Below are 144,179 nucleotides of genomic sequence, written 5' to 3'. Positions count from 1 at the left end.
GGGAAGAGCACTACAGATGCAATGTTTGCTCTGAGAGTGTTGATGGAGAAGTACAGAGAAGATCAGAAGGAGTTGCATTGTGTCTTTGTGGATTTAGAGAAAGCATATGACAGGGTGCCTAGAGAGGAGTTTTGGTATTGTATGAGGAAGTCGGGAGTGTCAGAGAAGTATGTAAGAGTGGTACAGGATATGTATGAGGGTAGTGAGACAGCGGTGAGGTCTGCAGTGGGAGTGATGGATGCGTTTAAGATGGAGGTGGGATAACATCAAGGATCAGCTCTGAGCCCTTTCTTATTTGCAATGGTGATGGTCAGGTTGACAGACGAGATCAGACAGGAGTCCCCGTGGACTATGATGTTTGCAGATGACATTGTGATCTGTAGTGAGAGTAAGGAACAGGTGGAGGAGACCCTGGAGAGGTGGAGATATGCTCTAGAGAGAAGAGGAATGAAGGTCAGCAGGACTAAGACAGAATATATGTGTGTGAATGAGAGGGAGGATAGAGGAATGGTGAGGATGCAGGGAGTAGAGGTGGTGAAGATGAATGAGTTTACGTACTTAGGATCAACAGTTCAGAGTAATGGTGAGTGTGGAAGAGAGGTGAAGAAGAGAGTACAGGCAAGATGGAGTGGGTGGAGAAGAGTGTCAAGAGTGATTTGTGACAGACGAGTACCAGTAAGAGTGAAATGGAAGGTCTACAAGAGGGTAGTGAGACCAGCTATGTTATACAGGTTGGAGACAGTGGCATTGACAAAATGGCAGGAGTCAGAGCTTGATGTGGCAGAGTTGAAGATGTTAAGATTTGCATTGGGTGTGACAAGGATGGATAGGATTAGGAATAAGTATATTAGAGGGTCAGCCCAGGTTGGAAGGTTTGGAGACAAAGCCATAGAGGCAAGATTATGTTGGTTTGGACATGTGCTGAGGAGGGATGCAGAGTATATTGGGAAAAAGATGCTAAGGATGAAGCTGCCAGGTAACAGGAAAAGAGGAAGGCCTAAGATAAGGTTTATGGATGTGGTGAGAGTGGACATGCAGGCGGTTGGCGTGACAGAGCAAGATGCAGAGGACATGAAGAAATGGAAACAGTTGATCTGCTGTGGTGACCCCTAATGGGAGCAGCTGAAAGAAGAAGAAGAAGAATGTGGGTCTATATTACCTCATTGAAATGACTCTTTACCGAATACCAACCCATTGACACCTATACAATGAAAACCAAATCGGTGAACATCGAAAGTTTCCCCAAGGCAAGGAAACACTGGGGTTGGGGTGTATATGAACATACACCACACTAAATTAAACCCATCCAAGTGGGGGGCTGCAGCCCCCACACCCCCTCACTATATTTATAAAGTCCGAGATTGCACTACATAGTGAGAAAGGGCAAAGTTGTGGTGTTGGCTGAGTGCTTCCTTGCCCTGGAAAACTTTCACGGTTGGCAGAAGTGAATTTCATTGTATAGGTGTTGATGGATTGGTATTCACTAAAGATACATTTCGATAAGGTAATATAGACCCAACAATTTATATACTTGCTGACTGGCTGACAGAATCCACCAGTTGTTACATATAATATTCATGACCTGGTTATGTTCTAGTACATATATCCCTCTTTAGTTTTGGTACTAACCTTGTCCTCTGCTGATCCACCTATTCAGCAGGGCCCTACTTAACTACTTTATATGCTTCCCTCACAAAATGTGCTTGGTACTCCTGTTCAAAAATCTGTTATCATCATGTAAACTTTATCTTCATTATATGTTAATTATTTTAACCTCAGACACTAACACAACAATATTCTGCTTCAAATAACTAAGGTGTATGCTGTTGTTTTGAAGCAAATATTTATTCCCTGTTTTTTTGCAACTGATGATTGAATCAAGCATCAAATTTTCCATCTGTTTGTAAACCTGACATCCACAGAGACAGGAAGGATAACAGATGTCTAATGAGTAGCAGTACTACTGAAGAACTCTGCTCTTACATTCATTTTACTTCAGAAAACAGATGGGAATTGGGGGAAGGAGTCTAAGCATTAAGAACAATCATATGCACCCCAACCCCATGTGCAAAATTGGGAAAGAGGGATTGTAGATGGATGGATAAGGCAAGTACAAATATGACTCAGTCATTGTCCATGCTGGTGTGAATGACCTGAGACGTACCTCCCTGGACTACATGAAAAGAGACATAGAGGAGCTCTCTGAGCATGTAGCCCGGGCCGGTATGACCCTGACCTTGAGTAGCATCTTACCCTCACCAAGAATGATGCCACAATATGAAGACAAGATGATCAATTTCAACAATTGGCTTAAGTACTGGTGTCATTCAAAGGGGATCCAATGCCTGTCAGCTTGGGATGATATGCTCGACAAGCCACGATGCTTCGCTAGGGACGGCTTGCACCTGTCACCCCTGGGCTTTCGGATATTGGCAAAGGCTCTTACTACCCCCATAGTGCCTTTTTTAGGCAAGGCTCAAAAGGCAAACCCACCTCCATAGGTATCACAAGGGATAAGAAACTAAGAGTAATGCTACTCAACGCCAGAAGTCTAAACCTCAAGATGCACGACGAAACTCTCCTTAGCATGGAGAACATCGATATCTGTGCAGTAACAGAAACCTGGTTCAGGGCTCCTGAGAGCACCCCAGCACTACCATGTTATACCTCATACCATGCTTTTCGGCCCCAAAACTTGGACCAAACCATAAAAGGAGGGGGAGTATCGATATTCATCAAAGATACCCACACCTCCAGGTTGGTGGCAAAGCACGAAGCATCAGGGACTATCCATGTGCAACTAACAGTGGGTAAAACTGCCTTCCAGTTTATAGTCTGCTACAGACCACCCTCCAAAACCCAGGAACCCCACTCGGCCTTCCTGAGAACACTGGAAAATATGAAGGTCTCTCCAAACACCATTATATTGGGCGACTTCAACTACCCAAACATAGACTGGGAGCATTACTCTAGCTCCAACACCCTAGCCCAAAGGTTCCTAGAATTTATAAACTCAAATGCTATGGAACAACTTGTTACCACTCCCACAAGAGGGGAAAACATACTGGACCTGATCATCACCAACATGGGGACTCTATGCTCTAGACCAGAAGTGTATCCCTCACTGGTAAGATCAGACCATAAACAAATCTCACTGGATATTCACATCCCGACCCCACCCCCTGCCCAGAAAACCACAGTGTAAAACTTCTCTAAAGCAAATTTCACACTCCTCAAAACCGAGGTGGAATCCTTCAAAGCCCCCGGGCCTGTGGAAAATATGGCCCAGACCGCAGAATCCTTTATAAACGCATTCTATGAACACCTTCAGAAATGCATGGATCATGCGATCCCAAATAAAACCAATACCCAATCCTCCAAAGGCAGACGTCCTGTCTGGTGGACCCCAGCCATAAACAAACTATACAATAGAAGGAGGAAGCTACTAAATGATAGAGCAAAATCCCAAAAAGGGAAGGCATTACTGAACAGTATTAGCAAAAAACTACGGGCACTCATAAAATTGTCTAAGGCCAGCTTCGAGAGAAAAATTGCACAGGACACTAAGGATAATCACAAGGCTTTCTTTAGTTATGTTAGGAACCTGGGTGATAATTCCCAGATATGCTCAGAATTAGTCCTAAATGACAAAAAATACACCAAACCCACAGACATTGCCAACATCCTAGCTGACAGGTTCAGTGCAAACTTCTCCCCCCCCTCCCCACCAAAAGGGCAAATATCTATCCCAGCAGAGTGCTGCCCCCCTGACATCTCAGATGCTCAGGTAAGAGCCGCCCTCTCCAAAGCAAAAAACACAGCATCAATGGGACCAGACGGTGTCCCGGGCTGCGTCCTACATGAACTCCAAGAAGAGCTAAACCCAAACATAAAACTACTGTTCAATCTCAGCCTTACTACAGGATATGTGCCCAAAGAGTGGCATACAGCAACAGTGGTCCCTCTCCATAAAGGTGGTGCCTCAACGGATCCTGGAAACTATCGCTCCATAAGCCTGACTAGCTTGGTCTGCAAAGCTATGGAAAGGATCATCATGGACCTCATAAATAAAGATATTGGGGACCTACAGACACTGGATCCTACCCAGTTCAGCTTTGTTAAGGGCAGATCCTGCCTCTTAAACCTGGTTGATTTCTTTGAAACAGTCACCAAGGCCATTGACGAGGGGAAGGTGGTCCACACAGCCTACCTGGACCTTGCAAAAGCCTTCGATACAATACCCCACTCGGGCATTATAGATAAGCTCACCAGCTTAAATATAAACCCCTATGTCACTAGATGGATTGCAAACTGGCTCAAGGACAGAACCCACATGGTTAGAATTGCTGGAGCCATGTCAGACTCCAAACCAGTTACAAGTGGTGTCCCTCTAGGCTCAGTCCTGGGACCTCTCTTGTTCGGTATATATTTCTCGGAGGTACAGGCCAACATGGAAGAACTGTGGCTGACCAAGTTCGCAGATGACTGCAAACTGGGCGCCATAATCGACTCTCCAGCCGACACAAGCATCCTCCAAAAGGGCCTCATAGAAACAGACAACTGGTGCCAGAGCCATGGCCTCAAGCGAAATGCCAAAAAGTGTATAGTCATCCCCTTTGGCAAAAACAAAGTGCCCACAAATTACCACATAGGTGGTAATCCATTAAGTACAGAAGAAGTAATTAGGGACCTGGGGACCCAAGCTGATAGCAATCTCTCATTTGACAACCACGTGGCCAAAGTGGTTAGAAAAACATTTTATATAGCCCACCTAATCATGAAGGGATTCACATCTAGATCAGGGGAGGTCATCGTGCCTCTTTACTCATCCCTCATCAGGCCTATAATTGAGTACAATGCCCCTTTTGGGATGTACCTTACCAGACACCTGCAGCAACTGGAAAGACCCCAAAAGTACCTCACCAAGAGGATCAAAGGGCTCAAACAGATGCCATATGCTGCCCGGTTAAAGAAACTCCAGCTCTACTCAATGGCATACCGCCTGTTCAGAGGCGATCTGTGCCTGATGTATAAAGCCATGTCCAACCCGGAATTAATGGACATGCTGCACCTCAGAAAATCCAAATCCCATCGAGCTACGTGCTCAAGAGACATGAACCTCAGCACTGAAATAAATAGGACATGCTGGAGGGACAGATTCATAACCCAGAGGCTCCTTTCACTCTGGAATAAAATCCCAGTCCAGGTTAGGCAGAGTCCCTCGTTGACTCTCTTCAAGAGGAATCTTGATGAGTGGATGGGAGATCGTAGGTTTACCCCGGGTATCACTTCTGTGTCACTGTTAGACAGAGGCACAGTATACTAACCTCGAAAAAGGGCATAGCAAAATAAATTTAAAATGGGTGGCGAAAGCCAAACACATTCTGGCTAGGCTTATAAATGCCCTAGGGCAGATAGCCTAGTATGAACCTATGAACCTATGAACCTATAAGTGACAGGCTGCAGAAATTTGAAACTTCTCCTGTTAAATTTCTTTCTTAAAACTTACACATGAATGCATATACAAATTCCCAAAAGATTTCTCACAGTGAGATGTCCCTAAAGAAGAATTTTCAATGGACACTGTCTTCTCTACAAGAAATTGTTATGAAGAGGAATACTATTCAGACAAAACTTGACACTATACAAAACAGTAGCTTAAAACAAACAGAAATTCAAAAAATCTTGATAGAAAAACAAAACTCAGATTAAAAACATAGATAATTCTTTGACACTGATGGAAGTTGAAGGAAGTGGAAACACAGAACAATTTTTTTTTTATTAAAATAAAACTCATGGCTTCTCAGTAAAATAGAAGACCTGAAAAAATACAGAAAGAAGCACAAACAAGAACTTTTTAGAATTCTAGGTTAAAAAGGAAGGTGGTGGCATGACAGCATTCTTAAATAGCTGGAGTCCTCAGTTTTAAACTTAAAAGAGGTCTTTCATTTGGAATTGAAAGAGGTCATTGGGTAATGGCAAACCATTTCCTAGAAATCCAGTTTCTCTACCTAGATCCATTGTTTTGAGAGTCCTTTCCTTTTCAGGCAAGAAATTAGTTCTCAAAACATATTAGTGTAAGTCACAATTAAAATGGGAGAGAACAGCATGAAATTTGATAATGAAGATGCTTCTAAGACTATAGAAAAAAGGTTGGCCTTTCATTAAGCTTCTAAAGCAGAATAACATCACGTTTCATGTGTTGTATCTTGCAAGACTCATTTTTTTCCTACCACTGGTACAGGCATCTTTATTACATTGGAGGAAGCCAGACAGTTTATAAAAACAGCAATATCATTTTTAAATATTAAGATGTGGACTGTTCTACAACCACCATGTAGAAAACCACCATAAATAAATAACTGGAATAAAGCTGCTAGTAAGAAACAAAGAGTGGTACCTGCATCTGCATTTACATCTGCACCCTAAACAACAACAAAAGAAAAGTAAACATTTTGAACAGTTTTCATTAATGTATGAGTTTGTCCTTTATGCTGTAATTCTAAAACTTATTCTTGAATAAAGTTTTTTTTTTTTGTAATAGAGAGTAATTTGCTCACAACAAGAATGGTATACAGTTTTACAAGTGCCTCAACTCTAAACTGTGGGCTGTGTAAGGTAAGAACTTTTCTACAACTGTAACAGAAATATGCAAAAAGGAAATAAATGGGTTATTCAAAGTATTTATTAATGTTACAAAATATTTGCTATTGTATTTATGTCAATCAATCCAAATGGCTATGATACTTGGAGCTCTTGAGACATGCTTCTTTTATTTACTTAATTAGTCCTTATGTATAACCCTGTTTTGAGAATATGTTAAATAGCTCCTGAATATTAATGAGCTGACTAAGTTAAACTGCATTGCTTTTAAACGTAAATCCTATGATCACAGGTGAGTTTTATTTGTTGAATAACTGAGTGATTTCTTACATTGTAATTAGATTGAAAGAAGAGAATCTCATGCCTTGGGTTCTGTTCCCCATTCTATTACACAGTCTCTGGTACAGGAGCTCTTGGCTTATTATATCTCAAGGTGTTGATATGAGAGAAGCTGTTTTGGAAGTACATATTCCTTCACTGTCTTTCCTTAGCAAAGTTACATTAGGAAAATAAATGAATTCACTAACTTTGTACAGAGTATAGGTTCATAGGCAAATACTAAGCTATCAGTCTGCAGACTATTACAAGCTTAGCCAATAACCAGAGGTCAAATCAAACCCTGTATATTGTATCTGTGAGGTAAAGACCTTAAACATTATGCCAAACCCACCAAGTCATGGACACCTTTGTGACACAGTCTGCACATATATCAACATATTGACAATCCTTTGACACAATATGCTTATATAACACTGCATACTGTTATCCATATGGTATGGTATGCTCACACTGATCCCCTACAGAAGCTCTGAGTTTCAGCACTTTGAATTTCAAATGGTCGAGACCATAAGATCAAAGTTTTGGAACTTTGAACATTTTAAATGGAGATCACTGTACAGCGTGGAACAGGATATTTACCATTTTTTTCACTGTTGTCTGATCTCGGAGTTGGTATATTTATTTAGCAGGGGGTATGGGGGTTGTTGGGGGGGCTTGCCCCCTGCAAAAATGTAAAAAAAATGTTTTTGTTTTCATTTTTTAATTTCATTTTCAAAGTTTCAAAACTTTGATCTTCTGGTCTCAGCTGTTTGAAGTTCGAAGTTTTGAAAGTCTGAGCTTTAGAAGTAGATCTGCTCAATTATATCAAAAGATACTGACACCACTGTGACACACCATGTTCACATCATAAACTGACCCCTCTGTGACACAGTATACACATGCATCACCACATACTGACACGCCTGTAACATAGGGTGCACACGGTGATACATACTGGCACCCCTGTGACACACTATGCACCATTATCACCATATAATGACATATGTCATGTTATGTCCACATATCATTAGGTACTGACACCTCTATGACACAGTATGCACACATCATCATCATCATCATCAACCCCCTTTTACTGGTTTTCTACATGGGGTCGTGCCAACGTTACCTTCCCTATTGATTCAATGCCATTCTCCTACCATATTTGGCAGTCATGCCTGATTGCTGCTGGTCTTTTCTCATGCAATCCATGCATCTCTTCACTGGATGCCCTTATATCCTCTTGTCTTTTTCCTGTCTCTCCTAAATCTGTTCACAGGATCTTCTGCTTTCCTACAAATGTGCAGGAACCACCATAGTCTATTCTTTTTTACAGCTACTTTGGTACAGTGTGCATCCTACCTCTCACCTCAGGCACTTCATCTCCATCACTCTTAGTTTCTTCAGCTTATATTCCTATACTGCCAAGATTTTTGTGCCATGCAGTAATACTGGTTACACAACTGTTTTGTACAACTTACATTTGGCATTCTACTTGGCTGCAGCCCATTTGATTCTAGCTTTCACCTACTCATTCAGACCTCCCTTCTCCTTAGCTACCCTTCCCAGTTACTTGAAGCTGTGCTCACGTATCAAAACATGCATTATTCACGCATACAGTACCACATACTGACACCCATGTGGCATAATAGGTACATATAACCCCATTTAGTGGTGCACCTGAAAGCACACAGGAAGTAATCAGTTCAATTCAACACCAGCAAGACCCCTCAAAAGGCCTCAGCGGACCTATACATCTAAACAAAATCCCATCCATATACCAAGATTGCTACAGCCAAGGTAAAAAAGTACTAGTAACCAATTAAATACCTTGGTAACAGCTTAACACAAAAAATGTTCATCGGAAATAATATAAACACAAATGTATGCCAAAATGTTTATTTGATTGAGCGCTTTTGTCTATTAAAATACTTCAGAATAAAACCACTTGTTCTTAATTGAAGTTATATCAGCTAGGGACCATTCCATACAATTCTATTGGATAATTGTTATACATCACTTCCTGCTTCACCATAATAATTAAAATTCTTATGGACCTAAATATGATGCAAAAAGTACTTTTCTAGTTACTGTACATACTCCCCAATTTTACTACATATTACATAACATCACAAATAAAAATGTCTTTATGTCTAAAAACCATTGTAAATTAATTACTTAACATGTGTTTGTTAATGATAAATTCCTTGCTTTGAAATATCAGCCTTGATAACTTGGCCTCTCTCATTTTTAACACAGCCCAGTGAAAGGTGTCCATTAAGCCCCAGGGGTGTCCCTGCATTCAAATGCAGTTGCCATACTAACTGTCAGTATTGTAGCAAGGTTTCCCATTGTCCACCCCTGGGGTTAGGTTCAACTTGTCCCAACACTCAAAACAGAAAACCACCTTTTTCACATTCTTTCAAGTGCGTATACAGTGCATTTGTTTCACTGCACTTTGATAATTAGTAGTAATGTTCATAAACCCTGGTTTTTAGATGTCTCTCAGTCTTCCCAACATAGTAAGAAGAACAAACTTGGCAAAAGGCCAAGTATACTACCCCTTTAGAGGAACAATTAAAATATCTATCATCTTTAATAGGAGTCTGTAAAGTGGTGAGCTGCAGTTCTGCACTTTGGGCCATATATTATAGCAATAACCCACGCCTGGGTGTGGGTAATGCTGGATTTACCCACGGTTGGCATGGTTTGGTCCCGAGGGCAAAGCAACAGAGAACACACACACACACACACACACACACACACACACACACACACACACACACACACACACACACACTACAGCAAGTGCTTTATTCAAATTGCCTCAAAACACTTAAAATTAACAAGCAAGTAAGCTTCAGTGATTTAGACAGTTAACCATACACATTAAGAAGAAGACAGATGGTGACATTAAAACAGCAGGAATATTCCTGATCAAACCTACACTAATCTGGAAAAGTCCACTTGCATATGACTTGTTACCTGCATATTCTTGCCCTTTCTCCATACACAGTGTCATTCAGTAACCCATTTACTGATGGGAATGTCAAGATTATTCAATGGTGATTTGTTCAATGGATACAACCTTGAATGCTATGTCACTGAAAGTCGCCTTTCAGTAATCAATAGGTTATTAACTTTCTCCACCATTGTGCGACATTGGGGTAGAAGTTTGTGTGTGTGTGTGTGTGTGTGTGTAGATATAAACACATAGACATATATATATATATATATATATATATATATATATATATATATATATATATATATATATATATATATATATATATATATATATATACACATATATGTCAATGTGGGGTAACTCCCATAAAATGGGAGGTATACAGGGGCTTACCCCAGCACAAAAACCTTGCTCTCTGAAAGTGGAATTCAGTGATATTTCTTGTGGTTTTGTCCATCGATATATGTCATTTGATGAATCATCATGAATTCTTTTGGAAAACAGACATGTTTTTCAATGCACAGACTAAACTTCAGACTTTAGAAACAGTACATATTAACCAGGAAATTGTCGCATTATTTATTTTTTTTTATTATTTTACATTTGTTGAACGGGGTAGTCCGACTGGATACATGTCCATTTTCAGCAGCGGCCCGAGGAGTAAAGCTCCAAAGGTATACATATACAATCATTACAATGTCATGTCGAACAGGATATTATAATATCAAAGTCTTTTCCCTGTTAAAAAGTAACAAATAAATAAGTTCATACAGGGTTCATACCATGTAGCAGTGCAAAATACATTTAAGAAATTAAGTGAAATTCAAAAATGTGCAACACAAAACAAAAGGACACTGAAATTTGTACTCCATCAGTCTATTGCTTTTTCAGTATCAACATCCACCAAGGTCACTGCCAGTAGACATCCAAGATAAGGTGAGGGGGGGTATCCATATTCATCAAGGACACCCACACCTCAAGACTGGTGGCAACGCACGATGCATCGGAGACCATCCAGGTGCAATTAACCATAGGCAAGACTGCTATGCAAATTGTAGCATGTTACAGGCCACCCTCACAAACTCAGGAACCTCACATGGCCTTCCTGAAAACACTAGAGGGGATAAATGTATCACCAAACACCATCATACTAGGTGACTTCAATTACCCTAATATAGACTGGGAACACTACTCAAGCCCAAACACCCTAGCCCAAAAGTTCCTGGAATTCATAAACTCAAATGCCATGGAACAACTAGTCACCATCCCCACAAGAGGAGATATCATACTTGATCTCATCATCACGAACATGGGAGCACAATGTTCAACACCGGAGGTGTACCCCTCACTGGTGAGATCAGACCACAAACTAATCTCGCTGGAGGTCCTCATCCCACCCCCACCTGAAATAAAAAAGACCACAGTAAAGAACTTCACAAAAGCCGACTTCACACTTCTAAAGACTAGTGTGGTCTCCTTTAAGGCCCCGAGCCATGAAAACAGTACTCAAGCCGCTGAATCACTTACAAATGCCTTCTACCAGCACCTGCAGGACTGCATGGATAAGGCAATCCCAAGCAAAACAAAGACTCTTTGTACCAAAGGCAAGCGTCCAGTCTGGTGGACCCCAGCCATAAACAAACTCTACAACAAAAGGAGGAAGCTACTACAAGATAGAGCAAAATCCTTAAAAGGTAAGACACCCTTGATCACTATAAGTAGAACGCTAAGAGCTCTCATAAAATCATCCAAAGCAGATTTCGAGAGAAAAATAGCTAAAGACTCAAAAGACAATCATAAGGCCTTCTTTAGCTATGTTAGAAACCTGGGAGGAAACTCCCAGATATGCTCAGAGCTAGTTCAAAATGATGTGAAGATTACTGATCCTACAGACATTGCCAACATACTGGCTGACAGGTTCAGTGCAAACTCCCTCCCCCAAAAGGAGAGATATCTATACCAAACGATTGCAGCCCCCAAACATCTCCAGTGCCCAAGTGAGAACTGCTCTCTCCAAAGCAAAAACACAGCATCCATGGGACCTGATGGTGTCCCCGGCTGTGTGCTCCATGAACTCAATGAGGAATTAAACCCACAGCTAGGACAGCTGTTTAATCAAAGTCTTACCTCTGGATACGCACCAGGAGTGGCGCACTGCAACTGTGGTACCACTTCACAAAGGCGGTGCCTCCACCGACCCTGGAAATTACCGCCCATTAGCTTGACAAGCCTTATCTGCAAAGCCATGGAGAGGATCATAATGGACCTCATAAATAAAGACATAGGAATTTGCAGACTCTGGATCCAACCCAGTTTGGCTTTGTCAAAGGCAGATCATGCCTTTTAAACTTGGTTGACTTTTTCGAAACAGTCACCAAAGCCATTGATGAGGGAAAGGCAGTCCATACAGCCTACCTCGATCTGGCTAAGGCCTTTGATACAATACCCCACTCGGGTATCATTGAAAAACTCATCAGCTTAAATGTCAACCCATACATCACAAGATGGGTTGCAAACTGGCTGAGTGACAGAACCCACAGGGTCAGAGTTGCTGGCGCCATGTCAGACTCAAAGCCTGTCACAAGTGGTGTCCCACAGGGCTCAGTCCTGGGCCCACTCTTGTTTGGCATCTACTTTTCCAAGTACAAGCAAACACAGGAGGGTTATGGCTGACAAAGTTTGCAGATGACTGCAAACTGGGCCATAGTAGAAAACACATCTGACACAGATATCCTTCAGAAAGGTCTCACAGAAACGGATAACTGGTGCCAGAGCCACGGCCTAAAGTTAAATGCCAAAAAATGCATAGTCATACCCTTCGGGAAAAACAAGGTTACCCCTAGCTACCAAATAGGTGGCAATCCACTGAGCACAGAAGAAGTTATCAGGGACCTGGGGACCCAGGTTGATAGTAGTCTGTCATTCGACACCCATGTAGCTAAAGTAGTTAGGAAGACCTTCTACATTGCCCACCTTATCATGAAGGGATTCTCATCTAGATCAAGGGAGGTCATAGTCTCCCTTTACTCATCACTCATCAGACCAATGATTGAGTACAATGCCCCATTCGGAATGTATCTGACCCGACACTTGCAGCAGCTGGAGAGGCCACAAAAGTTCCTCAACAAAAGGATAAAGGGTCTCAAAATCTGTCCTATGCTGCCCGACTGAAAGAACTCCAGCTCTATTCAGTCGCTACGCTTGCTCAGAGGTGACCTTTGCCTAACATACAAGGCCATGTCAAACCCAGATTTGATGAATATGCTTCACCTCAAAAATCTAGATCCATCAGAGCCACAAGGGCGGAGACTTAAACCTTGACACGGCTATTAATAGGACGTGCTGGAGGGATAGATTCATCACCCAAAGACTCCCTATGCTGTGGAACAAAATCCCGGTACATGTGAGGCAGAGCACCTCGCTGGCCTTGTTCAAGAGAAATCTTGACCAATGGATGGGAGATCGCAGATATACCCCAGGGATTACCTCAGTGTCACTGCTCGACAGAGGCACAGCAAAATAATTGGTATAGTTCCCCATACTAAAGGGGTGGCGTAAGCCACAAAACGATGGGCTAGGCTTGTAAATGCCCTCGGGCAGATAGCCTAGTATGAACCTATGAACCTATGAACCTATGAGATGATATCCTTTGGGTGAATAACAAAGCATTATAGTGCTTCAAGGGGCACATAAATCATTTATACATACTCATTAAGAGACCTGCATCAAAGTCCCTAATCAAAGCACCTAACTTACAGATGCTCCCAGTGCAGAGAGTCTTAACAGAATATATTTCACTTTAAGTGACTGTTCATTAAGCCATACAAATTCTGGAAAAAGTTGAAGAAGAGATTGTGACAGGATAGTCAAAGTTTTTTAACACCTTTATTCAATTATCACTTAAGATATAACTAATATACATTTTAAATAAAAGAAAACCAATCAGATTAACATGTTTCCAGTTACAAACATAACATGTCAACATGTATTTTTTTGAATAACTGTCATCAATCCAACATTACATCAATTCCTGCCTTCCCTTAAACCTCACTCCTCTTCCAAAACATTACTCTGCATGATTGTTCCCACTATGTACATTATTTCTAAGTAATTTGCTCTTACCCTTTTCTGAAGATCATACTTCCAGCTTTTTTACATCATTTACAATACTCATAGGTTCATAGGTTCATAGGTTCGTACTAGGCTATCTGCCCTAGGGCATTTATAAGCCTAGCCAGAGTGTGTGTGGCTTTCACCACCCCTTAGGATGAGAATACTATGCCCTTTTAGGGTTTAGTTTACTGTGCATCTGTCTAGTAGTGACACAGAGATGACCCCCGGGGTAAACCTACGATCTCCCATCCACTCGTCAAGATTTCTCTTGAATAGAGTCAGTGAGGGGCTCTGCCTAACATGGACTGGGATTCTGTTCCAGAGTGTAGGGAGCCTCTGGGTTATGAATCTGTCCCTCCAGCACATCCTATTTATTTCTGTGTTGAGGTTTAAGTCTCTTGCTCTCGTGGCTCTGATGGATTTGGATTTTCTGAGGTGGAGCATGTCCATTAATTCCGGATTGGACATGGCCTTGTACGTCAGGCACAGATCACCTCTGAGTAGGCGGTATGCGACTGAATAGAGCTGGAGTTTTTTCAGTCGGGCAGCATATGATATATGTTTAAGACCCTTTATCCTCTTGGTGAGGAACTTTTGGGGTCTTTCCAACTGCTGCAGGTGTCGGGTGAGATACATCCCAAATGGGGCATTGTACTCAATCATTGGCCTGATAAGAGAAGAGTACACGGGCACAATGACCTCTCTTGATCTAGATGTGAAACCCTTCATGATAAGGTGGGCAATATAGAAGGTCTTCCTAACCACTTTGGCAATGTGAGTGTCAAATGAGAGGTTACTGTCAACCTGGGTCCCTAGGTCCCTGATTACCTCTTCCGATTTAATGGATTACCACCTATGTGGTAATTTATGGGTACCTTGTTTTTCCCAAAGGGTATGACTATACATTTTTGGCGTTCAGCTTAAGGCCATGGCTCTGGCACCAATTATCCGTTTCTATGAGGCCTCTCTGAAGGATGTTTGTGTCCGCTGGAGTATCAATTATGGCGCCCAGTTTGCAGTCATCTGCGAACTTTGTCAGCCACAATCCTCCTATGTTTGCCTGTACCTCTGAAAATAAATGCCGAACAAGAGGGGTCCCAGGACTGAGCCCTGTGGGACACCGCTTGTGACTGGCTTAGAGTCTGACATAGCTCCAGCAACTCTGACCCTGTGGGTTCTGTCCTTGAGCCAGTTTGCAACCCATCTTGTGACATATGGGTTTACATTTAAGCTGGTGAGTTTGTCTATGATGCCCGAGTGGGGTATTGTGTCAAAGGCTTTTGCAAGATCAAGGTAGGCTGTGTGAACTGCCTTACCCTCATCAATGGCCTTAGTGACTGTTTCAAAAAAGTCGACCAAGTTCAAAAGGCAGGATCTGCCCTTGACAAAGCCAAATTGGGTAGGATCCAATGTCTGTAGGTTCCCAATGTCTTTGTTTATGAGTTCCATAATGATCCTCTCCATAGCTTTGCAGACCAGGCTCGTCAAGCTTATGGGGCGGTAATTTCCAGGGTCCGTAGAAGTACCGCCTTTGTGAAGTGGGACAACTGTTGCCGTACGCCACTCTTTGGGTACGTATCCTGTAGTAAGGCTAAGATTAAACAGCAGCCTTATGTGTGGGTTTAGTTCCTCTTGGAGTTCATGTAGCACACAGCCCGGGACACCATCCGGTCCCATTGATGCTGTGTTTTTAGCTTTAGAGAGGGCGGCTCTCACCTGGGCATCTGAGATGTTAGGGAGGCTACACTCTGCTGGGATAGTTATTTCTCCTTTTGGGGAGGGGAGGAGAAATTTGCACTGAACCTGTCTGCCAGAATGTTGGCAATGTCAGTGGGTTCAGTGTATTTTGTGTCATTTTGGACTAACTCTGAGCATATCTGGGAGTTTCCACCCAGGTTTCTAACATAGCTAAAGAAGGCCTTGTGATTGTCTTTTGTGTCTTTTGCGATTTTTCTCTCAAAGTTGGCCTTGGATGATTTTATGAGTGATCATAGTTTTTGCTAGTACTGATCAGAGATGCCTTCCCTTTTAGGGATTTTGCTCTGTCATGTAGTAGCTTCCTCCTCCTGTTGTAAAGTTTATTTATGGCTGGGGTCCACCAGACCGGCCTGCCTTTGGGGAATGGGTCTTGGTTTTATTTGGGATTGCATGATCCATGCATTCTTGAAGGTGCCCATAGAAGGCATTTGCAAAGGATTCAGCAGTGTGGGTTGTGGTTTCCACTGGCCCAGGGGCCTTGAAGGATACCACTTCAGTCTTAAGAAGTGTGAAGTTGGCTTTGAGAAGTTCTTCACTGTGGTCTTTGTGCAGGGGTGGGGCGGATGTGGATTTCCAGTGAGATTAATTTATGGTCTGATCTTACCAAAGAGGGATATACTTCCAGTGTGGAGCATTTTGTCCCCATGTTTGTGATGATCAGGTCTAGTATATTGTCTCCTCTTGTGGGAATGGTGACTAGTTGTTCCATTGCATTTGAGTTTATGAATTCTAGGAACCTTTGGGCTAGGGTGTTGGGGCTTGAGTAATGTTCCCAGTCTATGTTTGGGTAGTTGAAGTCTTCAAGTTGGTTAAACTTCAATTTCCATTTTCTAGTTATTCCTTTTTTTTTTGGCAGCCACCAAAATTAAAGTTAACAAGGCCTTACTATGTCTAAGCAATTCAGATCCTGCATCTCAGCTCAAAAATAATTTCCTGTGTTATACCCATTTGCTCAGCCACTATTTCTGACATAGCACTCTGTAGGGAATTTTTAAAGTCTGCCAATTCATTACATTCCCAAAACATATGTCCCCAGTTACCTCTTTCTTCACCATCATACCTCCAACATTTGGCATCTACCTGAGGAAAATTCTTTTTAATCTGCCTGGGGTATAAAACTACCTATGCAAACACGTCCAAGCAAAAATCCTCAATCTTCTACACTTTGTTGCATATTTGTTTCCTTATGGATTCCTTATCCAATATTTCTTTCCAATCTTCTCTAACCTCCTCTGATTGGCTCCTATAGTTAAGGTGCAATATTTTATATGTCCTACTAATTATCCCCTTTTCAACAGCAGCTTCTGTTCTGGATTCAACTAAAACATCTACCAGAGCAGGTCCTTCACTTAGGAGTCCCTGTTCTTTTCTCTTTGCCTATATTCTGGCACCAATCTCCGATAGCGAAGATAGTCTCTAATCTGCAGTCCAAAAGTCTTCTTGACCTCTTCTTATCCTATTACTTTTCATTCTCTACTTATTTGCTCCCATTACCTTGGTTCCTTTTCCAATTTTCTCCTATAAATTCTGTCTCCCCTCTTGCCTATTCTCTGTACCCCTAATTGCAGTCATCCCTGCCAGAAAAATTGCCTTTCTCCATTCTTGTGTTGGTTTTGTTTTTAGAATACTTTCTGCTATTTTATGAATATAATATTTTGCATGGCTGATGTTATTCTCCTTAAAGATTTGCATTAAAAATCCCACTCTCTCCTTATTTCTTGAATTCCATGCCAGCTTCATCATCATCATCCCTTTCCACTTTGAATTTTAGTTTTCTGCTTCTGTTGTGTATATGAGCCTTAAGTGTATAGGTCTAAAATATCCATTTAAATCAGGTAATCCTAAATCACCTTGTTCTTTTGAAAGAATTAATTTATCCCACCTGACCTTTGCACACTTCTCCTCCCAGATAGATTCCTTCAACTCTTGTTCATAACTCCTCTGGCTGATAAAAATATGCATGGCATGTATATAAAACTAAATGGACAAAAAAGTTAACTTTTTGTATTTTGCTATCCATATCCATAAACAAGACTTTCCAGTTTCTCAGTTTTTTATTGTCTTTGATTTAGTCTCTTCCCACATATCCTTAGCTGCCTTAACAGAAACCCTTTTAGTCCAACTCATAAATATTTCATTTTATTATGTCCCCATCAATATAGTTTCATGTGGGGGTACATAGTTTACAGCTATAGCCTTTGTTTTATCTTCATTAATGTTATATCCCAAAAATATTTCAAACTGTCTCAGAATAATCTGAAACAGCGGGATGTCTCTTTCTAGTTTTATCAGGTACAAAATAATATCATCTACCAATAAAGCCAGCTTTTCTTGACTACCATACCAATTATATCCTTGAATTTCTGAGTCCCTTATTTTCTTTTCCAATGGCTCTAAAAATAAAAGAAATGCTGGTTCCTCTGTTCAGATGCAAGTTGTCAGAGAGAAACCTTCCCACTTTAATTTTTGCTTCTGATCCCTCATATATCCTCCTAATTAACATTATTATTGTATTAAGGAATGTAAATGCTTGCATTGCCCTGCTCATAAAATCCCCAGCTTACTCTATTAAATGTTTTCTCTGCATGAAGACACACCAACAACAACTGTATTTTCTAACATTCTGCTTACTTCTGATTACCTCTGGATTATCATTGTTCTGCTAATGCTGTCAAATATTTGCGTTCTCTCCTCAAAACCACACTGATCCAGAACTATCAATTTTGGCAACACCTTTGTCATTCTTTAGCTATTATAGACATACATACTTTATATTTATTGGTTAAAAGTAAAATGTGCCTATTTTAAAGGTGGGTCTGATGGATCTTTGCAATCTTTGGGTATTACAGTCATCACAGCTTTCTTCCAGAAGGTTAGTGCTTCCCCTCCTTTTAAAATGCTGTTAAAGAAAACTTTCCGGTTCATTACCAATTTCTACCCTCCTAAATTCCATACTTCCACAGGAATACCATCTGTTCCTAGAGACTTACCTGCAGATTGATTATAAATCACTGTTTTTTTGTCTCACTTCCTGCTATCTTAACTGTTAATTGTTGAATCTCATATACCTATAACCTTAGCATACTTAAGTCTTCCATAAATATTTTCATTTGTGCCCTTTCTTGATTTCCACATTTCTTCTTTAAACAAATATTTATGAAATTTCTGTAATATCTCAAATATCTCTACAAGAGCTTTGTTATTTTTCTTGTTACAAGCTCCCTAAATTTGGCAGTAACCCTTTCTGCTTTCTGTTGCCTAAGTCATTGTGCTAAAAGTTTTTGTGCTCTGGAGCTATTATCAAAATAGTTGCTTAACAGCAATTTTGCTCAATTCATCGATATTATCCAAATGCTCTCTTATTTTCTCTTTAGCACTCTGCAGTTGTACCTCTTTGTGTTCAATGAGATTTCCTTATTCTGCAATATCTTAACCTTCATCTGCCTCTCTAAATACTTCCTGTTACTTTTTAAACATATCTCTTTTTCTTTTATTTCTACCCTATTTTTAAACTCCATTTTCATTTTATCCCACTCACTAGCTTTAACTTCTGAAGACATTTCTTACTTCCCTAATAATTCCTGAATAATTCATGGGTTCATAGGTTCATAGGAAGAATCTAGGCTATTGGCCCAGAAGCTCTTATAAGCCTAGCCAAGAATTTCACCCATGTTCCCACAAAGTCAGCACCTGTTTTCCCTGTCCAGCAGGGACACAGGTGGGATCCCAGGGGTCTATTTCAGGTGGGATCCCTCGGGTATATTTTCTGTTTCACATCCAGTCATCCAGGTTCCTCTTAAAGAGAGCTAGTGAGGTACTCTACTTGTTGTTGGAACACAAATCAATCTGTTTCCACTACCCATTCCATAAATTCCTCTCTTTCGAACAGGTAGGTGGGGTAGAACTAGTGTCTCATTTTTACTTCATTACCCTGCATTATTTCTTACTTATTGGCTCATGATCTGAAATAGTTATTGGATATGTGTTGAAGCTTTCAATTAAATGCACATGTTCCTGTGAAATATAATTTCTGTCTAGTATAGACTAATTATTGTACCTTGAGGAATAATATGTACATTTTCTTGGATTTCCTACTACTGAATCCATATCTTTCATATCAAATATTTTCATAAATTACATCAGAAATCTATTGTATTTTGTTATATTTTTCCTTCTAGGTCCCACAGATACATCCTCACTGTTGTAAATCAAGTTCAAGTCCTAACCTATAAGTAATACTCCTTTCTGAAAGCTGATTATTTCTCCCAAAAATTTCTTATTCTCCATAATAGCAGTTTTAGGTGGAATATAAATACACACCTTGAAAGTAGCCCCTTACTAACACAAATCTACCATTATACAATGACCAGTCACCAGTGGGGCCCTGTGCTGGGATCTCTCCTGTTTGGCATCTACTTTTCTGAAGTAAAGGCCAATACCAAAGGGCTCTGGCTGACTAAGTTTGCAGATGACTGTAAGCTAGGAGCAGTCATTGAATTCCCAAATGACTTAGTCATCCTGCAGGAAGGATTGTCTCAAACAAACAAATGGTACCAAAGTCATGGGCTGAAACTAAATACAAAAAATGCATTATTGTGTCTTTTGGAAAGTCATCTACACCAGGAAAATACCAAACTGACAGTACACCCCTAAAAGTTGACCCAGTTGTTCAGGATTTGGGAATTCATGTGGACAGTGACCTGACATTTGACCAACATGTGCCTATTGTTGTAAGAAAGTCCTTCTGTATCATACAGCTTATAAACAAAGAAATTGTGTCTAGATCTGGGGATGTCATTGTCCCCTTTACTCAGGCCTCATATGCCAATCATGTAATATAATGTCCCCTGTGGCATGTATCTATCCAGACATATGCAATAACTGGAATGCCCACAAAGGTACTTTACTAAAGGTATACAAAGCCTAAACAACATGTCCTACATGGACTGACTCAAAATCCTATCACTATATTCTGTATTCTACAGACTGCTATGAGGTAACTTGTGTCTGGCATACCAGGCATGGTCCAACTCATTACTGATGGATTTACTGCACATCAGCAAGTCAAATGACATCCGAAATACTTACTAGGGATTTAACCCTGTTCTGCAGCATCAACAGAATGGTTTGGTGGGATATGTCTATCCCACAAACAAACTTTCCATCTAAATGAAGCAAAGTTCATTCAGGTCCATTTTCAAATGAAACTTAGATCTATGGAAAGGGAAACAGAAAATGTATCCCAGGACTGCCTCTGTACCACAACTGGGCAGAGGCAGCTCTTAAATGCTTTACCCCATGCATAGGTCCCCTCAAAGTGTCTTATGGTATGATCCCACTTATTCTCATTAGGGGTCATATATAATTATTAACCATGGGATGGATAAAGCCAATCTATAACCAAATGGGATAAATTATTTTGAGCATAAAAAGGGTAATTGAATAAGGGTTTAAGTGGAGTGCAAGGGCAGAAAACCTAGTACTTAACCAATGGACATATAAACCTATTATCTTTTTTGCCACTTCTATAACTTTTGGAACTCCTGTAGCAATTAGAATAAGTACTCCCCATTTCCTTTGTCACTGATATTCTTCTCACTATCCATCCTGAAATATTTTTTTAACAAATTCACATGCTGTCTTCTTCTTCCCAGATTTGTCTGTTGTAACATTGCTATTTGCACTTTACATTTAGTAATCTTCTTCGTTCATCTATTTCCTGGTTAGGGGTCGCCACAGCGGATCACCTGTCAGCTCATGATTGGCAGTGGAGTCTTTTACGGTGTCGAGTTGCCAGCCCGGCACCCAACCTTCCACAGAAGGCACACACATGCACACACTCATGCTTAGGGCCAATTTAGAGTATCCAATCCACCTACAGCATGTCTTTGGGATGTGGGAGGAAACCGGAGCACCCAGAGGAAACCCACACGACCACAGGGAGGACATGCAGACTCTACACAGAAGGCACCCCAGCCGAGGATCAAACCGGAGAAACTCTTGCTGTGAGGCAGCAATGCTAACCGCTGCATCAAAGCGGCTGCCCTACTTTACATTTAGTAATATCATTCAATAATATTCTATTTGTACTTTGTATTTCTTAATATAATTCAGTACTTTTATTCAATACTCTTTCCTTTGTTTTCTAAACTTGTGAGGCTATTCATGTTCAAAAATAATATGGATAGTGTATCCATTAGGATAAGAAGATATTATTCCCACCTATTTTTATGACACTTTTTTTAAAATGTCTGTTTCCAGCTTTTGTGTTACATGCTCCCACTAAGGTTTGGCAGGTTGATCTTTTATACAGTTGTTATGCAGTTGTTTCTTGTCATCTCCATTTGAATCTATGTCACATTTTTCAAGATTTTTTTTGTTTTACTGAAAACCATCTACCAAAAAAAAAAAAAAACAGAGAAAACCCCATAATATTCCCTGATTGCTGGAATAAATTTGCTTCTCTTCTACTTGGTGTATAGTCAATATAATTTTCACATCACTGTACTCTCTCCAATTTTTAATATGTCACCCTACTGCCACAGTTTTGTCAGGATCTTTCTGCTTGTATGATTGCATCCTTACTAATACAGGTCTTGGCAGCTTTCTCATGGTCAAATTTGAAGCATGCACAACAATTTGCCCTTTTAATTAACAAAACCTTGAATACCAATCCAGTTGCTTATTTGTGCTTTCATAGAATTACTACAGTCTGCTCCTTCCAGTTTCTCTAGTACAGCAGAAAACCCCAGGTATTCTCTATGTATTTTAACTCTAACATTTTTTAAAATGGCTCTTCTTAAGCAGTTTCATACTCAGCCAGCCTTTTCATCATTTGGACCTCTTATTTTTGCAGTTTTATCAGTTTATGTGAATAGCTGTTTAAAGCTGCTTCCATTTTCCAGCCTTTTGTTATTTGAGTTGCTATACTTCTACAATGTTTCATTTATTTTAATAAGTTCTGAACACATGATTTATATTTCCTTAAAATTACTGGAAGCCATCTCTAGTATGAAATCTGGAGCTTGAAGTGCGTTTTGCTGAAAAGCAACAGGATTCATTCCAGTCAGTTCTTTCTCTTCACCTTTTCTAGTAGATTTTTCTTTCAGGCTCTCTATGTTTCTTCTTTGCCGGCATGCAGGCTTACTAGACAGTAACTGAATTTTACTAAAATTGGTAGAATCACTAGCACTTATCTCTAAGTTTCTTTTTTCATACTGGGAAAGCTGAAATTAAACTGTTGTAAAGTGTGCAGCTATCTTGGAAGTTCCCCTAAATAGTCAAAGATTTTGATTGTTGCTACTATAGATAGCTCATATTTCATGAAAATAAATATGTAACAAACACTGTATCTATGTAAAAAAGGTTATGTGAGATATTATTCATGCATCTTGTTATGTATAATCTTTGGCGTGCCTCTCAGCACAAAAATCAGAGATGGGGCTAAGGATAATGGGGAAACAAAGATGAAAAAGACATAACTGTTAAAATCACTCTTCTAGGTTTAGAAGATTTTAAGGATCACAAGTTTGCATTTGTATGCATTTTATGAGGAATGTGGCATTTGAAACTCATTTGTCTATCATTGACTAGTAACTTCAGTCACTAGTGACTTACAAAAAAGCTATGAGTTTTGTGAGGGACAGATAAAGGTATAGGGCAGGAATCTGGACATTCTGTGGGGTTCTGGAGAGTTTAGAGGTATGATCTCTGGAAAGGGACTACAGAGCATTATAATTTAAGACACATTTAGCACTAAATGTACACAAAACAACATATCACACATGAAAAATGTTATAACCAGCAAATATAATTATACCTAAAAGGAAACAAACACATAGGTGCCCCAATAAGGAAAAAAATGGGATCAACTGAAACAGCAACATAAGAGACTTGTGAATGTATTACAAGAGAGGTTGACTGAGTGCTGACATGTTATCAAGTCGCTTCGTTTTAGAAAACATTAACCTTCAATGTTGGCTAACAATAAAATAAAATAAGTAAATGGAACAGAAAAGGGAGAAAAACATGAAATAGAAAAGGAGGGAAAAAGTTAAAGAAGAAGAAGAAAGATGGACATTAAGGATGTGAATGAAGAAAAACACAGGAGGGAAAGAAAGTGAGGGGTGCTAGGTAGAAAGACAGAAGATGAAAAGGGGGGAAGAAAGAGAAAAGGACGAAGAGGGGGCAAGAAATGGATATTTTGTTAAATTCAAGTAAAGCAATAGATATAGAAGACAAGACAGAAAGTGTGAGAATTCATGGGAACATTAATTAAACTAGGTTAGTAAAGTTTAGACTAGTAATATTAAGGTTACAAATTACCACACAATATTAACTAATACTTTAAGAAGAAATATAGCTATCATTTCTTAATAAAGTTTAAGTAATCATTATTAGAATGCTCTTAAAGTAACTAGAATATAATGGCTTATTTCCAAGTTAAACATAGAGTAAGGGTATAGCAAGAAATCTCTACAAGAGATGATGGACAGGCATTACATCTTGGAAGGTATGATAAGAAAGGAGTAGTTCAATTGGATAATCTTAGCTGAACTAGGATTTTTTTGTTTTAGATTCCATGGTAGTATTCTTGGTTTATTTGTTTAATTGTTGTTAAACTGTTTTGTGTAAATATGTTTACTATGTTTACAGCTGCAAAGATGTTGGAACTTACATCTTATGTGTGGCAGGAAATAATAAGAATCAAGAAAGAAAATACTAGAAAATTCATAAATAGAGATATCATAGATTAATAGGTATATACTAGGCTAATGACCACCAGGACTTTTATTAGCCTAGCTGCACACCCTAACCCAACTGTGTCCCCATATAACATGGATGTCTATTTGGAGGGGAAGGTTAGGAAGTTGCTAAAGGTTTGGGGGGGTGTCTGCTAGTTAGGAAATATTTACTGTTGTCCTCTATCTATCAGAGGCATGGAGGCCAGACCTGGAGTGAATTTTTATATACACATACACACACTCTCACACATAAACACACACACACACACATATATATATATATATATATATATATATATATATATATATATATATATATATATGCTCCAAGCAAAGTTTAAATCTTTGGATCTTTGGATCTAGTGTTCATTTTGTGGATGTGCAAAAGGTCCAACAGGGTTGTATCTGAGGATGCCTTTTATGCCAGCCCCCTCAGCAACCTGTAGGAGACTGAGTATAGAGATATGGCTTTAAGGCAATCTTTATATGACAATGTGTTAATACCCTGGATTTGGTTGGTGAAGAACCTCTGTGATTTTGCCATCTGTTGTATATGCCTGGCCAGGTATATACAGAAGGATGCATTGTACTCAATAATGGGTCTGATAAGGGCCTAGTGAAGTGGTACTATAACTTTACTCGGACTGGATACCATACATTTTCTTATAAGTTGGGCAACATAGAATGATTTTCTTACTACCTTCTGTTAGTCAAAGGCCAGATTACTGCCTGTATATGTTATCAGAGTGCTAACTACTGCATCGACTCTTAGAGGTATCTTATCAATGGAGTAATTAACCTGAGTGGACTTTTTCCCAAAAGGCACTATAATGCACTTCTTGGCATTAAGTTTTAATTTGTGGCTTTGGCGCCAGGCTGTGTTAGACTGTCTTGCAGGATGTTAGTGTCATGGGGAAATCTATGATACTTCCCAATTTGCAATCATCTGCAAACTTGGTGAGCTAGACATCCTTGACCTCAGAGAAGAAGATGACAAACAGAAAGTGGGCCGAACACTGAGCCCTGAGGTACCCTGCTGGTGACCAGTCTCTTGGTGGAGGTGGTCTCATCAGTTCTGATTTCATGGGTCCTATCTGTGAGCCATATGGCATTCCAGTGAGTTATGCAGGGAGTTATACCTAGTTTGGTGAGCTTGTCAGCAATACTTGAGTGGGATATTGTATTAAGCACCTTAGCCAGGTCTAGGTAGGTGATGTGCACTATTTTACCATCATCCATTGGCTTGGAGACCCTCTGAAGGAATTCTACTAGGTTATGTAGGCATGACCTTCCCTTGACAAAACCAAACAGGGATGGGTCCAGTGTCTACAGGTTGCCAATGTCTTTGTTGATCATTTCCATGATAATTTGTTCCATGGGTTTGCATATTAGATTAGTCAAACTAGTGGATCTGTAGTTTCCAGGGTCAGTTGATGGTCCACCCTTGTGAAGAGGGATAACGGTTGCAGACCTCCAGCCATGTGGTACATGGGTCTATGTTACCTTATCAAAAAGGGTAAGCATCAAGCGCCTTTCCATCAACCCTTAAACATTGACCTGCCATTTATGCAAATGGCCACTTCAGCGACAACGCCCTCCACACCCCCCTAACTAAATATACCAACTTCAAGATCGTACTACAGTGGGCAAAAGGGCAAATTCACAATGATGGCCAAATGATTTTTTTCCCTAGGAAAAACATCGCTGAAGTGGCTGTTCACATAAATGGCAGTTCGATTTTTAGGGGTCGATGAAAAGGCATTCGATGTATAGCCTTTTTGATAAGGTAATATAGACCCATGGTGCATAGTCTGTTCTGAGGCTGTAACTGAAAAGTGATTCAAGTGGTCCTGATAGGTCATGTCGCAAGCTATATAGGAAGCCTGGTTAGCAACAGGAAAAACAATACTCCTTCTTAAGACCGAACCTGCCAGCTATCCTAAAAACTATAGACCAATAACTTGCCCTATAATGATTCATAAACTATACACTGGAATTGATGCAGACAGAGTTTATAGTCATTTAGAAGAAAACTTAATCATGGCAATGCAACAAAAGGGTAATAATAGCAAGTCATATGGAACAAAGGATCATTTGCTGTTAAATAAAGTCATAATGGAGAACTGTAAAAAGGGGAAAAAATCTAAGTATGGCATGAATGGACTACAAAAAACCATTTGACAGTATCCCACATTCATGGATAAAAAAGTGCTTAAAAATGTACAGGATACACCCTACACTGATCGATTACATTACAGTGACCATAAAATAGTGGCAAACCACTTTTCAGTTAAATGACGATAAAGGACAAGTTATTATTCAAGGCATAAAAATTCAAAGGGGGATATTCCAGGGTGACTCTCTGTTGCTACTGCTATTTTGTCTTGCCATTAATCCATTAAGATGTCTACTTAACAGATTAGGTCATGGCTACAATTTGACTCCCAGAAATCAAAGTGTAAAGACTTTTCATCTTCTTTTTGTAGAAGATTTAAAATTGTACAGTTCATCAGATGAGGACCTGAAAGAACAACTGCAAGAGGTGAAACTTTCAAATGATATAAGAATGTCATTTGGTCTTGATAAATGTATAAAAGCAACTTTTAAAGCAGGAAAAAGACAGCATCAAGAAAATATCAGTTTGGGACAGGAATGTGATATAAAATAACTTGAACAAGAGGAAGTGTATACATATATGGGAATTGATGAAGGATCAATAATAAAACATGAACAAATGCAAATAAAACTTTGTGAGGAGTATTTTTAGAAGACTTAAATTAATACTGAAAACAGCATTGACAACTAGGAACAAACTCCAAGCTATAAACCAATTTGATCTTCCTGTCCTAACTTACAGTTTTGGAGTGGTCCCAAAAGATGTTGGATAGGTTGGACAGGAAAACAGAAAGATGCTTCTTGCTCATCAAATGATTTATAAAAATCAGTGCATACCAAGATTATATATTCCCCATTCTGAAGGAGGTATGGGCCTCCTTGAAATTCATTACATGTATAGATCTGCAGTCATGGAAATGCATACATATCTGCTGACCTGACAAGACCCAAATGTAGTGAAAGTTTTGAAAAATGAGGAGAATAAGTCTAAGGTGACTTCCCTGCTTAGTTAACAGAAGCATATCAGCATCAAGCAGGAATGGAAATCAAACCAGGAGTAGGTAAAAATCAGGCCACAACTGAATGTGCTAAAAAACAAAAGAAAGAATATAAGGTGAAGGATCAGGTGAGAAGGCAAGAAATGTGGAAAATGAATAAATATAATGCAAGTATAGAAAACTCTTGGAACAACCTCATGCTGATCAGGATCAAATATAGGACTAGTTAAGGAGTGGTGAATTTAAACCAAAAGACGAAAGGTTAATACTGGTGGCCCAGAATAGTGGACTATGTACTTGTTGGTTTGCAAAGTCCATTGAACATGTGGGAGAAACAGACAAATGTAGGTTTTGTAAAACAGAATTTGAAACAGCCACATATATTGTTGCTGGTTGTGACATACTAATGGCAGAAGGACTGTACACTGAAAGGCATAATAATGTGGCAAGACTGTTGCATTGGGGATTGTGCAAACATTATGATATTGAAGTAGCTGAAAAATATTGGAAATATGAGCCATAAAGCATAATAGAAAATGATGAAGTTTATATCACATGGGTTCACCCATTGCCAACAGTTAAAAAAATAGATGTGAGAAAACCAGATATAGTGGTCCATGAAAAGAAGACAAAAGTAGCACTGAGCATTGAAATTGATACACCCAGTGATTACAGTGTCTTATGTACAGAAACAGACTAAATCATAAAATACCAGGATTTGCAGGCAGAAATGATGGCAATGTGCAAAAAAGATACCCAGACAGTTCCAGTAGTAGTAGGAGCAACAAGTCTTATAAAAAAGAATTTACAATCATACTTAGATATGTTACTGATACATGTAACCCCATACAAATCGCAGAAGGAGTCATTACTGGGCACATTGCAGGTGCTATTTAGAGCACTTCTGACTAACATCAATGACTGAAACAAGACTAATTTCATGAACTTTAATCATACTTTGACTTATGAATGGGGTCTATTCCTGTCATGGTATTAGAAACCCAAAAGACTTGGAGATTAAAAAAGAGAGAGAAGCAACCCAGGATACTATCTGAGCCTACTAAGGCTGTGTTTTTTGCCTTAGCAAGTGCCACCATGACTTGCTGCCTGCTAATAGTTGGCGGTATGCTAGTAGGAGCTCATGGAGGGAGGCAGGGGGGAGTGGTGAGTACTAGCTAAAGCATGTTTGAACCTCTTTCTAGAGTGTGCACTATCTAGTCAATGGTATTTGTGTTAATAAACTACAGGAAATGTTGCACCTACAAGTTGGAGGCAGGATATGTTTCCCAGTCTATAGAGGGGCAGTTGAAGTCTCCCATAAAAAGGGTATTTGGTTGGATTGTGAGTGCCTCTAATAGGTCTACGTACAATTCATGGTATTCATGGGGCATACATGGTGACCTATAGCTTTCTAGGATATGGTAAGGGACTTTATCTATGGTGATTTGCACATGGATGAATTCCAGGGTATCATCCTATTTAACCAAGCCAGAGGTATACTTGTTGCTAATATAGATTGACATACCTTCACCTTTAGTCCCTGTTTGTGCAGCTATTGGTCTAACTGTGTAAAAGGCACTGAAGTCTTGCACTGCTGGAGTGCTTTCTGCAGCTTTAAACCTAATAGCACAGATGTCTGTACCACATTACATTGATATTTATGAGATCTATGTTAGGACTGAAAATTCATAAATATTCAAACACTACCTAACATGAACTTAAAGTTTCATGTCAAGGAATATTAATGAATTAACTAGCAACCAAAAAAAGCCATTTTTTTTTTACCACAAAATATGTACAAACCATTTGGATAGGGAAAATATGAAATATTAACCCAATCCTCATTCAAAATGGGGATTATCAATATTGTGGATGAATAATTTAATCATATCCAAAATTATTTCCAAAAAGGATGATTATAATGATATGTCTAGCATGGTAAGATTAGAATATAATGACAGAATTTTGTCAGTCTTTACTAGTTGCAAAGTATGTGTGCCAATATATGCAAAAACATCTCAAAACAATTCTAAACAACATGAAAGGTAATTAAGTAATACGTAGAAATATGAATTACATATTCAATAAATCAGAGACTAGCACAATAAAACAGCCTATAATATCACCATCAGCAAAAATCCTGTGGAATATTGTAGAAATATTAGTTAAAAGAAACTTTTAATTAAGAGGTAGAAATTTATTAGTATACTCTCATCACTCTTGCACATTTATCACATAATCAGAATCAACAAAATTTTAATTTCAAATAACCGGCCATCTATATGAGAAAATTTTAAGTTTATTTCTTACTCCTTCTGAGACAACAATCCTCTAAACGTTAAAATTTCTCTTAACAGAAATTTTTCTTAAGTGATTGACAGTGGATACAAGGATACTAGCTTTACTTGTCAATTAAGAAGTATTTAAGAAAAGTTTTTAAAGGAATTTAAGGACTTTATAAATGTAACAATAAAATATAGATAAGCAAGATAATGATTTGGAATTCTTCAAGGCTTATCTATATGGAATATCAGTAGGTTGGTATAAAAAGAAAATTAATCTATGAGAAAATGACTTAGTAAATATTCAAATAAACTTCATACTGCTAAATTTAAGTTGCAAAAGGAGATACAACTTTAATAAAACAAGTAAATTAGTTAAACAAGACTGCCAGTCAATTCTTTTTCATACAGTTGCCTTAGCAAGTGAAAAGTTAAAACTCCATTAACTATTCAATTACCCCAGAAGGGATGCATCTATTGAATTAGGAAATCAAAAATATCTTCTATACTTAATCATATGAGAGAAATAGAGGATAAACTAAAAACAGAAATAGAAAAAAATGTCTGAAGTTAAGAATTAATATAATAGAGTAAGTCAAACTAGCATCAAAATAGTACTGGATGATATTTAAATAATTCTTCATTTATAGATTTTATGGGCAATCATAACAGTAAAAAAATCTGATCTAACTAAACCTATACATTTCTGTGAAGTTACAAATAACAATAAAGACCCTCAAATACAGGGATGTATTCCAGAGATTTTCAAGATTTTATTACAGGAAGTTTGTTTTCTTTTTTCAGAAAGTTTTGGTTGATATTCAAGCAAAACAAAACTTCTACTACTCTATTGGAAATACTCTCTAGTAAAGATCCTGCAACTTACACATCAGATAGAGCAATGTCTCTAGTAAATTTAGACTATAAAATATTCATGTTCATATCTGCAGATAGACTTAAAGAACATATTTCAGAAATTATAAACAATGTTCAAACTAAATTGAGCTACGGAAAATAATATTAAAATAATTCTAACATTACTAGATATAGCCAATATTAATAAAGATGGAGATAAAGTAACATGAAATAATATTTCTAAGCCTTGATATAGATAAAGCATTTGATTCTATTATTCTATTAAATGGGATTATTTACTAAAAGCTTTAGAAATGTTTGACATTATAAACAATTTTTGCCAATTATATATACACACCAATTGTACTTATGGTTTATCTGATCCATATAGCATATACTAAAGAAAGGTACCAAACAAGGTTGTCCTTTATCTTCATTACTCTTTGCTGGCACAATGGAAAGGTTAGCAATGGCAAATAGAACACAAAGGTCAACAAAATAATGAAATTGGGAGCCATATAGTTCACTCAATACCAAAATAGTAATCTAACAAAATGTGTGCACCAAATACTTCCCTGAAATATTATTGGGGGCTGCTCATATTATATTTATTTATTTGTATATGTTATTGAGGAAAGCATCATACATTGATAAAGAGCTATACTGAAAAGCATTGTGGTCTATAAAAAGTATAGTGCAGTGAAGCATTTGGTGTACTTGTTTTATTGGATCAAACACAAACAATGCAGGTATAAGGATAAGTGATCAATAAGAGTCAAAGATTCTTCTGTTCACAAACAATATAATGTTGACTATCACTAATAACTGCATCTCAATAAAGGGATATGTAACATTTTAAGATCCTTTGAGAATATCTCACATCTTAAATTCAGTAATAATAAAACAACATCAACTGTTTTAAATGAAAATCAGTAACATTGAATTATTATCAGATTATACTGTTTAACAGAACCCCAAGAACTAGAATATCTAGGACTTATATTAAAAATTCTAATGGAACAAGATATGAACATTTTAACAAAGTTTGGGAAAGATAAATTCTTTAACAGAGAAATGGAATAAAAAGTTTTTTTTTAGTTCTGAGGATAGAGTTCAACTCATAATACTTCACTCTCTGAAGTAGCACATATAATTCAGACTATAGCTCTAATACAAAACAAACTTCAACATAAACACTTTAATGAAACCCTTTTGAATGTTTGTGGCTCCCTAAGCAAATGATGCTGGCTTGCAAACATCATATAAGAACATGTAGAAAGGGAGGCATCAAACTGCTTGACATTGAAACATATGCACAAGCTGTTGTCATTAAAGTAATTATATACTGGCTAGATAAAAATTACTCAGCTAATTTAAAAAGCCTATACTTGTCACTCATTAACTTGAAGAAAATGAAAGTTAACCCATTTGTTAATGAAATTATATGTAATAACATCTGGCTAGTATTGTGTAATTATTTTTACTTCAACATGTATTCACCATCAGAGTTGGAATATAACAATTCAGTTTTGAAAATGTTCAAAAACATTATATATGGACATATTGATCTGAAAACTTTGTTAAACAAACTTATACCATTTTATGTAGTTAAAAATGTATTAATAGGTTCAAATGTTAAAACATACAATGGAATAAAGCCATACAGGATGGTACAATTGTTTTCATGATTCCAATTTAAAAACTGCTGAAAACCTTAATGTGGCTTATGAAGTAATGAAGCAGTAGCTAGTATTATTTCATGTTTAGAAGCAGAAGCAGATAGTCTAACACTATCCACAGCTTTGATTTTGTTTAGTATCACCTGTTTGAGGAATCATAAAATTCTTTGTGGATAGGGAGAAGTTATAGAATTGGATAATTTCAAATATTCATGTTTCAATACATTTTTAATTCTATCCGGTTCTCTCTACTGTTTCCCCTTGAGATGTCTTGGAGTGAGGTAATTGTAATATCTTTTAATCTTATCTTGTAGGTAGCATTTAAACCCTCTGCCCAGTATAATTACTTAATTTTTCCCTGAACTCCTGAATTGATATTAACTGGAGTATTTTCCATCTCTAACCTTTTATCTTGGAATTTACCCTACTTAATATGCTCTTTCCTTTAATTCTTCTGCTTTCTTGAGGTTATTCATTATCTTATTATTAGTTCTTTTTCACTTTATGAAATCTAATTGTCATTTCTTTTATGTTGGCCTTAAAATATTCCCAGTAGCTAAAACAATGCTGCTTCTCACTGTTTACTTTGTGTCACTCTCCTACTTTGGACAGAATGTAAGAGTCTTCATGGGTTCGGTTCAAGAAGCTTTACTTTATATAAACACATCACGATAGAGGTTTACTGAGTTTAACTGAAGTAACTTATATACAAACAAACTGCTGCAATCATACATGCTTGCTCTCTGGCTGTACTCTCAAAATGGCACTAGGAATGGCACGTGCTTAACATTTATATATGCACACTTAGTCTTTTACATGGTTCTTAAAGAAACAGCACATAGCATGTACTCTCTTATCTACACATCTCAATTTTGTTAAATTGTCTTAAAAGATCATCATCAATGTGTTTTATTTCAGTAATTACAGCTCAAAGTTCCATACTCATTCATGTTGATACCATATTTCATGTATCTTAGCCTTACTAGAGTATGGTCTGACAAAACAGTAGTCTGAACAGAAACACCATGCACTTTATATAAGAATATTCTGGACACAGCTAGCTTGTCGGTGCAGAGGGTCAAAGCTCTGACTATGTCACAGGCAACCTGATTGTGAGTAGTGCCTTGGGTGTCTGTAGGAACTGTTTTGAAAAGGATGGGAATGAGTGGCGAATGTTGTCTTGCCCATCAAGGGGTGGGGGGGGGGGGGTTCTGGTTCTCTACAAAGGTGACACCTAGCAGGAGAAAGAGGTGTTACCAAATGGAGATCAAGACAGCAAAGCCAATGCTGTCATGATGCTTTGATCCAGTAAAGCTGAGGGCAATTTAGCATGCAGAGGCACATGCCCCCCCCCCCCCCAGGAGACAGCAATAGTGGTCTTGGAGAAGATGCAAAGAGGGATGGCTGCTCACAGTGGGAATAGGGTAGGCCTGCTTCCAACCACTTGACTTTTAGTGAGAGACAGAAGGAATGATCAGGATACCAGGCTGGGAACGAATAAGCCATAGGGCTCTTGACCAGCCTGGGATTGCTCAGGTCCCCTATACCCCGAATGAATGGAATGACTGGATATCAGCAGTGGAGTCAATGGACAAGGTCCTCAGAGGCACAAAAAAAGAGATCATTCAAGACACAAACCACATATTGATGTTGCTTACAATATTTGATGTAGACAAAGAAAATTGAAATACAGTACTGTAGGGAGTCCAGCCATCTGCCAGGTCAAACTGTCAAACTCAAATGTCATTCTGAATAGTGGCCAACATCTTAGGGATTATTCTTCTTCTTCCAGTGGGAACTCTATTCAAAACATCAATCAATCACTATGTTAAAACACCTCATAATAAATGAATACATCTGTAGTTGGGTGCTTCTGACCACATTAAAGGCACTTTATCAGTATGCAGTAAATCTAACATCTATTTCCTTCACCACTCATCCATATATTCATTTTGGATAAACCTATCACATCAGGAAGTAAGGGAATTACACAACTCTTGGGGCTATTAATGCAGTGGACTACTCCCCACTCTTTCTACATTTTCACCATTAGACTTCTTTAGTTAGCCTATTGCAAAAGTTCAATGTGGACATTTAAGTTATACAGATGAATATATAGAGATTTCATCTCTGCAATCCCCAAAACACGTGTCCGGCACTAGACAGCCCTTACCTTTCCATGAATAGTTTAATGTTGAGATTATTGTCTGATGAAGACGTAGAAAATAATGAGATGCTGCTGAATTTAATGCATTGGGCCTGTTTTCTGTATCACAATAATACTGATGCACAGCCTGAATATTAATGTATGTACAGAAAACTACCAATAAAGAAGAACATACATCTGTATATCTGTTAAAGTACAGCATCAGCTTACACCATGTAATCTAAGGCCAGTTTATTTCTTTAGTGAATTTGTTAACCAGAGTTGAGCACTGATCAATTCTGATAAGTTTCAGTTTTAGCCTGGGGGCTGGGGTGAGTAATATGCCCACTCATATACAATACATAAGAGTACTAAACTATGATGTAACAGTAAATAAAATATAAATAATGTGTGATGCTAATAATACAAATGTACAGAAACCAGTAAAGTGAGAGAATACAATTGCACTATCACTATACATTAAAGTACAAAGCTTGACTTACATTTAGAAAGATAGGACAATATATATATATATATTTGCTATCCATAGAACTTGAAATAAAAGAAAGTGTCTTTAAGCTCAAGTAGGAGGGACCAAGACTTGAGAACACTTCCTCAGAGGCATGAAGTTTGGAAAGTGAGATTTGTGTTAAAGAAACAGTATGACCCATATTTTTGAGGTTGTATGTGGGGGATTGTCTTATTAGCTTTGAGGTTAAAGCAGGGAGAGTATGTTCATGTAGTAGCTTGAACAGTTGTAAGACAAGTACTATGTCTGCTCTTCGCTTATCTGGGAGCCAATTTAGTTTTTCTAGAGTTATACAGTGCTCTTCATTTCTTGGGGAATAGTAATAAATCTACAAATGTTTTCTAGTTTTTAGCAGATGCTACTGAGCCAAAAGGGAGGCAGAATTTGAGCTGAAGAAGTAGAATTATTTTCCCTATTGCAGCTCTAGTCAGGTATAACAGAAATTCCAAGATCATTTAACTTAAGCAGAAAGAGAAATCCTGTTCAATTAGATTTGTTATCAACAGCAGGTGAAATAAATAAATAACATCACACAATGAAAAATAAATGCCCCCCTAAATGGGGATACACTATGAATAATTATGTGCTGTTTAATCAACACATAATTACTCTAAATTGAAAGGTCTAAAACCTTGGGAAATTGCAAGCTGTAAACAACAATACTCCCAAGTGCACAACAAATACAGAAACATGTTTTAGCAGGAAGGCGAGCCTCCATGCTCCCCTGATGGGGGGGGGGGGTAGCCAAGCTTCCAGACCCCAAACTTTATATCTACTAGTAACTATAAGATCACACATACGTGGAGAAAATGGAAAAAGCAGAAAAATATAAAACTCACCTTCCCCATCTTCATGAAGACCAACAGACCATAAAAAGGAGATGCTCTGAAACATATCAGCAATATAGTAAAACACTGACAGCAAGAAAAAGATGGTCTTCCTGGCTTTGTGTTTCAATACCTGACAAAGCAGGATGCAACAAAGCATAGTATATGTCACAGAGCAAGATACATCTAACAATTAAGCAAAGCAAACATCTCAGACAAAGCTGCTGATGAACTGTATTCCACTGAAATAAGTACACACAACTATGTATAACAGTACACCCCCACAATCCCCAAAACTCTTGTCCAGTCTCTGTCCTAACTAGACAAAATGATAAACTGACTGCTATGCAGTACTTGACCATATTTTCAGTTCAATAAAACAGACACCTTGAATGCTTGACATTCCAGATACAAGCATCTTATGTATGACTTAAGATACAATAAACAATTTATACAACAGGCATCTGTGACAGTTGAATCATCTCTCTTACCCTCTACCTTAAATTTGCCTTCTCTTTTCTTATCGGTTCTCAGCAATTCATCATTAAATTAACTAAACCTGCCTGACAGCCACAGACCTCCAACCCCCATCAACAGACACCTAGGTGGTATGCTTCCTACTTACCTGGCCACGTACAATCCTGCCAGTGCAGCTGGTTCCTGCCCAAATTGGCACATATAAGAAAGGTTCATAGGTGTGTTCCCTCTGCTCATGCAATCCCTCAGTTGCACTACTAGGTAGTTCCTCCTCCTAGCTATCCCTTATTACTCTAGAATGGGGGGGGGGTGAGTGGAAATCACCAACAAGAAAGAAAAAAGGGGGTATTATCATAATGTCTATCTGATGAGCAGGGGAGTCTCCATCCCACCTGTCAATTTTATGCCCCCTTCATTAAGCCTGCCTCTTCCCATGTAGCTCACCCAGCTGCCCTTGATTCCCCATCCTCAATGCCACCTCCACCCCACTCCATGCTTGTGACTAAGGTATGGCCTCTTCAGTCTCTGGATAAAGTATTTCCATCAGAAAATGTACCATATCAAACTGTTACCAAGTAGTAACCCTTGGACAAATTCAATGTAAACTGTCTAGACATTCTATGTATGAAAACTTGAAAGTTATAACATCAAAGATTATGTCTAATCTAGGCTGAAAAATCAAACATTAATTTTGTTGGTGAGGAGTATTATATACAAGTTAAGCTTAACAAGACAAGTACTTACCTCTAATCTCCATCAGCTGCAAACAAGCTAAATATTTAAACACATAGTAACACTATACGAAAGGGCCCACTTAAAAGTGAAAAAATAATCACATCCATTCAAGACCAAGTACAGTTCAATCACATTAACATTTACAAGTAATGTGCAAAGAATCACCCAAACATGATAATTACATAGCTAAATGTTAGTCACATTCAGCAGAATAATGCGTTACTGCTTCATTCATTAAAAAGAAACACGTAAAACATGTTGAGAATAAGAAAAACAAGTGCTAAGAGACCCACCACCATAATACAACAAGCATGTGACACACATATGTAGCAGACCCAGCACCATAAAATAAGCCAAACCCTGACTACAGTTAACATATAATTAAGGCATAACAATGGCCATGCATTTGATCTCCCCATTAACCTTACCCCTGCGTTGGCATACTCATGGTAAGAAGAATGCCCGAAAACATTTTAACAAGTGAAGCTTCATGTGCTCCAAACCAACAGTGGAAATCTTGTGATGAGAAAGGTCCATTTCCTTTTATGTTTGACTTTGGAAGGTGAACAAGAACAGCAAATCTATAGGAGCTAAAAGGAAACAAGAGGACTTTGGTTTGGAATCAATGTTGTTGCTTTTCTCCCATGACATTTTTTCCTTTATATAGTTTCCGGTATGTGTTAGTGACAGATGACTGAAGTCTCTCATGTCACTTTGTCTATGTAAGATCTGCAAAGGTTATGGTTGTTGTCAAATAGGGCAGTGGCATGGGAGAGCATATTGTGAGCTGGCCAAGTCTTGAAAAATAGCTCTGTTTTCTCTGGTACATATGACAAAAATAAGCTAATGCTCTGAGAAATCCTTAACATGGTGGGAAAATGCAACTGCATCTGCTATCCAATTTCCCTGAACATTTTTAGTATTCAAGGACAAAACTTAATAATGGTCCCAAGTTCCCTGACCCTTTTAAGAATATTATCTCTGTGCACTTAATTAAGACACCAAACCATATATATATAGTTTCAAAGTGTTAGAGTTCAGAAAAATAATTAACTGTGTGTGGAAAGTAATAAAGCCTTTATTTCTTACACAGAACTGAAACAAGTACACTAGCTCCAGAGATATTACTAGGGCGGGGCGAAGGGGACAGCTGCCCTGGGCACAATATATTAGGGGAAATCAGCAGATTCTGCTCAGTCTTCAGTGTGTCACCTTGCATTTGGATTTAGAACTGAAGTGCTGTAGTGTAAGACATAACCTGCTTGTTACAAATATAACAAACAGAGGAGGGCTTTTTTCTTTTTAAGTCTTTATTTATTTATTTATTTATTTTTGCTTGTCTCTGTTTGGATCTATGTCTTTTTAAGCTGAGGAAACAGGTAACAAAAGAAGTCAGGTTGCAGAGCAGAAATCACTTCAGCAAAGCATTTCTCAATTAAGTGTAAAACAGGAAACTAAGAACTTTAGAAAGTTTGCCCTGTGATGACTACAAGGCCTGAATTCACATGGTTGACTGTAGGCATGTAATAATTTCAGCTGTTTCAAAACTCATTGGTAGATGGTAGGTGGATATAATCCAAGATCTATATTCAAGAACATGTGCTGTCAGTTTCAGTCCATGAGTCATGGTCAGGACCTAGATCTACTGAACTGCCAACTTACAGCTTTGTTCATGTATAAGACCCTGAAATAGTGTACTGCTCTGTATGTAGGATAGCTAGCAGACAAATAGTCTCCATTAAGCAAAAAAAAGTACACATATTATTTATTTACATTTATTTACTGGGAAATTCCAACTGGACACAGGTCCTTTTTCAGTGGAGACCCGGGGAGAAAAGCTCCATAGAACAATAAATGAGCAGCAGAGTGCATGAAGAACAATTGGATATACATACAATAGAAAATAGCACATACTGCAGCAAACATAAGCTATACATACAATATGAAACAGTAATGAACAGATATACCAATATCTAACTAGAGGCTAGGAATATGCATCACCCTCAGATGCTTATTAATGTCTAGAATGCAAGGTATTTCGAGTTGAACTACTTGAAAGAAATATGAAGCTTAAGCAATGTAAACCAGTTGTCCATTATATTATCTTCATTATTATGAGTAGCAAAACTGAAGAGTTTAAACATATTCTTTATTCCAGGTGGTGCCATGTGATAGAAAACAATGGATTCAAAGTAAAATAAACATGGAAAAAAGTAAACAAGAAAACAAGATGCACCAGAATACAATAACAATAGAATGTAGTAGAAAAAGTAATGTTCTTCTTTTGGCTTTTCCCAGTTAGGGGTCGTCACAGCGGAACTCTGGTCCGCTAATGATTGGCAGTAGATTTTTTATGGGTGCCGAGGTGCCAGCTCGATGCCCAACCTTCAACGAAGGCACACCCATTCTAAGCATGTCTTTCGAACATCACTCGACCGCGGGGAGGACATGCAGACTCCACACAGAAGGCGGTCCCGCCGAGAATCGAACGGGAGAACCTCTTGCTGTGAGGCAACAACGTTACTGCTGCACCACCGTGGTATTAGAAAAAGTAATAAACCGTGTAATGTCATACTATATACTGTCACAATATCTCTACAATGTAAAGAAAGATGCTTAAAGATGCCCAGAGGTTGGGGTGAACATCAAAACATCAGGATGATACTCTATGAGAAAGGAGAGCAAGTTACAAACTGTACTAATTTGTACTCCATAAGCACAGCAGTAATTATTGTGGATGTCAGTTAGGTGTGATTTGAGCTCTAACTTTAAGAAAGACTGAGGTCTCAACACAGGCTGTATTTCACTTACATGAGTATTACTAGCTAAGCTGAAACACCTAGTCTGCAGCAGTAGTGCTGTGACATCAGTTATGAAATAACTTGTTTTTTGCCTGCCACAACATCATCCAATCCCACTTAACAGTGAAAGATTTTAATGTGTACTTTTATCAGCTGGAGCAGTTTTCTTACAATGCATTCGGAGTTTTTGGTTTCATCAGTCTCAGGGCATAAATCAACAGTCACACTGTGGTGGTGACAGGTAAACTCCTGAGAAATGGAGAAATAATAAAAATGAGTCATCGACTTGACAGAGAATATGTTTCCAAAGATGATATCCCAGCAATGAGACACACACACACACACACACACACACACACACACACACACACACACACACACACACACACACACACAAAGCTACAAGCCAACACATTTTGTCATGGCTTTCACTGAAAAGTGTACTGTACTGAACATATATATATTGTGGTTATATGAACAAGCTAAATGTTTACAAAAACTATGCCTTCAAGCAGTTCCTTATAATATTCTAAGGTAGGACGGCCTACTCCCTTAGCTTCTTAATCTTATACTGTCTTCTGTTTCCTCCCTCTCCACTTAAAAAAACATAAAAAAATGTTTTTTGTTTTATTCAGCTGCTTTTACTGTAAATGTATTCTTCCTACTTTATTACCTTATTTTTGCTGTGTGCTCTTGAGTGTTCAAGTGCTTTTATTCTGCTGCATTTATTACTGCTTGTTAGTAGCCTGATTAAATTTATCTGTTATTCTAGAATCTTAGTTTTGGTTTTAGCACTTGTGCTTCAGGCCAGTTACTTTACATTTAACAAGGTTCTTTTGGTCTACACTCTTGTGGACAAACCCTTATCAAAATCCTCTCTCCATAAGTCCACGCAAGCATTCAGAACACTATGTCTGGACAAATCCCTATCAGTTTCTCCTGCCAGCCTGGTCGACATGGGCATACTGAGACAGTGTAGCAACTGCTTCATGTTTACTGACAGCCCTCTTCTCCTAGCACATAATTCTTCTACTTGCGAGAAATGCAGGTACATCAGTAACCTGGAATCCATGCTCTATTGTGCCAAAGTCAGTACTCCTGACAAAGAGGAGATTGCCAGTACAAACACACCACCTACATCTCATAGCCAAGCACAGCACACACCCATCTATGCAGAGGTCCTCAATAAAAACTTACCTAAACAGCATAGACCTCCAAAACACACTCACAAACATTCCACACACAACACCAATCACATCACACACAGTAGACAACACACCAGTGTCTCACAAACACAGCCGATAAGGCAAAACGATAAACCATCATAGCCTATAAGACATAACAATAAACCAAACATACTAGTCATTGGTGACTAAGTTGTGAGACACAAAGATGTCCCCCTCACCAAGCTCAACAAGGAGAAGGTCACAGTCAGTTCTCTGCTGCCAGAATCCACCATATCATGCACACACTTAAGTCTCTCCACAACAAGTACAACTCTGTCATTGTCCATGTTGGTGTGAATGACTTGAGATGTACCTCCCTGGACTATACAAAGAGAGACATGATTGAGCTCTCAGAGTACATGTCCCAGGCAGTTATGACCCTAGCCCTAAGCAGCATCCTACCTTCACCAAGAATGATACCATAATACCAATAAGAAATAATTGACTTCAACAATTGGCTTAGTTTCTGGTGTCATTCCAAGGAGATCCAGTATCTGTCTGCCTGGGATGACATGGTCGACAGGTCTTGATGCTTTGCCAGAGATGGTTTCCACCTGTCACCATTGGATTTCTGGATCTTGGCCAAGGCTCTCGCCTCCCCCATTGTGCCTTTTTTAGGCAATGTCCCAAAGACAAATCTTCCAATATAAAAGATCTGTCAAAAAACAAATTGAAAGTCATGCTCCTTAATGCTAGGAGACATAAAAATGCACTCACTGAAGGCTGTCCTTGCACTGGCAGAAGCTGATGTCTGTGCGGGCACTGAAACTTGGTTCAGGGCTGTGGAGAGCACCCCTGCCTTACCAGGCTATGACTCATTCCGCACATTCCAACCCCAGAATGAGGTCGGGAAGACTAAGGCTGGTGAAGGCTCTGCTTTCATTAAGGACAGGCACACCTCCAGACTGGTTTGCCAGCATGATGTACTGGAATTACGCCAGGTGCAACTGACAGCTGACAAGACAACCATACAAGTTATAGCCAGCTATAGACCCCCCCCCTCAATGACTCAAGACACCCACTCCTCTTATTTGGATCTACTTGACTCCATCAAGGTACCTCCAAATACCCTGATCCTTGGTGACTTCAACTACCCTACCATAGACTGGGTGAACTATTTCTGCACTAATGTACTCACCCAACAATTCCTTGACTTCACCAGCTCATCTCATTCCCCTACAAGGAGAGATAATATTCTCGACTTGGTTCTCACCAACATAGGCAACCACTGCACCATACTCATAGTATGTTCTTCCCTGGTGAGCTCAGATCATCAGACTGCCTTATTCAAAGTTTCTATCCCCCCAACTCCCCCAACAGTAATCAACCTAAAAAACTTCTCAAAAGCTGACTACAACCTCCAAAGGGAGGGTAACTGTAGCTTCACACCACCGCCCCCCTCAGAGGATGCAGACAACTATGTTGAATAGTACGTCAGTGCAGTATACAAGCATCTGTACAACTTCATGGACTCAGTCATACCCAATAGAAGTAAAACCTGCTCCTCAAGGAAACACAGACCTGTTTGGTGGACATCCTCTATCAACAGATTTTACAACAAAAGGAAGAAACTGCTGTTCAAGGATAAAAGGGAACATATTCCAAATTGGAAAAACTCCCTCCTTAGCCTCAACAAGTAAATTAAATCACCAGTGAAAGCCTGCAAAGCCAATTATGAATAAAAAATAGCCTCCAAAACAAAGGGAAACCACAACGCCTTCTTCAGTTACATCAGGAACCTGCATGGCAAAGCCCAGGTTTGTTCTGAATTAGTACTTAACAGTATCACTTACATCGATTCTGTTGACTTAGCCAACCTGCTAGCAGATAGGTTCAGTGCAAACTTCACCCCCCTGTCCCCCCCAAAGGCCCTTTTGACATCCCTGATACTTGTTCTGCTCCTCACATCTCCATAGATCAAGTGTTACAGGCCCTATCCAAGGCAAAGAACACAGTTTCCATGGGACCTGATAGTATCCCAGCCTGCATTCTGCACCATCCCCAGCAAGAGCTGGCTTTGCCATTGAGTGCCATATTCAACCACAGCCTAAGTACAGGCTTAATTCCAACAGAGTGGAGAACCACCACTGTCATCCCCTTGCACATAGGTGGTGCCACTACTGACCCTGAAACTATTGCCCCATTATCTTCACAAGTCTGATCTGTAAAGCCATGGAGTGTATTATTATGGATCTCATAAACAAGGACACATCTCCAAGCACTTGACCCCAATCATTTTGGATTCGTCAAGGGCAGATCTTGCCTGTTGAACCTAGTTGACTTCTTTGAGACTGTCACCAAGGCCCTGGATGAGGAAAAGTTAGTGCATACAGCTTATCCTGACTTGGCCAAGGCCTTTATTTTATTTATGTAATTATTTATTTAACATTTGTTGACCGGGAAAGTCCAACTAGGACAGAGCCTATTTTCAGTGGAGGCCCAGGGAGAAATGGCATTGTCTTTAGAATATCTTTAGTCTTTGACACAATCCCCCACTCGGACATCATCGAAAAGTTAACACAACTTGGCATAAATCCTTATCTTATCAGGTGGGTGGCCAACTGGCTCACCGACAGGACCCTCAAAGTCACAATAGGCACCTCCACCTCAGATAGCAGTCTTGTCACTAGTGGAGTTCCCCAGGGATCTGTTCTATGACCCCCTACTGTTTGGCATCTACTTCTCAGAGGTCCAGGCAAAGACAAAAGGCCTGTAGCTGACAAAGTTTGCTGATGACTGTAAGTTGGGTGCTGTCATTGACTCCCCAAATGATGTTAACATACTGCAAGAGGGTCTCACAGCAACTAATGACTGGTGCTAAAGTCATGGCCTCAAGCTAAATGCAAAAAATGTATTATCAAACAATTCGGCAAAAACACTGTCCCTACTGATCACCACATCAACCACAACCCCCTAAGCACACAACCTGTGGTGAGAAACCTGGGCACTCAGGTTGATAACAACCTCACATTTGGCCATCATGTTGTGGCAGTTGTCAGAAAAGCCTTTTACTTGGTTCATCTCATAAATAAAGGGGTTGCATCCAGAAAAAAGGAGGATATTACCTCTCTATAATCCTCCCTCATTAGACCAATAATTGCGTATAATGCCCCATTTGGTATGTACTTCTCCAAACATCTGCACTAACTGGAAAGGCCACTGAAATACCTCACAAAGAGAATCCATGCCCTCCAACACCTGTCCTATGTGGACAGGTTCAAATCACTATTACTGTATTCGGTATCTTACAGATTGCTCAGGGATGATCTGTGTCTCGCCTACAAGGCAATCTCAGACCCTGCCCTACTAGAGATGCTCCATATTTGTAAGTCTAACTCCTCACATATTACCCACTCAAAAGTCCTAAATCTAATATGCAACATCAACAAAACCTGCTGGAGAGACAAGTTTGTCTCCCAGAGGCTGCCCTGTCTTTGGAATAGACTTCCAATACATGTCAAACAGAGCACCTCGCTGACCCTCTTGAAATGCAACCTTGATGAATGGATGGAAAACCACAAATTTGTCCCAGGGATTCGACCTGTGTCCCTCATTGATAGGGGTGACAGATGCTGACTGAGGTGTCTTTTTGGGGATAAACTCTTGGCTAGGCTTGTAAGGGCCCTGGGGCCATTAGCTTAGTAACCTCCTATGATCCTATGATCTAACAATACTGGACATGGCTACTGAAAGATCGAGGTTGTTTGCTCCACTTCTGTTCACAGGATGGTGCAAGAACATATAGGTTTGAAAGAAAATAAATACTATTCTGCTTGCTTAGTATTTGCTTAGATTCTTGCCATAACGTATTCACATTAAACCACATTGAGCATATATGGAACTGTGCTGTTCACTACTCAATATGCAGGGCAGGGTGAGTAGCTGGGGTGAGCAGTGGACCTGCCTCATCAGAATGACCTAGAACAGATGCAGAGCAATAATCCTGTGTAATAAATAAATACCAAGCAGTGGGCCTACCTCATCAGCATGATCTAGAACACAGTGCAATAGTTGTATATAATAAATAAATACCAAGCAGTGGGTGTACCTTATCAGTATGACCTAGAACAAATGCAGTGCAATAATCCTATGTAATAAATAAATATGAAGCAGTTGGCCTACCTCATCAACATGACCTAGAGCAGACACAGTGCAATAATCTTAGATAATAAATAAATACCAAGCAGTGGGCCTACCTCATCAACATGACCTAGAACAGACACAGTGCAATAATCTTACAGGGTTCAGTCTTGGGTTCTCTCCTGTTTGGTATCTACTTCTGAGAAGTACAGGCTAACACAGAGGGTCTCTGGCTGATGTAGTTCGCAGATGACTGCAAATTAGGTGCCATAGTCGAGTCGCCAAATTACATGGACATCCTACAGAAGGGCCTCACTGAGAATGATGCCTGGTGTCAGAGCCATGGCCTCAAACTCAATGCCAAAAAAGTGCATTGTCATCCCTTTTGATAAAAACCCGGTACCCATGAACTACCACATAGGTGGCAGTCCACTTAACGCTGAAGGTGTGATAAGAGACCTTGGGACTCAGGTGGACAGTAGTCTCTCCTTTGACAATCACACCACCACAGTTGTCAGGAAATCCTTCTACATGACACACCTCATCATGAAAGGGTTCTCATCCAGGAGAAAAGAAGTCATTGTTCCCCTGTACATATACATGAGTGCATTGTATACATATATATATTTTTTTGGTGGCTGCTATTAGGTTATATGTTGACAGTGTCTACATTATGGTTTTTCTACATTAATAGGAATATTCCTTTAAGGGGGCGTAACTTGAATTACATTTTTTAAATAATTAAGGTATATAAGATGTATTGTAATTGATGTAATTTGTCTGATGAAGTTCTGTGGTTCAGGATGAAAGCGCTTACCATCTTTCCGTTTGTGTGAATAAAATTTGTTTTTTTATCCAGTGGATTATCGGCTCGTTTATCTTTGGTACGAAAGTACAATTTGAACAAGGTACGAAAGTACAACTGGGTTTCTGGACACCTTGGCGGCCTTTTTGTTTTTACAACAGTTTTTTTCTGTGTTTTGGGCATTGTTCCCCTCTACTCGGCTCTCATTAGACCCATTATTGAGTATGTGATGACCGTGCCCTGGCCCAGCAATCAAGGAGCCTCAATCCTCACCACTAACACCAGGGAGGGTGTCTCATAGAAGAGGAAAGGATAACTAATACACACAGTAAAGTACAATTTCCCTTAAGTACACACAGAGATCACAGTCAGTCTGGGGTTGGTTGCTCCCTTGCTCTCCAGGTCCCCAATAAGACTCCCCACTGGCACAGCTATAGGGTCCAGATCTCAGCCTAGCTGGCAAGCTAACCTCCAGTACCCTCTCTGTCCAACCAGTGCTTCGTGTCCCTGCCCAGGTAGCTGACACACACCCAAACTTTGAGATAAGTATTTATACAACTTCACAGATACTCCTGGGAAAGGCTGACACAGATTCTCCAGCTGTGCTCCTTTACCCAGACTATACAGTAGTAATTACTGCCACCACCAGCTTAATAATTATCAGCTCCCCAAAGGCCCTTAAAAGGGTGTCCAATTATTACTGTGCAATATTATTATTCAATTAGTAATGTGACTATTAAGTGTTAAGGCTTATTAGAGTGGCTTATTACGATAACCTCTATAAATATGCAATGTACTCTAGAGCCTAACTTGTCTCTACACAAACCAGCCACAGGTAAAGGTTTTTAAAATATTTAATAATAAATAATTAAAACACAAGGCAATATTGCTACACCACAGAGATATCTAAGAGTTCAGAGATCACACAGAAACTTAAAACAATACAGTAGGACAGGTCTGATGTCAAAGAAAAACACTTAATCTAACTTTCTAATTTTTAGCTAATCTTAAGAGAAAACACAGTGCTATAATCCTCTTTACATACATAAAGAGCATAAGCAGTACTTGGGTTGATGGTCGAAGACAAATGCTTTCAGTCTCTCACTGAACAATAGTTTTTAAAACAGTAGCAAACAGCTCTGCTAAAGCCCTCCCAAATTACATAATTTTGACACTTAGGTTTTCCCAGTATTCACATTACATCATTTTGACACTTAGTCTGGAGTTCCCAGGCCACAAACTGCATTATTTAGCAAGCTAACACCTGCTCAGGAAACTACAACAATAAAAGACATTTCACATGATTCAGTCTGAGGAAGTTGTGATGACGAAAGCACTTACTGAATAAGCTGCTGCTGTGAATCTGGAATTAAAGCTGTTCGTATTTTATCTTTTTTGTGGAATTCATTGTGTGTTGTTTTCTCCTTTTTGCTGACATTTCACATGTAAACTCTAACAATTATTCCTTAACTTAAGACAATAGAAAGAATGTGTTCAGCCAGATGCTTCGGCACCACTTTTTTTAGATAATTGTAACTTCAAAGAACATTTGAAATGCTTGGCTTGGTTTTCCTTACAGCAGATGGCAATGTTGCAACAATCTTGAAATTCACATTTTACAGTGTTTTCTTTCATTTAAGAACACAAGCCTGTATTTTACATTTATTTATACAAATGATAGAATTATGTATCAAATTCTATTTGACTAGGCTGGCAGCCTTCGCCCATCTTTCCCCAATCTTCACATCTCTTCCCTCCTGGAGAACTCAAGCTAATTTTTCAAGTGACCCTTGAGAAACACCACTTGAGAGGGTTAGGTCTATCTGAGGGTACCTCACCCCATTCCCTGTCTTGAGAGCCCATCTACATTGGCATTGCTAATCCCACAGTGGTGCTGCACTGACATATGCTTGCAACCCCAGGCTCCATCTTAGCAATTTAGCATTTTGCTGACTGGCTCTGTTCAACCATGTTAGAGGGTTGTGATCTGTCATTACAGTGAATTTTCTTCCATACAGATAAGGCTGAAGTTTCTGCAATGCCCACACAATGGCTAGACATTCCTTTTCTACAGCTGCATAGCATTCCTCCCTGGGTTGGAGCCTACAACTGAGATAAACCACTGGGTGCTCTTCTCCCTCTGAAGAAATCTGGCTAAGTACAGCCCCCACCCCATGGTTTGAAGCATCCACTTGCACAACAAATTCTTTGCTGTAATCTGGACTGGCTAACACAGGGGGTCCTCCCAAAGCTTCTTTAAGCTTCTGAAATGCCTGCTCACATGCTGGGGTCCACACTACCTTATCTGGCCTGTTCTTCCTTGTCAGGTCTGTAAGGGGAGCAGCTATGGTACTATAACTAGGGACGAACTTTCTGTAGTACCCTGCTGTCCCTAAGAATGCCCTCACCTACTTTTTGGTAACAGGTGCAGGCCATGCCTAAATAGCTTCCACTTTGGCAGGTTCTGGCCTTATCTTACCACTCCCCACTCTATGTCCTAGGTAGGAGACCTCTGCCATACCCACCTGACATTTGCTCGGCTTAATGGTCAACCCTGCCCTCTGTAGTCTGCCCAGGACCTCCCTGACATGCTGAAGATGCTCTGGCCAGGAATGGCTGTAGATGGCAATATCATCTAGGTAAGCAAGGGCAAACCCTCCTGTTCCTGCTAGGATATTATCCACCAGCTTCTGGAAAGTCGCTGCAGCATTCTTCATCCCAAAGGGCATCTTTGTGAACTCATACAAGCCAAAATGAGTCACAAAGGCTGACTTCTCTCTAGCACTGGGAGTCAAGGGCACCTGCCAGTAATCCTTGATAAGATCAATGGCTGTAAGATACTTAGCCCCACCCAGCTGCTCTAGGGCTTCATCTGTCCTAGGCATGGGGTAAGCATCTAACTCTGTGTGACTATTTAATTTCCTGTAATCCATACAGACCCTGGTGCTGCCATCCTTTTTGGCACCAACACCACTGGTGAAGCCCAGGGACTGTTGGACTCTTGAATCACCCCTAGTTCCAACATTTCCTGCACCTCCTCCTTCAGAGTCTGTTTTACTCTCTCAGGCACCTTATAAGGGGCCTGCCTAATAGGCATTTGGGTCCTGTATCCACCTGGTGCTGCACCAGGTAGATGCTCCCTGGTTTCCCAGTGAAAATGTCCCCAAATTCCTGCAACACTGCTCAGATTTTTTTAACCTGGGTAGGAGATAGCTGCTGGGATATTGCTACCCCTTCCACCGAGGTGTCAGCCCGAGCCTCACTGAGGAGATCAGTCCCCAGATCTCCCTCAGACTCCTCCAGAAATCCACTGAAAATGCTCAGCACAAGGGCCTCCCTATCATGGTAAGGTTTCATCATGTTAACATGGTACAGTCTGTGCCCCTGCCATCTGCCTAGCACTTCCACCATGTAATTAACATCACTTACCTTTCTTACCACCTTGTAGGGTCACTCCCAAGCTGCTTGCAGCTTGTTGTGTCTGACAGGAATGAAAACCATTACCTGCTGCCCCACAGCATATTCACTAGCTCAAGTATTCCTGTCATACCACACCTTTTTCTGTTGTTGGGCTTCTGCCAGGTTCGCCTGGGCCAAGCCCATGAGTTCTCTGAGCCTTGTCCTGAGGGTTAGGACATATGCCAGCCACAACAGACTCCTTGTGAGAGTCAAACTCACCTTCCCACTCATCTCAAATTAAGTCTAGAGGTCCCCCCACCCTATGCCCATACAGCAACTCAAAGGGTGAAAAACCTGTGGATTCCTGGGGAACCTCTCTGTAAGCAAACAACAGATGGGGAAAATATTTGTCCCACTCCCTCTTAAACTGATCTACAAATGCCCATAGCATGGACTTGATTGTAGAGTTTAACCTCTCAACAAGACCATTAGTCTGGGGATGGTAGGGGGTGGTCTTCATGTGCTTCACCCCACAGGACTTCCACAGACAAGCCAGCAGGTCTGACATGAAATTGGCACCTCTGTCAGTCAGTATTTCTTTTGGGAAACCTAGCCTGCTGAAAATCTCTAACAAAGCATTTGCCACCTTCTTTGCCTCTATGGAGGACAAAGCCACTGCCTCAGGGTATTGTGTGGCATAATCCACTACCACTAGGATATACTTTTTCCCTGTGGAACTTGGGGTACTCAGAGGGCCCACAATATCCATAGCTACCCTCTGAAATGGCTCCTCAATCACAGGCAAAGGCATCAAAGGAGCTCTCACCTTGTCTCCTGCCTTGCCTACCTTTTGGCACTGCTCACAGGTTCTGCAGTACCCTGTTACATCTCTGGAAATTCCAGGCCAATAGGCGTTTTGCATAATACGCCTCTTTGTATGTTTATGCCCATATGACCAGCAAAGGGAATATTATGGGCTATGGCTAGAAGCAACAGATGGTAAGCTCTAGGCACTACCAACTGCTGTACTCTCTCACCTTCTAGCCCTCCCTCAGGTGCCCACTCTCTGTATAGTAACTCTTTGTCCCAGTATACAGATTCCCCCTTCCCTTGAGAATCAGGTGCCTCCCTAGCTACCTGCCTCAGGCCTTGCAATGTAGGGTCTGAGAGCTGAGCCTGTCTCAACTCTCTCCTTGTAACCCTTCCCAGCTTCCCTTCCACTGGAAGTCTGGCATCCTCTGACAATGGTGCCTCACTGTCAGCCTGGGTACTACTGCTCACCTCTACCTTTGCAGTTACCCTGTCCAAGGGAACATCAGTACCCACACGCAGATGTGGCTCACCTTCAGTCTCACTGCTACAGAGCAGCTCCCTCCCTGAAGTAATCACCTCAGCTGGCTGCAAGTATGCAGTCTGTCTGGATCTCCCCCAGGCTACCAGACCCACATGCTTGTCTACTAGCCTCACTGCATGTAACTGCATGAGTACATAGTACTGCCTCCTCCAAATCCTTCCCTCTCAGGACATCTGCAGGATGGTAGTTCCATACCCCGGTTGTCTCAAGACAACCCACTATTGGCATTTTGTCTTCCCCACATACTTGCTCCCTCGCCTTTGGTTCCCCACCTTGCCTCCATGGACACCTGTGTGCCACATGGCCCCACTGGTTGCATTCAAAACATTTAACCCTAGCTCCTGGACATGTACCTGGACTAGTGGCTTCCCCTGCTAAAAGAGGATTCTGTTGGGGCAGCCTGTGCTGCCCACCATGGGCTCCTTTAGACCCATGAACAGTATTGGGGGTCCCCTTCCCATGCAGGGCTGCCCTGCTGGCCAGGTATATGTCTCCCTTCTTCCCCAACCCATCTGAAGTAGCACATTATCTATCAGCTAACCAGATCCTCATGTCCTCAGACAAAGTGCCAAGGGTTGTTCCCTCACCAAAAGGTCTGCCAGCCCTTCAAAAGTGCTGACCTGACATCCACTCACCCAGCTATGAAAATAAGTGCTCAATTCAACAACATATTCACATACATTTTCATCTGCCTTGCGCCTATGCTCACGAAACTTTTTCCTATACATTTCAGGTGTTAGCTTAAAGCATTGTAACAGACATTTCTTTACAGCAGTATAATCAAAACAGACAGAGTCAGGCATTTGTGATATACAAGTTACAGCTTTCCCATGGAGTAAAGAGGGTCAGAAACTGAACCCAGAGCCTTTGGTCAACACTATACTGTTTGCATACCCTTTCAAACATGTGAATGAAACTATCAAAATTATCCCCATCTTTAAATTGTGGAAGAAATTTACTGACCTGTTGTGGTTCTGGGGTCATTTACTCCCTTCCCCTGTACCTCCATGACTCTGGCAAAGAGTCAGCATTTCCCTCCCATGCTTCCTCTGATGCTCCTTTTCTTTGGCTTCTATCTCCAAACGCCTGGCCTCCAACTCAAGTCTCTTTAGCTCTAGCTGGATTTTTAAGTCCACTGCAGAAAGGTTGAGCTGTCCATTCCCCGAGGATATTCTTTCTCCACTGCCAGTCGGATTGTCCTCCTGGATGCTGTTTATTGATGCAGCTGTAACCAAGGCTGCAATCAGGTCTTCCTTAGTCAGGTTTCCATGCACCAGTCCCCTAGCCTGGCATATCTCCACCAGCTGGCTCCTTGTCAGCTTTCCATATTCCTGTGCTGAGATGCTGCCTGTTCACCCTGACTAACTAAGCTAACAAAAGAAATAAAACAATTGTGATCTGAACTCTGAGTATACTCTGCGTGGCTGATTTAGAGTACAAAACATTTTCAGAGATCACTGTACATAAGCTACAGGATTCACTCTACCCCCACCACTGCTAAACAGATATGTGGGGATATCATATCCCAACCACTGCCACCAGCTGCGATGGCCATGCCCTTGCCGAGCAATCAAGGAGCCCCAATCCTCACCACTAACACCAGGGTGGGGGGCATCTCATAGAAGAGGGAAGGATAACTAATACACACAGTAAAGTAAAATTTCCCTTAAGTGCACACAGAGATCACAGTCAGTCTGGGGATGGTTGCTCCCTTGCTCTCCAGGTCCCCAGTAAGACTCCCCACTGCCACAGCTATAAGGTCAAGATATCAGCCTAGCTGGCAGGCTAACCTCCAGTACCCTCGCTATCCAACCAGTGCTTCATGCCCCTGCCCAGGAAGCTGACACACACCCACACTTTGAGATAAGTATTTATATAAATTCACAGACACTCCTGGGAAAGGCTGACACAGATTCTCCAGCTGTGCCCCTTTACCCAGACTATACAGTAGTATATATATAGAATATGGACAGTGATGAGCTTTGTTTTACTTGAATGGATAGTCTGTTCTGGATATATATCCATCTATCCACAACATTCATTTTAGATACCTGGACTGAGTATTTCTGATGCCATTTGACTTGCTGATGTTCAGTAGGTCCATCTGTACTAGGTCGGAGGATACCTTGTATGCCAGACACGTCATCTATAAGCACTTTCCAGGATACTGAGTATAGTGATAAATCTTTGATGTAGTCTATGCAAGACCTATTGTTTAGGACTTGTATCCTGTTAGTAAGGTATCTCTGTGGGTATTCCAGTTGTTGCATTAGTTTGGACAGATACATGCCAAAGTGGGCATTATACAAAATGACTGACCTAATGAGGGCTTTGTAAAGGGGGAGAATAACATCTCTAGATCTAGTCACAATCAATTTGTTTATAAGCTGTGCAATACAGAAAGACTTTCTTATAACTCTGGGCACATGTTGGTCAAAAGTTAGGTCACTGTACACACAAGTTCCGAAATGCCAAGACTGGATCAGTTCTTAGGGGGTATTGTCAATAACAGTTCCCTGGAGCAGATGATGTCCCAAAGGATATGATAATATATTTCTTGGAATTTAGTTTCAGTTCAGATTCTGGCACCAGTTATTGTTTAGGGCAAACCTTCCTGTATGATAGTTAAGTCATTTGGGGATTCAATAGCTGCTCCTAGCTTGCAGTCATCTCAGACTTAGTCAGCCAAAGCCCTTTTTATATTTCCTTTTACGTTTGAGATGTATATGCCAAACAGAAGAAGTCACAGCACCGAACCCTGTGGTCTCCATTGGTGACTGGTCTCTTCCCTTATTTTGATCTCCTGCATCCTGTGAGCAAGCATACATGTATATGTTCTTTGATTCACCTACCTGATTGTATTAACCTGATTGTATTAAATTATATTCCTTAGATAATACAACACCACTTGTTAGAATGTGTTTTAAATTTGTAGTTTGGAACAGTCTTCTAGTAAGCAATGAAACAAAATGTATGAACCAATAATGACAAAACTACCCATTTCAGAAAATTTCAGCCATAAAAGGCCATTCAAACTTCTGTCATTACAATCCATCAATATCAGTAAATATGCAAAATCTCTGCAGAAATAAGTCATCTAAATAATTATACATTAAAGGGATCTGTAACTAATGAAGGGGTTGTTGCTAGCAAACAACTTTATATTTCATTGTTTCATCTACAAATAAAGTGCTTGTTGCCCTTGAAGAATGAATTGCCTATGCTACATTAAAAACTGATAAGCTAGTAATTTTGCAATGGGGAATGGATGGCAAACTGATGAGTTCATAGTTACTAGGTAACTCCTCCAAAGGAGGACATTCACAGGACTGCAGTATCCACTCCCATTAAAGTACAACACAGTGCAGTATCAGCGATCCATCTGCATACTGTGGAAGTAGAACCCACAGTCTTCTGCATCAAAAGCAAGTATACTACCTGTTATGCAACTAACAATGCAAATGACTTTGCATAAGTAGCACTAAACATCTCTTCCCCTGAAGCTCTCAGCTCCTTGTAAAATCCTCTTGATGATCAACTAAATCTCTCAACTTCACAGCACAAGAAATCTGGAAAAAGCCAAAATTTATTTTGGTGGTGGGGCAAAGGCCCAAAATGAGGACACATTTTAAATATTGCTTGTATAATCTTAGAAAGTTGCTAAAATAAAGTGTTTTGTGTTACCATGTGTTTCCTGAAAGATAGGACGAATGAAACTTAAAGAGTTATCATTATTTAGTGAATTCATTTCTCACTGATTTGACAGAAAAACAAAAATTTTAAGATGAACAGACCAAAAGTATGAGACAAATATTCTGTTGAAATCTGGACAGTGGAGAGCTATGGATTCAACTCCCTGAATCACAAGCGGTGGTATGGGTAGAGAATTCAGACTCTTGTTTGAGCCACAATAACACTAACCACCAGGTTTGCCTAACTGGGGCATTTTACACACACACACACACACACACACACACACACACACACACACACACACACACACACACACACACACACACACACACACACACACACAGGAGCAGCATTGTCAAAGGAAAAATATACTTTAAAAATGATCAAAACATGGTAGGTTCAGGTTAAGGTACTTTAATCTTGCAGCAAGGAGACAAAAACGTGCTAGTACAGAGTTTGTCTAACTAGAATCAGGAAATACAGGTATTTTATACATTTTCTAATAAGACATTGCCTACCAAGCTGACGTAGTGAATCACAAGTTTTGTCATCATTACTTCACAGTCATTGTTTTTACAATATTCTGCTAGTACCATCAATTTTAGTGAGAAACTTCCTAAGAAAAACAACATGGCCTTGGCTACCACCGGTTAGATATATGCAATGTTACCATTCATGGTACTATGGCTAATTCGATCACAAAGCAAGTATAGATTGCAGTTCATTTCTCTAACAGTCCTTTGTCTATGTTATCTCTAAACTTCTGCAGCTGCACATGTTCTCATACTTCGAACAGAGCTGATTGTTTAAAATCATTACATTTACAGAATATAGCATTGTTCATTCATTTTTCCTGACCTAGCAGATAATCACCTGCTTCTCAAGTAAATTTCCAAAAGGCATAAACATGAATATTGTTGTGCTAGCAATTACTAGGTCAGAGGGCATCTTGCAAGTTTCAGGAAGCACACTGCAGTTTCAAAAAGCATCTTTTCAGTCTCATATGAAACTCAACTGTATATAAAACAGTGCATATAAAATAGAATGAAAAACGTGTTAACTTATTTAGTTTCTAATTAGCATTAAGCATACACACATTAATACATATTTTTCTGACATTTCCCCCCGTTAATACTTTTTAATTCTATTTTCAAAAGAATAAACAGTTTGCTTCTTCTCCTAACCTCTTCCATTCAGGATTTGCAGTTAAGAAAGTCATTCAGTTTAAACCTATGAAAGTGTTTCACATTCTAACAATTCTTCAATTTCAGTACTTTGATACAAAGTCTCAGAAACTGATATATCTATAAATTCTTTGATTAACTTTTTCATGCAGGGGATACCACAACAAATACATGCTCCTAATAGGAGTAATCCCACACAAATGGCAATCAGGATGTTCATTAGGATGGAACCCCCCCCCCCAAACAAATTCTGGAAAAAGTCCGTCAGAGGGTTTGGGCCTGGTTTGGTCATGGCCGACACTTGCTGTATCACCTCAAGGTGGTCGTTTATCTCATGTTGATGATCAGGTATATACACACAGCACTCTTCTTTGATTAAAGCGCACGTACCACCTCTCGCCGCTAGGGTGAAGTCAAGAGTCATTCGGTTCTGGAGCACTACAGTTCTCATAGCATTCAGTTCATCAGTTATCAATTCAAGAGCAGAAAAAGTTGCATTACTCATTACTTCGAGAAGTTTAGACAGTTTTCGCAGCTCCCAAATTGATTTCACTGTGCCATATGCAGGTAATATGCCTGCCCATGATATAACAGCATCAGTCAAGTCTATGTGCGTCAGTTTGATACCCACAGTATGATGATCTTTCCAGCCCGCCTCGATCTGTCCCACTGGATTTTTAGGCTTCCCGACAGCTTTCTTGGCCACATCTCAGGTATTTCGAATATTTCCCTGAGGCAAAACTGCAGTGTGTTGTATGGCCGGGACCAGGTACCCCAAAAAACAACTGCCGGACCAATTCTCAGGTAACCATTTATATGCTTTCTTACCACACACAAAATAACAATCCTCTACCTTAGTAGTTACTTTGTTACGAAATGGCTGCCCTGCATGAAACATTTTCTTATCTATTACAGATAGTTGTTTAAAAAGTACAGGATTACGTTGCACTTGTTCAATAGTCTTATGCATGGACTCAAGAAATGAGTCATAATTTGAACTACAAGTTGCACCCATTTTGTTTGCTTTGGTATAACATTTGTAATGTACAGTCACATTGCACTTGCTCCAACCCACTTGAATTGTGTCATTCTTATAAAAACATACAATTCCCTTTTGTGTCACAGGCAAATACAGTGCTACCTTATCATATGCTTTAATAGCTACGGTGTCATAAACCAAATTTTCCCAGGTCTCATTGACCCCTAGGGGGACTGCAGTCATTAATAACCCCCCGTATGCTGTTCGTATGGCTGTGCAAATCCAGCAGTTCGAAACATTAAAAGTCTCAGCATACACACGTGTAATTGCCTGATAAGTGTTAAAGTTTGGGTGCCAGTCTATGGTCGGCTCATCACGTTTAATCAGTTCAACTTTTGTAGCAGGAAAAAGGAAAGGCCACAACAAAAATAATAATGTTATCAGTATAGCTACCTGAATAATCATGCAAGTTTTCTGAGGTTGTTTTGTATCTCTGTTTGCTCTATACCTGGTCATTTTGTTCTCGTTGTACAACAGTAACAAGGTTTTTGTCCAGTTCAAAGTTCTTAACCAGTTTACAGTGTGTCAAATGAATCCAGGACACTCACTCCGCGATCTTGACTGCAGTGGGTGTCGACAGTAGTACCTGGTACGGCCCTTCCCACTTCGGAGAACTCCAGTTTTTTCTCTTCACCACCTTCACCCAGACCCATGCGCCTGGGGCTACTGCTGCTTCCGATGGTCTTGTTTGCTCTTTATCTGAAACAGAATTTAACTGCAAAAGTTTGTTATTCAAAAATCGCCTCATATACCCTGCAAGTGAACTGTCAGCCTCCTGCTCTGCAGGCATGAGAGGTTTCCATTGAGGTGTATAATATGCCCTCCCAAACAGAACTTCAAAAGGAGTTAACCCTTTTGCATTTGAAACAGTTCTCATGCTCAACAGTGACAGAGGTAAACAGTGCACCCAGTTCTTTTGTGTCTCACTAATCAATTTTCTAAGCTTGTTTTTCAAAACCCCATTATGCCTCTCCACTAATCCTGCAGATTGGGGGTGGTATGCACAATGATTTTTCAGAGAAATCCCGAAATAACGGCTAAGTTGTTGTATAGTTTGATTTACAAAGTGTGTGCCATTGTCACTATAAATCTTTTCCGGTATGCCAAATCTAGGAATAATTTCTTTAACGAGGACTTTTGCAACAGTAGCTGCATCTGGATTTTTAGTTGGAAAAGCTTCCACCCATTTGGAAAACATATCTGTAATGACAAGGCAGTACTTCTTATTTTCACATTTGTTCAGTTCTATAAAATCCATACAAATAGTATGGAATGGATACAGTGGTATAGGGAAACTCCCTTGCTTAGGTTTCAATGCCCCTTGTGCATGATGCTTGTTGCAAACATGGCATGCTGCACAAAATTTTTTGTGTAGTTTGTAAATCCATACGTCGTAAACACTCGATTCACTAACTGTACCATCCCATGGCTCAACAAAGCTGCATATCTAAACAAGTTAGATGGTTAAATCGGTTTGTTTTCTTTGGAGATGTACAGTCCCTTCTCAAGGATTGCTCCTCATTTTATCCACTTTTGTTTTTCTACATTTGTAGTAAGTGTCTGCATTGTTTTTAACATTTCTAAGTCTAAAATCTCAGATGGTTGTAATTCCTCACTTAAAAGAAAAACTTCTGAAGCTGAAGCTGCTTGTTTTGCAGCTGTATCAGCCCTCGCATTACCTTTTGAAATTCTATCCTGTTGCTTGGTATGAGCTACACATTTGCAAATAGCTACTTTCTGAGGTAACTGAATAGAGTCTAACAAGTCTAAAATAAATTGCGCATGGTTAATTGGTTTACCAGTAGATGTTATCATCCTCTATTTTTCCACTGCTGCTAAAAACATGTACAGTAGAAAAAGCATACTGACTGTCAGTAAAAATGTTTACTTTCTTACCTTTTGCTAAGGTACATGCCCTTGTCAAGGCAATCAATTATGTTGCTTGTGCAGATAAGTTGTGCGGTAAAGACTTTGCTTCTAAAATCTCGGTATCAGAAACTACTGCATACCCCACTAGAGTCTGTCCTGTAGGACCCCTCCTGCACGAGCCGTCCACATAGTATGTCACCTCGGCATCATCCAAGGGAACATCTGTAAGGTCTTTCCTAGGTAGTGTCTTTTGCTCAATCTCCTGCAGGCAGCAGTGTGGTTTGCCATCTGCAGGGGTTGGGAGCAAGGTTGACAGATTCAAAGTTGTGCATCGTTCAATTGTCATATGAGGTTGGCTCAACAGTATAGTCATACAGGAAAGATGTCTAGCAGGAGAAAGATATGCTACTTTTTCTTGCAGTAAAATAATCGCGACTGCATGAGGCACTCTCAATGTGAGAGGGTGGAACAATACTACTGAGGCTGAAGCCTGCACTGCCATTGCAGCTGCGACTACTGCTTGTACACAGTGGGGCAAGGATCGTGCCACTGGGTCTAGCTGTGATGAATAGTAAGCTATGGGGCATTGTTTGTCCCCATGCTGTTGTGTTAACACTGATGTCATATAACCTTGCTTACAGTCTACAGTTTGGAAAAATCGCTTATGATAGTTTGGTAATCCTAAAACTAAGGAAGAAGCTATCAGTTGTTTCAGTTTGTAGAAAGCTGATTCTGCTTCTGGTGTCCACTGTAATAAATCTTGTGCTGCCATCGGCTTTTTGAATATCAAGTTAGTCAGCGGAGCAGATTCCAAGGCATAGTTTGGAATCCAACTCCGACAAAAGTTAGTAGTACCCAGGAAGGACATAATTTCCTTCTTGGTAGTTGGTTTAGGTGCTTGTAATATTGCTGTTTTTCTGTCTTCATCAAATATTCTGCCTTCTTTGGATATTACATATCCCAGGTATTTGACCTGTTTTTTCCAAAGTTGCAGTTTGTTTTTGTTTACCTTGTGTCCTTGAGTGGCTAAAAATTGTAATAATGCTATGGTATCCTCTCTGCATTCTTGCTAGGTGGGGGCTGCCAGCAGAATATCGTCTACATAAAGAAAAATCTGACTACCTTTCGGTGGGATAAATCCCGCCAGGTTACTTGCCATTTCTTGTGCGAATATTGTTGGACTTTCACAATATCCCTGTGGTAGTCTCGTATATGTATACCGTTTCCCCTGAAATGTAAATGCAAACCAATGTTGGCTGTCTGGGTGTATCAGTATTGAGAAAAATGCATTGCTAATATCTACCACAGAAAAATACTTTTGTTGAGGTTTCAAATCATTCAATAAAGTGTGTGGATCTGGCACCGTAGGTGCCCTGGGTATAACTGCATCATTTACAGCTTGTAAATCTTGGACCATATGCCATTCTCTGTTTGCTTTCCTAACAGGAAATAAGGGTGTATTACACGGTGAATCAGGAGATTCTATTAAGACTCCTTCCTTAAGTAAGGCTGCTATTATAGGTTTGATTCCTATTTCTGTGTCCTTTCTTAAGGGATACTGTCTCTTTTGAGGTCTAAATGCTGATTTTGGTTTGATAGTAACTAGTCCTGCTGTACGAATAAGTCTTACATCTGATTTCCCTGTTGACCAGAGAGTCTCTGGTATGTCTCGTAAGGCTTTTTCCTCTTCCTCTAGTAAGAGTGCTACTCAGCTATCCTCACTTGCCTGTGAGTGCACAGCTGGGTGTGTCTGTGTTATCCAATTTAATTTTTGCTTTTGTACTCCTTGTTCAGAGAGTTCTAACTCTGTCTGTTTTTCCCACCTTGTGACTTTTTCTCCTAGGTCTGCCCACTTCAAATTTCTATCTTTAGTTAAACTTACATGTGGTAATCGATTAGATTTGTAAAGTGCTAGGAATTCCTGGGGCAATGAACAGCTTACTACACTGTTTCCTTCTGTGTCCCAGTACAAATTTCGTAATACTAACCTATTAGCATGGTTTCTAAACAGTTCTTGCTCATATTCTTTATCAGGTCCTGGTCTGTTACAGTAATATAGAGTGCAATGCAACAAATGTTGTTTATCAGAGTCAAGGGAGGGGGATTTACTGATGGCTACGTTCATCAGTTCTTCGGTTACTGACCCTGGACCAGTCGTAACTAAGTCCTGGCTGTACCAATAAAATGTTTCACCCTCAGGTCGCACTACAAAAGTATCCATTTGTCGCTGTGCTTCCATACCCTGCATAGTTGGAACTACGGCTATGCCAAATATTTGCATTAGGTCTCTGCCCAAGAGATTCACTGGGCATTTTGCAGAAACAACAATTTTGCATTTCTGGGTCATCCCTGAAACTGGGTCAGTTATCGCTATGTTGTGGGAGACTGGCTCCCGATACAGCTGTCCATTAGCTGCTTTCACTAATATGTAGTCCAGTGATTCTGAATTTTCTGGTAGTTTGGAAGGATGTATCAGGGTCCGTGAAGCTCCTGAGTCACACAGGAATTTGACTTCCCTCCCCTCTACCAGAAGTGTAACTTCCGGTTTTGTGTCTGCCAAGTAGAGCTGTAAGCTCAATAATGCTAAGTCCAAAATTTCATTTTCTTCATTATCTATGAATTCATGTACATCCTCTATTTCTTCTGTCACATCCTCTACCCTTTCTATCACATTTGCATTTGTCTTTTCTTGTTTATTCCTATCCAGTGATTCTTGACTGTCATATAGTCATTCCTCACCCTCCTTGTCTTCTGTGGTTACCTTCTTATTTTGAATGCAATCCCTTGCTAAATGTCCCTTCTTCCAGCATTTGAAACATTCACCCCTTTTCTTTCTTTCTTCAAAGTCTTCTGATCGCTTATCAGATTGTTTGTTTCCCTGGGTATTTTTCTTACCCTTCTTCCCAGTTTGTACTACAAAGACTTCTGATCCGTCTTCTACTGCAAATACTTGAGTTTTCTTTTTCTTTTTGCTATTAAAATGCCTTTCGGCATGTCTTGCATATTCAAGTAATGACTGTAATCTACTTGTATGATGATCTACCATGTGCTTTGTAATAAAGCTGCTAATGGGCGCAATACTGCCTTTTAAAAATGCATTCTTTAGCTGTTGCTCATATGGGGAATCATGCGTTTGATCTTCAGGTACCTGCATTCCACAGTGGTTATTAAAACATTCTAATAATCTGGCATAATATCTATCAACAGTTTTACCTTCTTGTTGTATGCATTGATTAATGCAAGTCCAATCAGCCCTAGGCTTCCATTTCTCAGAGATTCGGTCTGTCAGACCTTTCACTCTGTTGTCCAGTTCTGCATTACTATGTGGGAGTGGTCTAAGCTCTGTGTCACAGGGATTCCAGTTGCCACTGATCATGTTCCAATCTGGACCTACGATTTGTCTAACTACTTTCTCTACTTCTTCTCCATTCAAATGGTAACTTAACCTCATGCCTTGTAAGTCTTCTAAGAATTTTCTAAAATTAACTTTTGGATGGGGAATTCCCTCTGTGGCTTTCCGGATTTCTTCCGGTGTCCACGGTCTATATACTAGAAGAGTTGGATCCTGTCCTGCCTGCGGATTTGGTACTTCTATGAGTGGACATATCTCTTCCTCACTCATAGCTTGTGAATTTTTATTTATTTCATATAATTCAATATCCCCTCTCAAGTTGCATGTTTGAGACCTGGTCTCGATAGGATCTCTGACAAATGGTTTTGATTTTGCAGGAACAGCTGGGTATAGCGGAGGTGGATCAGCTTGTCCACTCGCTTCATATTCTGGTAAGGGAAGTGGAGGGGGCGGAGGAGGGGCTGTTGCTATTACCAAGTTATTATCTTCTTTATCTAAGAACATTGCTTTTGAATTTTTAATCTTTTGTTCCCTGTGGTTTGCTTCCTCAAGCCACCTGTGCGCCTGAGGGACTCCTAATTGTCGTTGCTTTTTTAGCTGACCTTTCGTGTCTGTTTTAAGTTGTCTAGCAAGTTTAATAAGTGAAGGTTTATCTAAATTACCATCAAATTTGTATTTATCAACCCATTTTGTATAATACTTAACATTATCAGCACGCTGTAATTGCATATATTTCACGTCTTCGGTTAGGGGCGGGTCTCGGGAACTTTTTGTGCACTGATTTCCCATGTTGCCTTAGCTAAGTCAGAAATTGTTACGTAACCCTTCTTATCACGTGGTACCACGATTTTACACCTTTTCACGGTTTATCTAGAATAACTGCCTACCTATTCTGTTTCCCTGATCTATGACAAGACAGCAATCTTTTTGTCCCTGATCTGCACATGCAAATCTCCCTGACAAAACAATACTGTAACAAGTCCCTGATCTAAAACAGAAAAAAAGGTAAATTCCTCCTTACCTGACCCTCCGTGAGTTGATCCACCGGAACGTTGACTTGTCCTCCAATCCCAGATCAGAAACAGTGGCTGGCCTCTTTCGAACGACAATTCAGTCGGAGGTCTTTCAAGACAGAAGAGCCGATGTGGCCACTTTTCCGTACGGGTACATGCCACTGGGCCCAATTCTGACCTGAGCCTAGAGTGAGAGGTACTTTCCCGTCCGAAGGACCAAACTGTCAAAGGAAAAATATACTTTAAAAATGATCAAAACATGGTAGGTTCAGGTTAAGGCACTTTAATCTTGCAGCAAGGAGACAAAAACGTGCTAGTACAGAGTTTGTCTAAATAGAATCAGAAAATACAGGTATTTTTATACATTTTCTAATAAGACAGAGCAGTATCAGCGATCCATCTGCATACTGTGGGAGAAGAACCCACAGTCTTCTGCATCAAAAGCAAGTATACTACCTGTTATGCAACTAACAATGCAAACGACTTTGCATAAGTAGCACTAAACATCTCTTACCCTGAAGCTCTCAGCTCCTTGTAAAATCCTCTTGATGATCAACTAAATCTCTCAACTTCACAGCACAAGAAATCTGGAAAAAGCCAAAATGTATTTTGGTGGTGGGGCAAAGGCCCAAAACCAGGACACATTTTAAATATTGCTTGTATAATCTTAGAAAGTTGCCAAAATAAAGTGTTTTGTGTTACCATTTGTTTCCTGAAAGATAGGACGAATGAAACTTAAAGAGTTATCATTATTTAGTGAATTCATTTCTCACTGATTTGACAGAAAAACACAACTTTTAAGAGGAATAGACCAAAAGTATGAGCCAAATATTCTGTTGAAATCTGGACAGTAGAGAGCTATGGATTCAACTCCCTGAATCACAAGCGGTGGTATGGGTAGAGAATTCAGACTCTTGTTTGAGCCACAGTAACACTAACCATCAGGTTTGCCTAAATGGGTCATTTTACACACACACACACACACACACACACACACACACACACACACACACACACACACACACACACACACACGAGCAGCATTGTCAAAGGAAAAACATACTTTTAAAATGATCAAAACACGGTAGGTTCAGGTTAAGGCACTTTAATCTTGCAGCAAGGAGACAAAAACGTGCTAGTACAGAATTTGTCTAACTAGAATCAGGAAATACAGGTATTTTTATACATTTTCTAATAAGACATTGCCTACCAAGCTGACGTAGTGAATCACAAGTTTTGTCATCATTACTTCACAGTCATTGTTTTTACAATATTCTGCTGGTACCATCAATTTTTGTGAGAAACTTCCTAAGAAAAACAACGTGGCCTTGGCTACCACCGTTAGATATATGCAATGTTACCATACAAGGTACTATGGCTAATTCGAGCACAAAGCAAGTATAGATTGCAGTTAATTTCTCTAACAGTCCTTTGTCTGTGTTATCTCTAAACTTCTGCAGCTGCACATGTTCTCATACTTCGAACAGAGCTGATTGTTTAAAATCATTACATTTACAGAATATAGCATTGTTCATTCATTTTTCCTGACCTAGCAGATAATCACCTGCTTCTCAAGTACATTTCCAAAAGGCATAAACATGAATATTGCTGTGCTAGCAATTACTAGGTCAGAGGGCATCTTGCAAGTTTCAGAAAGCACACTGCAGTTTCAAAAAGCATCTTTTCAGTCTCATATGAAACTCAACTGTATATAAAGCAGTGCATATAAAATAGAATGAAAAATGTGTTAACTTATTTAGTTTCTAATTAGCATTAAGCATACACACATTAATACATATTTTTCTGACAAGCATAACCCCTGCAAATAAAAGAACAAAATTCTCCTTACTGACATGACTCTTGGTCTGGCAGCACCAAACGAACAGCGGCAGCATAACTCCTGTAACAGAGCAATAAGAGAACAAGAACAGCTGGTTTAGTTTGTTTAACTTCCGCGCGTGAATCCACATTAGCGTGAAAACTCCACTTCATTAAGTTTTCCTGACAGGTCTTGCAGCTGTAAAAGTGTGGGTGGGGCTCCCTTTCCCCCTGGCTCTATGGTTCCGGCACCCATGTCTACATAGAAATGCTTTAACAAAGAATTTACCCTTTTCCCCACTGTAGTGCAATCTCAGAGTTTGTTTATATAATTTGCAGAGGGTGTGGAGTTGTAGAGGGGCTTGCCTCACTGGCAAAAATGAAGATTTTTTATTTTTTTTACGTTCAGTGTTACGGAAACTCAAAATTATGGTCTAAACCATATAAATTGAAAATTTCCGAAAACTCAATAAACTGACATAAACCCCTTTGTAGATATATCAGGAATTTACTCCTTTATGGAGTGATGTGGAGAAGAATTACAATGACCTGTAAAATATGAAATAGGGTTATGTAGGATACTAATCCATAACTGCATATATTAAACTGGTCATTGCCCCAGTGCCTGCTGCTGTGTTGAGAACTTTGTTCTGGGTTTTCCAATGCGAATGTTGCATGGTGCAGTACCTGATTTCATGCACAGAGTGAATGTTGCATGGTGCAGTACCTGAATTCATGCAAAGAGTGAATGTTGCATGGTACATCACCTGATTTCATGCACAGAATGAATGTTGCATGGTGCAGTACCTGATTTCATGCACAGAGTGAACGTTGCATATTGCAGTACCTGATTTCATGCACAGATACGCTACATACTTGCTGTATATGTCCTGCATGACTGATTCATATTCTGCAGGTCCTTTATGCCTCTTTATAGACACCTCAGCTACAGCTCTTGTTGTCATAAGACTTCTAGTACCACTACTGGATGCCCTTCATGATGCTATTCAAGGTCAGTTGCACTGCATCTGTTCTAGGTTCTTGATGAGTGATTATGAACTCCTGTGGGTTTCAAGATCCATGCAGGAAGTGATGAAAAACTACATGGAGACGGAGTGCTACAGAACTGCACTGCAAGCTATGTGTGTCTTGATTGTGCCACTTGGAAAACTTGAAAGTAATTTATCACAGTGGGTATAGTCAGGAAGTGTTGGGATGGGGATTCTTATACTTGACAAGACAGTCTAAGGAATATATGGTCCCAGATGATTAGGGCATTTCTACTGGGGCAATGACCAGCTTACTGTATACAATTAAAGTTTTGTACCATATATAACTCTATTTCATATTTTACAGATCATTGCAATTCTACTCCACAGCTCCTGTTTATTTACTAATTTGTAACAATTATCGTGTCACTTTTCCAGTATCTTTGAAAAATATATTGCAATTCTCTCATACCAGGTTTAAGTATGTGCTTTTCGTCACAATTTTCTTTCACTATGGTGCATGGTGTATGCGTGTATTCACATGTGTGTATATATATATATATATATATATATATATATATATATATATATATACACACACACACACACACACACACACACACACACGTGTGTGTTTGTGTATGTGTGTGTGTGTGTGTGTTTATATATATGTGTGTGTGTGTATGTGTGTGTGTGTTCACATGTGTATATATATATATATATATATATATATATATATATATATACACACACACACACACACACACACACACATATGTATGTGCATGTGTGTGTGTGTGTGTGTGTGTGCGTGTGCGTGTGTGTTTGTGGGTGTGTGTATATATATATATATATATATATATATATATATATATATGTATGGATCTAATTTCAATCAACAAAATTATGTTTCAATAAACCATAATTTTGCGAATCTGTTTTTCCAAAAGTGCAGTTATTTGAAAATGCACTTTCACGAAAAACCAAGTAAGCAAAAAGCAGCAAAGGTTGTTGTAGATCATGGCATAGCGGTGATAACAGAATATTCCCTTTTCCCCACTGTAGTACAATCTCGGAGTTAGAATATATAAGTAGTGGGTGTGGGGGGGCGAGGGCGCAGCCCCCCACATGCAGGGTGCAGAGAGGGTTGCCCCCCTGCATACATATGGTTAGTGTTTTCATGTTTTCTTTCTGTTTTTGTGCTTTTTGCTTAGTTAATTTTTTGCGAAGGTACATTTTTCGTCTAGGGCAAGTGAGTGCTGGGTAAGTAAAAGTTCAGTCTACTGAAGTAGACCTATATATATATATATATATGCGTGTGTGTATTCTCATGTGCATGTTTGTGTGTGTGTGTGTGTGTGTGTGTGTGTGTGTGTGTGTGTGTGTGTGTGTGTGTGTGTGCTTGGGCTTGCCTCTTATAGATGTTCATGTGCATGCATTTCTTTCTGATCTCTCAAGTTTGACATTGAAGATGCCTTAGAACTGCATTGTTTATACTGATGTTTCTAAGTGTGCTTGTGGGAGGCTGCTGTAAGTACTGATTCTGCTACTTGCTATGTCTGGGTTCCTGGTGCACACTGTTTTTGTACAGCTTGCAGTGCTGCACTCTAGTGTTACACTACTAGCAGCATGCTCTTCTTTGTTGGTGCTGTAAATAAGGTTGTTCCATGCCATTCCATTTACCCACTTAGCTTCTCATTCTTTTATCTCACGCTGTCTCTTTAAGGTATTAGCCCATAAGTTCTTCCTTGCTGCACAGAGTACGCCACTGACACATGGTTTATGACTGCATAGGGAAAGGAACTAGCATTACAGTGCAATTTATCTAACTAGAACATAAATAATTAAAGTTATTGTTTTATAGAATATGCATAATCTTCAAAAGAAAGAAAGAAAGTAAATGCAGGATTCAGTCCCTGAACCAATTATGTATTGTATTTTTAAAATCTAAATTTATTATTCATGAAAAAGTAACCATTCTCAATGCTTATCTTAGTGCTAATTATTAAAGAAAGAAAAGTAGCAGTCTTACTTGCTCTAAATATTTCTAGCTACCTGAGCTATCAGTTTAACAAAACAAAGTTAATTAAGACTTCTTTGCAAAGCTTCTGCCTACCTGTCAGCTTCTTTGATACTTTACATGTTCATTTCTGCCTGTTTCTTGAATAAATTATAGCCTGAATAAGTTGTTAAGAATCCTTACGTTTTCACTGCATTTATCCACAAAAGATAAAGAGAGAATTAAAAAACCTTAAAAGAAAAAAAAAATACATATGGTTAAGAATTAATTGCTTGGCTGAATTTGTGACTGTGATTATCTACACAATCACAGACACATTGTTTGCTTGTCGTATTTATTTTCCTGAGCTGTATTGTTTTTTATCTGTTGAGAAATTTCTTTTTTTTCTAATATCCACTTAGGTAAGCTATTAGCTAGAAAAAAAGAATAAGAAAAACTAAAAAAGTCTTTCATTGTTGTGCATTAAATAGAACATGTTTAACTATATAGTATGAAGTACCAGTTAAGTGCCATATGTGTTTCAGTCAGTTTCTGTCACATAGTGCTTATAATGTGATCATGAGGAATATGGAATGGTCATCCTTTTGGTTGTTTACTTCCTTTATAGCTATTCGGATCCTGAAATTATTAAAAAAAATGTCAAAGAAATGGCATTACATTAGACTATGTGGCAATCTTACCATTAGGATTTTAAAACACTTAAACTTACTTTTATATGACTTTAAGGCTAGGAAACATAAACTATACTTGTTAAGGAAAACATCACCAGCAATATGATCTTTTGCTGCTCTGAATATTGAATGCAAATGCTAATGTAGAGTGTTACATCACAGCCAGTTGAGAAAGCCCCTTACTAAAAGTTATCAAAGAGCATTATGTAAGAATCAAGGCAGTTTCACTAATGAAATAAAAACTGGCAAGTTCGGACAGAATAGCTACCTCATTTCTGAAAGGAATAATATGATACAGGGGGAGTTCCACTACAGAGACACCTCTAAAGAGATGGTAGGACAAAAAAGCGTGTCCCACACAGAAGGATATTTGGCATAATACAGCACATGATTGGACGGGTTGTGCCTCATTCACTACATTTCCAGTTTCAGTATTTTCATTCTGAAACCATACTAGTTTTACAGAGAAAACATGTGAGTTGTTCGGCTTTAAGACTATTCAAGCACTTCTAAGTACAGTACAAATAAAATGCAAATAAATACAATGCAGATATATAAAATAACATTAAGCATGAAACAAGAATATAGTATAATGGAATAAAAAAGTGACATAAAAAAGCAAATAAATGGTTTCTAGGTTGAGTCATTATGAAGTACAGGATACTTGTAAACTGGCTACAATAAACACATTAAAGAGCACCTAAAGCCAACCAGTTTTGGAGACCCTCTTGGGCAACCAGTAGTAAGTTGCTGAGGTGTGGACCTTTATGTATAAATGTCCAAATTCAAGATGATTTGAGCTGCAGTGCTGTTACCACTAACAGCCTTTGCAAGGCACAGCAGATAGACTAGGTCATCTGGTACAAGGTCAGGAATTTCTTTAGCTAGGATGACTCAAAGCCATGTAGGACCAGATAAACTGTGGTTAGAACTTCATAGATGATATGCAGTCTGACTAGAGGCCCATGCAATCCCTGCAGAATCTGAGGAATGTAATGATGCTTCAAGACATTATTTAAAATCCAGGGTAATAGAGTTCAGCACAAATTGCAGGCAATTAATCTCTGAATCTGGGACCACAGAGGGGTGTAGAGCTCCAGGTGGGAGGAGATGAGGGTATGCGCCACAGCAGGGTAAATCAGAGGGTGGAATAGGGTGTTTGATAACATGTTCTTAAAAAGGAAACAAGAAGAGCTGTAACATCAGTCTGTTGTCAATAATCACTCCTAGACTGTACATCATTTTCCATGAATTACAATTTGGTCAACTGGAACTGAGGAACTGTACTGGAACTGTGTAACTGCTATTTGAATTCTCATGTAATGTTCTTGCAAGTTTGTTAACTTCTACAATGATTGCATTACTTATTACTGGAGCATTTTTCCCCGGGCCTCCTCTGAAAAAGGACTGTGTCCAGTCGGACTTTCCCAGTTAATAAATAAATCCCCACATGTGACATCTCCATATTGGAGAATCATGTTTAAGCTGATTATTAACCATCTAGGAATTGATACATTCCAACTCCTTTGCTAATGGTTTTAATAACTCACACAGATGCTGGAGCCATCGCCATGTGTTATTTACAAAGCACTGGTACTGAAAACCTCTCTACAGACTTACATCTTCCAGTGGAACTATAAAGAAAATACTACTGTAGAAGCACATCACACAAAAATAATGAGATGTCTCACCAAAAAAGTATGTTCTACAGAAAACAAGACACCTGGCAGAATGTAGGACTGAGTATGGAATATTATGAAACATCATAGGCATAGGAGTATGATGCAGTAAAATCAACCCCTGTGGATAGTCTCTGCATTTGTCTGAAGAGGTAGCAAACAAACCAAATAAATACAAATAATGTATGTGAGAGAAATACTGATCTTAAAAATAATTTTGAGGCTATGCAAAGGTATGTCATTTCTAATCAGTATGGTAACAATGCTCCTGTTAATCAGCATTAAAATTTTTATATTCACATAGGGAGCACTATTTACTGCTTAAAGAAGCAAAGTTAAATAAAATAACTAGCATTCTGAATAACAGCTGAAACTGTAAATTACTATTAACAGCATGCAATGAAAATTGGCTATGTGTATTTTATATATAACATGAACAATAGGAGACACGAGGGATTCAGTCTCACTCACTGAAAGCCTTAGCAGACCTTGAAATGTGAAACTCATTGGGAAGACAATCAGTTCTTAAGATCCATATACTCCTGCTGCAACACTAATTCTCTAAAAATAGAAAAAAGGAGGAAAAGGAAAAAAATGAGAGGGAGAAATTAAATAAAAAGAAAAAAAATAGATGCTACAGTTGAAATATCGATTAAAATATTACACTAAGCAGTCATGATTAAACACATCCTGCCAGTAAATTATAGTAAAACTGAGGTATACTTTAGTACTGACATCCCATAGTAATTATTCTCCAACACTTAGCAATCAGGATACAGATTCATGCCTACAAACTATAAATGTGAAATATGTTGCAATGCTTGTATAGTGTCATAGGTTACATTTAATTCATCTCGCAGTCACGTCATCTAAACACAACCAATTGAAAACAAAATCGAATACACATTTCATCTAATCCTTGACTACACTGCTTATACCCAAGTACAGTACTACTACTACTACTACTAATAATAATAATAATAATAATAATAATAATAATAATTGTGAGGATATTAAATATTGTTATCTATGCTAGCATGACTGGCTGAAGTTTTGTAAATACTTGTAAATAATTGTAATTACCCTGTGTTATACATGCCAGCATAACTAGCTGTAATTTTGTAAATGAGTTTATGTTTTTCGAATATTGCTTTAATTTATGTAAGATGCTTGAATCAAACAGTATTCTTCTGGTTGACCAAATGCACATGTTTTTTAAAAAGAATTCTAAATGTAGGTTACACTAATCAGCTGACCTAGATGTGATGTCATCATGTGCCAGAGCTGAAAGGAATAGAATCTCCACAGCAGCTGTTTTGTTTACTTTTTAAAGTCTGATATGAGAGAGTAGAATTCTCATAACAGCTTTCTGTGACTTTTAAACAATTCTGCTATAAAAGCAGGTGCTGAGTCAAAGTTCAGTAGTAGTTGTTCTTCAGTTGCCAACTGTCGTTTTCCAGATCAGTCATTATCAATCAGAGTTTTCCAGAGCTGTTCAGCAGAAATAGTAGGAGTTGCTATTCCAGTCACTGAGGACCAGACAACAGCCTGAAGAGTGGGCATAAATTCTTATCTTACCTGGCAGAAGTAAGATAATCATCTTGGCATGCTGAGTTAATTAGATTAGACAGGGACAGTTAGTCCATAGACAGTTAAACAACTACACTTAGACAATTAGAGTTTTTCTACAATTGGTGTGAAATCTATCCTACAGTGTTATTTTCATAATTTCTGTGTGTGAAACTCTGTGGTTTATTGGAATCAATTATTCAGTGTGTGTGTGTGTGTGTGTGTGTATATATATATATATATATATATATATATATATATATTCTAAATCCTTTTATTTATTAAATATTATACTACTTTTTATTGTGGATGGTTATGTATAAAGCACTTTTAGTAACCTCAGTGTTTATGCTTATTGTGATAACACCAGTGCCATTCCAAAAATTCTTACTGCTTGGATTACATGCTACCATTTATATCAATATCTATTTTACCCAATATAATTGAACACCCCCTTTTAAAGGGTATTGTGGTATTTCAATGGTGGCAGCTGTTACCTTGTCATTTGGGTTAGAGAACATACCAAGTAAATCTGTGCCAGTCTTTCCCAAGAGTGTTTGTATGTGTGAATATCAAATATTTAAGAGTGAATGTGTCAAATACCTAGAACTGGGACACAGTGCTCTGGAGTGGTTAGTGTGAAAACTCATTTGGGGACCTGGAGTGAAGCATATAGCCTAGTCCCAGGTTTGGAGCCTGCTCCTGGTGTACTCTTAGGATAAATTGTGTATTTCTATCCCTACTTTCAGTGATGCTTCCTTACTGGAGACAGCGTTGAGGATTGAAGCTCCTTAGTTACTGCCCTGGATTTAAGTGGGGTAATCACAATAATAAAAATACATTTTTTTTTATGATCTGAAGTTAGTTTTCTTATAGCTGTATATGTAATTAGTGGGGTGTAGATTGGGAAGCCTCCCAGTCAGTGCTAGTTAGGTTTTTAGTAAGTTTGTGTTTATTATATTATCAGAGTGAAAACATAGCTTCTCTGTTTAATTCTCATTTAATTTAATCTGTAGCCTCGCTACTCAGTTATACTACCATTAATAACCTGTCACTTACATTCCAATCAATCAACTACCCCAAGTAAATCTCATTCAAACCAGTTTCAACTTTCTTTATTAAAAAACTTGTATTACAACTAAAACCCATTACCATAGCCCCTGACAAACTCCCCTCAGAGTAAATAAAAATTGCTGCTGATGTAGCAGCCCACCCCATTTCCATCTTAATCAACTGCCCCATTAATGAAAACTATGCCCTCATCTCTGTAAAAATCCTTTATCAGCCCTCTACATAAAAATCACCTCCTCCACAGAATTCTCCAATTATAGGCCTATAGTAATTCTGTCACCACTATCTAAAATTCTTTAGAAATGTCTCCACTCTCATCTTCTCAATTATATTCTAAAACAAAACCTCCTGCCCCCTACACGGCATGGCTTCAAACCCTGTCACAGCATACTACAACACTTTCATACAGCCAGCCACCAAAGAATGCTACATAAACTTACCTTATTAAGCCTAACAGACTCTGTACTCCAGTGGTTTCATAGCTACCTAACAAGCAGATTTCAGGCTGTAAAATGGCAGAATGGATATTCTTCCTTCCTTACTATCTCCAGTGGAGTTTCCCATGGTTCCATACTAGGCACCCACTGTTCAATCTCTTCATAAATGACTTGCACAATGTACTTAGGCATATATCAGTAGTCCAAAACATGGATGACATTACTGTTATCAGCATTGCAAACAAGTCTGTTTACTCTTCAACAACTAACACAACAGACACTCTTACCCATTGAAACCTGGCTCAAGAACTCTCATCTCCTTAAACCCAAAAAATGAAATGTATGTTATTTACCGAAAAAAAAGTTTAACATTCATAAAAATCTATTCTTAGTCAACTCAAAGAGCAACACTTAAACTGAACTTGAGTCACATAGCCAACTACTAGTAATCACCCTAGACAATTAGTTGAACTTTCACCAACATATTCTGCAAGTAAAAAAAAAAACAGACATGAAAAACTATCTAGCTTTTTTGGTGCAAACCTTTTCCTTACTGGTTCAGCTCAGAAAATTATAGCCACAACCTCCCTACTCCCAATCCTCATATATGCCTCTCCAGTAGCTAACACCTACTAAAATCCTTAAACCCTTACAATCAATCAGCTCTACAAGAAAACAGCCAAACATGCTGCAAATCTGCCCATAGGACCCACCACTGCTGCCTCTAAACAAACTAAACTGCATGGAACTCACACACAAACACATACTTATGTAAAACTACTGATAATACACAAACCACTTCATAAACCAGTCCAGTGCTCAAGTCTTAATGCTCTCATTTACCCTTATTCTCCAAGTGGAAACTTATGATCTGTTGACAAACTATTGGTTACCATAACCAAATAAAAAAAAACATACAGGGGATATATTGTACTCCAGCTGTGTCTCCAAAAAAATGGAATTCTCTGCCAATGTCTCTAAGACAAATTAGCAATCAAAAATCATTGATAGCCAAATTCAAGCAGCACCTTACAAGAACATGGCTGTGCACCTGTGATATCTCAGGCTAATAACACTTCCTATCTGTCATAAACTGTACTCTAACAATTTCTAACTATGTCAAATATAGTTAATCCGCACTACTAATTCATCAACAATACTGTATTATACTATACTGTATAAATGTAGTATCTATAACTAATACTAGGTATGGCAAATCCAATAGTTTTTGTTTATCATTGCACTGTATGAATCTGCTATAATATTTTATTTTAATGAGTGTATAATGTCTTCTGCAACTTTTCTCCCCAGGCCTCTACTGAAAATCCATCATCTGTCCAGTTGGACTTTCCCCAATAAGTAAGTAAATAAATAAATAATATACACAAATAAAATAAGCCAACCAAAACACAGTCAGAGTAACTATATATAACGTTTAATAATGTGGTAAGTACTTTCACGGGTTAACTACCCGCTTCTTCAGACCAAAAAACAGCTGCCAAATCTTTAATTCATTAAATACACTCATTTAAAAAAATCCAACCAATAAGAACAAGTAGTCAATTAAACTTTGCATAATATGTCACCAATCATAACCACCTATTACTCCTTTAAAATAATTGTAATATAAAACTATCATAATCACATAACCAAAAATATAGCTGTAACATTTCATAGTTAACAAAGTATATGTTCATCACCTTATCATATATACATGACATAACAAAACAGCAGAGGCCACCAAAGCAGACACCCAAACAACTACCACCTCACGACCCAACACATGCAACACATAGACCACACAGTCAGAGTGTCAAACAGTCACAGCCCTTAAGGCCAAACAAAATGCCAGACACACTTGTCATTGGTGATTCCATAGTCAGACACACTGACGTCCCGCTCACCAGACTGAGTAAGGAGAAGGTCACAGTAAGCTGCCTGTCGGGTGCTAGAATCCGCCACATAACGCAAGCACTCAGGTCTCTCAACAGCAGGTACAAGTGCGACTCAGTCATTGTCCACGCTGGTGTCAACGACCTGAGGCGTACCTCCTTGGACTACATGAAAGGGACATCGAGGAGCTCTCTGATTATGTAGCCCAGGCAGGTATGACCCTGACCTTGAGCAGTATCCTACCTTCACCTAGAATGATGCCACAATACAGTGATAAGATGATCAGCTTTAATAATTGGCTTAAATTCTGGTGTCATTCAAAGGGGATCCAATGTCTGTCTGCCTGGGATGACATGCTGGACAAGCCACGCTGCTTCGAGGGACGGCTTGTACCTGTCACCCTGGGCTTCCGGATATTGGCAAAGGCTCTTGCCACCCCCATAGTGCCTTTTTTAGGCAAGGCTCAAATTCTAAACCTACCACCCTAGAACACCAAAAGGAAAAAAACTAAGGGTAATGCTGCTCAATGCCAGAAGTCTCAATCTCAAGATGCACGCACTCGAGGCCCTTCTCAATATGGAGAACATCGATGTCTGTGCTGTGACAGAAACCTGGTTCAAGGCTCCTGAGAGCACCCCAGCACTAACAGGTTTCACCTCATATCATGCGTTCCGGCCCCAAAATCCGGACAACACCAAGAAAGGAGGGGGGGGTGTCCATATTCATAAAGGACACCCACACCTCAAGGTTGGTGGCAACGCACGATGCATCGGAGACCATCCAGGTGCAATTAACCATAGGCAAGACTGCTCTGCAATTTGTAGCATGTTACAGGCCACCCTCTCAAACTCAGGAACCTCACATGGCCTTCCTGAAAACATTGGAGGGATAAATGTATCTCCAAACACCATCATACTAGGTGACTTCAACTACCCTAATATAGACTGGGAACACTACTCAAGCCCGAACACTCTAACCCAAAGATTCCTGGAGTTCATAAACTCAAATGCCATGGAACAACTAGTCACCATCCCCACAAGAGGAGAAAACATACTTGATCTCATCATCATGAACATGGGATCAAAATGTTCAACACCGGAAGTATACCCCTCACTGGTGAGATCAGATCATAAACTAATCTCGCTGGAGGTCCTCATCCGCCCCCACCTGAAGCAAAAAGACCACAGTGAAAAACTTCTCAAAAGCCGATTTCACACTTCTAAAACTAGTGTGGTCTCCTTTAAGGCCCCTGAGCCAGTGGTAAACATTACTCAAACCGCTGAATCACTTACAAATGCCTTCTACCAGCACCTACAGGACTGCATGGATCAGGCAATCCCAAACAAAACTAAGACTCTCTGTACCAAAGGCAAGCGTCCAGTCTGGTGGACCCCAGCCATAAACAAGCTCTAAAACAAAAGGAGGAAGCTACTACAAGATAGAGCAAAATCCTTGAAAGGTAAGACACCTTTGATCATTATAAGTAAAAACTAAGAGCTCTCATAAAATCATCCAAGGCAAATTTTGAGAGAAAAATCGCCAAGGACTCTAAAGACAATCATAAGGCTTTCTTTAGCTATGTTAGAAACCTAGGAGGAAACTCCCAGATATGCTCAGAATTAGTTCAAAATGATGTGAAAATTACTGAACCTACACACATTGCTAACATACTGGCTGACAGGTTCAGTGCACACTTCTCCCCTCCCCCAAAGGAGAGATATCTATTCCAGAGGATTGTAGCCCCCAAACATCTCCAACGCCCAGGTGAGAACTGCCCTCACTAAGGCAAAAACACAGCATCCATGGGACCGGATGGTGTCCCCGGCTGTGTGCTTCATGAACTCAATGAGGAATTAAACCCACAGTTAGGACAGCTGTTTAATCTTAGCCTCAACTCAGGATCAGTAACCAAGGAGTGGCACTCGGCGACTGTGGTCCGACTTCATAAGGGCGGTGCCTCCACAGACCCTGGAAATTACCGCCCCATTAGCTTGACAAGCCTTATCTGCAAAGCCATGGAGAGGATCATAATGGAACTCATAAATAAAGACATAGGGAACTTGCAGACTTTGGATCCAACCCAGTTTGGCTTTGTCAAAGGCAGATCCTGCCTCTTAAACTTGGTTGACTTTTTGAGACAGTCACCAAGGCCATTGATGAGGGAAAGGCAGTCCATACAGCCTACCTCGACCTGGCAAAGGCCTTCGACACAATACCCCACTCAGGTATCATCGAAAAACTCATCAGCTTGAATGTAAACCCATACATCACAAGATGGGTTGCAAACTGGCTAAGTGACAGAACCCACAGGGTCAGAGTTGCTGGAGCCATGTCAGACTCAAAGCCCGTCACAAGTGGTGTCCCACAGGGCTCAGTCCTGGGTCCACTCTTGTTTGGCATCTACTTTTCTGAAGTACAAGCAAACACAGGAGGGTTATGGCTGACAAAGTTTGCAGATGACTGCAAACTAGGCGCCATAGTCGAAAACACATCTGACACAGATATCCTCCAGAAGGGCCTCACAGAAAGCGGATAACTGGTGCCAGAGCCATGGCCTGAAGTTAAACGCCAAAACTGCATAGTCATACCCTTTGGGAAAAACAAGGTTACCCCTAGCTACCATATAGGTGGCAATCCACTGAGCACAGAAAAAGTCATCAGGGATCTGGGGACCCAAGTTGACAGTAGCCTTTCGTTTGACACTCATGTTGCTAAAGTAGTTAGGAAAACCTTCTATATCGCCCACCTGATCATGAAGGGATTCACATCTAGATCAAGGGAGGTCATCGTCCCCCTGTACTCATCACTCATTAGACCTATGATTGAGTACAATGCCCGTTCGAATGTATCTGACCAGACACCTGCTGCAGCTTGAAAGGCCCCAAAAGTTCCTCACCAAAAGGATAAAGGGTCTCAAAAATATGTCTTATGCTGCCCGACTGAAAGAACTCCAGCTCTATTCAGTCTCATACCGCTTGCTCAGAGGTGACCTGTGCCTGACATATAAGGCCATGTCAAACCCAGATTTGATGAATATGCTTCACCTCAAAAAATCTAGATCCCTCAGAACCACAAGGGCGGGAGACTTAAACCTTGACACTGTTATAAATAGAACGTGCTGGAGGGACAGATTCATCACCCAGAGACTCCCTATGCTGTGGAACAAAATCCCGGTACATGTGAGGCAGAGCACCTCGCTGGCCTTGTTCAAGAGGAATCTTGACCAATGGATGGGAGATCGCAGATATACCCCAGGGATTACTTCAGTGTCACTGCTTGACAGAGGCACAGAAAAATGATAGGCATAGTTTTTATTCAAACTAAAGGGGTGGCGAAAGCCACATAACTATGGGCTAGGCTTATAAATGCCCTTGGGCAGATAGCCTAGTATGAACCTATGAACCTATGAACTATTGCACATTACTGCAGTGAAGACATTCTGCTTAACATTAAATCATAATATTGTTTCTACTCACTCTGTAAGTATTCAATTCCTATAAATATAACCAGCCTGTATGTTCCATAATTGCAAATCTGATCTTTCTAGCATGGTCAAATTAAAACCTGTCATGTAGCACCAGAAATACTGGGTGACGTCAGGGCGAGTATCTCCATGGTTACATAAATAACTCTAATACAGAGGAAATATGCATATTCCCATATTACTTACACTAATAAACAATTAATTACCTTAATTTTTTTTTAAAACAATGAAGCAATCAGTAGTATCAAATAAGGAACAGATAAAAATGTTTATATATATATATATATATATATATATATATATATATATATATATATATATATAAAATGGCTAACATAAGCTGTCGTGCTATATGAGGCAAACAGTTGAACACTCAGGCTTTCATCTAGCCCATAACAACCTATTATTAGGGAATGTCTACATTGTAAACGTGTTCAAATCATGAAAATATTGAAAATTATGCTTGTGCATCTTCATGTATTGGATGTGTATGTGTAATCAGATTAACGCCATTAATATCATTTCCAATGCGATCTACTCTACAGCTATGATAGGGTACCAGGAATGCGAAATAGCATCAACAGCAGGTGTCTCCATAATAGTGAGAATCATGATACATGTCAAACCACTTCAATATAAATGTACATAACATTTATCATTAATTATCTAGTCTCATCCATAAAAAACAACTCTATGCATATGTAAGATTTGGAGGAAGCATGTATTACACCATTTTTTTATTTTTGTGTTTAGATGAAATGAGTTTGGATCAAATATATACACTCAGTGGCATGCACTACTACTTAACATTTAAGATTAAAGTCAACATTGATGTTATTCAGTGAAACTACCTTCCTCCTCTTTTCTTTTTTCTTTTCACACTTTTATTAAAACTCTAAAGATGGTAAAATATGACCAATCCAGTTATTTCCCACAGATTCCAACACAAAATTAACTTTGCCACCAAGGTATAATATATACCATTTAAGTGGTAAACAAGGAAATGATTCTCAAAACATTTCTCATCCCTTAATTTATGATGCTGGGTTAATGTGATATGAATTTTCTTTCTAATCCATTTGATGAGTGAATAATAGTATAGTTCTGCCTCAATAAGTTGTGTCTCCATGAACTGAGATTTGCTAATTCATGCCTCCCAGCTATTGCTCAGGATTATACTCATGCCAGCCATAAGAAAAGCTGTGCTTATAGTCTGTAAAATCTAGACAACAGCTTTACACTTTCCTCTTTTTGTCACTGAATCAGAGTTGTCAAATGCCAGAATATTGGATAAACTGAAAGGTTTCTCTCTAATGTCCATGAGTATTATTTGGAATGACTGATCTCATAAATAGATCACTGATCTTTTGGCTCTTCTGTACATTTGCAATGAGAGAACCAATCGACATATATCTGAATATTGACTATTTTAGCTGCATACACTGCAGAAAATCATACATATGCCAGCTACCCTACCTGCAGCACCTTTGTGGATCAGTCACTGAGTCAATCAGACACCTACATAACTTAAATGATCTCTCATGTTTCACCCATTGATCTGAGCTCTAAATTATCCTAATTGAAGACATCACTGAAATGCAAGGATAGTATGTGGGTATCTTGAATCATTTCTGCAGGTTTTGCCTAGTTAAAAATGTATATTAAGCTGTTCTGACACAACCACAATATCATGCAGCTGCTAAAGCCCTTTCCCATATGACATGGATTTATATATATATATATATATATATATATATATATATATATATATATATATATATATATATATATATATATATATATACATATATGAATCTGTATGTAATCCTTGTAAGTCAACGAACTGCTATGGGTATAGCCCCTAACTGTACAAATTACCAGGAACTAGCTGCACAAGGAAGATTGAATGATATCCTACTGTGGACTCAGAGGTGCCGGAAGCTGTTGAAGACTGGAGGGGCGGAGGGTGACAGGGGCACTTAGTGATCTAAAAAGGGCAATTTTTTAAAAACTATTTACTACCACAACATAGGTTAACTTGGAGGACATTTTAAGCTTAGCCAATTTCCATTTTGATGCTTGAATTTACATTTTCTGATTGGTCTTACCTATTCCATGGCTGATAATTATATATTAGCCCTAGTGAGAATAAATGTGATCACAGTATAGATGATTTGAGGGGACCATGTAAGGGATGCAGCATTTAGGAACTGCCTCTATCCATTAGTGGCACAAGGGACAGTCCTGGAGTACATTTTCTGTTATCCATCCTTAGATCCAAGTTGCACTTGAATATGGACAGGAATTAGCTTTGTTTTACTTGAATGGATAGTCTGTTCTGGATATATATCCATCTCTCCACAACATTCAGTTTAGATACCTGGACTGAGTATTTCTGATGCCATTTGACTTGCTGATGTTCAGTAGGTCCATCTGTATTAGGTCGAAGGATGCCTTGTATGCCTGACACGTCACCTCTAAGCACTATGTAGGATACTGAGTATAGTGATAAATCTTTGAGGTGGTCCATGCAAGACCTATTGTTTAGGACTTGTACCCTTTTAATAATGTTGCATGAGTTTGGACAGATACATGCCAAAGTGAGCATTATACAAAATGACTTAATGAGGGCTTTGTAAAGGGGTAGAATAACATCTCTAGATCTAGTCACAATCAATTTGTTTATAAGCTGTGCAATACAGAAAGACTTTCTTATAACTCTGGGCACATGTTGGTCAATAGTTAGGTCACTGTACACACAAGTTCCGAAATGCTAAGACTGGGTCAGTTCTTAGGGGGCATGGTCAATTTGGCAGTTCCCTGGAGTAGATGATTTCCCAAAGGATATGATAATGTATTTCATGGAGTTTAGTTTAAATTCATGATTCTAGCACCAGTTATTGTTAGGGACAAACCTTCCTGTATGATAGTTAAGTCATTTGGGGATCCAATAGCTGCTCCTAGCTTGCAATCATCTCAAACTTAGTCAGCCAAAGCCCTTTTTGTATTTCCTTTTACTTTTGAGATGTATATGCCAAACAGAAAAAGTCTCAGTACCGAACCCTGGGGGACTCCATTGGTGACTGGTCTCTTCCCCTATTTTGATCTCCTGCATCCTCTGAGCAAGCATACATGTATACGTTCTTTGATTCACCTTCCTGATTGTATTAACCTGATTGTATTAAATTATATTCCTTATATAATACAGCACCACTTGTTAGAATGTGTTTTAAATTTGTAGTTTGGAACAGTCTTCTTGTAAGCAATGAAACAAAATGTATGAATCAATAATGACAAAACCACCCATTTCAGAAAGTTTCAACCATAATCTGCAGAAGTAAGTCATCTAAATAATTCTACATTAAAGGGATCTGTAACTAATGAAGAGGTTGATGGCAAACTGATGAGTTCATAGTTACTAGGTAACTCCTCCAAAGGAGGACATTCATAGGACTGCAGTATCCACTCCCATTAAAGTACAATACAGTGCAGTATCAGCAATCCATCTGCATACTGTGGGAGTAGTACCCACAGCCTTCTGCATTAAAAGCAAGTATACTACATGTTGTGCTACTAACAATGCAAACAGCTTAGCATAAGTAGCACTAAACTTCTCTTCCCGTGAAGCTCTCAGCTCCTTGAAAAATCCTCTTGACGATCAGCTAAATCTTTCAACTTCACAGCACAAGAAATCTGGAAAATTTATTTTGGGGGTGGGGCAAAGGCCCAAAACCAGGGACACATTTTAAATATTGCTTGTATAATCTTAGAAAGTTGCTAAAATAAAGTGTTTTGTGTTACCATGTGTTTCCTGAAAGATAGGAAGACTGAAACTTAAAGAGCCATCATTCTTTAATGAATTCAGTTCTGACTGATTTGCCAGAAAAAAACAAATTTTAAGAGAAACAGACCAAAAGTACGAGCCAAATATTCTGTTGAAATCTGGACAGTGGAGAGCTATGGACTCAACTCCCTGAATCACAAGTGGTGGTATGGGTAGAGAATCCAGGCTCTTGTTTGAACCTGAGTAACACTAACCACCAGGTATACCTAACTGGGCCATTACACACACACACACACACACACACACACACACACACACACACACACACACACACACACACACACACGGGAGCAGCATAACTCCTGCAAATAAAAGAACAAAGTTCTCCTTACTGACATGACTCTTGGTCTGGCAGCACCAAACGAACAGCGGCAGCATAACTCCTGTAACACAGAGCAATAAGAGAACAAGAACAGCTGGTTTAGTTTGTTTAACTTCCATGCATGAATCCACATTAGCGTGAAAACTCCACTTTTCATTTTTCCCTACAGGTCTTGCAGCTGTAAAAGTGGGGTGCTCCCCTCCCCCTGGCTCCATGGTTCCGGCACCCATGTGTGGACTGTGCTTATAGTGACTGGATACATGATTCAAATATGCATCCAAGTCTAAGCAGTCATATAGATCCCTTGTTGATTGTTGTCATTTTATATTATTGCATCTGTTTCCATATTTAGGTTTATATGTACTGCACATGTATTTTGGCTCATTACGTGTTATTTCTATGGCACAACATGTAGCACATTTGCCTTTGGTGATGGAAGGCCAGAGGTCTGTACATTTTATTCTCACTTTTGGTGACTGGATTGCTGACACTGCAGTGCAGTACAGGGGGTGTTGTACTCCTGGGTGTATTGTCCTTTGGATACGATGTTAAACTGAGGCACCATCAGTCTGAGTCAGTGTTAGCTCAGGTGGATGAAAAAGATTCCACATTACCTATCAAAAAGAGTAGGGAAAGTTCTACAATGCCCTGGCCAAATTTCCCCTAGTAGTATAAATACCATATCTGTTCTCCCCTGAAAAGAGGTCACAAGCCTAGTAGGATTAACCTGGTCAACAAAGAATAAATAAAAAATGCTGTTATATACTATTTAGTACTGTAGTTTTGTGCTTGCTCAGGCCATGACTGAAAAGGGTCCTTGGTCCAGTTCACCAATCTAATTAATAAACAGATAATAAATAAATAAATAGCCAATCATGTGGAGAATAGATTTTGTGATACTGCAAATGATGCACAAGTGATAAAGTGTTACACATATCCAGGGTGTTTGGACAATGCTTTCTGCACTGCATAAATTGTAGGCCAAATGTTTCCATTTGGGCTTAATCAACCATGACAGGCTCTGTCTCTGACAAAGTACAGAGAATACAAGTTATGGACTATAAAAGTTGAGTATGAGCTAAATTCCTCCTCCTGGTTCTCCCTTCATTGTTTATAAACAGCTGTACTAGCCTTCAAGCATTTTCTGATGTTTTTTTTTTTTTAATGTAAGAGAAGTGCTATAGTTGAATGGGTAGTATATGCACCCTTGAAAAATGCATAAATTATTATAATGAATGGGTAAGAGGCTGTGACTCAGATGTGAACACCAAGATGCTTTACTTCAGACTGACTCAGAATACAAGGATGTCATGACACACTAAGCCCAGCAGTAGTATTTCCCTTAGAGGCAGAGATACCTTAATAAATGATACTTCATACGTACCTGTATTTGTGACAAGACAGAGCCCCCACAGACATCTGTAAAGACCCTAACAAAGCATTCTGACTTTATTCCAAAAGTTTCTGATATGCAGACCCTACACTAGGAAATCAAGCAGGGTTAGATGTAGCTCCATGAATGACAAGCACCTCAAGATCATGATGCAAGTTGGTCTGCAGACTTCAGAGTATGACCGCTTATTTAGCTACTGTAACTGAAAAATCTTGATGACATCTGTTTGGTCATTATTATTGAAGAGCTTTGATAACTACAACTCTGATTGTGTGACGACGTACTAAAGTGTACTGTCATTGGTCCAATGCATTTCATTGTGTAAACTGAATTATTCAAAGAAACCATATTCATATGCAAATATTTGAAGGATGATAGTCTTTCAATGCTACATGCCCATTACAACTCAAGCATTATCAAACCTAACAAGTCTATCTGTGACATTTAAACTGCAGAGCCATAAATGTGAAAAATATGAACAAAATTAATCTTAAAAACAAAATCTTTATCATTTACAGGTACAAACATATCAGCAAAAGCTGTACAAAATATTCAACAGAGACATTCCTGTTCCATGCCTTAAACAATGATCTACCTGAATTAGGAGATAGAGTAGCTGTGAAAAAATTACTACAGCTACAGAAAGCTTTAAAATTATGCTTGTCCCTTCCTAAATGCTGCTAGGCACACTTAATAAAATCTCATCACTGTGGACACAGTGACCATGTATTACTTCCTCATTTATTTATACTTTACTATACTTTGGTGGCACCAGGGTACAGGATGACAACAAAACTACATCCTTTCTGTATGAAATAGCTAAAAAAAGACTGTGTACATGTCCTCCAACTCATTGAGGTACACATTTGCTGCAGAGATTCCAGGCAGTAATCAGAGATATGAAAGAAATTACATTCCAGCATACAGTGGCATTATTTTATAATATAAATAATTTATTTTTCTTGAAATAATGCCATTTTATAATACAATATATGGAATTTAGGTAAGGGCAATAGTGGTTTACTGATGGCTATGCTAGCTTGGTCATAAGCTTCTCCTTTATAACCAATCTGCATCAACCATGGGTAAACCTGCCATTGCCCATTTTCATATATTGCTTATGCTGCTGCAGAACATAACAAAATATAAGAAAATATGGTAAGAACAAAATAGATTGCAATTGTGCTGTTGTGTGTATGACTAGAAAAAAATGTTTGCACCTAGAAAATAAATAATAGTGAAATCTTGTAGCATATCTTATTTGGCCAAATTCTTTATTTTGCAGTGGTAGTCACATCAGACAAGTGCTCCATGTACAATTTTAAACAATGCAAACTGTTTCACCCCCAAGCAAGCATTCCACATGCTATTGTGCAGGGCAACAGCTTGAATATCAAAACACTTTTGAGTCAGTAACCCATGAGGTCCATGCACTGCAATGACATTTTATGGCAATTAGGACATTTTTACAAAACTAAAAAAATGTTTTCAAAGCTGCCAATAAAAATGAGAACTCATTTATAGTGAGATAGACAGAAGTAAAGAAACTACAAGTAAGATCAAGACTTCCAAAGTTAATGTTATTTTTCTTTGAAACAATTCATTCACAAAGGCAAAGAAAGCCCATTCTATATGGTGTATATACTGAGAAATAAGGTAGGCATTTCAGATTTATCCAAATACAAACTATCCATTTAATCTACTAACTGACAAGGAGTACATACTGTTTCAAGTAGTTGCAACATTGTTCCAGCCACTTCTAGCTAAGAGAACATACATCTCACTACATAAAAATTAAAATGACCACAGTTACATAAATGTAATCTAGAAAAGTTACAATTAAACATGTATTATAAGAATAACAGGATCCTTACCACCACTTTCTCCAAAATGGTATAAATGTGTGCAACATTTTGATAATTATGTTACAAAAGTTAATACAAAAGAGGCATAATTTTAAGTGCAACAGTGCTTCATATGCCTAGAGAAAAATGTTCATGATATATATGACACAATGACAGCAGAGGCAGGGAAGTATTTAGATGTAAAGCCAAAACTCACAAATTATTTGAACCTGTTTTGAAGTGAATAAGTTTACAAAGCCAGTACATGAAACCATGAAAACATGTATAGATGGTGGCCGCAAGCATCAATTAAACTGATACTAACACTGAAATTAAAAATCATATAGGAAAAGTTGTTTCTCCACAAAGTTAAGAAGAAAAGCCCTCATAGAATTGATCTGCCACTAAAAGATATCATTGAGTATCTTAGAACTCTAGAACTGTTATAGAATCAGGATAAAAGACCAGTACAAAAAAAACATGATCTGCATATGTCCTGACTAATGTGTAGTATTCTAAGTCACTTAGAAGGCAGAGCACATCTTAAACATGAAGAACTGATGAAATCACAAAATAATTGTGCAGAAAATGAAGTGGAACATTTTGTCACAAGAGCAACTGTTCAGCAGAAGGTACAAGCAGCATTTTATAATTGAGTAAAACACAAACTATTAATCACATCTGGAAAAGACAAAAGATATTTTAAGCTGAGCATGAACAAGTACTACAAAAACAGATAATAAATACCAATGGTGCAGATTACCAAATGTATGATATTCAAGGTGTCATTGACAAAACACACCCAGAAATAAAAATCTACATTCAGAATAATCCACCATCATGACATACTGACACATCTGCTGTAGTAAATATGATTAATACATCTGTATACTTTGGTTAAAATGAGTGCTAGTTCTAAAACAATGTAATGTATCTCAATATGCTTATAACAGTAAAAACAAAGTTTTGCCAGTTAATGGACAATCTCAGACACCTATAGCAATGAATAGCAAAATTAACACAATTAATTCAGAGACTTATGCAGTCAAATAAATTAGAAGATTACTGTTAATATATCACTGGAGAGAAATTCAGCTTAGTTTCATCAAGGTATATAGACTTCAGGTAAGGTAGGCACCACCTATGAACCTATACATACTTCTTTAAATAATAATGAGACAAAACATCAGAGGCATTCAGTTTACAGGAAGAATGTGCAGAAATATTTAATAACATCAAAAAGATGAAATATTTCCAAGTTAAACTGCACATAAATACCTTAGAAAAGCCAGTAGGCCAACCTCACAGAAAAGTATAACAGAATACTAAAAATGCAGCTGCAAAAGATCTCATGCACTTTTCTGAAAAAGCAGGACAATTTCTGTTTTGTCTAGCCAAACTTCCCTGGTCAGTATAAATGAAGAAATACATACAAATAGTTACATAACTCTTAATATGAATGAGACAAATCTGTTCAGCAAATTGGGCTTCAGGTTACCACCAGTGAGAGCTCCATTAAGAATGCAAAATAAAGAAGCTGCGACATTTCTCACAAATCTGGACCTCAAAGAAGTAGAAATGCATGATTTTTGGTATAGCTTTTAGGCCCTGATGGTACAAAAAAATGTAAGAAACTTCAGTGGTGATATAAAAGTGCTTGAGACACACACACACACACACACACACACACACACACACACACACACACACACACACACACACACACAAAGAGCATAATTCAAGCTAGATGAAACTGTTTAGAAAGTAAAATACAGTGGTTTAACATGAAACAAAAGACTATGGGCCGGATTCACGAAGGCTTGCACGGAGTCTAAGAGTAGTGTAAGACTCCATGCAGCCTTTGCGATCCAGGAACAGCCCAAAGTCCGTGTAAGAGTCAAGCTAAAACGGCTCTTACACGGAGTGGGCGTGGATAAGCTAATCACCTCACTTGCAGCCGAATAGCATGCAAATGAGGCTGATTAGCGATCCAGGAAGCCCAGAACAGCCCGTGTAAGAGCCGTTTTAGCTGCAGAAATGTACTCAGTTGACAACTGAGTACGTTTCTGCAAACACGGCAATGGAGCCATGTCAGCTCCAAATAAAGGGTGCAAATGTGACAGGCAGCATGCCAATGGCCAAATATGTGGCCATTGGCAAGGTAACCTGATGCAAATATATTAAAAATATAATTTTTTTTTTCGGCGATTGCCGATGTGTAAACCCAGCGCAGCCCCGCGCAAACGGGCTGCGCTGCATAGAACATAAAAACGAAGGTTTTAAACCTACAAATGTAGGTTTTATGCAATACATGGAATGTCAATGCAGGGACCAGCAGAGCAAAACCAACATGGCCACCGTGTAGTGGTTGCTAAGGGGGGAAGCTGAGTCTAAGAGATGTAATTAAGCATTAGTAGGCAATCTGATGCAAATGAGTGTAAGGATACTGAATTCCACTGTCACATAGCAAATGAGCACATTCTGAGTAGTGTAAGAGTTACATAAGGGGGGAGGAACAGAGTAGGCGATAGGTGACATCACAGGGGGGAATGGTAGAAAGAAATGCAGTTCATTGGAGGTTAGAGTTACATGACAGATGTCAGACAGATATCAAGGAAAGAGGTGTGCCACTAAGTAAACATGAGAAAGTCAAGAAATGGAAGGTGTACACTGTTGCCTACACCAAAGTTTCTTGCTGGGCGATATCGCGATGTCTGCGCACGAAGCGCGAGTAAGGCAGTGTGCGCGCGTGTAAGGCAGACTGAGCATGTGGGAGCGTGTTGGGAGATGTTTAACACCGTTTGCGTGGGCGTGCACGCGTTTAAAACCGAATAAGCAGATTCTGAACTGTGTAAGTAAGTGTGCGCGCGTGTAAGCCACTGTGAGCGTGTTTCTGCTGGTTTGCACATGGCTCCACCCTGAGGAAACAGAAAGGAAAAAGGAAGCAACAGATGTAGTGGGAAGTTAGCAGGGAATACTGCTGGAGCTAGCAGGTGAAAACAATTAGATGCAGACAATTACACAGGCAGAATACTAGCCCAGCCCAGCACTTAAAACTCTGCAAACAGCAGTGCAGAATGTTTCTCTCAAGAGACACTGCAAGACAGGAGTTAAGTTATCAGAAGTGAAAACTGAAAAAGCTGAACGCAGAGCAGAAATGTTAGGGGCTGCCATAGCTGTCATAATGAGACATAGGCGACTTGCTGAGGGTGGTGACAATGCAGATGGTGCCAGACAACCCGCAGTGAGGAGACGGAGAAGAGTGTACAGGCCCAGGGTCACCTACCATGGGTTACATGAGCTGGAGATAGTAGAGCGCTATAGAGTGGACAGAGACCTCCTGCAGCAAATAGTGGAGCTGTGCAGGCCACGCCTCACACACAGAACCAACAGAGGGGAACCCATCCCAGTGGAAACCAAGGTATGTGTTGGCCTAAGAATACTAGCAACAGGTACCTTCCAGAGACCAACTGGTGAAATGATGGTGATATCACAGGCATCAGCTTCCAGGGTACTGCTCCAGTTCCTGGATGCCATGTCAGCACATGTCGGTGATCATGTATATTTCCCCAATGCCCGTGAGGTATTGACCAACAATATGCGTCTCTTCCAGCAAATAGCGGAATACCCTGAGGTAGTGGGTGCAATAGACTGCACGCACATACGCATCAAAGCACCAGCCAGTGAGCGGGGTAGGGCATACATCAACCGCAAGGGCTTCCACTCCATCAACTGCCAGGTCGTGTGTGATGCCCAGGGCATAATAATGAATGTGTGTGCTGGCTGTCCTGGGAGCTACCACGACTCCCACATCTGGCATTTGACGCAGCTGTACCAGACATTTGCCAATGGGGACATCCCGCACGGACACCTAGTGGGGGATGCAGGTTATGCACTGGAGCCATGGCTGATGACACCCATCAGAAATGCACACACACCTGAACAGGAACGCCATAATGAGGCACACGCACAAACACATAATGTAATAGAGCGTGTGTTTGGGCTGCTCAAGTCACGGTTCCGGTGTCTGGACACATCTGGTGGAGCCTTGCAGTACACACCAACTACATGTACCCAAATTGTCATGGGATGTGCTATGCTACATAATATGATCTTGCGAAAACAGCTGCAGCAGGACCAGTATAGGGCTGGGCCAAACAGCCCCCCCACCATTGCCAAGGCCATCACAGGCAGAGCGTGACTCAGAGGAGGAACAACCTGAGCCTGCCCCAGTAGGCAGAAGGAGGCGTACCCAGTATGCCCTGGCCTTGGCAAAGAGGCAACGCATAGCACATACATTGGCTCAGTAGGAACCTTGGGAATGATACCACTCTCGGACTCACTCATATAGTAACAGGGATGCCTAACGTGACACAACCTGCTCTCAAACATGTACAGGGAAGTGTAATATGTGCATCCGACAGAGGCAGCCCTGCAGCACCACCTGAGGCATGAATGCTATGTGTTAAGTAATGTAACACCAAGTACTATATGCACACCTGAGGACCCTGACTAACATTCCACCCTCACCAAGCATCATGCCACAACATGACAACGAGATGATCAAGTGCAACAATTGACTGAAGTATCGCAGTTAGTCAAAGGGGACCCAATGTGTGCCAGTCTGGGATGACATGCTGAGCATGACATGATGCACCACCTGCTAGGACTGGCGTGCACCTATCAGTGCAGGCCATATGGATACTGGCAAAGGCTGTTGTCACCCACAGTGTGCCCTGAATAGGTAAGGCTCAAAACACAAACCTATCTCCATAGGTACCAGAAGGGATAAGAATAAGATAAGGGATAAGTTGAAACAGCAAGATGCATGCAGTCTAAACTCACCCAGTATGGAGAATGTTGATAACTGTGCTGTAACAGAAAACTGAGGCAAGGCTCACAACAGCACCCTAACACTACCAGGTTACACCTCATACTGTGCTGTACAGCTTCAAAACTTGGAACAAGCTACAAAAGGAGGGTGACTAGCAAGAATTGTCAAGGATAACCACACCCCCATGTCGGTACCACCACAAAAAGCAGCATGGACTAGCCATGCTCAAGTAACAGTGGCTAAAACTGCCCCCCAGTTTATAGCCTGCTACAGACTACTGTCCCAACACCAGGAACTGCATCCGGCCTATGCTGGAATACATGAATATATCAAGTCCTCCAAACCACATTATATTGGGTGACTGCAAATACCCAGACATAGACTGGGAGCATTATACTAGCTCCAACAGTGTAGGACAAAAGTTCATAGAATCCACAAACCAAAAGGCCCAGGAACAACGTACCACTCCCACAAGAGGGGTAAGCATACTGGATGTGATAATCAGCAACATGGGTACTGGATGTCAAGATGAGAAGTGTATTGCTCGCTGGTAAAACCTGACCATAGAGTAATCACACTGGATATACAAATCCTGACCACAGTCCCTGGCCGGAAAACCACAGTGGAAAACATGTACTAAGCAATATTTGCACACCTCCAAACTGATGTGGAATCCATTAAAGGTGCAGGTGCAAAATATGGGCCACACCTCAGAACCTGTAATACAGCCATTCCATGAACACTGCCAGGAATGCTTGGATTATGCAGTCCTAAATTAAAACAAGACACAGTGCCTAAATCTGGCATGGTGGACACCAGCCATAACCAAAACATGCAAGAGAATGAGGAAGCTACTACATGATAGAGCAAACATGAACAATGAAGTAATCACTGATCAGTAGTATGGCAATAAAATCTGTCCACACATGCAATCCACTAAGGCCAGCCACAACAAGTGGAATCTGTGAATCCTGAGGCAATGTTACACCTGCCCCAAGTACACAGACAACCCCCAACTCCACCCAAGAAATACAAATATATGTGAGAGATGCAACCATCCATCCAAACTGGAGGCTGAGCTCCCTCAACTCAGTACTCCCAAAACAAGTCAGTAGGAGAAGGTAACCACACACACCACAAACACAGTCCCACATAGACCTATCACAACTGCAAACCAAACACATAAACACAGAAAAACATTCCCGGAGGCAGAAATTACAAACACAGCACACCAACAGAGGCCTCTAAAGCAGACACCCAATCAAACAGCCTCCAAACATAGCACATGCAACACATAGCACACAAAGCTGGTGTGCCAAACAGTCACAGGCCAGAAGGAGAAACAACATGCCTCATACAGTCGTAATAGGTGACTCCATAGTCAGACACACTGCTGCCCGCACACCAGACTGAACAAGGGAAAGGGTACAGTAAGCTGCCTGTAGGCTGCCACAATATGCCACATAACAGAAATATGTAGGTCACTCCAAAACAAGTAGAAATATGATGCAGTCATAGTCCATGCTGGTGTGAATGACCTGAGATGTACCGCCTAGACTACATGTAAAGAGACATAGATGAGCTATCTGATTATGTAGTCCAGGCCGGTATGACACTCACCGTTCGCAGCATCCTACCCTTACCAAGAATAATGCCACAGTACAAACACGGAATGATCAGTCATAGCAAGTGGCACACTTACTGGTGTCATTCCAAGGGGACCCAATGTCTGTCTGCTTGGGATGTCATGCTTGACAAGCCACGCAGCTGTCCTTGGGATGGCCTGCACCTGTTACCCCTGGGCATCTGAATATTGGATAAGGCCTTTGCCACCTCCATAGAGCCTTCTGTAGGCAAGGCTGAAAAGACTGACCCACCACCCTAGAAAACATAAGTGGGAAGAAACATAAGGGAAATGCTGACCAATGCCAGATGTGTACACCCCAATATGCATGCTCCCGAGGCCATCCCCAGAATGGAGAACATCGATGTCTGTGCAGTGACAGAAACCTGCTGCAAGCCTCCTGACAGCACACCAGCACTACCAGGTTATACCAGGTATCATGTGTCATGGCCCCAAAACCTGGAACAAAACATAAAAAGAGGGTGAGTATCCATAGTCAGCACAGACACCCATACGTCCAGGTAACTGACAATGCACAAGGCAGTGGAGTTCACCCATGTGCAACTAACTGTAGGCAAGACTGCTGTGCAGTCTGTAGCATGCTACAGACCGCACTCTCACACACAATAACCCCACCCAGCCATCCTGAAGACACTGGACAGTACGAATGTCCCACCAAATACCAAACAAGGTACCACAAATTACCACACAGGTGGTAAACCATTATGTATGGAAGGAGTAACCAGGGACCTAGGGACACAAGTGGACAGTAACCTGTTATGTGACACCCACATTGCCAATGTGGCTAGGAAGACTGTCTACATTTGACACCGTATCAGGAAAGGAGTCACATCTACGGCAACAGAGGTCATTGTGCCCCTATACTTTTCTCTAATCACACCCATAATCTAGTACAATGCCTCATATGGGATGTACCTTACCTGACACCTGCAGCAGTTAGAAAGACCTCAAAGGTACCTCACCAAGAGGATAAAGGGTCTCAAATATATGTCATATGTCACCTGGCTGTAGACACCCCAGCTGAATCCAGTCACATACTGCCCACACAGAGGCATTGCATGCCTGTTGTAGGAGGCCATGCCCAACACAGGAGTAATGGACATGCTCCACCCCAGAAAACACAAATCCACTGGAGCTGTGAGAGTGAGAGATGTCAACCTCAACAAATAATGAAATGGGATGTGCTGGTGGGACAGATACATAATCCAGAGGCTCCCCACACCCTGGACCAGAATCCCACTCCATGTTAGGCAGAGCCCCTCACTGACACTCTTCAACAGGAATCTTGCCAAGTGGATGGATGATTGTAGAGTTACACTGGGGGTCTTCACTGTGTCATGTCCAGACAGAGGCACAGCAAAGCAAATCATAAATGGCCATAATATTCACATAGCAAGGGGTGTCAAAAGCCACACACACTCTGGCTAGGCTAACAAATGCCCAGGGTGGATAGCCTAGTATGAACCTATGAACCTATGTAGATACAAATTGTACAGGACACTAAGGATAATCCCAAGGCTTTCACAGCTGATGGTAGGAACCATGTTGGGAATTCACAGATATGCTCTGAATCACACAAATATCACAAACACACACACATATTGCCAACATACATCCTGACAGGTGCAGTGCAAACCCCCAATGCAGAATACCTATCCCAGCAGACTGCTGGCCCCCTGACATTGCAGATGCTGAGGTAACAGCCAACATCTACAAAGCAAAACACACAGCAGCAATGGTATGAGATGGTGTCCTGGACTTAGTGCAACATGGACTCCAAGATGAATGGAATGCCAAACCACACTACTGCTTAATGTCAGCCTTACCACAGAATATGTACCCAAAGAGCAGTGTACAACAACAGTGGTCCTTCTCAACAAAGGTGTTGCCTGAATGGATACTGAACACTACTACCCCAGAATCCTGAGAAGCTCGGTTTGCACAGCTATGGAAAGGATCAGCATGTACCACAGACATAAAGATGTTGGGGACCTACTGACACCGGACCCAACCCAGTGTGGCCTTCTCAAGTGCAGATCCTGCCCCTAACCATGTTTGACTCAATTGAAACAGTCATTAAGGTCATTGATGAGGGCAATGTGCTCCACACAGTGTATCTGGACCTTGCAAAGGCTTCTATACAATACCCTACATGTTCAGTATAGATAGGCTCACCAGCGTAAATATAAACCCACATGTCAGTAGACGGGTTGCAAACCAGACCAAGGACAGAACAGACATGGTCAGACATGCTGCAGCCATGTCAGACTACAAACCAGATATAACTGGCATCCCACAAGGCTTTGTCCTGGGATCTCCCTCGTCTGGTATATATGTCCCATAGGTACAGGCAAACATGGAAGGACTGTGTCCGAACATGTTTGCAGAGGACTACAAACTGCTCACCACATATGATCCACCAGCTGACACAAGCATCCCACAAAAGGGCCACATAGAAACAGACAACTGGCGCCATAGCCATGTCAGCAAGCTAAGTGCAGAAACGTGTATAGTCAACCCCCGTGGATATACAGTAAGTGCCCACCAATTACCACATAGGTGTTAACCCATTATGTAGTTAACATGTAATGAGAGACCTGGGGACACAAGGTGATAGATATCCTGCATTGGACAAACATGTGCTGTAGTGTTTACAGAAACATACCATATATCCACCTAATCATGAAGGCTGTCAGATCTAGATAAGGGGAGGTCATTGTGGCTCTGCAGCCATCCTTCATCAGTGGTACAATTGACTACAATAGCCCCTGTGGGATGTACCTCAGCAGACACCTCCATCAACTGTAAAGCCCCCAACAGTACCTCATCAGGAGTATCAAACAGCTTGCACAGATGCCATGTGTTGCCTGTGTTGCTGGCATCAATAAACATGCTGCACCTTGTACAATCCGAATGGCAGTGAGCTATGCACATGAGAGACCTGAACCCCAGCACTGACTTACATAGGACAAGCTGTACTGCGTGATCCATAACACAGAAGCCACTCCCACCCATGAGTGAACCCCCAGCACAGGCTACCCATAGAGTCACTTATCAATCTTCCTCAATGGGAATCCTGATGAGTGGACGGGAGATGGTAGATTTATCCTGGGTATCACTGTCATGTCACAGGTAGACAGAGGCACAGTATACTACCCATGACATATGTCATGGCAAACACCTCTTACAATGTGTGTTGAAGGACAAACACACTCTCCAACTAGCATTAGACATGGACTAGGGCACATCGCTAGTGTTTGCAATTGTACACCTATGTTGTGGAATACACTACCAATGTTGGACAAGCCTGGTTTAAGTAGTTCATATCTTAACAGAATGCAACATGGTCAGATGTACACAACTGGCCCCTAACCAGGCTGTTGTGCCCACTATCGAAATGTAAAGCAGTGATAGCAGTAAAGCCCAGGATACTGTCCACCACAGTCAAAGTACTACCAGTACACTATACAGTACTACATTGTTAGGTCAGTGTGAAAGGATGTTGACAACTGTATGCAAAGTATCCCATGCAAACACTGCAGGCACAGTATAATCCTGTTGTGTTCACACACAAAGCAGTTGTACAGTAACTACACAACATGACACACAACACACAACCATAAACGGGTGATAGTTGTTGAAGTTCACACTCATCCACAAATGTGGTGGGCTGCAGAGTCCAACATATGGAATGCTCACACTGGGCATGCTCACACACTTTGACAACATGCCATGGGAAGGCTGAACTGGGCATGCTCACACACTTAGGCCAAATCTCGGTTTAGCAGTTGGACACACATATCTGGTATTGTTATGTGTTATTCCAGGAACCAACCACATTACAGCAGTCTGCCCAGTGCACACAGTTAAATGACTACAGAGACATACATGATATAGTGGATCCCTCCCATATGCAAACATCTTCCATAGATGCACAAGCTGTTCATACAAACAGGGAATGCTATGGCAATAAAGATATGCAAACAGTCTATCAGCAACAAATAATGTGCATTTGACAATTAAACATATGGGTGTAGAGGTCAACACTAGGCTGTTTGCCCTAGGGAATGACAGCTTAGCCATAGTGTGCTTGGTGTCTGCCTCCCCACAGGATGCACATTCCCCTGTCTAAACACAGATGATGTCAGCACCCTATAAGTACAGCAGGAAAAAAGAAACTTCCCAGTAATCCGAATAGCGTGCTCTGCTAATGCGTCCATCTCAAGTGTCATAACATAGTTAGGTAGGGGTTTCAAATGCTCAGTGTGTGAGTGGGGTTGGTGTGTGTGTAAGTCTGTGGGAGAGAAATGTCCCTTTTGGCAACTAGGAAAAGACACTACAGGATGCACATTCCCTTTCTAAACACCGATGATGTCAGCACCCTATAAGTACAGCAGGAGAAAAAAAAACTGCCAGTAATGCGAATAGCACACTCCGCTAATGCGTTTGTCTCAAATGTCATAACATAGTTAGGTAGGGGTTTGAATCCTGCGAATGGCAAGTGTGTGCGTTTGTCTGAGGGGGGTTTGTGTGTGTGAGGGAAATGTCCCTTTTGGCAAATAGGAGAACACACTACAGGATGCACATTCCCTTTCTAAACACCGATGATGTCAGCACCCTATAAGCACAGCAGGAGAAAAGAAACCTCTTAGTAATGCGAATAGCGTGCTCCGTTAATGCGTCCATCTCCAGTGGCATAACATAGCTAGGCACGGGTTTGAATCCTGCGAATGGCAGGTGTGTTTGTCTGAGGGGGGTTTGTGTGTGTGAGGGAAATGTCCCTTTTGGCAAATAGGAAAACACACTACAGGATGCACATTCCCTTTATAAACACCGATGATGTCAGCACCCTATAAGTACAGCAGGAGAAAAGAAGCCTCCCAGTAATGTGAATAGCACGCTCTGCTAATGCGTCCGTCTTAAGTGGCATAACATACTTAGGGAGGGGTTTGAATTCTGCGAATGGCAAGTGTGTGTGTTTGTCTGAGGGGGGTTTGTGTGTGTGAGAGAAATGTCCCTTTTGGCAAATAGGAAAACACACTACAGGATGCACATTCCCTTTCTAAACACCGATGATGTCAGCACCCTATAAGTGCAGCAGGAGAAAAGAAACCTCCCAGTAATGCAAATAACGCACTCCGCTAATGCGTCCGTCTCAAGTGTCATAACATAGTCAGATAGGGGTTTGAATCCTGCAATTGGCAAGTGTGTGTTTTTGGCTGAGGGGGGTTAGTGTGTGTGAGGACAATGTCCCTTTTGGCAACTAGGTGAACAGACTACAGGATGCCCATTCCCTTTTCTAAACACTGATGATGTCAGCACTCTATAAGTACAGCAGGAGAAGGGAAAACTCCTAGTAATGCGAATAGCATTCTCTGCTAATGCATCTGTCTCAAATATCATAACATAGTTAGGTAGGGGTTTGAATTCTGTGAATGACAAGTGTGTGTCTGTCTGAGGGGGGTTAGTGTGTATGACGGTAATGTCCATTTTGGCAACTAGGTGAACAGACTACAGGATGCCCATTCCCTTTTCTAAACACTGATGATGTCAGCACTCTATAAGTATAGCAGGAGAAGGGAAAACTCCCAGTAATGTAAATAGCGTGCTCTGCTAATGTGTCTGTCTCAAGTGTCATAACATAGTCAGATAGGGGTTTGAATCCTGCAATTGGCAAGTGTGTGTATTTGGCTGAGGGGGGTTAATGTGTGTAAGGGAAATGTCCCTTTTGGCAACTAGGTGAACAGACTACAGGATGCACATTCCCCTTTCTAAACACTGTTCAGCAGACGGCCATGGCTCTGGCACAAGTTGTCTGTTGCTATGATGCCCCTTTGGAAGATGCTTGTGTCAGCTGGAGAGTCGATTATGGTGGCCAGTTTGCAGTCATCTGCATATTTGGACAGCCACAGTCCGTCCGTGTTAGCCTGTACCTCCAATAAATATATACCAAACAAGAGGGTCCCAGGACTGAGCCTTGTGGGACACAACCCGTAACTGTGGCATGGCTCCAGCAATGCTAACCATGTGGGTTCTGTCCTTGAGCCACTGTGCAATCCATCTAGTGACATAGGGGCTTATATTTAAGCTGGTGAGCTTCTCTAGAATGCCCAAGTGGGGTATTGTTGCGAAGGCTTTTGCAAGGTCCAGGTAGGCTGTGTGAACCACCTTCCCCTCGTCAATGGCCTTGGTGACTGTTTCAAAGAAATCAACCGGGTTAAACCCGGTAGTGCTGGTGTGCTCTCAGTAGCCCTGAACCAGGCATCTGTTACTGCACAGATATCGATGTTTTCCATGCCAAGGAGTGTTTTGGGTGCATGCATCTGGAGGTTTAGACTTCTGGCGTTGGGTAGCATTGCTCTTAGTGTCTTATCCCTTGTGATACCTATGAAGGTGGGTTTGTCATTTGAGCCCTGCCTAACATAGGCACTATGGGGGTAGCAAGAGCCTTTGCCAATATCCGAAAGGCCAGGGGTGACAGGTGCAGGCCGTCCCTAGCAAAACAGGTAGCTCAACAGAAGATGAATGTGTGAAGGTGTAGTGCCTGTGATTAGTTAGCAGTAGCATATATGACTGCTCACATGGACACATGCGAGGCAGGTCATATGCACTGTGTCACAGGCAATGTACATGTGAACAGGACAAACAGTGACATCCTGTCAAGTGGGACATGGACATACATATAGTAGGCTATGCAGATGGCACTAGGAGTCCACAGAAGCTCTATAACTATTCATTGCAGGTGTGATCAGTATTCCAGGGTAATTGCAAGCAAACATGCATGCAAACAAAGCTACAGTAAACAGGGCTGCATGTAGTCCATTGTACAACAAACAAGCTGTACCAGTTCCAGTAGATAACACTGCAAATATGCAGGCACTATGCACATGTACATGGAAATACACGGGTCAGATGGCTAGGGTCCAGTCTCAGTGCACACAAGTGTACAGACCATGCATGTACTGTCAGGATGTACAATAACTGGATAGGAACCCATGTCCTCATACCTGCAGTAATACACATGTCAAATAACAGACACTGAGCCTTCACTCAGTGGTCCCATACTTAGTAGGATGTATGCTCCCTGGCCTGCCACCACAGTATCCCTGACATATATGGGGACTCTCCCTCCTGTGACAGTTAGTTATGTGTGTTGGGGCTGTCTAGCATGGTATGAGATGTGAGCATGCAGTGCTAGGGTGCTCCTGTGTGTCCTGTACCAGTCGTGTAGTACTGCACACATATCAACATCCTCAAACATCCGCAATGCAGAGTCTAGTGTGGGCAACATGCCACTTGCAATTTACATATCCATCATTGTGTATTACTGCATTCATTACCCTATCCCCTGTGCTACCTATGTATGTAGCCTTCTGTTGACATCATTACGACCAGTATGCCAACATGTGCAGATGATACACTATGGTACTTACCATGGGTGTAGACAACAGGACATGACAATCACGCACTTACTGCATCAGGTATGCTGTGATATACCCACAATTAATTCAGCACACAGTACTGTTAACAACATGATACTATTACTACACATCTATGTGGTCACCCTGTGCATCAGCAACATGTTAACCTGTACCTGCACAGTTGTTACAGATTGCAGGAGGTGGCACAGTTTCATCATATGCACAGGGTGTGAACCTGGTATGCCTGAGTCAGCCACCCATACCACCAACTGACATGTATGTGTATGCGTGTTGGTGAGGGACAGCAGTAGAAGGTGGGGCAATGTTGATGCAGTGTGTGCATGTATGCGGTAGCCCTAGGTGTTGTCAATTTGCATGTGTGTATGGATGCACACAGTTCCACCTCATGGCTGCCATATACTGGTGTTTGTGGACAGCCACAGACTGTACCTGCCAGGTCATACAGATCAGTGTCTCTGGCCACGAACACGGTATCTGTGCCTTGCAGGGGTGCTACGGACCATATCCAGTACCAACCCAGACTGGGTACTGTCATCAGAAGCAGGTGTTTGTTGACTGGACACAGATCCCTGTCGGGCCTGGCCAGAGCCACGTGCACGTGGTCTCCTGGGGCGGTCTGATGACAGCACAGACCCAGCATTGCTGGGGCTGCTGCTGGCACTACGGGGGCGGCCGCGGCCCTGTTGTCGTCCGCGACAACTGCCAGCTGCTGCTGTTGCTGGCATACGGCCACGTCGACGCCTCAACCACCCACCATCGCCCTGGCTCATGGACATGTAGTTGTGGAACCGGTCTAATATGTCCCCACAACGTCTGTCTATGACATCGGTGAAATCACGGATGGCAGCCGCAATGTCACGCATACTGTCAGTCATGGCTGTGCGACATGCTGCCAGCTCCCTCAGACCCTATCTGGTGTACTGTTCCATACGTGACTGTGCCTGCATGACAGTCCGAAACATAGCTGAGGTTGTAAGACCTCTGTGGGCACGTCTGACAGGGGCAGTACGCCCATGGATGCTCCCACGAGAACCCCTGGACATCTGTCTGTGTGGTACCATCTCTGGGCCATGCCCATGGCTGCTGTGTGGGGAGGCATGTGCCACAGATACCACATTACCCTGGTCAATGCCCACTGTATGCTGTCCATCACCTAGGGACAGTGGTGACAAAGGGTGTATTGGCAGGATAACTGTGCGCATTGATGGGGTCGACAGCAGTGTACTGTCAATCGGCTGACCAATGGCAGACCCTGGCATACCTTCCTGTGCCATTACGTCGATGTCATCATTATCAGTACCCACGGCACCTGACTCAGGTTCCCTGCTACATGACACCAGAGCAGCAACAGAACCTGTGTGAAGGAAACAGGAAACACAGTTTACAATGTCCACACATTACCAGCAATGCACACATGCACAGGTGCACACATGCACACATGCACACATGCACAGGTGCACACATGCACACATGCACAGGTGCACAGGTGCACAGGTGCCCACATGCACACATGCACACATGCACACAGTTTCACACAATTGTACAGTACTCAGTATGCGTGATATCAACACACAGACACAGACACACCTACATGCATACAAAGAGCACTACTAAGTGAGCCAAATAGTAATATTACTATCAACACTATTACAGGAATTGTTAATACACACTCACCAGCATGGATAGGCTGCATTGCTGTTATACCAGAGGGTCCTGCAGACGTGAAGAAACTAATGGCAGTGGGCACAACTGTGCCATTGTTACTGAGTATGATACAGGTCAGGAGTACAACAGTCGCCTTTCACAGGTCAGCAGCTAATATTGAGGATATCACACTTGCACATTAAATACTATGGTGACAGCTACAAACCAAGGACACACCTCACACATGCATTAACTACCATTGTACACAACAGTCAACTATACATATGACATATTACCTGCACATTCACTGTCTTGCTGCTGTGTGGCTCCAGCCTCCATCATAATGCATGTCTACTGCTGTTGTTGTTGCCGGTGGGCTGGAGCCACTACACTCATGAGTAGTCCCTCCAGTCTGGTGAGTGGGGGATGTGTAGCCACCCCACCACCTGTGGCGACCTGTTGCCTGTGGATATCTGACGCACGCTGACGGACATGTCTGATTAAATCACTGCAGTGATGTCGTACCTGCTCATATGTCCTATTATGCGTGCCTATGTCATTTACCCGACGAACAAGGTCTTGCCACAGTGCAGCCCTCTCCTGCTGATTCTGGCTGGTGTGGGAAAAGAGTATTGCATAATCCCGCACCAGGCTCTGGTGTATCTCCTCATCCTCAGCTGTGGAGTAGGTGGGATTCCTGGTGGGCCATGTACCTGAGAAAGAAAATAACCTGGTATCAGCAATATATGTCAGCAGAATTTGGCACACATACTACACATGCTACCCGACTGTTATGATACAACATATCTCACATATGTAGCATCTGTCTGTCTATTGGTGGATACACATGTAGATGGCCAGGTATCAGTGCTCGGCCAGCAACGGTGCAACAGTACCTGGCAGACTCCATATGACATACTACCAAACCCCAGCAGTCAGAACACCGATTCAGGTCAAGAGCACCTCCTCACTCTGGGGGTTTGTATCTAGGTACTGTATGGCCTACATCAGCAACTACTGTGAGCTGACCACACACTGATTGCCCTGGATATACATATCCCACCTCCACCACCAGCACAAACGACTATAGTGCATAACATTACAGATACAAACTTCACACTTTGTAACAGTGATATGGTATCCTTTCAGCCCACTGGGCCAGTGGCAGATACAACCCACAATGCTGACCCCTACACAATTGCTTTCTACAGACATCTCCGAGAATGCATGGATCATGCAATCCCATATATGACCAAGACACTCTCCACAAAGGGACAGCATTCTGTCTGGTGGACCCCAGCCATAGACAGATTGTATTACAGAAGATGGAAGCTACTGCAATACAGAGCATAATTCACTAAAGGGGGGGGGCATGTCTGAGCAGCACTGGTAAGGATCTATTTTCCATCATACAAACTACATGGGCAACTTTGAGAGGGAAATCAAGAGTGACACTACAGATAACCAGAAGGCCTTCTTCAGTTATGTTAGCAACCTGGTCAGGAGCCATCCTCTATGCCCATAGGTAGTACACAACAAATATTTCACTGACACCACAGATATCGACAACATTGTGGCAGACAGGTTCAGTGCAGGTGTCACCCCGCCCTCTTCCCTGAAATAAGGCATAGTTATCCCAGCTGACTGTAACCTCCCTGTCATCACAGATGTCCAGGTGAGAGACACCCGCAGGACAGCAGAATACACAACATGGATGGGACCTGATGGTATCCCCAGTTGCATGCTACATAACCTCTGACAGGAGCTAAACACACATATAGACGTGCTATGTAACACTAGCCTGACTACAGGATATGTACCTGTACACTGGCGCACAGCAGCAGTGGTTCCACTCCATGAAGGAGGCACCTCACCATACCAATACAATACAACACAATACATTACATTACAATACAATACTATACAATATGCTATTGCCCCTGTGTCTACAGCAGCGTACTGTTCTGCTACCCTGACCATTGTGACACATGTGGTGTGATGGTACCTGCTGCTGTCACACAGTTACACAGGGTGACTCATATGTCATATTACCTATCTGACTAACATTCAGCAGGGGTATGTGTGACATGTACTCATGGGGAGTCTTGCTTCTTAACACTGTGTGGTTTATTGCAGGGTATGTCTTATCTGTGGGTAGGAACTCTTACCTCCACATGTGCACACTATTGCAGTGGCACGGACGACACACAGCAGACATTTAGGTTGTGGATGGTGGGAGGTGTTACTATGGTTGTTGGACATCTGTCATGGGTGTGACCTCCATATGTAAATCTGGGAGTGGTAACCTCTATGTGGGTAGCATATGTGTACTCTGTGGTGTTGTCAGTCACTGTGCATTGGTAATGTGTTTGAGTGCATTGTCACAGTGTTGTACATGTCACTGTGTCCTTCTCCATATCTGTAGCTGTCATGTGAGGTCCATACCATGGCATCCATTATGTGGTGTAGAGGGGTACACCGACCTACATGTCCATACCTGACTCACCATGTCCGCTGACACATACCATGTGCAGGTATTCCAGGGATAGTGTGCCACTGTGACTATCATTGGGGCCACTATTGTACACATTTCTGACCCTGCTCACCCCTGACACATGCAGTGGTGGGCAGCCAATCACATATCTGGTGGTTACTGGTGTAGGTGATCTGGAATATGGTATGGTACTCTGGATTTGACACTGGTGTTCACTCCATGCCTTTGTCACCAGGCACCTGTTGCAATACATCTGTACACATGTGCCTCACTCAGAAGTTATATACATCTCTCTCTCTCTCTATATATATATATATATATATATATATATATATGTATATAGATATATCTATATGTATATATATAGATATATATATATATATATATATATATATATATATATATATATATATATATATATATATATATATATATATATATATATATATATGTCCGTATACATATACACATAAATATATATATTGATGTACATATATTGCTATAGATGTGGTGGTGGGGGCACAGAGGGGGTGCGAGTGACAGAGGGGTGGGACAGGCTGTGTTGCAGGTCGTCATATACAATCATACCTGTAGGTAGTCAGATCAGTCTGTCTATGTATATGTATCTACATATATCTATATCTGTATGTGTGCATTACATAGATATGTTTGTACAATACTCTATCTACATCTGTCTATGTATTCCTACATCTCTCTCTCTATGTATGTATACATATATGCATATCATATATATATATATATATATATATATATATATATATATATATATATATATATATATATATATATACACATACATATGTTGACATACATACATATCCATATGTTAGACAGGTATATCAACATATCTGTCTACCATACTGTATACACACACTAACATACTGCTAAACATACATAACTGTGTAACCTACTTTGTACATGGCACTACAACCTACAATCAAACAACATTGATATGTGCACATAGATGCTCTCACATACAAATGTATGTACAGCCTTCACTGATAGTTGCTGTATGTCCCCTGCCCTTTACACATCTTCATATACATATGGATACAGACCAATGACACATATGGAGGGTTCACAGTATGTAGACCTTTATAGTATTACTTTACATTACCTGTGTTTGTCACAGCTGTGTTTGTCACAGCTGCTTGTGTTGCTGTCTTGGTCTCTGTCCTGCTGCTCCACTTCCCAGTTGTCAGCTTTCAGGTAGCTGTTGCTGAACAGTTTGTTTCTGTCTGCTTAATTGCAGTGTTCTCTGTCTCTGTCTCTGTCTCTCTCTGTCTCTCTCTCTCTCTGTCTCTCACGTCCTTCTCAGGGTGCAATGAAAGTATTGCATGCGTGGACATGGAGTACAGCATACTTTTGTAGGTATCTGCATATGCCCATGTGATGGCCTCTGCACCAATTGTTAGGCAGCATTTGCTAATTGCATGCAGCCAGTTGTGTACTGATTGCAGTTCTCACTGTGATTTCAGAACAGTGCTATAAAAAGGTGTGTGAGATAGGCGTAGCCCTTTCAGATGTTAAGGGCAGGGACCATGCTGTTATGCTGTGGACAATGTTCTGTGAGTGTAAAGGTTGGTATCTCTCTCATATTTCCAGGTGTGTTGTAGATTAACATTCCTCCATTCATTTCTCCAGTTTCCTGTACTAACTGTGTATGTACACTGACAACTACAACTACTACTACTGTTAATGTGTGTGTGTGTGTGTGTGTGTGTGTGTGTGCTTTCCTTTCACTTTTGCTTGCACTCTGTTGCTAAGGCTTCAATAGTTGCCCTTTACAGTCACTACTTGTATGCCTGCTAGGTGTCTTGACTGTAGTGTGCTGCTGTAGCTTTCCTATTTTCCATGTACATTCCCACCTTGGAATGCTTGCTATATCTGCTAGTGTGTTACAGCATGCAGTGTGGTCTGGCCATGGTGTGGGCCTTGACATCTATTAGGGTATTTGAGTATGCTGCTGAGCAGGCCCAGAGACTTTCATGTTCATCTGTTATGTGCCTCATGGAATGGTACTTGGTCCAGATGTGTTCCTGTAAGGGGTTGTGGGGTATGGGCAGTGCTTATCCTGCTGTGAGTATGTGTGTGTCTTGCAAGGTGCTATGGTGACATTATTACTTACTAGCTTCCAACTAGCATGGCTGTTTCTGTTCACACACTACTATTATGGAAATCCACCAGTTTTGTTTGTAATTCTAAATGTCATGCTTTGTGTACTACACATCTATATTCCCTTTGCATTCATTCCTACTGTTACATGATATATTTACTTTAGCACAATGTTCTTGTATAAGAGTCATGGCTTAGTGGTAAGTCATGCAGACTACAGTTGCCAAGGTCCTGGGTTCGGGACTCACAGTGGGATTTTATTTTTCTTTTGAACTGAGTACAGGCCCTGTCAATCAAAGTGACTAAGGCACATTTAAGCAGTTGTAACCGGGCTAGTGCTGGTTTGTGCGGAGCTCACGCATGCGCACTGGCGGTTAGCTCCGCGCACACAAGCGCACACCTGATTACAACCACTTAAACGTGCTTACTCTTGCGCACCAGCTATTTTCCTTGAAAGAAAAGAAAAATGGGGAGACAGGAAAGTGGTGAAAAAGGGGTCACAAAGAGGGTAAGACAGTAGGGAAACAAGCTTGGGATGTGCAGGAGGGATGTAGGTAAGGCCCATAGCTGCCCATTTCTTCATCAGCAACAGCTGTGCATATTTATGTAATTTGGTGTGACATTTGTAACCTTCCACCCCTGAGAGAGGTGTCAGGACAACAATAATACTTGTTGTACAGCCAATTGGAATTGATAGGTTCCATGTCCAGTAGACATGTGTGCAGAATGGGCAGCTATGTATAGGGCATAATTTTTTTGTGGGTACAGAGTGCCCTTTTTTATTTTATTTTTCCAGGTGAGAGTGGTATGTCAGGTGAAGGTAGTCGGTACAGCTGGGGAGGTAGGTTGGGTAGGTTAACAGACAAGACAAACAAGACACATACAGGGGCGGTGTATGACACGTGTGGGGGGGGGTTACACAATTGACGGGGACGGAGGTTTGGATATCCAGAGCCCATGAGCCCACAGATGGCAACAGTGGAACTGATATCCCCACCCATAGGCAGTTGCCACTGTTCCTTCACTGCCCAGGACGGGCTGTGCTGGGGCTGTGTAGGCGGGCAACGGGCATGCCCGTTAGTTGCGCCACCCGTGCCTCGAGCTGGCGTAGGGGCTCAAGGACAGAGTCCCGAATCTCCCTACGCACCACAGTCCGGACGCTACGGAGGGTGAGTGGTGGATCTCCTCCGGCCACACTTGCAGAGGGGGGGCGAGCCCCATCCCCTGCAGCGCTTCCACCTGCAGGTAGCACAGGGCCACCGGAGGAGGGTCCGGACTTGGCACTAGTGCCAGGTGCACTCACCATCTGAGGTGGGAGAGGTGGGTCCGCTGGAACCCGCCTTCCCTGTCGTTCTATGTTTTGCATTATGTCATGACAGTTTGGGTTAGTGACATATAATACCATTCACAATTAGTTGTAACAGCATGCATTAGTATTCCCATTAACCAAACACCCAGATATTCACACCATTGAACAGCGTGCATAACACATGCATAATTTGAACAGAAATACACAGTCCAACAACATGCAGGGTTAATTGATGGCAACAGGCCATCAGGTGTGGATGTATGAACAGGGCAGATGCATCAACAGACATGCAAATATATATGACCCAACAGGACAAACTTCCAGGAGTGTTAATTGTGATTGCACATACCATTTTCACGTGGAATGGGTTATATGTAGTTATAGGTTGGGGTGAAGAAAGTAATATTAACACCTTCGAATAACAATACATATGCTCTACATTTCTAATAGCTACAGTTATATACACACTACTGTTCTAACTACAGTTTCCTATATGTTAACTATTTCAACTTGTTGATAGGACTGTTAATGCAACATCAATATACATTTTATGGTTCTTCATACACATTCATATCTAGCTTTGTTCAGCTACATCTAGGTTACATTTGCTTTATATGGCTGTAGACACGTGTGGATGTATGGTATATCAGACAAACATCCTATCTGCATATTGCAGACTGAGAGCAACATATCCTGATTTTGGGATACACATTCCAGATGCAGCAACACTTTGAACAGATTTAGCTGTTTGGTTTTGAATCTCACATGCATTTCATTCTGTCTTGACTGCAGTATACTTTATTCAGGGGTTATTACTACTGTATTGATGGATTCATGGCACTTTCTCACACTCTCTCACTTGCTTTCATTTTACTATTCAGGATGGTACTTCTAGGCTTTATTGACATGTTTTAACAGTAGTTATTACAATCCTTTCCAGCAGTCTCACTTCTGTCACGTTTCAGTATTTCCACAGGGATATATTTCACACATGTGATTTATCATCTTCTGCAGCTATACTTTTCAGCCTGCTGCAGGTTGTGTACTATTTTTTTACAGGCAGGGCATTTTTATTTCAGGATATATGTCAGACAGTTTCATGTTTAGCTTACACTTACAGGCTGCAAACTATTGTGATCAAGCAATACTTGCATACACTTTCACACTGTTACTTGCAGATTTTATTCCTTACTGACTACACTGCACTCTTATGCTGACTGTCATACTTTGAAATTTCTTTACAGTTACTGGTAGTGGATTACTGACCTGCCTGGTGGCGCAACCGCACCAGCCTATCGCCATAGGCTCTGCAGTTCACAGAACGGACACCTGCAGCTGTAATATAAATGAAGTAATATTGGAATACACATCTCCATAATATCAGCTAGTTTAACTTTTTACATACATAATTAAATGTTACTTACTCAGTGGTGGGGCGTTGGGTGTTTGCCGGGCCTCCTGGATCCAAAGGTTCAGTTGGTCTTGCTTGCATCTCTTCAGGTCCGCATGGTGGTGACGGACCTGCTCACCTGTCCTTGGAATCCCTGTGGCACTGGTGAGTTCATGAGCCAACCGGTCCCACGCCTCAGCCCTGTATGCTCCCCAGAGGACCTGGCCCTGCATGAGTTGGGCCTCATGATTGTGGACTAGGAGCCAGGCCATGTACCTGGACTCCTCAACACCCCACCTCTGTGCTCGAGCGACTACCCTCTCCTACTCCTGACATTCTGCCTGCAGGTCTGTTCTACAATCATTTATGCTGTGTATTCCGCCTATGGGGCTTATATAGTCCGTTTTTCCCTTTTATATCTGTGATTGTCCATTTTGGAATTGTATCAACTTCAGTAAACCTGCATTGTCATGCTCTAGTTTGTATTCATTCCTATATATGAGCTATTATTGCATTTCTAGGTACTGCTGTCATGGCTTAGTGGTTTTGTACCTTGACTATGGTGTATAGTATCCTGGGTTCGAACCTGGCCACTGCTTTTTATTTTTCATGACTGTCTAGACATGCTGAGGGGTGTGTCTGTGTAAAGGCAGTTTTGATACGGCTTGCTCAACGTTGCCTGTCGGTTAGCTTGTTTGCGCGGTGCGCATCTCCGCGCAAATGTGGTATGCTGGTTTAAGCCTCATTTGGCTATCGGCACTCATATTACGCTCAGCTCACCTAGGGGCACTTAGATTCAGCGTGTTAAACCACTGCTCAGCTACGGGTACTCATTTTGCACCAGTTAAACCACTGCTCACGTACGGGCAGATGCACTCACCCTGTTAAACTTTAGCTCAGCTATGGGCACATCTGGCATTTTTTATTCTTTTGTTCCCTCACATTTCTTCAATATAAATGGGCTCTTTCATTACATTTTACATAAAATGTGGTTTTATGTGTACATATTTGTCAGGGACTTGTTTCGTGCTTATTTTGCTAAAAATAAAAATTGGTGTTGTGGGGACTCAAACCATGAATGTCTGCTCTACAGCCAACATCTCTACCGCTACGCTATTGCTTTTTGGCTTACTTTGCATATTTAGTTCTTATATGTTTCCCACTGACTGCTAACTGTAGCTGCGCTACGGGCACGCCAGCATAAGCGCACTCACGGTTACACATCTTTACAATTTAAAAAATATATAACATGTTCATTTATATTTCTTTTATGTTTATAGTCTGTAGGGGCATGTGTTGTGTTGTGTTTATTCACATTTCCGTGGACTCTGTTGTGGGTGTCTACTTTGGGCACTTTTACACTTCTGGGGGCGTGTCCGCTTGCAGGGCTCAGCCTACGGACACGCCCCCTACTGTCTTACACGGACCGTGTTAGACTTAGGTGTGATTCAGCATGCTCTCATGAATATGCAAAGCATGCTGACATCACTCCGTTTAACTGCAGCCTCCGTGTAAGATTTATAACTCTTACACGGAGGCTTCGTGAATCCTGGGGATCATAAATCCAGCAAGGTTCAAATTAGAATTATGTACTACTAAGCTCTAGATGCAGGGCTGTCTGGAGATGGCATAGTTTTGACTCTACTCAGAACTAATAATTAAAAGACACACTACATAGTAGTACATAACAGTACATTACGCTAATATAGAACAACACCACTTACACAAAGTAAAATAAGCTGTTGTGAGGAGGTTTGAAGTTGTGAATGTTATTAAATAGCTTTATGAATCCAGGTTTACACTTAAAGCAGACCACAAGTCACTAAAGGTTCATATATATATATATATATATATATATATATATATATATATATATAATGTGCCATCATTTAGATGAGACGTTAAACCGTTGCTTGAGTTGGTGGTATTTCGGGCGGATGTAAAAGATCCCATGGTGAAAAGAGTAGGGGAAATTCCTTGATACCGTAGCAGTATAAATACCACCTCAGGTTCCCCTGGAAAGAGGCTACTATCCTACTGGGGTTAACCCAATAAACTATATCTATCTATCTTGCAGTCTATTTCTATCGGTGTACCACTAGTAAGTAAAAACACCCAAAGTCAACTGCAAGAATATTGGCCACAAATGATCGAAAACACAGAGGTCAACACATCATTACACATGTGCTGAGTAACAGCCTTGGCATATGCAATTTCTTCATAGGTTCATAGGTTCATAGGTTGGTACTAGGCTTTCGGCCCTAGGGTTTATACAAGCCTAGCCATAACAATTCCCTGGCTATTTCTTCCCACAGTATTTACTTTCTTACTTATTAAAAATGAAATAGAACATTGTTGCAGGGGCAGGCCCTTCTGCACTGTTCCCCTGCTAATTATATATACTAATGCCGAAATCACACATACATGGGGCATGGATAAATTTCCCATCCCCTGGATTTGTGCAATCTTGCACAACTATATGTCAACTGTCAACTAGGCACCTGCTGACCTAACACTCATTTGACTGGGTGACTAGCACCATATATATATATATATAGCTCTCTGTACACACAAATGTCTGACAAAAAATGAATGACAACACAAATGACTGACAAACAAACTGAGAGAATCACAAAATATTGACAACTTCTCTCTCTCTAACTTCCAGTAAACCCCAGTGGAAAACCCAGATCAAATATTGTCTAAATAGAGGTACTATTAGGGAAAGGTATTTTAGCAACATGATATATAGGGATAAGGTTAGGGTTAGCACATATAGGTAAGGTGAGCAGGGAGGTTCCCTAACTATAGCCCTAACTCTAACCCTGCACATTATATAACTAAAACCTCTTTCCTCAAACTGCACCACTAATCAAGATAAAGGGACACAGAACACACACAACACCACACAGGCACGACATTAAATATGTCCCCTTACCTAACCCTAACTCTAATCCATGAACATTCGCACATACACACTACCCAGAATCTTACATATTCTCGTAAATACTACCTTTTCAGTCAAACATTCATTTTCATGTACACTTCTACATGCTTTCACTATATAAAGATTGATTTCAGCCAAATGTGATTCACTCAAATGTGCAGCCAACCATATGTGCTTTTTCTCAACTTTCATTAATCATTTCTATGTGACTGATTTGTGTTTTTATCCATATATATATATATATATATATATATATATATATATATAGTTTGCTATCACATTTCTGAAAAATCTCTCAGTCAAGTGATGACTTAATCGACAAAAATACTGAAAATAAAAATATCGCTGAGGCAAAATGACAAAAACGGTAATATTGACACATCCATATTCGACATTGCTGACATTACCCAATATAACTAGCAATCCAGTGATTTCCTATCAATATTTTGCAGGGGCCTGCTACTTATATATATAAATATATACAAACTCAGAGATTGCACTACAGTACACTTCCCGATCCCCAATGTAGTGCAATCTCCAAGCAGAACGTCAACCTCACAACAGTGAGCATTCACTGTTATGGACTCGACCATTTTCGGTTCGGTGTTACGAGAACTGGAAAACAGCCTTTCGACCATCAAAATGTGATTGTAAACCTATATATGTATGTATATGTGTGTTTGTGTGTGTGTGTGTGTGTGTGTGTGTGTGTGTGTGTGTGTGTGTGTGTGTGTGTGTGTGTGTGTGTGTGTCTGTGTGGGGGGCACAGTGGTGCAGCAGTTAGCTTTGTTACCTCACAGCAAGAGGTTATCTGGTTCAATTCTTGGTTGGGGTGTCTTCTGTATAGGGTCTCCATGCCCTCCCTGTGTTCTCGTGGGTTTCCTCTGAGTGCTTCAGTTTCCTCCCACATTCCAAAGCAGCATTTCTTCCCAGGCCTCTATCCCAGTCAGACTTTCCTAGTAAACAAATTTTATTAACATTTGTTGACCAGGAAAGTCCAACTAGGTTCCACAGATCCTGTTTTCAGTGGAGGCCCAGGGAGAAATGCTCCAGAAGCATGTCTTTAGAATGTGGGAGGAAACCAGAGGAAACCCACACAAACACAGGGAGAACATGCAAACTCCACACAGAAGGCACCCCAGCCGCAAATCAAACCAGAGAACCTCTTGCTGTGAGGCAACAGCATTAACCGCTGCACCACTGCGCCGCCCATGCTTTGTTAAATAAATAAATATATACATACACTGGGTCATGTCTGAAAAAGATCATCGAACCATTCCAGTGTCCCACTTAACTAACAAACAACTAAATCATGTTTGTAGCATTATATTAAAGTGAGAAGGGAACTATAGCACATTTTTAGTGAATGCACTACATCACCCATAAACAAATTAACAACTACAAAATCCCAAGTGTCAGGTAAATATGTCAGTCTTATTGATTTTAGTATATATATATATATATATATATATATATATATATATATATATATATATATATACACATTGCCTTTGTACTTATTTCTTATTTGCTATAGTTATTCTCATAAATACATGTACTTGGCTTCCTAGTTGTCTGTTTATGAAAAAGATGACAGATTGCTACCCCTGCAGCAAATACTATGTTCTGAGAATTGCAGATAAAATAATCTGGTACTGCATTGCTTCTCTCTGTATTAGCACAGTAAAATGATGCAGTGTTGGAAGGAGAATAGCAATGTCTGCAATTGCTGCAGGAAGAAGTGACACACATCTTCACTGGACAAGATATTGTAGTAGTTTGCTCAGAAGGACAGTTGAAATTGTTGCTTCTAAATTGCCAGTTAGGATTCCAAAGCTGTTAGAGACCATAGCTGGGATTCATACATTTTTAGCACATGTTGCTGTGTAAATTATAGTGGGTAGTGATCACGTGCAGAGTGCAAGTGATTATAAGAAACACAAAACATTATTGAGCAATGGTCAGAATAGCTCATTTTACATGGCATGTTAATGAGTGTAGAATGCCATGCAAATTATATGCAAATGAGCAACTCCATGCAAACAAAGCACATATATTATGTAAATGAAGAAAATAAAAATAGTGTACTGATTCAGAAGTCTCTAAAATGACAGCACTGTATGGTGGCACAAGATTAGTGGCATACAACAACAGCATACCTCTCAAATGTACAGATTTTCGCAGAATGTCCAGATTTTTGCCTCATATTTTTGGTGTGTTCCTCCTAAATCCTGTACCTTTCTGGCAAATAGCTTGAGGATTGAAGTCATTAAATAATGACTAACATTTGAGTTTTTAGACTCCACATCCTTCAGAAAATCCATGCAATGCAAAACCTATTATTCTATCAACTTTCTAAGTTTGTAAGAACAATATTTAAAATCTGTCCCTATTTGTCCACTCATCATTTTAGGCTTTGTTCAGATTTGTTACTCTAAGAGGTTGAGAGGTATGAACAGCAGCCATGCTAGGCATAGCAACACTAGCAGCACAGCAGCATGAGTAGGGAGGCACTGCCAGAGCCAGGTTACACAGAGGTTCATGTTGGTCACCTGCATCAACAGAGGAGGTACACACAATGCTTTGTCATAGCACCTGCTCACAGGCCAACAGATTAAGGACTATTTTAAGTGGACAGGGATACTGTAAAGGACCTAGTCAAACAAATTTGCCAGGTAGCAGGATCAGGAAGAATATGTGGTATGGCCAGTCTGATGGATACAGCGGTATGAGTAGCCTTAACTATTTTTGCTATAGGGAAATAGGAACCTTTCAGCAAACTGGAGGGGGATAGCCTAGCACTTTAGGGATATCACAGGCATCAGCTTCTAAAATGTTCTAGTCATTATAGTACAATGCATGGGGGAGCAAATCTGGTTCTTCAGGACAGCAGCATACAGAATCAACACCACATGGGTTTTTATGACACAGCCCATTTCCTTGAGGTCCATGGAGCCATAGATTGCACACATTGTCATCAAGACCTCACTAGGTCCAGAGGGCTTACAATACATTAACACAAAGAAGTTCCACTCCCTAAAATGCCGGATGGTATGTAAATCCCAGGTCATTATTGATATGGGTCTGTGCACCATCTGAGCAGCTCATAATACATATATCTGACACACATCTCACTTATATCAACAGTTCTTGCAAAGGGACTTCCCATAGGTTTACCTGGTTGATATAGTACACACATGCTACAAAGACAGGCCTATAAACAGCAGTATCATGCAAGCAGGGAGCTGGTGACTACAATATGCTGTTTGTTATGTGTTGCAGGCAATACTGGATATGCCCTAGATCCCTAATTAATGACCATGATAAGGAATCCTCGGACCATGAAGTAAATGTCTTAAAATACATCCCAATGCAGAAACACAAAACATAGTGGAGCATGCATTTGGACTACTAAAGGGATGCTTCAAAGGTAAAGACACCTTGGGGGCTTTGCAATACAATTCAGACATATGCAGCAAGATGTTTGCTGTATGTGCCATGCTCTACAACATGGCATTCCACAGAGAACTGCAGCAGCAGATGAAGATCATAGCAGAGTCTTCCATACCAGTAGAAGTAGTAGCAGCAGAAGGGCAGACACATGCAGCAGCAGTGCCACAGCTGAGGCAAAGAAGGGTGCAATATATTGCAGCACTGACAAAGAGGTGGCATCTGATCCACAACTATAAGCTCTACACAAACAACACAGAATAAAATTATGTATATGGTATCATGCTCAGGCATACTTCTCAGCTGCCAGATTTTTGTAGAATTTCCAGATTTTTGTTTCATGTTTTTGTTCTGCTCATCATAAAATGTGTGGTTTTCCTGCAAATCATTGAGGACTGAAGTTGGTAAATAATGGCAGAGGTTTGAGTTTCAGACTTCATATTCTTCAGGAAAATGCATTGCAATGCAAAACCTATTATTCAAGCAACTTTCTAAGTTTATAAGAGCAATATTTAAAATCTATCCCTAATTTTGGTCCTTTATCCCTCTATTCTTTTTGGCTGATTCCAGATTTTTACACTAAGAGGTTAAGAAGTATGTGCCGAGGATATGCAGGGCTTTGCATAGACTGGCCACATTGTACACCAGATATCATCTTACTCATAAGTGATAGGGAGTAGATAGGACACATTCATCATCACTTGAACAGATGTGGGGACATAATAAAGATGACTGCAATGCTATAAGAAAGGTAAGGCCATGGGCAGGGAACAGAATAACCAGGAACACTGGGATCACATACTTCTGCTGTGGGGGTGTGCTGTCATGACAGGACCTTTGGCTGAATACATTGTGTTTCTTTGCAGTGTCACAATTCAGTGCAGTCAGTGGCAGGGAAGGGTTCAAACTACACAACCATAGTCCTTATTGTCAGCCACAGTTAGTGTGGTGCAGAGTCTCACCCTTCATTAATGCCCTGTACCCATTCCTCAGCAAAAGGCTTACACAAGTGGATCATTCCTATAAAGTCTTCTTATTATATCTTTCCATAAGCTGCAATGCCATCTCTCTCACTCTCATTCCATTCCTTAACAAAATCAAGATCAGATTTTAGGTCAATAGGGGTTTCAGTAACTCTGTTAATAAAAACATAAATGCTCCCCACCCCTAAATACCTTTTGATATCTGAATTGCCCTTAAGGATTTGTCATTTGTAAGAAAACATGTCTCTATAGCTGGTGTTTCTGATTCCTATTTGAAAGAGCATTTGCAATGTTTTCTTGAGGTTCAATATTTCACTTGCACTAGTAAATGTAAATCAAGCAGAATGATAAAGCCAGTACTTGCCTCCTCTTTCTTATTTAACTACACCAAGAAACTTCATTCAATAGACTGTCAGAATAATGTATGGCACTAAAATACAAAGCCAATAAATTGACTTATTCAGTGTATACATCATTTCTAATTGTTATTCTGATCACTCTCACCAAATGGCTGTTTTCCTTCATTACATTTTAGGTGTGATATGTATATACTCTGAAATCCAGATATGTATTACCTGCTTTACTTAAATGAAACTGTTAGAATAGTAATAAACCACATGTGATTTATGTGGGGAAAAAGATGCTTTCAACAGTCTTACAGTTGATGAAGATGTTTGATTCCCTCAACCCTGGTTTGCCGTCTATGTGATCTTGAGCAAGTCACTTAACAAGACATTGCTCTTGGTCACCCGTGAAAAGTAAATATGTGTCTTGTGGAAATACCTGGTTAACTATTAAGAGGGAGGCTGGCATAATGGTTAAGATATTAGCCTTACAGACACAAGGTGCAGAGTTTTATTCTCACGTGGGTTAATCGGCTAGGCTTAAAATGGCCTACAAGGGTGTTGAAACTAGTATGAATCTATGAACAAAAACAAGGAGTAGATATCGGGGGTGGTGTTCTAATGCTGTAATGGCTTAACTGAAATTCTTATTCAACGTGTGTGGAAAACCACTTATTTTCCAAATTATTTTCTTGTATAGTATCCAAGAAAATGACCCTTGTAATACTTGTACTAAAGGAGAACTTTAAAAGCATCATAAACCTATTCTAATAATTTTAAATAAACCTAACTGTTCATGCATTTGTATCCGGAAAAATAACAAATAATCAATGAACTGAAAAACACCTTTCAGGGTGATTGAATATAAACAAGTTTTCTCTTTCTTCTATTATGATATTAATGCATCAGCTTCCCATAGCTACTCCCTGAAGTTATTGAAAATATCATTTTCCAGACATAAAATAAGCTGCAAAACAACAGTCTCTCTCTTAAAAAAACATCAGATTCAGCACCACAGAATCTTCAATTAGCATATAAATACTCATTCCAAAGAAGTCCAAAATTAGTTGATATAGTGATGTATAAACTTTGCACATCTACTATAAAAATCATTAGCTGTTAATGCAACATCCCTAAGTTTCTTACTCAGCCACCAGAGTCCAAAATAAAATATTTAGAATGTTCTGACTCATTTTTTAACTTGTGATCTATTCACTGATATGGTGGAATAAAGTGACTTTTCCACAAATATATACAGACAATATAAAATCACTCTTGCACCTTATAATGTCCTTCCCATGTTCAAAACTGATCCAGTCTCTTTGTAGCTAGAATCACAAGTTAAGAAATGTGGTAAAAACAGTGCATATTTTTTTTTTGGATTCAGGTGATAAATTAATAAACTTAATGATGGTATATTATCAGCTTATTTTATTTTCATTTTACAGTAGGCATTCCCAGTTGTTATACTGACTGGCTTGGATCTTCTTTGGTATAAAGAGAATTAGCATGACAATCGACATTTGTCTGATAATGAACTTAACTTTTTAAGTGAGGCTTTTAGCATAGGAATAAACCACAGCTAATCTATACATGGAAAAAGATATTTTCAGCAAATTTAAGGATTAACTATGGGCATAACTGGAATACTTATACATTTATAATATTATATAATGTATTTTGTTAGGGCGGCCATGGTGGTGCAGTGGTTAGCATTGTCACCTCACCGCAAGAGGTTCTCTGGTTCAATCCTTGGCTGGGGTGCCTTCTGTGTGGAGTCTGCATGCCCTCCCTGTGGTCACGTGGGTTTCCTCCAGGTGCTCCGGTTTCCTCCCAAAGACATGCAGTAGGTGGACTGGACACTCTAACTTGGCCCTAGGTGTGACTCTGTGTGTGTGTGCCTTCTGTGGAAGGTTGGGTGCAGGGCTGGCAACTCGACACTGTAAAACTTCACTGCCAATCATGAGCGGACAGGTGATCCACTGTGGCAACCCCTAACTGGGAAAAGCCGAAAGAAGAAGAAGATATAATGTATTTTGTTGAATACATTTTTTCAATTCACCGACTTTTTTTTCTAGTCAGGAACTCAGGAAATGTAAGATTTGCTTTAAATCTGAACAATGCTACTATGTTTCAAAGTAGATACCTTTAATAGAGGAAGTGTTTTGTTCTTGGTCAATGTGTCTGAAAAGAGCTTAGAAAATGAGAGTTTACCTGCACATACTGAGAGTGGAAGTAATGCATACTGGATTTTTGGAGTTTCAGACTATGTACCCATTCAACCTAAAACATATTACAGCAAAATGCCAAATGCTCAGACTGACAGGGTTCATGAATTCATGATGACAGGGAATGTTTTTATTAAAGAAGCTACTTTAACTAAGGAACCACAATCCTCACCACTGTCTCTGGTAAAGGAGCATCACTGAAAGCAGGGATAGATTTGCACAGGATTTCAAATACAGCTCTCTATATCCAACACAGCTTCCCCCAAGAGCACACAGGAAACATGCTCCACTGGGACTGGGCTCTGTCTCTGCAGATCCCAAACAAGACCCACCATGGAGCATCGTGTCCCAGTTCCAAGTATCTGGCACACACACTTGAATATCTGATTTTCTCACACACACACACACACACACACACACACACACACACACACACACACACACACACGCGCACATGCACACATGCACACATGTACATATACATGTACACACAAACACTCACAGACACACACACACACACACACACACACACACACACACACACACACACACACACACACACACACACACACACACACACACACACATATCCACACCTGGGAAAGGCTGACACAGATTCATCAGCTGTGTTTCTTCTCTCCAGATTACAGGATAGCTGTCACCAGCCAAATACTGTAAGGCTCTTATAGGTTCATAGGTTCATAGGTTCATACTAGGCTATCTGCCCGAGGGCATTTATAAGCCTAGCCCATAGTTTTGTGGCTTACGCCACCCCTTTAGTTTGGAGAAACTATGCCCATTATTTTGCTGTGCCTCTGTCGAGCAGTGACACTGAGGTAACCCCTGGGGTGTATCTGCGATCTCCCATCCATTGGTCAAGATTCCTCTTGAACAAGGCCAGCGAGGTGCTCTGCCTCACATAAACCGGGATTTTGTTCCACAGCATAGGGAGTCTTTGGGTGATGAATCTATCCCTCCAGCACGTCCTATTAATAACCGTGTTGAGGTTTAAGTCTCCCGCCCTTGTGGCTCTGAGGGATCTAGATTTTTTGAGATGAAGCATGTTCATCAATTCTGGGTTTGACATGGCCTTGTATGTCAGGCATAGGTCACCTCTGAGCAAGCGGTAAGCAACTGAATATAACTGGAGTTCTTTCAGTCGGGCAGCATAAGACAGATTTTTGAGACCCTTTATCCTTTTGGTGAGGAACTTTTGTGGCCTCTCCAGCTGCTGCAAGTGTCGGGTCAGATACATTCCGAATGGGGCATTGTACTCGATCATTGGTCTGATGAGTGATGAGTATAGGGAGACTATGACTTCCCTTGATCTAGATGTGAATCCCTTCATGATAAGGTGGGCAATGTAGAAGGTCTTCCTAACTACTTTAGCAATATGAGTGTCGAATGAAAGGCTACTGTCAACCTGGGTTCCCAGGTCCCTAATAACTTCTTCTGTGTTCAGGGGATTGCCACCTATATGGTAGCTAGGGGTAACCTTATTTTTCCTGAAGTGTATGACTATGCATTTCTTGGCATTTAACTTTAGGCCATGGCTCTGGCACCAGTTATCCGTTTCTGTGAGACCCTTCTGAAGGATATCTATGTTGGATGTGTTTTCAACTACGGCGCCCAGTTTGCAGTCATCTGCAAACTTTGTCAGTCATAACCCTCCTGTGTTTGCTTGTACTTCAGAAAAGTAGATGCCAAACAAGAGTGGGCCCAGGACTGAGCCCTGTGGGACACCACTTGTGACAGGCTTTGAGTCTGACATGGCACCAGCAACTCTGACCCTGTGGGTTCTGTCACTCAGCCAGTTTGCAATCCATCTTGTAGTGTATGGGTTTACATTTAAGTTGATGAGTTTTTCAATGATACCCGAGTGAGGTATTGTATCAAAAGCCTTCGCCAGGTCTAGGTAGGCTGTATGGACTGCCTTTCCCTCGTCAATGGCCTTGGTGACTGTTTCGAAAAAGTCAACCAAGTTTAAAAGGCATGATCTGCCTTTGACAAAGCCAAACTGGGTTGGATCCAAAGTCTGCAAGTTCCCTATGTCTTTATTTATGAGATCCATTATGATCCTCTCCATGGCTTTGCAGATAAGGCTTGTCAAGCTAATGGGACGGTAATTTCCAGGGTCGGTGGAGGCACCGCCTTTGTAGAGTGGGACCACAGTCACTGTGCGCCACTCCCTGGGAATGTATCCGGAGGTGAGACTAAGATTAAACAGCTGTCCTAACTGTGGGTTTAATTCCTCGTTGAGTTCATGGAGCACACAGCCGGGGACACCATCAGGTCCCATGGATGCTGTGTTCTTTGCCTTGGAGAGAGCAGTTCTCACCTGGGCGTTAGAGATGTTTGGGGGGCTACAATCATTTGGTATAGGTATCTCTCCTTTAGGGGGGGAGGGGTGGGAGAAGTTTGCACTGAACCTGTCAGCCAGTATGTTGGCAATGTCTGTAGGATCAGTAATCTTCACATCATTTTGAACTAATTCTGAGCATATCTGGGAGTTTCCTCCTAGGTTTCTGACATAGCTAAAGAATGCCTTATAGTTGTCTTTAGAGTCCTTAGCTATTTTTTTCTCAAAATTAGCTTTGGATGATTTTATGAGAGCTCTTAGCTTTTTACTTATAGTGATCAGCAGTGTCTTACCTTTTAAGGATTTTGCTCTGTCTTGTAGTAGCTTTCTCCTTTTGTTGTAGAGTTTGTTTATGGCTGGGGTCCACCAGACTGGACGCTTGCCTTTGGTACAAAGAGTCTTTGTTTTGCTTGGGATTGCCTGATCCATGCAGCCCTGCAGGTGCTGGTAGAAGGCATTTGTAAGTGATTCACCTCTTACAAGAGGTAACCATTTATACTGTGTGAAATTAATACTTATAAGAATGGTAGAGTGTGACCAAAGCAGTAAGGCTGTTCAGAGTGGCCTTGGTGTTATCGCAATAAGCATAAACACTCTCAGGTTACTAAAAGTACTTTCTAAGTAACCAGCCACAATAAAAGGTAGTAAATTATTTAATAAATAAAATGATTTAAAACATATATGTACTGAATAACAAATTGCAATAAACCAGAGTTTCACACACAGGAATTAAAAAATAACACTGTAGGATAGGTTTCACACTGATTGTAGAAAAACTCTAACTATCTAACTGTAGATCCCTAACTATCTAAAAATTAACTGTCCCTGTCTAATCTAATTAACTCAGCAAGGCAATATGATATTCCTACTTCTGCAAAGCAAAAATAAGAATATATATCTACTCTTCAAGCTGTTGTCTGATCCTCAGTGACTGGGATAGCAACTCCTACTATTTCAGATGAACAGCTCTGGAAAACTCTGAGTGATAACTACTGATCTGGAAAACAATGATTATTACAACAACTGAGCATTTACAAGAACTACCACAACTACTAATACTACTACTACTACTACTACTACTACTACTACTACTACAAGTAAATTTTAACTGTCTTAGCACCTGCTTTTATAGCAGAATTTTTCAAAAGTCACAGAAAGCTGTTAAGAGAATTCTACTCTCTCATATCAGACTTTAGAAAGTAAACAAAATAACTGCTGTGGAGATGGTATTCCTTTCAGCGCTAGCATGTGATGACATCACATCTAGGTCAGCTGACCAGTATAACCTACATTTAGAATTCTTTTTAAAAAACGTACATTTTGTCAACAAGAAGAACACTCTTTGATTCAAACATCTTACATAAATCAAAGTAATAATCAAAAACAGTCTCTGGAATTTATCAAGTCCAATGCGCTGGACCAGCTCATTCTGAACCCCACTAGAGTAAGCAACATCCTCGACCTGGTTATTACCAACATGGGAGATGGTTGCTCCATACCTATAGTCAATTTCTTCCTGGTTAAATCTAACCACAAACCAATCACCATGGAAATCTCCATCTCACCTACACCCCTGCTAAGGTGAACACCCGAAAAAACTCTCTAAAGCCAACTTTGGGCTCCTAAAAACAGAGGTGGCTAACTTCTCGGCACCCATGTCAATGGAAAATAGCTGCATTACTGCTGAATCATACACCAATGCACTGTATGAGCAGGTACACCAATGCATGGACCTTGCCATAACAAATAGAACTAAGACTCTCTCCTCCAAAAAAAAGGAAGCCAATCTGGTGGTTCCCTGTCATCAGTAAACTCTACAACAGAAGGAAGAAACAGCTGCAGAAAAAAATGAAATCACAAGACTGGAAAACCTCCCTTATCAGTCTCAACAAAAAGCTGAGATCCCTTATCAAATCCTGTAAAGCCAGCTATGAAGGCAGAATTGCGACTGACACCAAAAACAACCACAAAGCCTTCTATAGCTATATCAGAAACCTCAAAGGCAATACCCAGATTTGCTCTGAGTTATTGCACAATGACACCTCCTATACTGAGCCAACATAGTGGCTGACAGATTCAGTGCCAACTTTACCCCTCTCTCCCCCCCAGACCCTATCACAATACCAGAAGAAAGCCTGGTACCCACCATTTCTGAGGCACAAGTAAAAGCTGCATTGTCCAAAGCCAAGAATACGGTATCCATGAGACCTGATAATATCCCTGGCTGCATCCTACATGATCTACAAAATGAACTGGCACCACATCTGTGTGCCCTATTCAGTCACAGTCTTACCTCAGGCTATGTCCCTAATGAATGGCGCACTGCTACAGCCATGCCAATCCATAAAGGGGGAGCAATTACAGACCCTGGGAACTATCTCCCCATTAGCCTGATGAGTCTGGTATGCAATGCTATGGAGTGCATCATCATGGACCTGCTTAAAAAAGATATAGGAAATCTCTAGATTCTTGACCCCCACACAGTTTGGCTTTGTCAAGGGGAGATCCTGCCTGCTGAACCTGGTTGACTTCTTTGAGGCAGTCATCAAGGCTGTGGATGAGAGTAAGGCAGTGCATACAGCATACCTTGACCTGGCCAAAGTCTTTGATACCATTCCCCACTCAGGTATCATTGATAAACTCACCAAACTAGGCATCAATCCTTACATCACTAGGTGGGTTGCAAATTGGCTCACAGACAGGACCCACAGAGTAAAGGTTGCAGATTCCAAGTCAGACTGTTCATCAGTCACAAGTGGAGTCCCACAGGACTTGGTCCTGGGCCCTCTCCTGTTTGGCATCTACTTCTTGGAAGTCCAGGGCAACACAAAAGGACTCTGGCTGACCAAGTTCAATAATGACTGCAAGCAAGGAGTCATTTTCAACTCCACAAGTGTTTCAGATATCCTACACAAGTGCCTCTCTGAGACCAGTGACTGGTGTCAGAACCATGGCCTGAACCTTAATGCCAAAAAATGCATTATCATCCCATTTGGAAAAAACTCAGCTCCCATGAATTGCTACATTGATGGGAGTCCACTGAACACTAAAGGAGCCATAGCAGTTCTGGGCACCCAAGTCAACAGCCATCTCACCTTCGATCACCACATTGCCACTGCGGTCAGAAAGTTCTTCTACATGGCACATCTTATAACCAAAGGTTTTGCATCCAGGAAGAAGGAGGTCATCATCCCTCTCTACTCATCCCTCATTAGACCAAACATCAAATATAACGCCCCATTTGGCATGTACCTGACCAGACACCTACAACAGCTGCACAGCCCACACAAGTACCTCACAAAAAGGATCCTAGGCCTTAAACACATGTCCTACATGGACAAACTCAAGAAACTTCCACTGTTCTTAGTCTCTTATCATCTACTTAGAGGTGATCTCTGCTTGACTTACAAAGCCATGTCCAACCTAGCCCTACTTGAAATGCTACACCTAAAGAAATCTCAATCCCCCTGCGCCACACACTCAAGAGATCACAACCTCATTACCACAATTAACAGAACATGCTAGAGGAATAGGTTCATCTCCCAAAGATTGCCCGTACTCTGGAATAAGCTTCCCATTCATGTCAACAGACCTCGCTGCCCCCCTTCAAAAGAAATCTTGACGAGTGGATGGATAACAGAAAGTTCACTCCAGGGATCATTCCAGTTGCCCTACTGGATATGGGCACTGTGAACTAACACTGGGTGGCACGGTGCCTGGGCAATTTATTTGGGCTAGGCTTGTAAAGGCTGTAGGGCCATTAGCCTAGTACACACCTATGAACCTATGAAAAAGACATAAACTTATTTACAAAATTATAGCTAGTCATGCTGGCTTATATAACACAGGGTAATTTACAGTTGTTTACAAGTATTTACAAAACTTCAGCCAGTCATGTTAGCACAGATACCAATGTCTAATATCCTCACCTTTCTACCCCCTTTGAAGACTCAAGCTAGATTTTCAAGTGACCCTGGAAAATCGTTACTTGAAGAAAATGTGGTTGTCTGGCAATGTATCAACCAATACCCTGTTTTGAGAATCTCTCTGCACTAGTATTGCTGTAATTTGGACTGGCTAACATGGGGGTCCTCTCAAAATTTAAGTTTTTTGAATGTCTGCTCAAAATCTGTAGTCCACACTGACTTATCTGGCTTGCGTTTCCTTGTTAGGTCAGTAAGGGGGTGCAGCTATTATACTATATTTGGGCAAAAATTTCCTATAGTACCCCACTGTCCCTAGGAAATGCTCACTTGCTTTTTGGTAACAGGACAGGCCATGCCTGAATAGCTTCCACTTTGGCAGGTTCTGGCCTAATCTTACCACACCCCACTCTGTGTCCTAAGTAAGTGACCTCTGTTATACCCACCTGACACTTACTAGGCTTAAAGGTCAACCATGCCCTTTTTAATCTACCTAAGACCTCCCTGACATGTTGGAGGTGCTGTTGCCAGGAATGACTGTAATTAGCAATATTGCCCAAATAAGTGAGAGCATAATCTCCTGCTCCTGCAAAGATATGATCTACTAATTTCTGGAAGGTTGCTATGGTTTTCTTCATCCCAAAGGGCATCTTGTAAACTCATATAATCCAAAAGGTGTTACAAAAGCTGACCTCACTCTAGCAATGGGAATCAAGGGCACCTCTCAGTATCCCTTGGTCAGATCAATAGTGGTCAGATACTTAGCCCCACCCAACTGTTCTAAAGCTTCATCCATTCTAAGCATGGGATATGCATCTGATTCTGTATAACGATTTAACTTTCTGTAGTCTACGCAGAATCTTACACTACCATCTTTCTTCAGTACCAATACTAGTGGGGAAACCCAATAACTACTGGAATCCTAGATTGCCCCTAGCTCCAACATCTCCTTTATCCTCTCATTCTAAGTCTGTTTGACTCATGCAGGCACCCAAAAAAGGAGCTTGTTTGATAGGCCTTTGGGGTCTCGTATCCACATGGTGCTGCACTAGGTGAGTACACCCAGGTTTCCCAGTGAACATGCCCCCAAATTCCTGTAATACTGCTCATATATCTTTAACCTGAATGCAGGATAGCTGCTGAGCTATTGCTACTTCTCCCACAGAAGTGTCAGCCTGAGCTTCACTAAGAAGATCAGTCACCAGATCCCCCTCAGACTCCTCCTGCCATCCACTGTAAATACACGGCACCAGAGCTTCCTTATCATGATAAGACTTCATTATGTTAATATGGTACAACTTATGTCCCTGCCTCCTGCCTATCTTTTGCCATTACTCACAAGTCCTGCATTACCTAGTTACATCTTTTACAATTTCAGGCCAATAAAAATTCTGAATAATGCTTCTCCTAGTGTGCTTTATGCCCATATGACCTGCAAAGGTAATGTGATGGGCTATAGTTAGAGATGCCAGATGGTAGACTCTGGTTAATGTCAATTGCCTTATTACCTCACCTTCTAGTCCTCCCTCAGGGGTCCACTCTCTGTAGAGTACCCCTTTGTTATCAACAAAAGAAATGTCATTGGCTATGGCTAGAGGTGCTACACAGTAGGCTCCGGGCTCTACCAACTGCCATATTACCTCATCCTCCAGCCCTCCTTCAGGGGTCTACTCTCCATTCCAGCATACAGACTCCCCTTTTTCTTGAGCATCATGTTCCTCCTTGGCTACCTCACTCAAGCCTCATAAGTAGGATCTGAAAGCTGTTCCTGTCTCAACTCTACTTTCGTGGCCCCTTCTAGTTCCTCTTTCTCAGGAAGTACAGTATTTTCTGTCAGTGGTGCCTCACTGTCAGGCTGGATACCACCACTCACCTTTGTCCTTGCAGTCACCATGTCCACAGGAACACCAGTACATGCCAGTAGCTGTGGTTCACCTTCAGGCTCACTGCTGCAAAGTAGCTCCCTCCCTGAAGTAACTATATCACCAGCCCCAGCTTCAGGCATAACATCTGGCTGGTTCTCCCCCAGGCTACTAGACCTCCGTGCCTGTCTCCAAACTTGACTAAATGTCATTGCATACACACAAGTTATTACACTATCAAAATCATTTCATATTAAGACATCTGCAGGGATACCCTGAAACAAACCTAGTTGCTTGTTCACTTTTCTACCATCCCAGTCAAGATGAACCCTGACCAAAGGTATTTGGAATGGGGTCCTTCCCAAAGCTCTGACTAATGTGGACTGCCCAAGCAAGTACTGCTTCTCCTTAACCACTGCAGGCCTCACAATGGTTATATCAGAAGCTGTGCTTCTCTTAGCAGTGGTCTGTCTTCCATCCTCCCACTAAGATAGGATACAAATTTTGGTGATGATCTGGCACTTCTGTTGTTTCCAGACAACTTATCACTGCCATTCTGTCATACCTACTTGCTGGCTCCTTCGCCTTTTGTTTCTTACCTTGCTTCAATGGACATTTGTATGCTACATGGTCCCTCTGATTACATTTGAAACATCTAATCCCTGATCCTGACTGTGTGCTTGAACCACTGGCTTCCTCTGTTACTAGTGAACTTTGCTGGAGTTGTTTAGGCTTCCACCCATGGGTTCCCTTATGTCCATGTGCAGCACTGGTATCCCTTTCTTATGCACTGGTGTCCTACTTGCCAAGTAGAGATCCCCTTTTCTTCCCAGCTCATTTGTAGAGTTACACTCTCTGTCTACCAACCAGATCCTCATGTCCTCAGGCAAAGTGCAGAGAGTTGTTCCCTCACCAACAGGTCTGCCAGTCCTTCAGAAGTGGTGACCTGACTCCCACTCATACACCTGTGAAAGTAAGTACTTAAATCAACAATGTAATCACATACACTTTCATCTGCCTTGCGTCTATGTTCGCAAAACTTTTTTCTATACATTTCAGGAGTTAATTTAAAGCAATAGAGTAAACATTGTTTTACATTATCATAATTCAAACAATCGATATCAGACAGTTCAGCTATTGCATTAACAGCTCTGCCATGGATAAAGGGGTCAGAAACCATACCCAGAGCCCTTGGCCAACATTATATTGTTTACATACCCTCTCAAATATATAAATAAAACTGTCATCTCCCTCCATGTACTGGGGAAAAAGTTTGCAAACCTTTATGGTTTCCAGGTTTCAGTCATTCCCTTCCCCATTCATTTCATGATCCTGTTGAAGGGTTAGAAGCTCCTTTTCATGCTGCCTATGCCTCTCATTTTCTTCAGCTTCCATCTTCAAATGTTCCTTTTCATGCTGATGCTGTTTCTCCCTCTCTCTTTCCTCAGCCTCCAAATGGCTGGCTTCCAGTTCAAACTGACACTGTCTCTCCTCAGCTTCCAGTTCCAGCCTCCTTAACCCTAAATTAATATTTAAGTCCTCTGAAGAAAAGGTACACTGTCTTGTTTCGGAAGGGTGCTTATCCCCAACACCAAACTGGATATCCTCCAAGCTGCTGATCTGCTCTGCAGCTGTGACAAAGACTGCGATAATTGTTTCCTTAGTGAGGATGGCATGCACCAGGCCTTTGGCTTTGCACACCTTGGCAAACTGCTTCCTGGTCAGCTTGTTATACTCCTCTGCTGACATCTTTGCCTGCTGTCCCTGTCTAAACTGACTAAAAGAATAATTAGAACTGTTGAGAAATGAAACTCTCTATGTTTATCTTCTGGCTATTGAGAGTGCACACCTCAGTGACAACTACCCACAGGCTACTAAAGCTCAATTAAAATCCCACACTGCTGGCACCAAATAATATGACTACCCCACTTAAACCCAAGGCAGTAACTAAGGAGGCTCAAATCCTCACCACTGTCTCTGGTAAGGGAGCACCACTGAAAGCAGGGATAGATTTACACAATCTTTCAAATACAGCTCACCGCATCCAACACAACTTTCCCCAAGAGCACACAGGGAACACGCTCCACTGAGACTCGACTCTCTGTCTCTCCAGATCCCAAATAAAAACCCACCTTGGAGCACTGTGTCCCAGTCCAAGTATCTGGTCTGGCACACACACACTTGAACAGCTGAATTTTCAGACACACACATCCATACCTGGGAAAGGCTGACACAGATTCACCAGCTGTGTCCCCTCTCTCCAGATTACAGAGTAGCTGTCACTGGCCAAATACTATAAGGTCTTTACAAGAAGTAACCAATTATACTGTGTGAAATTAATACTGATATGAATGGTAGAGTGTGACTGAAGCAGTAAGGCTTGTTGGAGTGGCCCTGGTGTTATTACAATAAGTATAAACACTCTCATGTTACTAAAACTACTTTCTAAATAACCAGCCAGAATAAAAGGTAGTAAAATATTTAATAAATTCAATTATTTAAAACATATACACTGAATAACTGATTCCAATAAGCCACAGAGTTTCACACACAGGAATTACAAAAATAACACTGCAGGATAGGTTCACATTGATTGTAGAAAACCTCTGTCTAAATGTAGATCCCTAACTGTCTAATGATTAATTGCCCCTGCCTAATCTAATTAACTCAACAACGCAACATGATAATCTTACTTCTGCAAAGCAAAATAAGAATATCCGTCCACTCTTCAGGCTGTTGTCTGTTCCTCAGCGACTGGAATAACACCTCCTACTATTTCTGCTGAACAGCTCTGGAAAACTGTGATAACTACTGATCTGGAAAATGACAACTATTACAAGTGAGCATTTACAACAACTACTACAACTACTACTACTACTACAACTGAACTTTGACTCAGCACCTGTTTTTATAGCAGAATTTTTTAAAAGTCACAGAAAGCTGTTATGAGAATTCTACTCTCTCATATCAGAAAGTAAACAAAACAGCTGCTGTGGAGATTGTATTCCTTTTAGCTCTGGCTCATGATGACATCACATTGAGGTCAGTTGAATGGCTTAACTTAAATTTAGAATTCTTTTTAAAAATATGTACATTTGGTCAACCAGAAGAACACTGTTTGATTCAAACATCTTATATAAATCAAAGTAATAATAATAAAAAAAACATAAACTTATTTGCAAAAATATATCTAGTCATGCTGGCATATATATAACATGGGGTAATTTACAATTATTTACAAGTATTTAAAAAACTTCAGCCAGTCATGCTAGCACAGATAACAATATCCAATATCCTCACAAATGCAACTGAAATTTTGTGCCAGTGGCTATCAAACTTCTTGAATGAAACATTTGGGGATCATAAAAGGCAAGGATCAGCTGAGTGAAGGCCTTGTAGTCATGCTGGATGTACACTTGCTAATGTGAGTGAAAAAGTGAACAGTGATTGAATGTTGGAAATTGTCCTTACATATACACAGGATATTCCAGGAGTGACACACATTGTTCCTAACAACTGGTGAATACTTACAGACATTTTATATACCCAAACATTTGGAGGGGACAGTCCTGTCTTTATAAAAAGAAATAACAATTTAGAAAGTCTTTTTGAACAAAGTACTATAAAGCCAGGTAAAGTGAGGATCCTTGGTACTTCTTTCTGCAACAATTGTAACAATTTTGTTTCCAATGCTCTTTCCTTTTACTGCACTAATACAGAGAGGAGCTATGTTGTACCAGGTAATTTTAATTGTAATTCACTGAGCACAGTATGTGCGGCAGAGTGTACAACATATTTACAAATGTAGACCATTTAGAAAACTTAATACATGCATTTAGAAATATTAGTACAGCACAGGAAATAAGAGCACAACTAATGATTTGCACAATTATTCACAGATGTACACATTTTAACAGGTTTTGTTTTACTGTTTGGACACTGTGGAAATTGATCTAAGTGGGGGTGATGGAGTATTTACTGGACTATAAAGAATATTCTTAGTAGGTCCAGTTGAATGCCTCAGTCATCCAGGGATTAATAATGACTTAAATTTTATATGTGTCTTGAAGAAAAGAAGATTGATTCATTAACTTTTGAATAGTAATTAATGGTAACACTTCTTATTTTATAAAAACATTTTAATGACAATATTTTTTAATTCTTTTTCCTCAAACAATTTAACAATAGGGCATTTAATTATATGCCAATAATGTATATTTATTGCCTAATTATTTTACCGTTTCATGCAACATTTTCTGATTAAATGCTTTTTATTGAGATGTTTATATGTGTAAACAGAGTTTGACAAAGGTTAATGGATAAAAGCATTAACTCTGAATGAATTGTAAAGCACCTACTCACTGTCTACTGGCATTGGTTCTTTTGATTTATCATTCTATTACACTTACTACAGTTCCCCACATTTTCAAATTAGAAGAGACTTAAACAACACCAACAACAAAATGATTCCATACTACAAGTAAGGGAGGTCCCTAGAGACCTAATCATATATCCATGTAAATAAACATATACTATTGCTACATCTACAATACCAGATGATGTGACAGGTACCTAACCTAACAAATTTCCTGTTTCTAGAATGGGTTGTCCTTACTAATCAAGCAGAGTTCCTTCCTAGCAACCTTCATAACTAATCTGGGTAACTGGAAGGGTGACTTTAAATTTCCAGCTAAGATATAGGAGGAAAATTTACTTAATCGGGGACATTGTTAGATTCCCACCAGTACTGGTTGATATGGCTGAGATTCTCAGTAGTCTCCTTGTCTGTAAGCTTAGCAAAACTATACAAAGCTATGAACCAAAGACATATCAGGCAATTTCATGGCAAAACATGAGTGATGGTATGCAAAAAGGTTCTGTCCTAAAAAAGTATAATTGTTAATATGAACTTACTGTTTCCACCAAAGGCAAATTTATCTAAACAGCAATCATACTGGTTTTATCGTAGTGATAACACACTATAACTCACCATGGGTAGGAAAAACAAAACCATTAATTAAAAATGAATTGATTTCAAGATACTCATGTAATATAATGGCCAAGGTCTACAGCTGTGTGACATGTCACAAAATGTGCAGAGTAAAACAACAGGACCCATACAGATGTCAGAATTGTTGACATAGCTTCATGAAGGCTGGATAGTTAACTTTTGTAATGTAAATAATTATTAGCAAAGGTTCTTTTCCATCAAATCAAACATTAGAAATAATGATCCACTACATTAAATATATAATAATGCTTAAAAAAATCAGAACCTTTAATTTAGTTGCCATGATAACATTTAAAAAAACAGTTCCTCTGGTAACCTTCTCAATACATTGCTGACATTCCACATTAGAACCTACACAAATAATAATTAAAAAAATGTCAGCAAACCTTTTATAAATATGTATGATCAAAAATGAAATATAAGGTAAGTTTTTTGTCTTCCACCACCGTAAAACAAGATTAGCAAATTAAGGTGCAACAGTATCACCCACTGCTACTCTTTTTGGTTGCCTGTGGTAAATCTTATTAAAAATTAATAAATTATCTACACCCAATTCCATTAAAATATATTAATATCCCCTTTACTCAGTCCTCTTTAGGCCACTCATTGAGTATCTGTCCAGACACATGCAATAAATGCAACACCAACAGAGATACCTTACTAAAAAGATACAAGGCCTAAACAGCACTTCCTATATGGACTAACTCAGAGCCTTATCACTGTACACAGTATCCTACAGACTATTAAAATGTGACCTGTGTCTGGCATACCAGACATCCTCCAACCCAGTATTGATGTATTTACTGCACATCAGCATGTCGAATGGCATCAGAAATATTCTGTCTGGGGATCTAAACCTCTTCTGTAACATCAACAGAATGAGTTTGGAGGGACAGTTATATCTCACAGAGGATACTGCTGCAATGGAACAGACTCCACATCCACATAAAACAAAGCTCATCCCTGCCTATATTCAAGATCAACTTGGATCTATGGGCAGAAAACAGAAAATTTACTCCAAGACTGCCTCCTGTACTACTAATGGACAGAGGCAGCTCCCAGATGCTTTATACTATGTGTAGATCCACAGAAAATATATATGGTATGATCCCAGTTATTATCATTAGGGTTAATATATAATTATCAACCATGGAATGGGTAAGGCCAATCTCTAACCAAATGGGATATGTTAATTTGAGCATAAAAAAGGGGCTAACAAGGACAGCTAGCCTAGTACTTACTTAAAAACCTATGATTGGATATATTTGTAAAGATAGTTAAATAATGTCTAAGAAATTCAACCTCTTCAAACCAAGAAATAGAGGTAAATAAAGAAACAACTTTAGGATTACACATAAAGGTTTCACCTCCTTTTATTTCATATGTATTAATTTTATCTAAAATATTCTAGGAGTTATTGGTAAGAGAAGGTAATTGCTGCATTATAGGGTTCAAAATGCTGTCAAGATACAATGAAATTGCTTCAGTCACAGACCCTAAAGAATTCTGGGTATATCAAATAGTATCCATAATTGTGGTATACAGATATTCAAAAACTCATATATATTAGAATATCCTTATATAGATAAATCAATTAATATATTTTTCTACATGGCTATATATTTTATGATTTCCAATTAAAGATATAATAGTATATTCATATTTGTTGTATAACATAAGTGCAAGAGTATCAATATACTTTTATTGACTCATTATAACCTTCATTCATCTGCTTTCATAAATCTAAAATGGGTTTTCCTTGTTTAACTCTAATAATGCTTTTTTCTCAGGTACATTTAAATTATAATATTAGTTTTGACATTTACCTGAGAGACCAGTAATTATATCATGTTCACATAGATCTTGAAAAGTTTTGCAGAGTAGAAATAAGTGGTGGGTTGTAAACAGGGGGTTTCTTTAGCCTGTAATGTATAAAACTGGCATCATGCAAAATATATTCAGAGTTCCATTTCCCTGTATATAATCATAGGTCTATAAGAGTTCTAGCTGTATCAGCTCATATATTAAATACAAAAGAAAAAAAACTTTTTCTAAAAGATGTAATTGTACTGAAGGAAATGTCTTGTGTGTTAAATTATGTGTTTCCTTGTGGAGTGAATTCCTTGTTTAGCTCCACATTTGTGGGCTGGCAAGGATAACTGGATAATTTTTGTAAAAAATTAACTAAATTAAAATCCCTTCAACCTGATAAGCTTTGATAACATAGGAAATTCTGCTTAAGGGTCTCAGTATTCATAAAATTCCCTAATGCCACTACTGATCACTTTGAATTAGACAAGGAACTTAAGTGATTTTTTTTCAAAGACTGAGCCTTCAAAATGTCTTAATATTCTCATTGGATGCAATGAATTGATTATTAGAAAACTAACCAGTGATGTGGAGGTGGAGGAGCTGAATACTTTGATTCATAATGACTTGTTCTTTGAATCTAAAAAACCTGAATAGCCACTTATATTTTAAAAAGTGCAAACACATTAATATTGTTAAATTTCACAAGGAGAAAAAGTTGATTAAGGACAGAAAAAAAACATGTTTAGGAGAAGGTTTATAAAATTTCAGAAAATAATTTTAATTATAATAACTAAAAGCAATATTTAGATTCAGTGCCCCCTCCAAAAAAATAAATAATCCAGAAGTAGCTTTACATTCGCAACAAACTATACTTAAAATGAATATCAAACTCCATATTCACCCAACAATTAATTGGTGTATTTAACCAATCTGTGCAAGTAAAGGGTTACCAGGGGACACAAATAATGTGGCCTATCATATGTTACTGTAACATAGACTATTTACTCAAAAGTTTAATTCTAAGGCTGCCTGTTATCATTGTTTAATAATACCCATAACTATGGGTAGAAGAAAAGTATAATGAAGGAACAAGCAGTATGCCTTTCTAGGATTATCTTGGATGATGATTTATATAAAATAAAATTTATTAAGATGAATGCATATTTTTTTAATAGAAATTATCCTGAGAGTTTGATCGATGACATTTTAAAGGGAGAAAGTTCATCTAGAAGTGATAGATTTGCCCCTGTTTTATGTAAACCTATAGTTAATGCTCATGACGCAACTATTATTCATTTCAGTATAACTATGGGATTACATCATTCTGTGGAAACTGCAAAATATCAGAATAATAATGGAAAATAACTCAAAATTTGTGTTTAACAATGAATTGTTACTCAGAATGTAACCTGATCAAAGTTTTACTTTGAAGTCAGCTCATAACATTTGGGGGTTGTTTGAATATAACTAGCAATTTGTAGACACTTATGAATAATGTTCTAAGTCTGGGACCTCTAAACAATGTAGCTATATTTTAGAATGTCCTAATGTGACTATTTGGGGCTACCCTAAAATGACACTTGATCCAGGCTGGTTTAACTCTTCCACCATACGGATGGCTTATGTTGCTGTATGTTCCAAATGTTAATAGATTTTATTTTCTATTAGAAATTGTGATGGAACTAATGCACTTTACAAACATTCCATGTTATGTGCAGGTTTTTAAAAGTTTGATATTTTTTATTTTGGAAAAGATGAATAAGGCTGACAGAAGGGGTAACTTGGTAAACATTTAATTTGCTAGAGAACTATGTGACAAATTAGATTGAACACCGGGTTTGTACTTGGCTTGAATGAGTATGTTTCCTCACCTCGTGTATCAAGGCTGAAAAGTGATAGGGTGGTAGTCCTCACACTCTTTGTTAATTAATTTAATTTTATTTTATATATACACACACACACACACATATATATATATATATATATATATATATATATATGTGTGTGTGTGTGTGTGTGTGTGTGTGTGTGTGTGTGTGTGTGTGTGTGTGTGTGTGTGTGTGTGTGTGTGTGTGTGTGTGTGTGTGTGTGTGCCACAATGGTTTTTTTTCTGAAGTCCTGAATTATAAATAAATAAATAAAATAAATAAAGTCCTGAATTACTATAGGATGAAAGCACTTAACAAACCTATTTTGTGGCTACTTTTGGGTATTCTTACTTTATTTATCTGCTTTTAATCTCTGTGTTGTTTGTGAAGTCTACTTGACATTGGTCCCTAACTTATGACCCTGAGGGACTGTGCCTCCTGCTTAGAGTCTGAGAGAGAAGCCTACTTGACTCTGCATCTCTGATGAGATGGCTACTATGGAACAGCTCCTACAGACAATCTCAGCCATTTCTGAGAGAATATAGCAATCACCAAGTCCATTGCAACAGCATGGGCAATGCCAACACTGAAGTCACTAACCTGGGAGGATGTCCTGGAGGCATACCTTCTAGCATTTGAGCAGAGTGCTAACCAGGAATAATGGGATCAAGTCAGCTGGGCTTGAATAGGATCATAGGAGATTATCAGGTCATTTTAAACCTAGCCATTTCATCCCAATATAATACCATAGAAGTGCTAGTCAGTACCCAAGATTACATTTAATGATGGCTGCCCATGTCCAGGAGGGTTGTGGGCTCTATCCCTGGTAAGAATTTATGCTGCACCATCCATTTATCCAGACTCCTCTTGAACAGTGTCATAGAGGTGCTCTGTTTCTCATGAATTAGTAGCGTGTTCCAAAGACACAGCAGTTGCTGGGAGGTAAATCTGTCCCTCCATCATGTCCTATTTAAGTCGCAGGCCATATTTAGGTCCCTAGAATGGGTAGCCCTAGTCCCATTTGATTTATGGATATGCAGGAAGTTTAATAGGTTTGGGTCTTGGATTGCTCTGTATGTCAGGCATAAGTCTTCTCTAAGAAGTCTATACAATACAGAGTACAGTGACAGGGACTTTAGTCCATCTGTTGAAGGCACATGCTGGAGCCTCTTGATTTTCTTTGTTAGAAACCTCTGAGATCTCTCTAATTGCTGTAGGTGCTTAGTACAGCACATACCAAATGGGGCATTTTACTCAATAATGGACCAGATGAATATTTTAACATCTTTATTAACTCATCATATTTTAATCTGTAGCATTAGTTTACATACAAAATAACTGGTCCCATAATTATTTTCATGCAGTATACAATGTATATAAGTCAAAAAACAGAAGAGGCTCACCACGACCACTTAAAGTACAAAACTCTTTAATACTGCAGCAAAGTAAGCGCTTTCACGTTACAAGAACGCTTCTTCAGACTTGAATAACTGCCATATAAAATCAGGTGTTTAAATACCATTTAAAACCACATCTACCAATCAAAACTACAACCTAATTATAACAATTACATGGTCGTGGTGAGCCTCTTCTGTTTTTGGACTTATTTAAATTCATTGGAATCTGTGGAGGCTCTTAGCTCAGTGCTGCTTTGTTGGTGCATATCAGTATACAATTTATGATTTATTTTTAACAAATGAAATTCACTCCATTACACATGTTCCTCAAGTTATGCCTTTTCTTAAACCTAACTTGTCCTGAATATTATTCTACATCTATTATTCCCACAAATTTCATTTATTTCTAAGACATTTGCTTCTTCCCTTTTTGAAAAATCCTGCATCCAGTTCTTTTATTTCTTTAACAATAATCAGAACATCATTTATTCTGGGAATATATTTTGTTTTCCATTTTACAGTAATTGCTTTGTTTGCAGCCAATAACATTAAACTTAGTAAGGCATCCCCTAGTGCCTTTGTCCTGTCCCTGCTTCCTTCCACCATGGCCTTATTACATAATCCAAGTTATTTGTTTGTACACTTTTTCTGATTCTTCAGCTTTTCCTGCATCCTTTCAACACTCCCTAACTGTGACAGACTACACTGTAATAACTGTGGAATAATGAACTGGATTAAGATGGGGATCTGGGAGCATACTAGGCCCCCAGAAATCATTTTTTTAAGTGTTCACATGTACATTTTAGAGTTTTTTTCCTATTTTCTAGTCTTTTGATCCAATAACGACCTGAACAAAATTCATGACTAAGGAAAGAAATTCAGTCTTATCTCCAACTTAACTTTTTCCAGCATCCTTTCAACATACTCTAACTGGCCAAAAGTGCATTGTAATAACTGTGGAGAAAATAACTGAATTAAGCCAGTAGTCTTGAAACCAATGGGATCTAGATGTTCTGATGTGCACTTTAGAGCTATTATGCAATTTTTGATCCAATGATGGCCTGAAAAAATATGCAATGAAAGAAATTCTGTTTTTTTTTTCTTTTAAGGAAGAAATAAGTTGTGTCTGACAAAATAGCAGTTCATAATAAAGTGAGGTGACAAATGCTTTTGATTATACATAAATCATATCTGGAAAAGTGATTTCTTCCTTACCAATTAGCAATACTGATTTTAACACACACACAGTTTCACTACTCCTACATGCTGTGCCAGATCAGGCACTGTTTAACAGCAATCAAATAACAGTGGACAGAGCAGCCCCCATACCCATCAATTACATCTATTTTGTTGTGTATAACTCAGATGTCAGATAGTGGTAATTAATATGCATTGGTCACAGTAATAAAGTATTCCACCTTAAGTCACACAAATGTATAATAAACTGACAAACCTGAATGAGTGATTGTTTAACTGAGCAAATGACAAAAGGGTCAGTTGACTTCATCCACTGACAGCTCTCACCCCGACCCAGCAGTTATAGCCACTTCTGTGTGCACTTCAGATAGTGATAAAAATGAGAGCCATGTAATGCAATTCAAATGTAAATAATAGTCATATATTAGAGTATTCTAAGCTAATTCACAAAAATCATATTAATCATGCAAAGCTCCGACAGCCCCAGTAATAATATTTTTGCCTGTGTTCACCTCAGATGTCCAGCTCTTATAAAATAAATTGCTCTCTCAAACTCTTAGTGACAATGCCAAAAATTATTGGAGGTACACAGGCCCAATATCAGGGGCAAATTTTAAATATTGTTCTTACATACTTTGAGAGTTAATATAATAGCTTTATATAGCAATCCTTTTCTAAATGATATGAATTCAGAAGATGTCATATTTGACAACTGCAACCCACTACAATTGACCAGAATACCAAAAGCACTACATTTATAGCCCTCAAATTATTTGCTAACACTCAGTGAAAAAGACAAAAGTAATTAGGGGGAGGGACAGAAAATCAATGACATTTTTTTAAATATGTTTCTAATTCATTTTTTAAAAAAGTTAATGGAATAACAAGTTTTGCATCAACATGCATTTGATGAAGAATAAGAAGCACAAAGCTTTACTAATTACAATCTCGAGTGATTTACTAGCAGATCATAAATTTTATGAGACAGGGAAAAAATATCAGGCAATATCAGTGACAAATGAGAGGGTTTGACAGCAGGCTTTGCATCAACATTAATTTCTGAACAATGAGAATTACTAAACACTAACATGTGGTATTATTAACCGACTGCAATCCGCACTGATTTACCAGGTAAATAAACTATTAAATGAGAAACACTACAAACATATTAAGGAAAAGTTAAATGAAGTAGAGGCTTTGCATCTACTTGTATTTACTAAATAACTGCAAAATGATAATTTTTGGTATTACTGAATAACTTTAATCCTCAGTGATTTATCAGAAAAACATCAATGATTTTATGAGGGAGAGTATAAAAATATGAAACAATGTCAAAGACATTCTGCAAAACTGGAGATGTTGAGGAATGAGAACATATAAGGAACTATTCAGGGTGAACAGCCCAATACTAAACACTTGTCATCCTCTAAATGAAAAACTGAAAGTGAGGGAAATACAACCATTATGTCAGCTAATTTCTTGGTTATATGTAGTAGCAGAGCCCATAACAAAAAATCTAAATAATCAGGAGAGGAACAAACAAGCAACTTAAATCGATTGCTTGAACAACTTTGACAAAGGAGATGAAAAACAGTTGTGTTATCTGTGGAAGTCTCATCCAGCTTTCAGATGAATCATCAGAGAAGCGGAGGTTGTGTAGCCTGCCATCTGAAGCTAGAACTCCTGAAATTCCAAAATCAGTAGCAACAACAAATGGATAAAGTCTTTTAATATCAATTTTCAAAGATGGTCTTTATTGAATCAGTCCAGATTTTGGAGCAAAGATGGCAGGCAGATGAGCACTGTTAACTGCTGTTATCCTCTAAATGAAAGGAAAAATGATTAACCGCAGTTATGAACATTTACATGTTTAGGTTTAGTAAAGGCCCGGGAAGCATACTTGAGACCCTTAGGGGAACCAGAATATGGGTGAGAACATAACAACAGGACAAAATCCCTACTAACCATTCTGAAATTAGGCAGCTATTACCAGCAGGGAGCCAGGCTAGACTGGGAACAGGGGTTCAGGCATGAATAACAAGTGAAACTTTAGCAAAAGATGTTTTTACTAAGTGTCTTGTATGCTTATAAATATAACTTCATGAAAAAGGGAAAACCATGAAGGACACAACATATACTACAGAGCCAAGACAGGATAAGCCTAGGAAAAGACACAGAGTACTAAACATCAGACTACAGACAGAAGATCCACTGAGAATTCAAATGAGAAGCAAAACCTAATTGTTATAATGAATATAGAAAACAATAACATTTCCCATTCCTGTACTAGCTTACTTCACAAACATTTACTAGAGTACCATCCCCTTTCATCTCTAATCTTCTGATGAGAACATGTCCAGGATTGTGGGAGAGGAACCTACAACAAACACACACATTTCCTTTCCCTACTTTGAAATACAGAATGACTTAGTATATAGAGTACCTAAAGAAAAGGAAGACAAATTTGTTGGATCCCAAAATCCTTCATGGAATTTAGTCATAAATGTTGCACAAAGTCATCATTTATCAGGGAAGAGCTGGGTATGGGGAAAAAAACAAAGCCAGGATTTTAGCCAGATTTTATTGTCTGGGCATAATAAACAAAACTGGACATTTTTGTGCAGAATGCCCTGAGTGTGAGAAAACAACTCCAAACCAAGGCTATGTTTTATCCTTATGCCTAAAATAGAGTCATCATTTGATTATATTGATGGATAATGTCTGACCACTAATTAAATCTTGTATTAGATATCAGCATATAGTGCCATTAAATATCATAAATAAGTCACATTCTGTTGTTAATCTGTGTAACGAGCCACAATGTATGTCTATAACTGGTCCCATCATAAGCAATCATTTAATCTTCTACCAGGTTTCCTGGCATACATTCTAATTAACCTATTTCTCATTTTCTTTAATTTGTCTGTTTTTATGTTTCTCCATACCCTTAGTTCTTCTAAGGAGCCTAATGCTGTCTAAATTACTCCGCCTTTCTTTCTTCTTACCGGATCTTTAATTTTAGGACCTCTTTCCCCCATCTTCTCATTTTCCTCTTCTCTTTCTGTCATTTGCAACATTGGCAGTATTAGCCTGTGTCCTCTTCCAGTTGGTAATCATGTTGTACATGAGCAAGCTCTTTAAATCACCATGCCTACTCTGAAATTTTAAATGCTCCTTAAAGCTTAGGCCCCTTTTTCCCATTGTTGTATGGGAGTACCAACAGTAAGTCTTTACTTTTCTATCATTAAATTTCTCAACCTTCTCCTGTCAGTCCTCCCCACAATTAATTCTCCCTATGCACTTTTTTACTGCTGCTAGTGCAGACACATTAACTCCCTCTTAATAATATTGTCTAGTGCCCCTTTCTTTATCTTATGTCATCATCTGAAGCTTCCTTTTTCTACTCATCTGAACCACTGTACTATATTTATTACTATTATGTTATCCGTTAATATCTGGCATTCCTTTCCATTCTTTTAATAGCCTTAAGTCTGACTTTCTGACTTTACCATTTCTAGTTCTCTTCCCTCTCCAGAAATATCTATCACATAGCAGTTAAAATTTCCCTAACCATTTATTTTTTTCATGATATGATGACATGTCTTAGAAGATGAAAACATAATGGCAAGACCAATATTTATATGTGACCTCATAAAGTACCTGTCATCCTTGACCATTTATCCAAGAGAGTTTCTACTCTATCTTTTATTTCCTTTCAATTCCTGTATTTTTCTAATTTTGACTAATCAGAGAAATATTTTTATCTCTAGTAATTTTTCACTTTCAGCTGGCTACATAAATCCTATGCTGCTTGAACCCCATCCCAATTCTAATCACCAAAGATATTTTTGATGATATAATATGCCAGTTTCCGTTCCAAAATCTTGAAATATGTTTAATGTCTGTGTGAAATCTATTCATTGTCCTACAACAGCAGTATACAGTCATCTACAGAAAGGTCACCACTTCTTCAGTTCTGCTTACTGCCCCAACTCTATATGATATGATATGTCTCACTCTCTGTGCAAGTTTTTTTTTTCCATTACTTAAAAAATATTCCTTGCAATGGGAAACAATCCTGTCTAGCTCCACATCCTAACTTAACCCTCTATGACAGGACACCATTATTCTTATTTTAACCCCTGGATTATTATGCAAGATTTGTACCCTTTCTTATGCTAGTGCTGGTGCTACAGTCAAAAACATAAAATCACAGCTAACTGAATGAAAGGCCTTCTGCATATCAATTAAAACAATAGATGCCTTCCCTCTGCCATCTCTTTCCCTAACCAGTAAAATTTACCAACATTCTACAGTGATCAGGCAATGCCCTGTCCTTTACAAAACATAATCTGGTCATCTCCACTTTTAGAAAATACTTGTTCTGACCTAACTACAATGATTCTTGCATATAATTCTGCCTCAGCATTATATAATGAAATGTATTTTAGCATGTTGGATCTCCCATTTCTTCCTTTCCTGTTTATAAAGTTACAATTTCAGCTTCTCACATTAAAGATGGGCTCTGACCATCAACCCCAATTCTAGTGAACGTCAGTTTTCAATTATGTAGCAATTTCTAGACCAATGACCAATGACCATATAAAACTCTGTAGATAACCTATCTCAGCTCCAAGACTTTCTGTTTTTATGTGTTACATTGCCATAAATACTTCTCTTTGTCTAGCTACTCTATTTTTCTTTTCCACCCTTACAATCATGGGCTCCACCATTCCTCAAATATGTTTTGTAGTACAACTGTCTCTCTCTATATATATATAAACTTGAATACAAATCTGCAAAAGCATCACTTATTTATTCATTTATTTATTACATTTGTTTACCAGGAAATTCTGACTGGACACAGGTCCATTTTCAGTGGAGGCCCGGGGAGAAAGACTCCACAGAATAACATGGTAGATGGTAAACAATAACAATCAAGGTATGTATACATTAGAGGTGATCATGACATGAAGAAATACAGGAGCAGATTAGGTACAATTGAGTAATAAGATCTAATTACAACATTGAGAAATAAGAAGTAGAACACAATGTTACAAATTTTCTAAACAGTAACTAGATAACAATAATAACAGGCTAAATGATTAACTAAATCCTGGAAGGATTAACAAGCAGTGAGTAATCTTCAGTTCAGTTTTGTAGTAATAGAGGGGATACTCTAAATCTAGGAAAGAAAAGAAAGGTTGAAGGGGGGGGGGTTATTAACTGTGGTTTGGACAGGGACAAAGCCAGTGATAATTTAGGTGAGATTTAAGTGCAGTCTTGAAAAGACTGCAGGAAGGAAGGGTAGTTATGGTAGTGGGAAGGTTGTTCTTAAGCTTGGATATGGCACAGGAAAATAGTGCTTCACCTGCTGAATTTTTGGCTTTGGTGACCTGGAGTAGATTTTTGTTCCAGGAGCGTAGCGGTCTGGAAGAGTGGTAGGGTTGGAGAATTGTATGGAGCGATGGGATTTGGAGAGGGTGGTTTACTAGTTTATGAACAAAGATGACTTGAGTTTGGTATAGGAGATGAGAGAGTTCAAACCAGTCAAGATCTCTAAGGGAGACACAGTGGTGGCTGTTGTAAGAGGCACCAGTGGCAAGTTTTGTGATTTTATTGTAGCAGGCTTCAAGTTGGTGTAGGGCTGACTGTCTAAGATTTGTGAGTATTGGTGATGCATAGATTAGAGTGGAGATTAGTTGAGAATTGTCGATAGAGATTCTTGATGGTTTGGTGAGGTATTGGCAGCTTCTATATAAGGCACCCAGTTTTTTGTGAACTTTTTTGTTAGTAATATGTGGGTGTCAAATTTGAGATTATAGTCTATCTGTACACCAAACAGTTTTGTGTAGACTGTTGGTGAAATTGAGGTATTATCCTTGGCTTGAATAGTGAAATTTGGGGTGTT

The sequence above is a fragment of the Protopterus annectens genome, chromosome 3.part1 (genome assembly GCF_019279795.1).
Source record: "Protopterus annectens isolate FY-2018-M chromosome 3.part1, PAN1.0, whole genome shotgun sequence".
Classification (NCBI taxonomy): domain Eukaryota; kingdom Metazoa; phylum Chordata; order Ceratodontiformes; family Protopteridae; genus Protopterus; species Protopterus annectens.
This window is presented reverse-complemented; position numbering follows the sequence as displayed.